The sequence below is a fragment of the Pipistrellus kuhlii genome, unplaced genomic scaffold (assembly GCF_014108245.1).
Source record: "Pipistrellus kuhlii isolate mPipKuh1 unplaced genomic scaffold, mPipKuh1.p scaffold_m20_p_12, whole genome shotgun sequence".
Lineage (NCBI taxonomy): Eukaryota > Metazoa > Chordata > Mammalia > Chiroptera > Vespertilionidae > Pipistrellus > Pipistrellus kuhlii.
This window is the reverse complement of record NW_023425427.1, coordinates 17,217,189-17,325,705: the sequence shown is the minus strand read 5'-3', so window position 1 is coordinate 17,325,705 and position 108,517 is coordinate 17,217,189. Positions and strand designations below refer to the sequence as shown.

Sequence of the window (108,517 nt, the reverse complement as noted above, 5' to 3'; positions counted from 1 at the left end):
AAGGGCATGTACCTTGGTTGCAGGCACATCCCCAGTGGGGGGTGTGCAGGAGGCAGCTGATCGATGCCTCTCATTGATGTTTCTAACTCTCTATCCCTCTCCCTTCCTCTCTGTATAAAATCAATAAAATATATTTTAAAAAAATTCTATTATGCTTGCTTTCACCAAGGCTTTGGCCTTCCCTTTGTAATTAAACAGTCTTCTAGCTATAGCAAAAGATGCTTACGTTTCCTATTTTTCCTATTAGAGAAAAAAAGTTTTCAAATTCACATCTACTTCAGTCCCTTTTCCCCCATATTCTGCATCCAGAAGCTTGACCATTATTGTAAAATTGACTGAAGCCTGATGTTGGGCAGGGCACTGTATAATGAACTTCATAATCTTAGTGTCAGATTCCTAAATGCTTGCCAATAATACAATAGATGTTTTCATGTGTGTGAATAAACGTTCTCATGTACACACACAGAATAAAATGCACAAATAATAGAACCTAATTCAATATAAGTATATGAATATGGCCCTGGCTGGTGTGGCTCAGCTGGTGGGGCGTCATCCTGTGTACCAAGAGGTCACTGGTGTGATTCCCGGTCCGAGCATGATCCCCTGAGGGGGTCCTGCAGGAGGTAGCTGATGAGTATTTCTCTTTCTCTTCTTCTCAAATCAATTTTTTTAAAAAATAGTGGTGTCTGGGCCAATCTCCAGAGACTCTATTAAAAAAAAAAGAAAGAATATGATATGTGTTAGTATATTACATTATAATCAGATCAAATGTATTTTAGGGTGAAAGATGAGGATGGGTAAATTTATAGCTGGGATAGAAGTTTAAGAGACAGCATCGTTTGGCATTCTGTTTTCAGACTGGAGAAGGATGAGAGGAGAGTCATTCCTGTGAGATGAAGAGACTTCATGAAAGAGGCTGTGTTCCAGGAGCTGGGAGAGACTTGTAGGCTGTGATGAATGGTACTGGGTGGGATGGAGGGGCCAGAGTTTCAAGAACATACAGTTGCTAGACCCAAACAGCCCAGTGTTCTCTCTGGCCAAGAATATAAAAGATGCTATGGTTGTAGTTTGGATTTTGACTATAGTTATGTTTCTATTAATAACCATATTGAAGTTTTCCTACCCCACCTCTTACCACTGCAACCATTCTCGCCATATTTTTCTGTTTGTTTTTTTTTCTGCTTGCACTCATAATTAACCGCCCCCTAATTTAACTGAATTCCCTATTTGCTTTTATTTTGCCTGTCTCCTCCACAATCTGCTTATTGCAGTAGTGACTTTTAAAATTCCATTTATGAGACTCTCACTTTTATCTCATTTACAAATTACTCTTTTCTTAAAATTATAGACTCAAATAGGCAGAATGCATCTAGTTCTTATCGCTGGAAGATGACCACGTTGGTTTTGCTTGATTGTCTGCATTACTTCCTCCTGCAGTGGGGGGCTTGCAGTTCTACTGCTATCTAGCTTTAGTTATCTCATATTTTCCCTTAGTTTTGCTTTTTGAAACAATATAGAAGTCTTTTTTTTTGGTGTGGTAGCTCTTTCAAGATTTGAAGGGGGTTTGTTTTTTGTTTTTTTCCCCTCCAGCATGTCCAGTACAATTTTCTGCACTGATGGAAATGTTCCCCGCCTGTCCTGTCTAATCATTAGCCACCAGTCCCTTGGAAATGTGGCTAGCGTGATGTGACTATGAAACTTAATTTTACTTAATTTTAGTTATTTAAATTGAAATAGCCAGATGAAGTGAGTGACTCTTGTGTTAGCCAGCTCTAAAAACTCTGGAACTTAGTACTTTGTCACATGGCTGTCTTTGGGCTGTTCCAAAAAATCTTATGGTCACCTCAAACACTGGGAAAACATGCAAAATTGGGCTCTTGTACTGACTGGAGGCCAGTCTTACATATTGGTTGTCACAGCCTAGAAAAAAAAAAAAACCTAACCTCTAGAGTCCTGAAAGTATCAGGTTTTGTTTTGTTTAAAAAAAAATAAATTAAAAAAAAAATATATATTATATATATTATATATATAAATATATAAATATATATAAATATATATATATTATTAATTTCAGAGAGGGAGAGGAAGAGGGAGAAGGAGAGGGAGAGGGAGAGAGAAAGGGAGAAGGAGAAGGAGAGGGAAAGAGAGAGAGAGAGAGAGAGAGAGAGAGAGAGACATCAGTGATAAGAGAGAAGCATGGATTGGCTGCCTCCTGCACTCTCAGCTAGGGATCGAGCCTGCAACACAGGCATGTGCCCTGATCGGTACTTGAACCGTGACCACCTGGTTCACAGGTTGACATTCAACCCCTGAGCCATGCCGACAGGCAATAGTGTCAGTTTTTATTGACTCTTTCTTAGGAGGGGTAAAAGATGAAGGTTTTATGTCATCTTCCATAACTCAAAGCAAAATTTTAAAAATTCCTTATTCAATCTCTCTCTTTCCCTAAGAGAAAGAGCCCCTAAAGTTCCTCTCTATAATGGCTGCCAAATCCCCCCTTCTCTTTTCTCTTTTTTCTCACAAACAACTTCCCTCTTCTTTGAACCTGATTCCTCCATTCTCTGTGAGCACCCATCCGCCCTCTTCCCTTTCAGGGAGAAGCCCTTACGTGTTTCTCCAGCTCCTCTGCCCTTTTATTACCTCAGAAAATCCAGGGAACTTGTGGACTCGTCTTTCTTGGGGGTGATTGTGGCTAGAAGGTCATGCTTTAAATAACTTCTTTTTCTTTCTCACATAATTCTTGATCTCCTTCTAGAAGTCCCCTCATTTTCTTTTGTTATCATTGCTGAACAGTCTTCAGCATTCTTTTGCAGAAGTTTCTCTAAGATATTTTCATTCCAGATCTATGCTTAACAGATCCTAAAGCTACTTCTTCACAGTTCCTTTATCCACTTGTCTTTTAAAATTATTTTGTTTATATATTATTTTTAATAAGCTTATCACCCCTTGACCAGTCTTCTACACTGCATAGGCCGCCTCCCCCGGGGAGCAGCAATCATTCCCACTGCTGTCATCCAGGGCCCTCCTTCCCTTGATTCCTTTATCTTTTTTATAATGTTAACTATTTTTTAAAAATTATTTTTGAGTTCTCATTTTTTCCAGGGGATCTCTCATATGTCTCTGTACTGCAACATTAAACTGCATGTAGCACTGATCTCTGTGAATTGGGGGTGATGGGATGGAGGGGTATAATGTTGTGGGCTGGATAATTTTTTGTTGGGGAGGGGAGACTATCCTGTGCACTGCGGGATGTTTAGCAGCACCCCAGCCTCTACCCACTGGACATCAGAGGTCCCCTCTCCATGGTGACAACCCAAAGTATCTCCAGACACTGCCAGATGTGCCCTGGAGGGCAACACTTCCCCACCCTCACCTCTGTTGAGAACTACTGTTCTAGAATATTGCCTTTCTGAAGTTGACAAATGGTTACACTTTTTCTTCCCAATTTGTGATTTGTTTGCTTAGCCTAGATTTTTTAAAAGTGTGGTCTTTGTCTTACTTGGTAGGAAGGAGGCTCTTAAAATGGCAGGTTCCTGATCTCATCCAAGGCCTACTGAATCAGAAACTCTGGAAGAGGAATCTGGAAATAAATTTTTTACCAGAGACCGTACCCCCAGGCCCTTCCCAAACAGATAATTCTTATGCCCTGGGCTTGACCCTCCGGTGGTGTAACTGCTACATTACCCACATTTTTTTCCTGCAGGTCTTCCTGGGGCTCCAGCTTTGCTTCCGCTCTTGGCCTTCTGATGCCAACACAAACAGGGAGGCCCAGGTTACCCGGACAACTAGAGCACAGGAAACCGTAAAAGTGCAGCCCTCCCACAAGGAATCAGACTGTGGCCATTCCCGCTTGCTTTCACCGTAGGGACTCGGTCATACTCCCTACTCCCCATTCTCCAACTACACAGTATGGCAGATACCTAGGCCCAAGTCACAAACCCTGATTTTGGAGACCTGGTAGTGGAATACAGAATGAATGGGATGAAGAAAGATGAATGAAAGATAAATATCACATGATCCTACTCATAAGTGGGATATAATGATCAACATAATTTGATAAACAAGAATAGATCCAGAGACAAATGGGAGGGGAGGGAAGGGAGGGGGTTAGAGAACAACCAAAGGACTTGTACGCATGCATATTAGCATAACCAATGGACACAGACACGGGGGCAGTGGGGACTTGCCCAGGGTGGGAATGGCTGGGGGTAGGGGTGGGGGTCAATTGAGGAAAAAGAAGACTTACGTAAAACTTTAGACAATAAAAAAAAAAAAAAAAAGTGAATGAAGCTTTTTCACATTGATAGTCCATGTTACTTTGATGATAACTGAGTTTTGTGCTGGTGAGAATTATATTCCCCTGAAAGTTGATAAGATTGTGAGCTGTAGAGTCACTTATACTTGCTTCATTGGACCTTGAGTCTTGGATCTCTTTGCATTCCTGGCTAGATGTTTTTACAATTTTCTTTGGGTCAAAGATTTAGCAATCTACTTCTATACACTGGGAGCAGTGTATGTTTAGCAAGAAAAGAATAGTCAGCAAATAATGAATTTGGGTTCTATTTACTTTTCATTACGAAACTAGATACTTAAAGGAAAATTCTCTAACACGTCATAAGCGTACGTCATAAGCATCTATAGATGCAAGCAGCAGACCTTTTTAAATTAAATTCAAAATATTGTGGCAGTTAACTGGCTAAATCCACAAGTAAATGAAAATCTACTTGCATTTAGATGCTTAGAAACTGCTGAACTGATCCAAAACCAGAGTAGGCCACCTCTGTGGACCATGAGAATTCCCTGCTTAAGAACCTTCTCCGTATTGCAGGTCAGAGCAAGAGAGAATCGAGGTTGAGAAGGCAGACTTGATAGCTCTTTTCAAACAGTTGAAAGACTGCCCTGTGGAAGGGGTTAGACTTATTTGGTTTGGTCCAAGAAGTGGAATACAGACCTTTATTTCAGATGATAGTGATGGGGGACAGAATTTGGCTTAATAAGGAAGAACATTTTAGAGGACCTCAAATTGGAATGAGCTGATGTTAGACAATGAATTATTGACTGAATTGTTTATATAGAGGTTAGATTATCATTTGCACAAGGTTTGGATGAGATTTTGGACATTAATTTGAGTTTGGCCTTTAAAGGGAAGCGGGCAAATTTATAGGAAGTCAGTTCACCCTTCTTTTATATGATTTTGTGGCAGCTGTTAAAGTCATTACTGTTTTCCTGGGGACCTCTCTTTACTAATTTGACCTCCTTGAGTCATTGAATATTAGAGCTGAGAGTGGAGTCTTTAGAGATTTATCAAATGTAGTCCTCTGGCGATTCCTCAAAAATGCCTCAAGGGCAGCTGAGAGGTGAAATTAAGGATAGCTGGCCCTATTAGCCGTTTAGCCATGCTTCTGTAAGAACAATCTTGCTTTGAAAAGTTTTTACCAGAAAAAAGAAAAAAAAGAGAGCTCTGAAAAATAATCTTAGCGGCCCCGGTATTCCAAGTTCTTCATTTTATTGACAGGCAAACTGAGATATGGAGCAGAGAAGTGCCTTGCGAAAGGTCACATAGCTAATAAATTTCACAGCCGGAATTCAAATCCAGCTTTTCTAATTCCAGTCATTTGTTGTTTTTACTACCCCCTCTACTAGTCTACCTTCTTATAATTCAGTAAAAGTTTCTCTCCATTTCACTGGCCACAACTATAGTCCAGAATTTTATTTCTTCAGCTCTACTATTTCCTACTCATCACTGAGCTAGTCTCCCTGTTATCCAATCTCTCCTTCTTCTGGTCTACATCATATACACTGTTGCCATGTTATTCTTCATGAAACATTGTCTTCATCATGAGATTTCTCTGCTTAAGAACCTTCTTCATATTGCTGGAAAGAACTTTTTCATCCTGGCACATTGTTAACATTCTTTAGGATCTTCATTGTTCAGCTAAGCTGAGCCCAAATCCATTCTATAATGGGTAATTAATGAGCCATCTAATAATGAGATTAATTGAGCCACACCCTACCTCTAGACTCCAACTTCGGCAGAATTTTTATGTGTACAGTTTTAATCAGGGGTGATGAGAAGATACAAAAGAAATAGAAGACTAAGGAAAAAAAATAGATCAGATCTCATAAAAAGAAGTTGCATAACAATGTTTTATATAATCCTATTTGTAGTACACATACATACATTAAAAACAACACAAGAATGAGATGTATAGAAATTTGAAGAAAACACCAAATTGATAACAGATCTTAACTTTGATGAGGTGGATTGAGAAAAGAAAGGGGATGAGGAGGAATAAAAAATATGTTAAAAATATATTTCTTCCCAGTCTATGGCTTGACTTTTTATTTTATTTTTTTTATTATTATTTTTTAATATATTTTATTGATTTTGTACAGAGAGGAAGGGAGAGAGATAGTTAGAAACAACGATGAGAGAGAGTCATCGATCAGCTGCCTCTTGCACACCCCCTACTGGGGATATGCCCACAACCAAGGTACATGCCCTTGACCGGAATCGAACCCGGGACCTTTCAGTCCCCAAGCCGACGCTCTATCCATTGAGCCAAACCGGTTTCGGCTTGACTTTTTATTTTTAATGATTTTTAAAAAGTGAATATTTCAGCTGAAACCAGTTTGGCTCAGTGGTAGAGTGTCGGCCTGCGGACTGAAGGGTCCCAGGTTCGATTCTGGTCAAGGGCATGTACCTTGGTTGCGGGCACATCCCCAGTAGGGGGTGTGCAAGAGGCAACTGATTGATGATTCTCTCTCATCGATGTTTCTAGCTCTCTATCCCTCTCTCTTACTCTCTGTAAAAAAATCAATAAAATATATATTTTTTAAAAAGTGAATGTTTCAGTCTCATCATGGCTTCTTCTATATTGCCTTTTTATTTTCTTTATGGTGATTTTGAAGAGCATAGGTTTTAAATTTTTGTGAAATCTAATTTTTTCCCTTCTTTCTTGTATGGCTATTGCTTTTTGTGCCCTACATAAGAAATATTTGCTTACACCAAAGTGATAAAGGTTTTCTCCTGTGTTTTTTCCTATAGAAGCTTTAGCTTTTATGTGTGAGTCTTTTTATATTTATGATTCATTTTGATCATTTTCTTAACTTCCTCCTCGCAACACAGCAGGTGCAATAGGAAAAGACGAATCTGAAATGAAGATTACCTCTCTCAAAACAGACATGGTAGAATATACTAGTAAACATTAGCCTTTTCTGTGTATTGTCTTCATCTACTATTTATTGAGTATTAACGATTTCTTAGTAAAATATCTATCAGTCACCTACTGGATCAGGCGCTGGCAATACAGTGATGAAAACACTAGACAATGTCCTTGTTCCATGGAGTTTACATTGTAATGGGAGTGGTTGTGTTTTAGTGAACATCCCATTGTTTCTTGGCAAAGTCAAGAAAATGTTATTGTGATTCCTCAATTGAAGGAAGAATTTCAGTTCCTTGGTAAACAAGCTTATCTTCCTGTATGATAGAGCCGGAAGAACCTTTTTCCACAAAGGGTCACTGATTTATTGAGAAAAGGGACTCCGGTTACATATAGTCAGCTACAGTGCAGTGTGGGGAATGGCATCATAGAACAGGGTGGAAATCATAGTAAGTGAGCTCATGCTTCTGTTACTGTTGAGGAATAGTGACCAGACTTAATGCTCTCTTTTTTAAGACAAACAAAAAACTTTCTATTCATTTCAGAGAAGAAGCAAGAGGGAGAGAAAGATAGAAACATCAATGATGAGAGAGAATCATTGATCGGCTGCCTCCTGTACACACCCAACAGGATCAAGCCTACAACCCAGGCATGTGCCCTGACTGGGCGTCGAACCAACACCTCCTAGTTCATAGGTGGACACACACCAGCTGGGCTCTTCTCTTTTTTTAAAATAATCTTTTTTTTTTCCTTCCCCCCCCCCCCCAAATTACTATAAGAGAAAGTTTGTTTGTTTGTTTATGCTAATCCTCATCCAAGGATATTTTCCCACTGATGCTTATTTCCACCAATATCTCATATTTGCTTTTTTTTTTAAAAGGGAGAGTGGAAGAGAGGGAAAGGCAGAGCTATATTGATGTGAGAGAAGAACATCGATTGTTTGCCTCCTACACAAGTTCCGAGGGCTGGGGCGGGGATGGGGCGCCTGCAATCAAAGTATGTGCCCTTGGCTCTCATCAACGTTTCTAGCTCTTTATCTCTCTCCCTTCCTCTCTGTAAAAAATCAATAAAATATATTTTAAAAATAAATAAATAAAAAACAAAGTATGTGCCCTTGGAATCGAACTCAGGAACTTTTGGTCTTCAGGCTGTTGCTCTGTCCACTGAGCCAAACTGGCTAGGGCAACACTCTCTTCTTTAATTAAGCAAAAACGATTTGTTTTTTTTGGTCCAGTCCCATTTTAATTTTAATTTTATTTATTTATTTATTTATTTATTTATTTATTTATTTATTTATTTTTGCCAAAAGAGTTCACTGATAGTATCTTCAGAGAACTGCTAGACCTCTTTTTCTGGTGGCCAGACCACCAGCTTTCTCTATAGCTAACCATTCACATTTTCTTTAAAACAAGTCATGCTCTGTGTTAGTGATACCACCTTTCAACAAGCCACGTCAGGTATCAGTGATAAGTGCTATTTACTATGAATCTTGATAAACGAGTATTAATATTAAGTAACCAGGTAAATCATGTTAATTCAGAGCAGGGTAAGCCCTCTATAGCCTAGGAGACTTTCATAGAAAAAATAAAGCTTAAACTAATTCTGAGAGATGAGAAGGATTTTGGTAGATACAAATAAAGAGGGCAGATTCATTTGGATTGATGGAGTTGAGGAAGAAGAAATGAACGATCATTCCTGGGGTGGCTCCTCTATCATCTATCCAGAGCAGACATTATTAGTCAATCATGTTCTCTTTCATGTTGAGCGTGGGCACAGACTGGTAAGCCTGGAACTAGATATAGGGGGGAAATGTAGACTTTAAATGGAGAGCTATTTTGAAAGAGGAATCTATGAAACTTCTTAAAAATGTCTGACCCTGGAGGTCAAGATGTGGGGCATGCCGAAACCGGTTTGGCTCAGTGGTAGAGCGTCGGACTGCGGACTGAAAGGACCCAGGTTCGATTTCGGTCAAGGGCATGTACCTTGGTTGTGGGCACATCCCCAGTAGGGGGTGTGCAAGAGGCAGCTGGTCAATGTTTCTCTCTCATCGACGTTTCTAGCTCTCTATCTCTCTCCCTCTCTGTAAAATATCAATAAAATATATTTAAAAAAAAAAAAAAAGATGTGGGGCATTTTCACGTGCACCGGGAAAGCCCTTGGTGCAGAGATTACAGGAAGAGTGTCTTTGCATATGTGCTCAGTACACGGACATCGGAGAGGTGTGATAGGCATCACGGCCAGCTCAGAAAAATAATGCTGGGGAAGACAGTGCAGTGTATTCTGCCCCAGGGCACCACTCAGGCTGTTTTTAGTCTGAGAGGGATCCTGAAGTTTTACCGGCTCTGGAGATGGGCCATGATTGCCAGCAGTGTAAGCAGCAAACAGGGCAAAGAGTCATTGCCCTGGGTATAGGAGGCCAGAGGACCACCTGCTCAAGTTCAGCTCTTTCCTGCTTCCCCTCGTTCATCCAGATCCATCTCAGGCAGAGAAGCCGTTGGGAGAGGCAGCAATCTGAGAGACCCAGGGATTTTCATTCAAGAGAGTCTGAGCAGCGCCTTCAAGACTGTTTACATGGTCAGGCCAGACTGGGTCACACTGATCGGAGGACTTCTGAAAGGTGTGGGGTCAGCAACTGTGAAGATGTAGTAGAGCTTTAGGTGAGTGTCGGGTACCAGTTAACTCATACCATCTCTGATGAGGTGAGGCAGGAGCGCTGCAGGCTGTGTACCTGTTTCCGTCTGAGGTAAGCTAGGATAGATGCCAGAGGCACGTGGCCTCACTGAGCAGGCAGCTCAGTGCGTGCAGCCGCAGGGGGACTGCTTACTCACGTGTGCTGCCTCAGCACCAAGTATCCCTCTCCTGCCACACCCATCGCCAAGGAAGAACCTTGTGGTTGAAACCCATCCACCATACCTGACCCTGTCAAACCTGTGAGGACAGATTCTTGTGGTCTGCTACTTCTGCCAGCACCCATCTTAAAAAAAATCTGTATTAATTTTTGAAAAAAGAGAAACATCGATCAGTTGCCCCCCACACGTGCCAGCAATTTGGGTATGTGCCCTGACCAGGAGTGGAATGTGCCACCGTTTGACATTGAATGGGACAATGTTCCAATGAACTGAGCCACAGTGGCTGTTGGCACCCACTTTTTTTAAAAATATATATTTTATTGATTTTGTACAGAGAGGAAGGGAGAGAGATAGAGAGTTAGAAACATCGATGAGAGAGAGTCATGGATCAGCTGCCTCTTGCACACCCCCTACTGGGGATATGCCCACAACCAAGGTACATGCCCCTTGACCGGAATAGAACCCGGGACCTTTCAGTCCCCAAGCCGACGCTCTATCCATTGAGCCAAACCGGTTTCGGCGGCACCCACTTTTATTTCTCCTCATCTGGAGCTTTCTACCATACGCTTTTGTCCTTACCAGGATTAGTCAGAAGTTAGCCAGAAATTGCTGTCTTTCTATTCCAAAAATCTGTAACCTTCATGCTCTGAGTACTGGATGCCAAGGGGTGCGGGTCACCCTTATCTTATTTCAGGACCTCTGACTAACATATCCTGAGTATGAAGAATGAATTTGCAAGCCCAGTGGTGTCTTGCAATTCCTACATAGGAGAAGCGTAAGGGCAGAAATCTGATTGGAAGGGACGGGAGGCAGAAGATTTGTTTTGAAGATGAGTCCACAGAGTAATGTGACTTGCTGACTAGGATTGACCACCAGAAAAGTAAAAAATGTATGGTTAATAAAAATGCGTACTTCGTTGCCTGACTGGTGTGGCTCAGTTGTTGAGTGTCGACCTAGGAACCAAGAGGTCACAGTTGGATTCCCCGTCAGGCACCTGTGCAGATTTCGGGCTCGATCGCCAGTGGGGGTTGTGCAGGAGGCAGTTGATCAATGATGTTTGTCTCATCGATGTTTCTATCTATGTCCCTAAAAATCCCCTCTCTCTCTAAAAATCAAAAACATATTTAGAAGAAAATATGTACTTTATTCATATAAGTGGACTTTGTAAATGTGGAATCTAGGACCTTTTAAAAAATCTTTCTGTTGGCTAATTACTTAATTTATTTAGCTTCTTGCATCCCCAAACAAGGTATTAACCTGACCATTTTAGACACGTGCTTTGCTCCCTATTTTTCTATTTACGTATTTTTATTTGGTTTATTTTATGGGGAGGGGAAGGAGTTCACTGCCATCGATGCCCACAACTCTTCCTCTGATGCTCCAAGCAGTCTTTCCCTTTGTGAGCTGTCCTATAAAACCCTAATCATTGCTGTTGTGCAACATCAACATACCTTATAGATGTAGCAGTGACAGCACCTGCCCACGCCCAGTGAGGTAAGGTCGTGTCCCTGAAATTATCTCCATTGGGGTGGCAGGTGACGTGATGCCTGTGGATGAACTCACCAAGGAAGTGAGTATGGAAAGGAGAATGCAGAAAGCCGAAAACTGCGGCATGGGGGTGGGAGGCTGACAGCTCAGAGGAGAAGAGGGTCTTTGCTGGGGTGAGAGATCACTGGACAGTGGGATGAAGGATGACTGGGATGATGAGCTGTGGCAGGAGCCATGGGAAGAGCGTTAGGAAGAAGGTGAAGGTCAACAGTGGCAGATGCGACTGAGGTAGAATGGAGGGACTTAATCTGATCCGTAAACTGGGAACTTCACTGTGTTCTTCCTGATGGTTTATAAAAATGTTACACTAGGCTATTTAATTCAATTCAAAAAGCATTTATTGAGCTGTATACTAACTGTGGTAGGGCTGTATAAAAGGCTTATACCATGTTTTAAGTAATATATCTTTGCAAACAAATATACTGGTAATTTATATATAAAAGCTACATCAATTTTTATTTGTATATTTGTTAAGACTACAGACCTATTTCAATAACATAAAAATATTCTGGTATCCTTCATCCCCGTGATACCGTTTAAAAGAGAAAATACCTCATATTTTTCTTATTACAAAAGCAATACACAATCATTGAAAATACAGTTAAAGCTGTAAATAGAGCATTGGCCTGTGGACTGAGGGGTCCCGGGTTCGATTCCAGTCAAGGGCATGTGCATTGGCTGCGGGCACATCCCCAGTAGGGGGTGTGCAAGAGGCAGCTGATCGATGTTTCTCTCTTATTAATGTTTCTAACTCTCTATCTCCCTCTCTTCCTCTCTGTAAAAAATCAATAAAATATATTTTAAAAAAGAAAAAAAGAAAAGAAAATACAATTAAATATAAAATTCTAACTCATACTAACCCCAAAGACAGCCATTCTCAACATTTTGATTTATGCCATTCCAGGTTTCTTCTGTGTGTGTTTCTTTAAATATTTTATTAAATAGGTTTATTTTTACTTAATGATGTAAGGCGAGCAATCTTCAATATCATACATCTTTGAAATAATGTTTCATGGGCTGCTTGGATTTTAATGTATAAGGGTAATATAATCTGTAATAATAAAAGCATAATATGCTAATTAGACTAGATGTCCTTCCAGACAGCCTTCTGGATGAAGCCAGTGCTGGCAGTCAAGGGAAGGACGGCCTACTCTTGCACGAATTTCGTGCATCAGGCCTCTAGTTTAATGATACAATGCCCTATAATTAGAAATTTAGATATTTCCTAACTTTTTATTATTAAAAACAAGACTGCTGAGTTTTTCTTTCTCTCTTTCCTTCTTTCTTTCCTTCCTTCTTTTCTTTCTTTCTTTTTTTTAATATATATTTTATTGATTTTTTTTTTTTTTTTTTTACAGAGAGGTACAATGATTAAATATGATAGTTTGTTCTTTTATGGAATACACAATTTAGTGGAGTAGGTAGAAAGTAACTGCCTATTTTAAAACAATGTATTGCTCTAGTTGGTTTGGCTCAGTGGATAGAGCATCAGCTTGTGGACTGAAGGGTCCCAGGTTTAATTCTGGTCAAGGGCACATGTCCAGGTTGCAGGCTCAATCCCCAATAGGGGGCATGCAGGAGGCAGCCGAACTGTGATTCTCTCTCATCATTGGTGTTTCTGTCTCTCCCTCTCCCTCCCTCTATGAAATAAATAAGAATATATATATATATATATATACATATATATATATATATATATATATATATATAAATTTAAAATAATGTATTACAGGTTATAAAAAGTGGGATGGGAGAAGAACAGTCAGAAGTCAAGGGAAGAGAAGACATTTCATGATGAACTAATGTGGCCCACTTAGGGAACTAAGAATAGTTCTTGATGTTTAGAAGGCAGATGTAGCAGCAGAAAAGGCTGGAGAGAAGGCCAGAGCCAGGTCCTAAAGGGCTAACATGCTTGTTCTCTATACAGGAGGCCAGTGGTTCTTAACAACACTGCTCCTGGAGGGGCATTTTAGACATTTGTGGGGCGTTTTTCATTTCTATAGTGATGGGAGGTGGGGTTTACAGGCATTGTGGTCATTGGGGACCACAAATACTGGACTCTGCAATGTGCAATGTGAGAACAGTTCCACATAATTAAAGTAGGTTTTTACTTTTCTACCAACCCCACCAGGTCAAGTATTCCACAAGAGAAGAAATGTTATCTTGTCACTCTTTGTACTTCAACACTGGCAATACATTTGGGATTGTTGAGTTCTGCATAATGTCCCACCAAACTTTTGTGTAGGGTGTTATTGTTATATATAAATAAATTGGTCTGTTATTAGTTATCCTAACACCAGTGTTTAATCTAGCATGTTTTTAATGTAATGGCTTCCGATCTTACTTTTCTTAAATCCTAACTGACTCCCTCCTCATAACTAGGTACATGCATCTGAGTGCTTCCTTAAGTCTTCTGTAATAGTCATGTCCAACCATTTATATATTGAAATACTTATCATTATTACTGTCCTTATTCCTCTTTTATATCACAGCTAGGAAGGACACTTTTGATGTTTTGAAATCATGTGTACAGATAGGTTATTATGTATGAATCTCATTTTTGATTTTAAAAAAAGTGCTGTTACTTAAAATACTTATTAGAAGAAAGGATACTTAGGTCTGACAGGATCAAGTCACTGTGTAGCCATTGATTTTCAAAACATTATTTTGAGCCACAGCCACAGAGCTCAAAACTTTTTTGCTCATGAGCATTTATTATCAAAATAAATTTATGAATTGTTAATGGGAGATAGAAGATATTATTTACTTTATAAGTTGAAATAGCTGAGAATTGACTAATAATAAATATTTCATGTTTGATAAAGTAGAAAAAAATATTGAATAAAGCACATCAAATAAGTTACTTATTTTTTAAAAATATATTTTATTGATTTTGTACAGAGAGGAAGGAGAGAGATAGAGAGTTATAAACATCGATGAGAGAGAGTCATTGATCAGCTGCCTCTTGCACACCCCCTACTGGGGATGTGCCTGCAACCAAGGTACATGCCCTTGACTGGAATCGAACCCGGGACCTTTCAGTCCGCAGGCCAATGCTCTATCCACTGAGCCAAACCGGTTTCGGCAAGTTACTTATTTTTAAAAATGTCTTTTTATTGATTTCAGAGAGGAAGGGAAAGGAAGAGAAACAGAAACATCAATGACGAGAGAGAATCGTTGATTAGCTGTCTCCCCGTGCCCTCTCCTGCCCCCACTGGGGACTGAGCCCACAGCTCCAACCCTGGACAGGTACCCTGACCGGGAGTCAAACTGTGACTTACTGGCTCACAGGTCAGTGCTCAGCCACTGAGACACGCTGGCCAGGCAGTCACTTAGTTTTTTATCCATGGCTTTTATTCAGTGTATTTGAATTTTTTTTTGGTGGCCTGCACAACTTTCCAATTACTTTTTTTTTTCATTTGTTTTAAGTCAGGTCACTGAAGTATAATTTATATACAGTACAATTCAACTATTTTCATGTATCCCAGTTACTGTTATTTATTTTTACTCCAGTTTCTTTGAAAAGAAATTATGTCATTAATTTGGTCTCCTTGGGCTGTGCTGATTGTAGAGAATCTCAGCATGGGCTAAACACCCCATTGCCCATGCCAAGCTTACCCCGAACAGAAGAATGTACGTGGTGGGGAAAGGCAGGAAGCCCTATTGGTTTAAAGTACCTTGACTCATCTTTTAAGTTTCCCTAAACCAAGATCTTCATTTCCATACCCCTTTGCTTGGTGTCCTGCAGTTTTCACACCCTAGATCAGTTCGTCATCACAAGATTAGGTCTAGGCCAGGGATACGTCCTTCTGTTGCAAAGTGAGAGGACTGTGTGAACACAGGCTCCTTCTTGGGCAGATCAGTTTTAGGGGGGAGTCCGCGTGGAAGATGAGGATCTGGAAATACATTCCCTTGAAACCACCTGAACATACATACCCCTTGGAAAATCCTTCTGTGCTCTCCCAGTCTGAGGGGTACCACCCAGAGGTTCTGGCTCTCCACGGCCACTGCATCTACAGCAGTTGGACTTCTTTTCTGTTTTGTGCTTAAACTTTTATTTAAAGGAAGGGTTTTGATCCTAAAAATAACAGTTTGAAAAACACAGCTTCCATGGGGAACCATTTAAGGATTCTAAACAGCAAAGTGACATAATTAAGTTTTTGTTTCAAAAAGTCACTTTGGCATCTGAACACATTGTGGGGGATGAATTAGAGGGGAGTGAGGCTGGAGGCCCAGCGAGTGGTCACAGAGGCTGTTGAGACGGTCTAAAGGAAAACTGTAAGGAACGGCAGTCCTGGTCCGGCTGGTGTGGCTCAGTGGTTGAGCATCGACCTGTGAATCAGAAGGTCATGGCTCAGTTCCCAGTCAGGGCACATGCCCGGGTTGCAGGCTTGAACTCAGGTAGGAGGCATGCAGGAGGCAGCTGATTGATGTTTCTCTCTCATCGATGTTTCTCTCCCTCTCCCTAAATTCAATAAAAACATATTTTTTAAAGAAATGGCAGCTCTGGGCTCCATCCCAGAGTGGTGGCATCCACTTCAGATGGAGCAAGGGCTTCCTGGTTTGCAAATCTTCATCCAGCTGCCTCTTGCGAGCTTGTTTGGAGGTTCTAGCAGGGGAGCGCAGCTGCTCGTATACCCTTGACCGAAGACCGGTCCTCTCCTCTTGGGGGAAAGTCGTCCTCTTCGACCGAGCGCGCAGCTTCGGGAGGGACGCACATGGATCGGTGAGGGAGGAGGGGGACACCCGCCTAGCCAGCCAGATCGCCCTCACATCCTGCCTCTTGCATTTACATTCTGCATGGCCTTTGCCTCTGTGACTCCTGCCTTAGAGCAATCTTTCCTCTTTATCCTGTAGATCCAGACTGCCACTAAGTCTTATTGTTTCTTCCTTCAAAGTATCTCATATTTGTTTCTTTCTCTTTATTGTTAATCCATTATCCCAGACCAGGCCCTTAGCATTTCATGATTAGATTCCTCCAGGAGCCTCTTAACTGTCTGCCAGCCAGCCCTCCATCGCCACAGCTAACTACGCTTTTGGTTGTACTAACCTATTGCAATCACGCAAAGAGTACAGTTGTGTCAAATCTTGCTTCAGATTTCTCTGCCTCCTCTTCTAATTTTTGGTCTTTCTAGAAAATTCTAAGCAAAGCAGAATGAAATAGTGACAAGGTCTCTTCAATTCCCTAATTCCCTACGGGCTGCTGTGATCATGCTTCCTTTGTTTCTTTTTATGGGAGATATTTGTAAACTGAGGGCTTACATGGGGAGGGGACACAGGCCACTTTTCTCAGTGAAAGACTTTGTGAAGGCAGCAGGTAGAATTTTAAGTGGAGTGGAGAAAAAAATAGGACAGAGAATGTTGTATTTGAGACAGTATGCTATCAGATGACCCTCAGGCGCGGTGAACAGTAACGAGTTGGTGACAATGGTGAAGGGTGGTGATAGGAACAGAGGGAAGCAGTACATGTACCTGGGAAGACAGGCCACGCGTGGAAGAGCCATGGATGCCACTGACACCTTCCTGGCCTCTTTCAGAAGCGCCAGTCCCAGTGTGATGGAGCAGACAGGTGAAAAAGGGCTCACTTGGAGTTTGAATCATCTTGAAGATAAATTCTCTTGACAGTTCTTTAAATTCTTTCTTAGGGATCCAGGGCTTTCCATAAAGGTTTTCCATAGAAAAACTACTCTTTTAGACCGTCTTTCACAAAATGTACTTCTGGCCCCTTAGAGTATGTTACCAGTTCAACTTTTATTTTTTTTTTTAACATATTTTTATTGATTTCATAGAGGAAGGGAGAGGGAGAGAGAGAGATACAAACATCAATGATAATCATTGATTGGTTGCCTTGAGCCCACAACCCCTGGCATGTGCCCTGACCGGGAATCAAACCAGTGACCTCCTGGTTTATAAGTCGATGCTCAACCACTGAGCCACTGTAGTCAGGCCCAGTTCAACTTTTAGAATACATATCTAGACAGGTAAGTTAGAAGCTGAGATCTGATTTGAAAACATTTTAAATTTAAAAACATTTTAACTAAAAGAAAGCAATGTATGAGTGTGAAGTAAAATCCCGTGACCTTTTAAACAATACAGCAGCTCTTTAAGGATATGGAAGGTGAACTGGACCTAAGCCCAGCTGGTGTGGCTCAGTGCTTTGGCACTGACCTATGAACCAGGAGGTCACAGTTCGATTCCTGGTCAGGGCATACATATGCCCAGGTTGTGGGCTCCATCCCCAGTGTGGGGCGTGCAGGAGGGAGCTGATCGATGATTCTCTTCATCGATGTTTCTTTTTTCTTTTCTTTTTTATTGATTTTTTACAGAGAGGAAGGGAGAGGGATAGAGAGATGAGAGATCAGCTGCCTCCTGCGCACTCCCTCCTGGGTATGTGCCTGCAACCAAGGTACATGCCCTTGACCGGAATCAAACCCCGGACCTTTCAGTCCAAAGGCCGACACTCTATCCAAACCGGTTAGGGCTCATCATTGATGTTTCTATCTCTGTCTCCTTCTCCCTTCCTCTGAAATCAATAAAAACATAAAAAACAAAAACAAACAAACAAACAAAAAAAACAAAAAAAAAATCACCTAAGGTCTAAAACCAGACTGTGCGCTGCTATTTAGAGAGGGGATTAGAGAGGTGGAGGGTTGTGACCGTATGAGCAATATTGGGGGTTTGACCTGTTTTCAGGATTCTCTCTCTCCTTTGCTGGGGTTAAAAGAAATCATGCAGAATTTTAGTAAAGTCCTTCTCTGTCTTCAACACATTTCACTGTTTCTCTTTTTACATTGCTTCCTCCTCTCCCTTATTGAAATGCTGCATCTGAAATGTATCTTTTCTGCCTCATTTTATCTCATTTCTTCTGGCTGTTCTCCTGCCTCTGTTGGCAGGTTCTTTTGGCCCTGTCTGTAGTGCAGGAGAGAATGGCAAATAATCAAAACCTTGTTCTGCAAGTCAGGTTAGCCGGGCAGAAAACTGGAAGGTGTTTTATTTCTCTGGACTCTCACAGGCCCGGAGGCACAGTCTGGTGTAGAGCAAACCCGAGGGTCCAGCGTTCGCTGCCGAGTCAGGTACGTTATAAAACTGCTGAGTGCCGAACTGGGAGGCAGGTGGCAGCATCACAGCTTGTCATGAGATCAGCATGAGCCTAAGTCCCATGGTGGTTCTAGGGCGCAGCGAGGGTCTTGAGGCTCCTTTGGCCTGAGTGTGACTGAGATCAGGATCTCTTTCCACCGAGGGACAGGGCTGCTTGGAAACCACAGCAGCTTCTAGCAGCGAGCTGACCCGATGCTCCATAGCTTTGTCCTGGACCAGAAATGAGGTGTTTGGGCTGGCCCTGTCCCAGAAGGAATTATAGACAGTGTCTGCGAAGGAGGCATTATCAGCCTTACAGAGAGGAAGTTGGATCCTATCTGGGTGCTGCTCAAGCCAGCAGGATCTTTTTTTTTTTTTTTTTTTTTTTTTTAATATATTTTATTGCCGAAACCGGTTTAACTCAGTGGATAGAGCATCCGCCTGCAGACTGAAAGGTCCCAGGTTCGATTCCGGTCAAGGGCATATATCTTGGTTTCAGCAAGTCCCCAGTAGGGGGTGTGCAGGAGGCAGCTGATCGATGATTCTCTCTCATCGATGTTTCTAACTCTCTATCCCTCTCTCTTCCTTTCTGTGAAAAATCAATAAAATATATTAAAACATATATATTTTATTGATTTTTTTACAGAGAGAAAGGGAGAGGGATAGAGAATTAGAGATGTTGACCAGCTGCCTCCTGCACACCCACTACTGGGGATGTGCCCTTGGCCGGAATCGAACCTGGGACCCTTGAGTCCGCAGGCCGACGCTCTATCCACTGAGCCAAACTGGTTTTGGCAGGCCAGCAGGATCTTTAGATTTCCCAGGCATGGGAATATATAGGTAACCAAAGTTTTCATTTATCTTACATTTTCAACCCTTCGTCCTCCAAATGAAAAACAAACCAAAAACCTTTCACTGCTGCCCTAACCAGTCTAGCCTAGTGGACGGACCGAAGGGTCCCGGTTTTGATTCTGGTCAAGGGCACGCACATTGGTTGCAGGCTCCTCCCCAGCCCGAGTCCTGGTCGGGGCTCGTGCAGGAGGCAACCGATCAATGTGTTTCTCTCACATCGATGTTTCTCTCTGTCTTTCCCCCTCTCTTCTTCTTTCCTTAAAAATCAATGGAAAAGTACCTGCCCTTCCCCACTTTCTAGTATTCGTGGCCAGTGGAAGGAAGAAGGAGGGGGAAAGATGTTTGAAGAGACATATCGCACACTTGAACTTAGAGTCTGGGCCACATTGGTGTTCCAGAGAGACTTGTCTGGGTCTTTGGTGGCCATTGCCCTCGTATAGTGAGTTCCATGAGTCAGCAGAATATCTGTACTGAGCTCCGCTTTAGAGACCAGCAAACCTGATTGTAGTCTCCGCTCTGCCATCAAAAGCCATCAGGTTGGGGGAGGAAGCTATGCGACTTCCCCTCTGGGACTTAGTTTCAAACACCTTTAAAGGAGAGGATTGAACAACATATTTACAGGATTACTTCTGGCCCTGGCATTCTGTGATTCTGCCAGAGATTGTGTCCCTTGGGACTTGCTTCCCTCCTGAAGCTGCATGTAGTTGCTTGAGATGTATCGCTTGGTCTAAAGTTAGAGCCATCTCTTTTTCCTGTCACCCTTTTGACGATTATACTCTTCTTTTCCTTGCTCAGATAAAACGAAATTCCTTTTCACGACCAGTGTTGGAAGCTGGGACTCCAGTTACCATCCCTCCTGGATAAAAAAAAAAAAAAAAAAAAAAAAGGAGCTATCTTCCATCTCTGCTGGGCTTGGAGCAGGAGACATTTGTTGGGGGACTTGCCTTTGGTGTTGGGACCTCATGGATCCAATGATATGCTCCTCAAAGGTAAGAACTGTACCATCCAGCTATCTTCCATTTGCCCCTGTGCAAGGCAGCCAGCGTTCCACGAAGAAATACTGGCCCTAAGAATAAAACAGCACTAAATTTCCCCCCGGAACCACTAGATGTCGCCTTCATCTCAGAGAAACTACCCCCCTTCCTCTCTCCCTGCACTCCCTCTCACCCTCCCTTCTACTACCCAGAAGCTCTCTCAGCTTCTTGGCACCGGGATTTCTGAAGTGGCTTGAAACGGGAGAGAAACTGTGGCTCTTGGCTGGGGGAGGAGAGTGGGTTGATGTGCGTGTTCTTTATGACAACTGAGAACAGCTAGCTCCCCAGGTCCCACAGCCGTCCCTCCCGGCAGTCATGGCATCATCCCACACAGGCTGTTCCTCAGGGTCAGAGCAGCACCCCACATAGGGGGCACCTGGGGCCAGCCTTCTAGGTTGGAAGCTTGGGAGTCGGGTGGAGCCCAAGGGGGAGAGAGTGGCCTTCTGTTGTTGGGGGAGTCTTCTGCTGAGTCAGTGCCTGAGCTCAGATATATATACAGTATAGATATAGATATAGATATAGATATATAATTTTTAATTGATTTTTTACAGAGAGGAAGAGAGAGGGATAGAAAGTCAGAATCGATCAGCTGCCTCCTGCACACCCCCTACCAGGGATGTGCCCGCAATCAAGGTACATGCCCTTGACCGGGAATCGAACCTGGGACCCTTGAGTCCGCAGGCCGACGCTCTATCCACTGAGCCAAACCGGTTTCGGCAGTGCCTGAGCTCTTATGGGTTTGGGCCTGTGCTGTGTGAGCAGACAAAGGAGACAAGAGTCTGTTCTGGGCTCCTGCCCTGCAGCAGCAGATGGTCTAGTGGCAGCCCCTGGGCCATGGTGGGCCTCTGAGGACACGGGAAGGCCCCAGAGGGTGGGGTCGGAAGAGGGAGGCTGGAGTGTTGAGTCCTAAGGCAGAAGGAGCCTCATGGGCGTTGGAAGGGCTCTGGGAAAATCGATCCTGGGCGCCTCTGGGCCCTGGAGGGGCCCGCCTTCTAGCAAGCGGGCCTGTCTTCCTGGCAGGGAGCGGTTCCTGGAATGGGGAGGGTGGTATGGTTTCCTAGGTGGAGGACTAGATCCCAACTATGTGGGGGTTCCTGACTGCTTCCTGGAGGCTGGAGTGTGTGAGGGGCTCAGCTGAGTAAAGAGAGAGGACCCTCTACCCAGAGAAGGAGCCTGAGGGGTGGGGAGAGAGGCCCGGGCTGATGGGAGAGGGTGGGACAGGGGTAGGCCCTTAGCGTGCAGGGACACCCGGGGACCTGTGCGAGCCCCCCGGCTGTCCCGGTGGGTGTGAGACCTGGGAGGACCTAGGCTGGGGGGTGGAGTGGGAGCCGGCAGGCCCGGGAGGGTGGGGCCGGGAGGGCAGGAGGAGGGGCTGCGGGCGGGGGCGGGGGCGGGGGCGGGGGCGGGCGGCCTGCCCGGGGAGTCACACTGGGCCGCCGCCGCCGCCGGGCGCAGGGAGCGGAGACGGGCCGGGCCGCGGCGACCTGACCTGGACACGGCGGCGGGGCCCAGGCGGGGGCGGAGGGAGCCCGGCCGCGCCTGCAGCCCGGCTGGGCCCGGAGCAGCGGAGCGGAGCCAGCGGAGCCGGGACACGGGCGGGGCCGCCGCGGCTCCGGATGGGACCAGCGCCCCGGGCCCGTTAAGTCAGTCCGCGCTGGAGCCGCTTCGGGAGAAGCCTGCCTTCTTCCCTGGGCGAGTCTCCCGCCTCCCTCCGCCCTCCGGCCGGGCCTTGCTTGCCCATGGTCCGCGTCCTTGGCGGGGCGGGCCCCCTCCCACCTCCCCCCGGGGTCCCCCTCCGCGCCGCTCTCTGCCCTCCTCGCCCCTCCAGCGGCGAGGCCCCCCCGGGCCTTCTCTTGGGACCAGCCGGCCCCCTCCCGGCCCCTACCCCGCCGCAGCCTCGGGTCCCCTCCTCCTTCCTAACTTCGGACTCAGAAACCTCCTCCACCTCCCTGCCCCATCCCGGTCGCAGCCCCCTGGGCCCCTCCCTCCTCCAGCCACCCCGCTGCTCCTCGCCCTCTGCCCTCACCCAGCCCCTGGGCCCCCCATCCCTCCGCGCCCCCCGGCCACGGTGCCCCCTGCCCGGCTAGCTGGCCCTCCCCTGGCTCCCGGCCTGGCCTCGGCCCCGGGTTCCAGGCTGGGCGGTGCTCGGGCCTGCAGGGGAGGCCAGGGGGGCCCCGGGGGCCGGGGGTGCTGGGGGCAGCGGGGCTGCTGCTCGCTCCCCATGGCCCTGCCATCACTCCTGCTGGCGGCGGTGGCAGCCCTGGCAGGTGGGGTGCGCCCTCCTCCCCTGGCCCGGAACCTGACGCTGGCGGTGGTGCTGCCCGAGCACAACCTGAGCTACGCCTGGGCCTGGCCGCGCGTGGGCCCCGCCGTGGCCCTGGCCGTGGAGGCGCTGGGCCGGGCGCTGCCCGTGGACCTGCGCTTCGTGAGCTCCGAGCTGGACGGCGCGTGCTCCGAGTACCTGGCGCCGCTGCGCGCCGTGGACCTCAAGCTGTACCACGACCCCGACCTGCTGCTGGGCCCCGGGTGCGTGTACCCGGCCGCCTCGGTGGCGCGCTTCGCCTCGCACTGGCGCCTGCCGCTGCTGACGGCGGGCGCCGTGGCCTCGGGCTTCACGGCCAAGAGCGAGCACTACCGCACGCTGGTGCGCACCGGGCCCTCGGCGCCCAAGCTGGGCGAGTTCGTGGTGGCGCTGCACGGCCACTTCAACTGGACCGCGCGCGCCGCCCTGCTCTACCTGGACGCGCGCATGGACGACCGGCCGCACTACTTCACCGTGGAGGGCGTCTTCGAGGCCCTGCAGGGCAGCAACCTCAGCGTCCAGCACCACGTGTACGCCCGCGAGCCCGGGGGCCCGGAGCAGGCCACCCACTTCATCCGGGCCAACGGGCGCAGTGAGTGTGGCCCCCGCGGCCCGGGCTGCCTGAGGGTCAGGGGAGGAGGAGGAGGGGTCCCCGGTGTTCATGGGCAGGCGCAGATGGAGACAGGCCGCGAGGAGCTAGCTGCTTGGGGGGGTTGGGGTCGAGAGCACCTGTGTGAGGGCTCGGGTTAGGGTTAGGGTTAGGGTCAGCAAGCTACCTTAGGGGAGCTTGCTGACATCACAGGCAGATGTCAACAAGGAAGAAGGCAGCGTGAGGGGTGACGCTTGTGTCAGGGGACCATGCAGGAGTGAGAAGAAACTGAATGTGGGGAGCCGTGCGAGTGCCCTAGAGCAGTGAGTGAGTTGATGGTCACCTCAGAATGCATGGCTCTCTGCGAGCAGAGACGGGGGATACCAGGACCCCTCAGAGGGTGGGTCTATGGTAAGTCACTGAAACATCGGTGACTTGACCAGTGGGCTTTGGGTTCCACAGAGATGGGGTGTGGAAAGACATGTAAAGCTCAGACTGAGAAATGCTGAGCAGCCAGTGCCTCTGAGGCCTGGGACAGGCAGGGCGGTGGGGGAGAGAGGAGGGCTGGCAGGGGTCTGGGAAGAGGAGGGGCTTCAGGCTGATAGCTCCCTTTCCTGGGGGCTGGATCGGGCTCTGACCTCTGCCAGATGGTCCACACAGCCCCGGGGTACTTAGGACACAGACTCCAAGGGGGGAGGGTGGGGAGCATCTGTTGGGTGGTTGATAGCTTAGGGCACTCTCTTCCTTACTAATGATGGCAGTGAAGATGGTTCCAGAGAGGGGGCTGTCTGGACCCGGATGCGTCCTCAGGGTGCCCCCCCGCCCCCGTTGTATCCCCGCTCCCAGTTGTGTACATCTGTGGCCCTCTGGAGATGCTGCATGAGATCCTGCTCCAGGCCCAGAGGGAGAACCTGACCAACGGGGACTATGTCTTCTTCTACCTGGATGTCTTTGGGGAGAGCCTCCGTGCCGGCCGGCCTTGGCAGGACAATCGCACGTGGGAACAGGCCCAGGCCCTCCGAGAGGCCTTCCAGGTATCGCTTAAGCCGAACGTGAAGGAGGTGGGGGCAGTGGAGCTTCTTTGGAGATTCTCTGCCTCTCACAAGACCCCGCAGGAGCCCAGAGCTGCAGGAGTGAAAGGAACAGAGGCTTTTCTAGCCCAGTATCATTCTGTATCACTCCCTCACCTGGGTGACTTCTTTTCAGCGTGTCTGCCAAGGCCGCCTCCCAAGATCCCAGAACACTGACTTTCCTAAGTGCCAGTAGCAGACTGTCGTGCGGGGGAGAAAAGGTCAGGAAGAGATCTGGCCCCAGTTGGCAGGAGGGCTTCCACCCTGTTTGGAGGGGCACGGCGTGATGTGGTACAATTAGGTACACGTGCTAGAAAAGTTGGGATTGTGTGTCCCGGAACAGCACTGAGAATGTTAGTGATTCAGAGGAGGGAGAGTCACTGTGGCTGGGGTTCGGGATGGCTTTTATAAAGGAAGTGAGACTGTTGTGACTTTAAAGAGAGATATCATATTCCTCTTGCTCAGGCAGCCTGAGCAAAGAGAAAAAGATTGGAATGGGCATGTTTAGGGGGTCAAGAAGATTCTGACCTGGGGAGGGGGAGGGCTAGAGATCAACCAAAGGACTTGTATGCACTCATATTACATACTAACCAATGGACACAGACACTGGGGCGGTGGGGGCTTGCCTGGAGTGGGAGTGACTGGGGGGTCAATTGGGGGAAAAGGAGGCAGATGTAAAACTTTAGACAATAAAAAAGAAGGAGAAGAAGCTACTGGCCTGACAGGAAAGAAGGGTTCACCTGACATAGGTACAGGACCTCATGTTTCACTGACTTACGTATGTAAGGAGAGCTCTGAGCTAAGATTAAGGCACTTGGACTTGACTGTGGATCCTGGAGATTTTTGTGTAAAGAGAAATATAATGGATAATTCAGGGTGGATTGGAAGAAGAGGAGGCTAGAGGCAGTGAGGCCACCTGTAAAAGGTTAGGAAGGAGTGAGGTGATATGATTTGAAATAGGGTGATGAAAGGAATGGAAAGAAATGGATTTGAGAAACAGTTTGTAGGGAGAACTGACATGATTCTGTTCATTTCACTCCTCTTATCAAAACTCTCAATGTCTTATTTACTACAGAACTAAATCCTACCTCGTTATTTTGTTTAAGACCTTCTATAGTTTGTCCTCAACCTACTTTTTCAATCTTACCTCCTACTGCCATTCATGCCCAGTACTCCAGCCCATGACCCCCGCACCTCTCTGCCCTCCATCTTTGTGCTCTTTGATTATTTTGTCTGGGATACTCTTCTTTCCCCCAAGATCTCTGCCTCTTAAGATCCTACCCATGAATTATTACTCCCTGATCTGCTCACCAATATTTCACTGACTTATGTATGTAAGTATTTATTATTTATCCTTATCCCTCCTTTTCCCAAAAAGGATTTGGATGGTGTATGGGATAACCTTAAGGTCCTTTTAGCTTGGAGATTCTTTGACTCTAAGAAGACATTTATGAGGGTTGAACTTAAATGGCCATCTTCTCTAATGAGTAAGATTTCAAGAGTAAGATTTATATATGTGATTGTGACTGACTAACATGCATCTGACTGTGAATGACATTATCTGCTTGGATGCCCTAGTATGAGTTTGTGACTGTCACACCTAAACATAGGCGGTGGCAGGACAGGTTTTATGTCATAACTTTTGCCTAAAACAGCCTTCTCACCTTTGTTCATCTGGATAATGCTTGCAGATTCTTCAAGGCTCAGATCGATTATTTTCCCTTTTCGGAAACAATCCCTGAATCTCCCGGTTAGAATGAGTCTCTTACTCTTGTGTTTAACGCTGTGTACTGTGGAATTTATATACTATTCAGTCAGTGTTTGATTCATTTGAAGGCTGACTTATTCTCTTAGTGTTTATCGAGTCCTGGCTATTTCCCGGTCACTGTGCAGGTATTGGTGTACAGTGGAGACCAGGACAGATGAAGTAAGTCCCTGCCTTTTTGGAGCTTACACTTAGTAGGATAGACAGACATTAAGCAAACAAATACAAATGTAAGTTGCGATGTGTTAGTAAATTTTTTAAAAAGACAATAGACCTGTATGAAGAAGAAAAGTCACAAGGGGGTTGTGTTTTAGCTAGTTTGGTCAAGAGGGGTCCCCAGGACTCTCCTGGAGGGAGGAGGCCGTAGCCTTTGGGGTGGAAGGAGCACCTCTGTTTCTTGCATGAGAATGTCTATCAGCCAAGGGGCCCCAGCACTTAGGGTAGGGGGAGGAGGGATATAGTTAGCGAACTGTTCTTTAAACGAATTCCCGTTTTCCTATTCATTGTAGGCATTATTCAGACAGAAAGACAGAGAGAGAGAGTTTTCTTACAATACAGCAACAGAAGGGGAAACAGGCAGTCGGGAATATGCTGATGGGAAAACCAAGGCTTGGGATGGGGTGGGGGTGAGGGGATGAAAGGGGGTCCTCTGGCAAAGCTACTCTCATCCTTTTCCAAAACCGAGGCAGGGCAAGGGTGAGGGAAGGTGGGTGGTCAGGTCCAGCCAAGGGTGAAAGAGCAGAGCGCCCTGCTCCAGAGATTCCTGGCCCACTCGGGCCCCAAACCAAGCCAATCTGAAGCAGGTGGCGGGAGAGGCGCAGCGGCCGTGGTGCAGGTGCTCAGAGACCCTCAGGTGCTGAGGGTCTCATGCTCATGGGGAGCCGCTTGCGGGCGGGGGTCATGTTCATCATTGTATTCCATGTGCTGAGTACATATTGGTTGAACTGAATTAAGGTGCGTGTTGGGGTCAGCAGGGAGAGGGCTAGGAATTCGTCTAGACAGGAATAGAGCTGGCAGGTGCTGCAAACCGGGATGGTCAGCCAGGGAAGATAAGCAGATGCAGTGGAACGAAATAAGCAACTGACCGGGCTCTGAGGACCCAGAGACCCTGCCTGAGCATTTGAGGACTAAGAGAGGGTCAGAAGGAGCATTTGAGGGTCAGAAGCCCAGGCAGAGGCCACAGCCTAGGAGGGGTCACAAGCAGCTAGAATGAAATGAGCACTAAACCAGGGGCTGTGTGGAAGGTGAACCTCCTGGGGACCATTCTTTGTCTTTTTAAGTCACAGTGAACAGGGTATCCTGTGGCCGCTGGGGAGCAGGTCGCAGTGTGGGGGGCCCTCAGGCAGAGGCAGCCGTCTGCTGCCCCTGCACTCTCCCTGGGAGCACTCCACCAACTGCTAAATCCTTTTTTTTTTTTTTTTTTGGTAGTCTTTGCTTGTCGTGTGTGTGTGTGTGTGTGTGTGTGTGTGTGTGTGAGAGAGAGAGAGAGAGAGAGAGAGAGAGAGAGAGCCTTCCTTCTTTCCTTCCTTCCTTCCTTCCTTCCTTCCTTCTTTCCTTCCTTCCTTCTTTCCTTCCTTCCATTTTTTACTAGCTACTAACCACAGCAAAAACAGTCTAGCATAGCAGTTTTTAAAGTATGGTCTTGGGATCCTGGGGGCCCCTGAAATCCTTTTAGGGAACGGTGAGGTCAAAACTATTTTAAAAATTATGCTAAGATGTTATTTGCCTCTGTCATCCTCTTCCTTCCATGATTGTCCAGTGGAGTTTTCCAGAGGCTACGTGACGTGTGATGATGTCATCCTCTGGCAGCTCAGGGAAGTGTGCCTTGTGTTTAAAAAGTTTGGCAGTTTTAATTTCTCATATTGTAAATACGATAGCTAGAGTCCAAACAAACAAAAGTTCGATAATTTTTAGCAGTGTAAAGGGGTCATGAGACCAAGAAGTCTGAGAACTTCTGGTCTGGCAAACAAACAAACCTCTCTGGGCTTACTGTTTAAAAACACGAAAACCCTATCGTTAGCCTTTATATGGGAACATAAATTGTGTCAAACCTGATCTTTTCCAGCCCTTCTACTGACTTTATCATTGTCTGTCCACAATACCCTCCCTCCTGTTTCTTTTATTCTTGGAACAGATGTTACTCAACAAACCCTTCCAACCCCATCCTCAGCCCCTCCCTCCTTTTTCATTTCGCCCGAGAGCAGGAGAGCATTAGTAGTGTGTGATCAAGCATCCAAACGCTCCCGTAAGGATAATTACCTCACAGAGCAAACTCCAGTCCGCAATGAATGAACATGAGATCCGGACTTCATTCTTTCCGACGTGGGATAAAGCGATATAAAATAGATCGTATGTGACATGTCTGGTATCTCCATACGTGCTTTCTGTGGCAAGAACAAACAAAACTGATAGAAATGACTAGATTTAAACCTGTCGTTTCACAGTGTCACATTTCACAATCTATACAGATATGAGGTCTTTCCCTGACGTTGCAGAGCCAGTTTCCCGTCCAAGGCAGAGGTCGGTCTCAATGATTGTGCAGGACTGGGCTGGAGGTGGAAGCCAGGGTGCTCCTCAGCTAAGAGAGAGGAAGTGCAGGAGGCCAGCGGGAGTGAGGCAGACACCCCAGGGGGAGGCAGACACACGCTGACTTGTGGCCGGTGAGATGTGCGCATGGCTGAGACCAAACGTGTCGTTCACTTATCTAGGAAATATGTGTGGGCGTGTGACTGTGTGTTTTCCCTGTGACACATGTCTATTGCTTAGTGACGTGTAGGATCATGCCAGGATGCAGGACCATGCTGCCTGTGGCAGGTGTTCCACACACGTTAAATGAATAGGCTCATGGCTTTTCACAGATGGAATCACTGTCTCAAGGTATTTCCCCCAGTTGTCATAGGACCTGAAATCTCTTTGATTTCACAGGGTGGAGGCACTGTGTTCAAATGTCCCAAACGGAAATGTAAACATTTTGCTGGTCACAGGAACAGTAATAAACACCCCAGAGAGGAACTGTTGCTCGGGGTGCCCTTGAGCATGAGCAGGCACCCAGAAAGAAGGGGACAGAGACGCTGTGAGTGCTGAGCAGCTCTGTAAGGAGGCCTAGGCTGTGACAGGGGCTTCAGGAAGATGAGGGGCTGGGTTCTAGGGATGGAAGACCAGGCTCCACTGTCCCAGAACCGTCCTGTCTACCTTTCATGGAGGTGTGCCAACCCTCTCCGCAGATACATTAAACACAAGCTACGCATACCTCCCCGCACATACACACATGCACACAACATGGAGTTTAGTGTCCTCTCAGCCTTCAGACTCACCCATGTATATTATATATCATGTGCATTTCACCAGGTTTCCTCTCCCGCTTCCCCTCTTCCCCTGAAACCCATCTTGGACATCCTGTTCACTTTCCCCATGTGCTGTTGGTACAGACGGTGTTGGTCATCACATACCGAGAACCCCCAAATCCCGAGTATCAGGAGTTCCAGAACCGTCTGCTGATACGAGCCCGGGAAGACTTTGGTGTGGAGCTGGCCCCCTCCCTGGTGAGTCCCTCTCTTTCCTGAGGATCAGGCCGGGCTTTGAGGGAAGCGCTCCTCCCTGACTCAACGTTAAGCAGTGGGGGCTGTCCACTTCCAGCCAGGGCTTTCCTTCTGCTCTGGCATCCAGTGAGGTAGGGGTGAACCTGAGGAAGGAGAGCAGGGAAGAAAGCAAACCGGAAGAGGGAAGAGGTAGAAGGAGACCCCAGTGATGGGAAGGGGGTGGGGGGCTGGGGCCTGGCGGGATGTCGGAGAGCACCGCTGGGGTTTCCACCCCCAGATGAACCTCATCGCCGGCTGCTTCTACGACGGGATCCTGCTGTACGCCGAAGTCCTGAGGGAGACGATACAGGAAGGAGGCACCCGGGAAGATGGACTTCGAATTGTGGAAAAAATCCGGGGGCGAAGATACCAGGGTAATGAAGAGGGTCCGATGGAGGCCGGAGGGCTGCTCTCAGGCTCAGGGTAGAAGAAAATGCAGATATCAGGCAGGGAGGAGAGTTAATAGGGTTCGGAGAACATGGCAGACGTGGGCACTTATTAAAAGTGGGGTTAGGGGCCCTGGCCGGGTGGCTCCGGTAGTTGGAGTGACATACCATGCACCAAAAGGTTTTTGGGTTCAATCCCTGGCCAGGGAAGGCAAATAATCAATGTTTCTCTCTCACATCAATGTTTCTTTTTCTCCTTCCTCTCACAACAACAACAACGACAACAATAATAATAATAGTTACTAAAAACATGTCCTTTGGTGAGGACTTAAAAAAACAAAAAAAAGGCCAACACTTGTTTGGCTCAGTGGATAGAGCATTGGCCTGCGGAATGAGGGGCCCCGGGTTCGATTCCGGTCAAGAGCATGTGCATTGGTTGCGGGCACATCCTCGATTGGGGTGTGTGTGTGTGTGCAGGAGGCAGCTGGTCAGTGTTTCTCTCTCATCAATGTTTCTAGCTCCCTATCCCTCTCCCTTCCTCTCTGTAAAAAAACCAATAAAATATATTTAAAAAAAAAAAGCAGGGTCAGGGACAGACTGAGGTAACTGGAGGAACTGCGGAGATGGGGAGGGGTCAAAGGTAGCTCTCAAAGTCAGGGCTGGGCTTCCTATCTTAGGTGTCACCGGACTGGTGGTCATGGACAAGAACAACGACCGGGAGACTGACTTTGTGCTGTGGGCCATGGGAGACCTGGATTCCGGGGACTTCCAGGTGATGGAGGAGGAGGCGAGGAGGAGGGTGTGGGCTCTGCGAGTCCGGCCTTCAAGGGTTCCGCGGGGCAGAACCAGAGGGACGAGAGGCAGGGACCGTGTTCTCTGCCGGAACTGCCTCTGGTGGGCAGGAGGTTGGGGGAGAGCAGCCAAAGAACGGGGGCTGCGGGGACACGGCGGGCGGGAACGGCAGGCGGGAGCAGGCCCCTGGGCCCAGCTCTCTCCCTCCTCACAGCCTGCAGCCCACTACTCAGGAGCCGAGAAGCAGATCTGGTGGACAGGACGGCCGATCCCCTGGGTGAAAGGGGTGCCGCCCTTGGACAACCCCCCCTGTGCCTTTGACTTGGACGACCCGTCCTGTGATAAAAGTGGGTGTGTGCAGGCACCGGGAGTGCTCCTTCCTCCCTTCTCTTCCCGTCCCCCTGCCCTCACTGCTCCCCACCGCAGCTCTCCTTTTACCTCTGCTTCTGCACCCCTCGTTTTTCTTCCCCTCAAGAATCTGTCTACGCCCTGCGCCCTGAGCATCACCCTCCACACACACACACACACACACACACACACACACACACACACCCCGCGCAGTCTTCCTCAGGGCCCCCCTCTCCCCTTTAGCTCCACTTTCAACTCTGGCAATCGTGGCGCTGGGCACGGGCATCACCTTCATCGTGTTTGGTGTTTCCAGCTTTCTCATCTTCCGGTGAGTTCTGGGCTTTTCCTCTGACCTCCTGCCCCCCGCCCCCCCATGGCCACACGGCACTGTGGCTGAGGCCAGGCAGCCCCTGTAACGTGGGCCGGAGGCAGGCCTCTTAGTTCGGAGGCTGTCTCTTGGTCCTCCGCTCTAGCCTTTTCCTTGAGTTGTCTTTTAACCTCGGTGTTGTTTTCCCATTTTGGGGGAATACTACCTAGTGATTTTGAGCTGGGGGTCTTACAAGGGCCAAGGTGAATTTTCTGTGGATGCTGCCATGTTCAGGAAAAAAAGTCCTTTACCTTTGGCCTCTGTGTTTCTAAATGAGCACGCGGCGCGTGTGTCCGACGTCAGTCCCGTGTCTCGGGGGTAACAATAGCAGCCTGAGGAGCTGCAGGGGACCCCTGCAGCCCCGCTGTTGGTTCATGGGGTGGTAGGCTCGGGCTTGCCAGTCAACTGAGGTGTGCAGTCCTTACAGAAAGCTGATGCTGGAGAAGGAGCTTGCTAGCATGTTGTGGCGCATTCGCTGGGAGGAGCTGCAGTTTGGCAATTCAGAGCGATACCACAAAGGGGCAGGCAGCCGCCTCACGCTGTCACTGGTGAGCCCTTGTCTCTCTCAGCTGTACCTCCGCTTTCCTCCGAGCTCCTGTCCTTTCTGTCCCTGGCCCTCTCCCAGCTCATTGGCCTGTAATGATAGCCCCTGCCCTACCACCGCCATCTAATGTTCCTTTCATCCTTCCGCCTCCATGTTGCCCTTGGCCCCAGCGGGGATCCAGTTACGGCTCGCTTATGACAGCCCATGGGAAATACCAGATCTTTGCCAACACCGGTCACTTCAAGGTGAACAGTTATCCGCTTGTTCTGGTCCCCAACATTTCACCCTGTCTCATTCCCATCTGTCACCTCTTCCCATGAACCTCTGCCCCCTCATAATGTCCAGCTGAGCTCCTCGATGCCCCCCCGAGTCTCCAGTATTCCTCGCACCCGGGAATGCCTTCTGATATTAACTTCCCCTCTCCCCCCTTCACTCCCACCATCAGGGAAATGTTGTTGCCATCAAACACGTGAATAAGAAGCGCATCGAGCTGACCCGGCAGGTTCTGTTTGAACTCAAACACGTAAGTAACGGTGTATGGCTTGAGGGCACAGGGCAAACAGGGACAGGGAAGAGAAGGGGGAGGACTGTGAATAGTGATCCTGGTTAGGAGGGCAGTGGGTTCATTTAGAAATGACTTTAAATTATAAGTACAATTGAGATTAAGGTCCTCCCATATAGCGGTAGATTTCCGTATTTAATTTTTAGCTCTCTCAATTCTCTTTTCCCACTTTTTTTCTAGATGAGAGATGTTCAGTTCAACCATCTCACTCGCTTCATTGGTGCTTGCATAGACCCTCCCAACATCTGCATCGTCACTGAGTACTGCACCCGTGGGAGCTTACAGGTGAGGGAGGGGTGGAGGTGACAGAGGTAGGGGAGACAGGCTCAGTGTTACATGGACTCTGTGCAGCTGATAGCTAGTGGGATGAGGGTAGTCACATAATCCATTTCATGTCACTTGCCAGGATATTCTGGAAAATGACAGCATCAACTTGGACTGGATGTTTCGTTATTCACTCATTAATGACCTTGTTAAGGTGAGTCTTCCCTGCGCCTCTTGAAGAGTTCATCCATTTTAAAATGCCTCCATTTTTCTATTTTTGTCTTCGATTTCTCCTTCTAGCCCTCTCTCCATTTCCCCTATTTCTGTTGTTGAGTAATCATGGGTTATCAAAGGGCCTGGGATTTTTAATTGGGGGAATGAGTTTCATCTGCCCCAGACAGTTCTGTACTTTGTAGAGAATTTTTGTCTTTATTCCCTAGATATCTCAGATCTCTCTCCATCTTTTTTTTTTTTTTTTTTTTTTTACCCTCCAAGAGCTCATATTAAAATCTCTCAGCAGGGAAAAGATGAATAGGGTCTCTAGAAATATTTATTGCATGTTTTTGTTTTCATAATTTATTCTCTGACCAATATTTGGCATATTTGTTCTTTTGTTCAGAAAAACTGAAATATAAAAAAGAACATTTACTAGTAAAATTAAGAGAAACCAAAGAAAATTGTAGTAAACCTTTGGAATCTTCTAATATACTACGTTTCAGCTATTTTTAGATGGTCCAGAAGTCCATGGACTTACAATGGTATAAATTTGAATCTTGCATGGGTTGGACAAGTGTTTAGAAACAAGTGTCATAGTCAATAAGCAAGCCTAGTACCGTGGTTGGTAAACTGCGGCTCTTTGGCCCCTTGAATGTGGCTCTTCCACAAAATACCACAGCCTGGGCAAGTCTATTTTGAAGAAATGGCATTAGAAGAAGTTTAAGTTGAAAAAATTTGGCTCTCAAAAGAAATTTCAATTGTTATACTGTTGATATTCGGCTCTGTTGACTAATGAGTTTGCTGACCACTGGGCTAGTGAATTATTCATAACACACTTGAAGCCAGCTTTGATAAATACATCATATATATATATATATATATATATATATATATATATATGTAAATGTAAATTTAATTTCAGAGAGGAAGAGGGAGAAAGAGACAGAAACATCAATAATGAGAGAGAATCATTGATTGGCTGCCTCCTTCATGCCCCCTACTGGGGATGAAGCCCACAACTGGGGCATGTGGAATTGAGCAATGACCTCCTGGTTCATGAGTTAATGCTCAGCCACTGAACCACACTGGCCAGGCCAGCTTTGATTTTTCTGCTTAATTCTCATAAGGTTATTTTATCAGCCCATGAGGCCAGAAGTTTCAGGCTTCTTCACTGGCTTGGCAGCTGTATCTTACTTTTGTCCATTTTCCAGGTTTTTCCTTTTTTCCAAGTTTTTCTAATTTACTGTTTTCTACACTTTTCTCTGGCCCAGAATTCCCTCTGGTAGATCAATTTCCTCCTCCATCCTTACTTGCCTACCTACACATGGGTATGCATTAAGGTTTATAACTCATTAATTTTCCTTGATGCATCTAAATACTCTTGAATCTTGCTTGGGTCTCAGCCATGTCTTCCTAAGTAGTGGCCATGCATTTGAGGCCACCATGGGTGTCATATCATTCTTGAAGTTCACTCTCATAGTCCTGTTCCCTTCACTACTCAGAAGCCTGATTGCCCTTTCCAGGGTCATAACTGATAGCTCCCCTTGTCCTTCCTCATAAGCATTTCTCTTATTCCTAGTACCTGAGTATCAACAGACTGCATATGGTACAAAGAAGGGATGGTTTTCCTATTCTGTCTGTTTCCTTGGGTTGAAACTGTGTACAGGAAGCCTTCCACAATTAGCTTACTGTTTTTATGGTCCCAAGATCGTTAGACAGCTAACTAACGCCTGTCTCATGGAGAGGGGGTATCCTAAACCAGAAACAATCCAATCCCATGACTTGATCTGTATCCTGCAGGGCATGGCCTTTCTGCATAACAGCATTATTGCATTCCATGGGAGTCTCAAGTCCTCCAACTGTGTGGTGGATAGTCGTTTCGTGCTCAAAATCACAGACTATGGCCTGGCCAGCTTCCGATCAACTGCTGAACCTGATGACAGCCATGCCCTCTATGCCAGTGAGACCCTCAAGCCCACTTTTATATTGCTCCTCTACCCTGGTCATTTCCACCTAGGGAAGGTGGGAGAGGGAGAATGACAGTAATTGGGGAACATTATGGGAATGAACCCAAGTGGTCTTGGGAATACCTGTTTTGAGGACTTGGCCAGCCTATTCCCTCTTTTCAGAGAAGCTGTGGACTGCCCCAGAGCTACTCAGTGGGAACCCCTTGCCAACCACAGGCATGCAGAAGGCTGATGTCTATAGCTTTGGGATCATATTACAGGAGATAGCACTTCGCAGTGGTCCATTCTACTTGGAGAGCCTGGACCTCAGCCCCAAAGGTGAGAGTCAGTCTATTACCCCAATTCCCTCCCCCTCTCCTTTGTGTGTGTGTGTGTGTGTGTGTGTGTGTGTGTGTGTGGGGGTGGGGGGGGGGGGGGGAGCGCTGTTCTTCATCCAACCCCTTTATCTCCTTCAGAAATTGTTCAGAAGGTCAGAAATGGTCAGCGGCCATATTTTCGGCCTAGCATTGACCGGACCCAACTGAATGAGGAACTAGTTTTGCTGATGGAGCGATGTTGGGCCCAGGATCCAGCTGAGAGGCCAGACTTTGGACAGATTAAGTGCTTCATTCGCCGCTTTAACAAGTGAGAGGGCGCTGACGGGCAGGAGCTCCCCAGGGATAGAAGCCTCATCAGGCTTAGTGGATGAGGTGGGGCTGGTCGGGTCCAAAAGGGTGGGTTGGGTAGAAAAGTATTGGGAGTCTTGAGAACCATGGAGCAGGTACCATATTCTGGCCTCCTCCCCCAGGGAGGGTGGCACCAGCATACTGGACAACCTCCTGCTGCGCATGGAGCAGTACGCCAATAACTTGGAGAAGCTGGTGGAGGAACGCACCCAGGCCTATCTGGAGGAGAAACGCAAGGCTGAGGCTCTGCTCTACCAAATTCTACCCCAGTGAGACTTCTGTCCCCCTTCCTGACTCTTCCTCTGATATTCTGCTCTGTTGGACGCTGCCTCACCAGTCTCCTGAGAACTCACCTCCCAACTGCTTTGTTACATCTGGCCACAGTCTTTCTGGCTGGAGACTGTTTCCATCCTGTCTCCAAATGAGCTGTGCTGCCTTCTTCTTAGGACATTGGTCTGCCAGGCCTTTGCTCCAGCAAGTGTATGTAGAACAACCCCAACTTGAGACATGTAGCCACCATCCCCAGAGAGCCCATTCCTCGCCCCCATCACCTCGACAGCTTACCTTGCTCGTGCCAGACTGTGCTGGCTTCCCAGCCACCTTCCTTCTTCTCCACCAGACTCCGCTTTCATGTTAGAGCTCATTTCCGATCCATCCATACACTCCTTTCCTTTCTCTCTGTCTCATCCTCTTTCTGAGCCTGGCTCAAATGGCACCCTTGCTTTCTAGTTCAGTGGCAGAGCAGTTAAAACGGGGAGAGACTGTACAGGCCGAGGCCTTTGACAGTGTCACCATCTACTTCAGCGACATCGTTGGCTTCACAGCTTTGTCAGCAGAGAGCACCCCCATGCAGGTAAGAGCCATGGGTGAGATTAGGGGGTGGGATAGCGACATGGGGGAGCTTCACTGGGGCATAAGGGGCCCTTGATAGTAGGAAAGATTGGTTTGTTCCAGAGTTCCCATATGGCTCTTGGGTTAAGAATTCTTAGAAAGTTAGGCACAAGTCTCCGGGCTTCAACTTTCCCATCCATTCATTAGGTGGTGACACTTCTTAACGACCTGTATACCTGCTTTGACGCCATAATCGACAACTTCGATGTCTACAAGGTGAGAGCTTGAGGCTACCCTTTTACTTAGACCCTTTAAAACCCAGTCTCCCTGAACCCTATATACTTTACTTGTTCCGTGGTCGTTTTCCCTCCTGAGCCTCCAGTACTCTAGTGCCAAAATGCCCTTGGTAGACAAATGAGGCTCTGGCACTCTCACGGTACCTTCCAGTCTAATTTCTTGTGAATCGTTAGGCTTCTCTAATCAGAACCATCACAAGATTCAGCCCCTATCTGCTACATTTTCCTGAGGGTATGAATACAGCTTATCCATCTTTTCTCTTCTCTCCATCCCCTCCAGACATGGAAGAGTCATACAGGATGTGGGTGCAGAATGATTAATGGGGGTGAGGGACAAGCTATGTTGTACAAGCCTTTTGTTGAAGTCATTGAGTTGGCACAATGTGCTTTATTGAGCTTGGGAGTAAAAATCATTTGGATTTGCACATTGGCTTTGTGGCTAATTATGTGGCCTTGGGCAAGTAACAGAAGCTCCCCGGGCCTCAGATGTCTTACTTGTAATATGGGAATAGATTTCTTGTGGAAAGTGCTTAACATTGCGTATTGCTAATAAATATCCTGTCCCTTTGGATTTACTCTACCATCTCTGTTATAATTGTAATAAAGACTTCCCATAATCCTTTATAAGATTCACCAATTTTTAAAATATATATTTTATTGATTTCAGAGAGGAAAGGAGAGGGAGAGATAGAAACATCAATGATGAGAGAATCATTGATTGGCTGCCTCCTACAGGCCCCCTACTGGAGATCAAGCTTGCAAACCTGACATGTGCCCTTGACCGGAATTGAACCCCAGGCCCTTCAGTCCGCAGGCCAACACCTACTGATATCTACTGAGTCAAACCAGCAAGGGCTGATTCACCAATTTCTTATATTTTCCCCCATTTTTTTAATCTTAAAAACCTATATAATTATTTTTGAAGCATTTAAGAGCAAGTTTCAGATATAGTTCTCCTTTATCCTAAACAGTTCAGTGTGTAGTTCCTAACGACAGGGACATTCTCTTAAACAGCTTCAGTACAATGGACAAAACCAAGCACCTGCATTCTTACTTTTGACAGTTTACCAGTGGTTCTCAACCTTTCTAGTGCCGCGACCCTTTATTTTTTTTTAATTTATTTTTTAAAATATATTTTATTGATTTTCCACAGAGAGGAAAGAAGAGGGATAGAGAGCTAGAAACGTCTATGAGAGAGAAACATCGACCAGCTGCCTCTGGCACACCCCCTGCCCGGGATGTGCCCGCAACCAATGAACATGCCCTTGACCTGAATCGAACCTGGGACCCTTCAGTCCGCAGACCAACGCTCCATCTGCTGAGCCAAACCGGTTTCGGCATGCCGCAACCCTTTAATACAGTTCCTCATGTTGTGGTGACCCCGAACCATAAAATTATTTTCGTTGCTACTTCATAACTGTAATTTTGCTACTGTTAATGAATCATAATGTAAATATCTGTGTTTTCCGATGGTCTTAGGTGACCCTGCTAGCGGTTCTCAACCTGTGGGTGGCGGCATCAGAAAGGTTGAGAATCGCTGGTTTAGACTGTCTGAGGCCCATTTCATTGGGCCTGCTTGACCTCCTCCAGCCTCTGTCCTATTTTCTTGCTTCCTGTTTCCTGACAGCAGAGCCTATTTGCCCATGTCCTGTTGCAAACAGGGTATCCATTAATTTAGCAAACATTTACTGAGTATTTCACAGGTACTGGGGTGGAGAAGGAAGATTTAAAGATTCCCTTGACTCCCCCCTTGGGGTGAGGGACCAGCTACGTTGTAAAAGCCTTTTGTTGAAATCATTGAGTTGGCACAATGTTGTAAAACCCTCTCCCCCCTCCCCCCACCCCCACCCTCTTGCCCCTGTATTCTCGGGACCATACACTTGTTTTTCTAGTCAATGTTCTGACCTCCCAAATGCTGTCAGGAGACAAGTGGTGTTCAGCTTGTCTCCTTTCACTCTTCCCTGGGAACTGAGACAGAGACAAGTGACATTTTAATCCTCCTCTCAATCAGGTAGAGACGATTGGAGATGCCTACATGGTGGTGTCTGGTCTCCCCGGCCGAAATGGTCAACGCCACGCCCCGGAGATTGCTCGTATGGCCCTGGCGCTACTGGAAGCAGTTTCTTCCTTCCGCATTCGCCACCGACCCCATGACCAGCTGAGGCTACGCATAGGGGTCCACACAGGTGAGGTGAACTCTCACTCCGGCCCCAGTGTCCACCCTTCCCAGCCCCTTCCAACCTGTTTCTTCTCTCAGGGCCCGTCTGTGCTGGGGTCGTTGGCCTGAAGATGCCCCGCTATTGTCTTTTTGGAGACACGGTGAACACTGCTTCCCGAATGGAGTCTAACGGTCAAGGTGAGACATTAGCTTTCAATCTCAGCTTCGGTCTCAATCTGTGCCTCCCCCCCTCTCCCACCCCCCATTTTCTTCTTTTCAGAGTTCCTCCAAATCTCTCAGTCCGAGACCACAGTTCCCAACTGCCCCATCCTTGGACATATTTAGGTTCTGGTGCATGGGCACTGGGAAGACCGAGAGCCTGCTGAGGGGTGGTGGTTGGGCAAAGCTTCCTCGGACACCACCAATTCTTCTGTTGCCCCCTTTTCTTTTCTTCTTTTTTCCACCATCCCCCATCCCGCCCAGCCCTGAAGATCCATGTCTCCTCCACCACCAAGGACGCCCTGGATGAGCTAGGATGCTTCCAGCTAGAGCTCCGGGGGGATGTGGAGATGAAGGTGACGGCAGGCCACGGGGAGGGGGCTGGAAAGGGAGGATGAAAGTCACTGTGGGGGTCATGGGGCAAGAGAGGGAGATAAAGGAATAATATAGAAGAATCTGAACTATATCCACTCCCCTACTCCCAGGGAAAAGGAAAGATGCGAACTTACTGGCTCCTAGGAGAGCGGAAAGGACCCGCTGGACTCCTGTAAACCCCGGTCCTTTTCAAGTCAGTCTCCTGCTACTGGCGCCCGGGTAGGCAGTGGCTATCATCTCTCCATACACCAGACCTGGACACTGTCATATGGGATGGAAACCAGCGCGCGCAAAAATCCTCTCTTACATGGAAGTTCTTGATCTTTGAAGCTCAGCCTTGTACATATACCTGCCCCTCTCTGGCCTGGTCCCCTTCTTCCCTGCCTTCTGTAAATATCTGTATCTAAACCAGAATATTTTGGTCAAATATAAAACAAACAAAAAAAATAATGATGTAATAGTCTAAGTTAAGGGCAGCTCCAAGGAAATGTCATATGGGGTATGAAGATGGAAACTCAGGGAATCACTGACTCAGGATGAGAAAGAACCCTTTATGTAAAGCCCCTTCACCAAGTATAAACACCTTTCCAGTACAGACAGAAATAGATTCCATATTCCACATCTCACTTCCCTCCTCAACCCTTAGACACATCTACGCCCCTCACCACCCTGCCCTCTTCCCTGACAGCCAAGAGAAGAGATTTGTCCTAATTGGTAAGAATAATTCTCAGGTCCATTGGGAAAAGGCTCTTCCAGGGACAAAGGCACTGGTGTTGAGAAGCTGCAGTTCTTCCGGAATGGCGTGTCCAGGGTCCTGATGTTACTGACACCCTACAGGAATGCCAGAATGAGGGCAGATCCTACTCTCTGCCAAGGCAGAACAGAACGGCCTCTTCCCTTCCTTCTTCCCCACCCCCACATCTAGTCACCCTCACACACCGGTAGCTGTGGTGCCTTCTGTATCCAGAAAGTTTCAGGTTGTTCCGTACAGTAGTCGTGAGGCTGTGAGGGGAACATACGGAATAACTCTTGGCCTGAAGCTCCCTTTCCAAACCTCTGGGTCTGCTGCTCCCCCTCCAGCCCCCCAGGGCTCAGCTGTACACGTGGAGTGGAATGGGCTCTTACCTTAGCTGGAGCAGGATCCCCTGCCTGCACCAGCTCCGCTTTGTAGTCATGGTGTGTCACAGACTCGGCCTCAGATGGCTCCCTTGTCAGTTCTTGCTCTGCCTGCACCTCTTTACTATACAGTTATGGGGGCATCAAAGCCGTTCTTCCCTGGTTTTTGTCCTCCCCCTCCCCTTCCCCCTTCATCCAGCCTCTCACCAGATCTGGTGGCACAGGAGTATCTCCAGCATGGCTTCACGTTTTCCTGTGGGGGTGGAGGGTGGGGGCAGGGAGTGGACAGAGCTGACAAGTCTGGTTAAGAAAGCAGGCCCAGAATAAACAAAGTTGAGAAAAGGAAGGAAAATTGTGGGGGTTACCCGAATACCCATTGGACAATCTATAGTCCCACCAGAAATTCCTTTCTCTCTCTTGTTCTCTGACTAGTGGACTCATTCTGACCCATTCCCTCATGCTTCACACCTCGAATTGGCTGACAGCGGATTCTTGGGGGCTGAAATGAGTCTTTCTGGGTGGTGCTGAGGGGTACGGGTGACTGGAGCTGCAGGGTTATCAGTCCCTGGTGTCCATGTCGGAAATAGAAACTCTCGGAGCCATCCTGCATGCTTGGTACTTGATCCAGATGATTGGTAGCTCTCTGTGGGCCCCAAGTTGAGTGATTATGGTATCCTTTCTGTTACCCACTCTCATCATACACTACTATCTTCCCTCAGAAAACGGGGGGGGGGGGGGAGCCTTTAAGAAAAGGGAGTAGGTCAAAACCTTAATACCTCTTCCTCCCAGTTGTAGAGAAGGCACTGGCCCCGTGGCAGTGTTTTACTGAGAGGCTCACACTTCACTTCAGCCTCAGGGGCCTTCCATAGCTGCCTTTGGGCAACAGGTTCTGAAACTGGCAAAAATTTCCAGGGTTGTTTCCGAGGCTCCCAGCATTGGTAGTGATTCCAGGAGGCATGATTAGGGACCAGGTTTGCCCCAGGATCTCTGAAGCTTGTAAGAGTGCTGGGGCTGAGCTCAGGATCATTGTCTGGAGCAGGCCCAGAGGCATAGACATAACCAGAGCGAGAATCCAGGCCAGTGGCTTTACTAGAACCATAGCCATGGCCAGGGTCAGGGCCATGGCCAGATTGGGAGCCAGAAACGGGGCCCGATCTGGAGCCAGGAACGGGGTTCGATCTGGAGCCAGGAACGGGGCTCGGTCTGGAGCCAGGAACAGGGCTCGATCTGGAGCCAGGGAAGTGGCCAGATCTGGAGCCAGGGAAGTGGCCAGATCTGGAGCCAGGGAAGTGGCCAGATATGGAGCCAGGAACGGGTTCAGGGCTAGAGCCAGGAACGGGGCTCAATCTGGAGCCAGGAAAGTGGCCAGATCTAGAGCCAGGAACGGGGTCAGGGCTAGAGCCAGGAACTGTGCTAGTGTTAGGGTAATTTGTAGGACAGGGATGCCGAACAATATAGGAAACAGGCTTAAAGCCAAGTCTCCTATGGCCTATCTTGTGGGTAAAACTGTGTCCTGGGCAGGGGTTCACAAGACTATCAGAGGAGGGACCCGAGGGAAAGCTTCGCTCAGAATAGGGCGCTTGGGTCTTTGCAGACAATGCAGCTGCTTTGGCAGTGGAGACGGCTGCAGTAGCTGCAGCAGCGGCTGACGCTGCTGCCCTTGCGGCTGCCAGGGCCGACCTAGAAGTGACTTCCGAAGAGGACGCTTCGGAGCTGGGTTGTACGGGTAAAGATCTGAAAGAAACCAATGCGCCAAAATTGTCAAAAGCTCGGCAGAGGGAGGAAGTGCGCAGCCTCTCCTCGTCCCCTAAAACCGGCAGCCAGAGCTGCGGCTCTCACCGTGACAACGATCCCGATCCCGATCCCGATCCCGACCCCTCGGTAGAATCAAAGGTCTTCATTTTCCGACATCAGCTACCCTGGTTGCCATGGAGATGGCAAATAATTCCAGGAGACTGCGCAGAACTATAGCTGGGCGGAAGTGGAGGGTGGCGGGTGGAGGCAAGTTTCCTGCGGGGCGGAAGTCCTCTATCTGATGCGGGGCGGAAGCTCTCTTTCGGTCTGGACTCCGTTCCGTCTCATCCCCGGCTTTTAAGGTTCCGCTGACCTAAGGCCTCTCCCTCCTGACCGAAGCACGATTCTTTTTTGAAGCTTTCTGTGGTGGTTGTGTTAGAGACTGGCACAGGGCTGCTATGTAGGGGATAACAGCAGCTTTTCCGTAGCTCATTCTCAAAAGTGGGGGCAGCCTTTTCAAACATTTAAGGATGAAAATACACCAGACAACAGCTTAAAGGCAGGATGGTGAGACTCAGGGATTAGTCAAAGGGTTACAGCTTTTTTGGGGGTGTGATTACTTCACCCCCAATCAAAGGCCCTCGCACTGACCACCCTCCTCCCAGATCCTCTTATAACTTGGATTGGCAGCTGGATATAGACCAGGAGAGAGCCAGTCTCTTTTTTTAAAAAAAGAAAATTGATTTCAGGGAGAGGGAGCATGAAATGATGACAGAGAATCACTGATCAGCTGCCTTCTGCACGCCCCTACAGGGGATCAAGCCTGCAACCAGGCATGTGCCCTGGAGGGGAACTGAACCATGACCCTCTGGTTCATAGATTTTCGCTCAATCACTGAGCTATGCCAGCTAGGCTTAGTCTCTTCTTATTCGTTCAGGCTTATTGCTACTGCTACTTGTCTGGAAGCTTGACTCAGGTGGACCACTAGTCATGACTCACAGACCTATAGGCAAATGCTTATTTACAGAAGGGCTTCCTTAGTGTCTCTTACTCAGACCATAGTCAAGGAGGATCATAACCATTTCCTTCCTCTTTGTGGCAAAATGGATATATTTAAGACAGAGATGCAAAATTGAGGGAGAGCAAGTTTATTGGATCACAGGGTCTCTTTCCTCCTGCCCCATCCAATCATCCAGGCTCAGGGTCCTTGGTCAGTTGGTAGGTTCAACCTGGAGGCCACTGGAGCTGTCGGCCCCCGAGTACGTGAATGTGCAGGTGATATACAGTTTGTGCTCCCAGCTTCCCATCATTGATCACTGAAAGGGAGCTTGGGGTTAGTGAGTCAGGATCATGGGAAAGGTCAAAGAATGAAGATCGTATTGAGTAGGTATGAGAATTCACCAGTGAAGGGGCTCAAGGGCCAAGCCACTCACCAAGTCGGTATCCATCTCCCAGCCCCTCAGCCTTTGCTGTCTTCTTGGCCACAAGGAGAAGGTGTCCTAGAAGCTACAGGGGAAGGGGAGGGAGACAGGCGGCTTTATTTACAAGGAGCAAAACCTCTAGCTGAATCCAGGGCTTCCCCCAGCCAAACCCTTGTCCTGTTCTCCCCACCTGCTGGTCTTCTTCTTCAGCCTGGCTAATCCGAGGAATGGGCTTCTTGGGAATGACCAGGAAGTGCACAGGAGCCTGAGGAGCCACGTCACGGAACACGAGACACTGGGAGCAGCGACAGGCCAGAGGGCACCGTGTTACTTCCACAGGCTGGATGGTATCTATGAGATCCCTATGGGATGGGTCCTAGGGGCACCCCACCTGCTGGTCCTCATACAGAATGTCAGCTGGAACGCTTCGATCCAGGATCCTAGAGAAGATGGTTGGGGCTTTCCCCCTAGGAGCTGCCTGCTGGGCCTTGGCCACCTCATTTCCATCATTCACACCTGCTGCTCCTCGGACCTGAAGGTGGGTCAAAACCGAGGCAGAGAGTTGGGGGCCACAGAAGCTGGGCTCTGACAGTCATTAACTTCACCTTTCTGAGAACCTATTAGTGGCTCCCACAGCTCTTCAGTTGCAGACCCTCAGCAGCAGAGAGTAGGGCCAGAGAGTGCCGGGTGTGGTAGGATAACAGGAAGTACCAGAATGCAGGACTCAGCAGCAGTCCCAGTGATTTCTGCGTCTAAAATGCCCCTAGGAAATTTAGCACTGTTCAGGGGGAAAGATCCAGAATGAAAACCAGGAGACTTGGTTCCCAGTTCCTATTTACCAGTGATTTACCTTAGACAAATCCCTTCTCTCGGCTTCACATGTAAAACAAAGGGAGCTGTTTATACCATCTTTTAACCCTACTTGGGATTCTTTCCCATATACTCTCACCTTGTTAATGTTGCCACGTATTTCCATTACTTATTTTCTGATCTTTAAGCCATGTTGCCTGTTTTATTCAGATTTTAATACATTTTTTGCCTTTTGACACAAGGGCATCTAAGGTGTCAATCACATTTGACCTTTGACAGTGAATTTGAACTCCAGGCCCTGAATCAGCGGAAGAGTTCAGATAAGTGAACCCGGCCCCAGGGGATAGAGCGGAGGCAAGTCCCCGTTTCCCAGGAACTCAGGAAGGCTTCTGAAGTCGGTGCTGTCACACTGGGGGAGAAAAGGACTGGGTGAATCTGACCCCATCCAGTCGCGCTCTCTGGCAAAGCGGGGCAGAGAAGAGGTTAACACTGGTCCTCAGTAGAAGGCCAGGAGGCTGAGGCGCAGCAGACAGACTGCAGGAGACGCCAAAGCTCCCCTCCTGCAGGGGGCACGAGGGGGCTGCCCAGGGCAGGGGTGGGGGAAAGCTGGGCTTCAGGCGGGTTTAGGAGAAAGGCAGCAGCCACTGCACGGACCCTGCCCCAGCCTCGGGACTGTGCAGGGGGGCTATGCGGGTGTGGGTCACTGGCTTCTCCTGCATTGAGATTCCGGGGGGGATGCTGCGACTACCGGCCCGATCTCACCGCACAGCCATGGGACTTGCACGTCGCGCTAACGTCCCCGCGAGGCCGCTGGGCTGTGCATGTCTGGGGAGCCGGGAGGAACGCGGTGCCCGGCCCCGGGAGCCGTCAGGCGCGCAGGGCCCCCTGCTGGTCCCCGCAGCCACTTCTCACCTGCGGCCCCCGCGGCGGTCCCGCGACCGCGACCACCCTGCGCGCCGCGCGCAGCCCCGCGGCCAGCAGCACTGCCGCCGCCATCTTGCCCTCGCCCTCGGGAACCTGTCACTCGGGGCTGCCCTCCGGCCGGCCGGCCGCCGGGGGCGGGGCGCCTGGGAGCGAGCGGGGGCGGCGATTGGTTCCGCCGGCTCCCAGGAGCGAGTCCTGCCCTCCCATTGGGTGGCGCTCTCGGCCCTGCACGTCGCTCCTTAACTTAGCGCAGAGGCGTGGCGAGATCTTCTTCCCGTCGGCGCCTTTGCAACTCACTGTTTTTTCTACTCCATTGGCTCCGTCTTCTCTCGGCGTGCACGTCCCTTTTCCATTGGCTCTCCTAACTAGTTTCTCCCTCCATTGGGAAGAAAAAGAAGCCAAGAGGCGGGGCCTTCCCCGCCACAGTGCGGCGGTGCGCGGGGGGGCACGCCCCAGTGGGCGGGGCTCCGCCTCGCGGGCCCGGGCTCCGCTGCAGAGCTGGGAGGAGAGGGAGGGCCGCGCCTGCTTCCCGCCCTCCAAGCCTGCAAGGTGGTATGCCAGCGATTTTCAACCCTTTCCATCTCATGGCACACTTAAACCAGTTGCCAAAATTCTGCGGCACACCAAAAATACAGTTTTTAGTGACCTGACCAAAAAGAGCAGGTATAATTTTGACGCATTCACACGGGACAGCTATTGTTAGGCTGGCAGTTGTCATTTTTTTAATTTTTTTTAAACTTGACAACGGGAAGAGAGGTCAGTGCCCCTGGCTAAATGGTCAGGTATTACATGGTTTAAAAACTTATTGTGGCACGCCGGTTGAAAATCGCTGATCTAAGGGCAGTTCTTCCTGAATGTTCTCGTTAGCATATTTACTCCCAAGATGAAAGATTTGAAGTTTTAAGGATGGTTTCTGCACTTTTCTATTTAACGGGAGGAGCTGTGTGTGTGTGTGTGTGTGTGTGTGTGTGTCCTATTTTCCTATTTTGAACCCAGGACTAACAAGCAAATGTTCTTTCCTAATTAGAAAAGGTGGGTGATAGGGTTAGCTCTGTGCCTGGTATTTTTAGAGAATTAGAAGGACAAGGGAAATGTGTCATGGCTAGGTCTGAAGTACATTTCCTTCTGCTGGAATATATACTTTTGACATAAGAAACGTGGGGATCATAAAATGCAAATATACTAATACCAGCTAAGTTTTAGTCTGATGTTTAACACATAGGATAAAAGTCACCACTGTATTTTTAGTTTGTGTGAAGGTATGTTTTAGCACATAGCCTGACACATAATTTGTAGAATGAATAACATTTGATGTTTCCTCTAATTTCCTTTTATTGTAAAATACACATGTATTGCCTATTTTATTCTCCCACTTATAATTTTTCATATTATTACCTAGTTTATGTAAATATATTTTGTTAGGGCTGCATAATACTTGGGTTGAATGTGTTTACCATAGTAACCATTCCTTTATTTTTGACTATTAATTGAATTAGTTTTAGTGAATGGTCATCATTAAGCATTAATGAGGAACTCTTTACTTCTGGAGATAGTAACAATTTGCATAGCCATGTCATTATCGTTAGAAAGTCCTTTCTCTTCCAAAGTGCAGACATTTGATCCTGTGATTTCCCCCGAGTCCTAGCAGTCCAAGGGGTAGCCTTTTCTCAGTGCCTTAGAGGCTACAGTTGACCCTAAGAAGGAATTTATCTGCCAGAAGGACTCCTTACGGTTAATTGGGCTCAAATTCATAATCAGAGTCCAGGAACCATTGCTCAGAGGTACCTCATACCCACTCTACATTTCAAGGAAAACCCACAGATGGAACTGCCAGCCTCCTGCACTGTGTACCTGCCAGCTGAGCCCACCCTTATAAAGGAGTTCCTATCATCACCTTTCAACCAATACACAGAGACCTACCTTATCCAATTGGAACTGCACAGCTCTATCCTTATTTGCATATTTACCGACCAATTTGAGCGACTCTATAATGACCTATCAGAATGAGTGCTTCTGACCAATCAGGACCATGCTATTTGGACCAGTGAGACCAGGCAAATTTGGATTTCTCATTTGCATGGAAATAGACCAAACAGAGACGGGGCAGGAAGGACCTTTATAAAATCCAGCCTCCTCTGTTTTGGCACTGTTGTACCCTGTTTCTGTCACAGACTGCAGCTCCCTCGTTTACAAACTGTTTACCTGAATAAAGTTTCTCCTTTTTTTGCACCCCAGATTCAGGACCCCTTATGGTAGGGGTGTCGAACTCAATCAGAGAAGGGGCCAAAATCTAAAATCCAGCCTAAATCGCGGGCCGAATGGTTTACTGAACAGTCATAAACTGTCATTGTGATGGAAACGCAGCGGAGTGCAGTGATGACAGCGCGGTGCGGGCCACATTGCAAGGCCTGGTGGGACGGATTTGGCCCGCGGGCCTTGTGTTTGACACATGTGCCTTATGGCGTTGAATTGGTGGCAGCAAGCTATTTATTGTTGACATGCCTCTGGGATAGCAGCAGCCCCTAACGCTGCTCTGGAGAAGGGCAAGAGAGAGGAACTGGGATCTGAGAAGAGGAAGGAAATCAGCCAGGAGGGGTAGGCGAGTGCAAGGTACTTGGAAACTGGTTATTTCTTTGGACTCTCATAGCAGGTAGCACAGAGATTATTCCTGTTTTACAGATCCAGAAACTGAGGCCCAGATGGGGAAAGTGACTTGTCTAGGACCACAGAGTCCATGATTATCAGAATCTCCTGCTCCCCATAAGAATCATCTGTGCCAAAATTCTATGGGCGTTCTAGTCACACTCCTTGACATGCACTGGTTTGGGCCCCTGGCCCACGGTTTTCTCTAACCCAAGCCTTGTGATCACTTGCAGCTGCTCTAATCTGAAAGCGGCACCACTCTGCAGGCTCTGACCACTGTTTCCTGCACTCTGATCCCCACCACTGCATCTGCTGCTGCATCTGCTAATTAGTTTTAGTGAACGGTCATCATGTCTTTTACGCCTTTGATTATTCCTTTTTTTTAAATCTGTCAAAGGCTTTCTGGTTTCCCTTTCCCTATTTGTATGGTCAGCTCCCTCCACATTTTTAATCCTCTTTTTGTCTTATGTTCCTAATTATTATTAGTATCCTCCCGACATCCTCATCACAACTCATTCATCTAAATATTTTGCATCTCTGCTTTTCTAACCAGGTTCCTGCTTCCAATTGTACCTTAACCCTTAACCAGCCACTGATCAGGTTTTTCTCCAGCTCCTCACATTATTAGTCTTCCCAAACCTTTACCTCTCTCTTCCTGTCTCCTATCTTCTACTCTTATCCCTTCCTCCCCCCCCACCCCCCTGAAACTGACTTTGTCTCCTATTCCACAGGAGAACATTCACAAATCCTGCTACCTGCAGCTCAGGGAAGGCCTTATCCATCCTCCCTCCCTCCCTCCCTCCCTCCCTCCCTCCCTCCCTCCCTCCCTCCCTCCCTCCCTCCCTTCCTTCCTTCCTTCCTTCCTTCCTTCCTTCCTTCCTTCCTTCCTTCCTTCCTTCCTTCCTCTTGGTCTTAGGAATTGGTGTTTCTCCTGTCCAAAGTGAATCCCTTCACTTCTGCCCTGACCTCACCCCTTCCCTCCATCTCTGGGCTCCTGTCTCACCAGGCATCTCTCTCTTCTGCATCCTTCAAGGTCTTTTTTTTTTTTTTTTTTTTATCTACTAGCCTCTTTTCTTTCTCCTTCTTAAAAAATGCCTCCTAAACTCCACATCTCTCCCTCTGGATATTGTTTGACTTGTCTCTTGCTCTTTTCATTCAAGTTTCTTCAACTCCTTCTGCCTCCACTGTACCACTGACATTATGCTCTCTGACGTCCCCAAAGACCTTCTCATTGCAAAAGCCAATGGACATTTTTTAGTTTTTATCTTACTGGAGATCAGAGCTGCATCTAACACCACTGCTTACTCCATCCTTCTTCAAACCCCCTCCCTCCTTCGCTTCTTTGAAGCCTCTCTCTCCTTCTGATGCCAGGACTAGCAGGCTAAATGTGGGTGTGGTGAAGGCAGATGGCTGCATCTAGCCTCTCTTTTGCCCCCAATAGGTAACTGACTCTGAATATCTATCTCTGGGCGGGGCTCTCGCTGCCTCAGACAGAGCCAGGTCAGAGTCCAGTGGCTTCTCCTTTATTGCTGATTTGGGCCGGGCTCACCCAGGCCTGTGCCCGCTGTTGGCAGTGTCTGTCCCTGGAGGAGGGAAGAGCAGAGGTGAAAGGGTCAGGTACGGGGGTGAGCTGTAGGGCCAGGTCGGAGGCTGGGTGAGACAGGGAGCCCAGGGGGACTCGGGTGGGAGCTGGGTTGGCCAGAAGGACCCTGCCTCTGTAGGATCTCGAAGTCAGAGTTGCCGGTGATGGTTTCTCGGAGGGTAGTAATCTCTGCAAAAGGCACATAGTCTGCTCCTGGGGGTGGAAACCAATGCAGGTATGGGAGCAGGGGTAAACAGGGGGAGGTAGTCTTGGGTGGGATGGTTGAGGATGGGAGTCCCTTTCTGCCTGGCTTTCTGACTACAGACTCTGGAATGGACCCCTGTTCCGGGTAACCCCCTCACCACGAGGTCTCCCTCCTCGTCGCCGGGTCTCCTCAGTCTCAAAGAAAGTCCCGTGTTCCTCCCAACGCCGGTCACAGGCTGCGCAGAGGAAATTAGACTCAAAGCAGTTGCAGCAGCAGCCTAGGGCAAAGGGACAGCCAAGAAAAGCACAGGGAGATGGAGCTTCCCCGTGGGCTGACTACATTTCCATCTCTTTCTCACCAACCATTAGCCTGTCTCTCCTACCAATTCCCATATACTATTCCCAAACTATACGCATCCTATCCCCACCCATGCCCACCTCTGCACTCCCTTTGTTTTAGAAGGTACCTTTGACCCTGCAGGGATGGCACCCGGTAGCCGAATGGTTTTCATGGCTGTGTTTGCAGCGGCATTGGGCTCTCCAGGTCTTGGGATCAAAGGTGGCCCGCCTCTGGAGCCAGAACTCACCCACCTCCTCTGGGCGTGATGGTATAAAGCAGAACATGAGGCATCGGCACTGACTCACCTTGCAAGGCACGGATATGTCTACGGGAATGGGGATGGGTGGTAGGGTTAGACCAGCACCTGATTGGCCTGGCCTTTCCACGCCAACGCCCTCTCCCATACCAACACACACACTTTCTCTCATCTATTCCAACACATGGCAGTACAGTTATCCCTCCTCACCTGCAAGGGCTGGGAGGGGTAACTCAGTTCTCCCTACCTGATACGATCCGGTGCTCTCTCAGCAAGTGGCCACAAAAGCACTTGGATTCATCCCCAATTCGGAAGCAGTCCCATAGATAGTGGGGGCAACGCCAACCGATGTAGAGACCTGGGAATGGTGGGATTGAGTAATAGGATGAATAAGAAGGAAAAATGGCCTACAGTCCCCCAGGTGTTCTCACCTATCCCCTAAGGGTGTGCCCCACCTCTCCCCCCAGGTGTATTTATCCCTCCCTATGAGTCCTCATACCCATTTAGATTTTTTCCCCTCAAGGTTTTCTTATCACCCATAAATGTTTCAGTGCCCTTCCCATCCCAGGATCCACTCCATCTCTGTCAGCCTGTCAGAGATGACTGAACTGTCTTTAGTTTCTGAGTAGGAAGAATATAAATGAATTTTTTTTTAAGGTGAATCTGACTCTCAATGAGTTCTCTGAAACTGTTAGGATTCTCATCTCCTCCCCTCCCTATAGTAGAGCCCAACTTTGGCTTCCTTGACGTATGTAAGGTGAGGGAGAGAGAAGATGATTGAGCAGGTGTAGAGCAGATGGGGGGTGGAGAGAGATTGGTTACTAAGGAGGGGCTATGTTGTTGAAGGGACGTGAAGAGGAGGAGGAGGCGGTTGAGCAGGCCTGGGGTCAGAAGGATGGCTTCAGAAGAAAGAGGGAGGCCAGAAATGAAGACCGAAAAATAGGAGCTTTTGAGGCTGAATGAAGGAGGCATGGAGAGGAAAGAGAGGCTAAGAAGTATCCCGGAGCTCAGACACCAGGAAGATGCCCCAACCCTTTGGTTTTAGTAGTGGGATCTGGAAATGTCCGGGTTCACTCTCAATCTCACTGCAAGACAAGGGTGGTGGTAAATGTGGGAGGAGAAGCAGAGAGCACCTCCCACTCAGATTTTCTCATCCTCACGAGACCTGAGAGCACCCCAGCTTCTAGCCAGGAATCCTGTATGAGTCCCCATGGAGTCCTTCAGCTGTAGGACTCTTATTCCGAGGTAAAGGCTGGTAATGAAGTGTCACCTCCACCAAAAAGTGTCCCTGACTTCCCCTTTTCTTTTTTTTTTTTTTTAATATATTTTATTGATTTTACACAGAGAGGAATTGAGAGGGACAGAGAGTTAGAAACATCGATGAGAGAGAATCATCGATCAGCTGCCTCTTGTACACCCCCTACTGGGGATGTGCCCGCAACCAAGGTACATGCCCTTGACCGGAATCGAACCCGGGACCTTTCAGTCCGCAGGCTGACGCTCTATCCACTGAGCCAAACCGGTCCTGGCTGACTTCCTCTTTTCTAGGAGCCCTTCTCTTGCCTTCCATGGCTCCCTGTGCTACTCTTACCACAGTACAATGCATCTTATTGAACTGTTCACTGTTAGACTGTGCGTTCCTCCAAGGAAGGGTCTGTCTTTTCATCTATATCTAGTCCTAGCGCAGGGCATGACACATAATAGGTGCTTGGAGAACAGACTGTTTGACTAAATAAATGAGTGAACAAATTCCTTCAGGAGGGGAGATAATTTCTTCAGTATGCCAGGAAGAACCATGAAGTTCTATAAAGAGGACGAGAAAGAATTAGTGTCCTCTGGTCTTTGACTCTGGCCAAGGCCATAATCCACAGTTCTGTGCCTAATGGTCAGACTAGGTTTTCTTTGTATTACCCGTGATCTCCCAAGGTCAAAAGCCTGTCCAGATGTGACTTTTGGCTCCGCTGCTTCTGCCTTGATGTTGATGGCCTGGAGTGCCAGTTCCCCAATGCACCAGGGAGTCTTGGTTGAAAGGGCAGAGTATAGATAGAGTCACAATGGGGGTGGGTAGGGGCCAGGATTCTACTAGAGGAATTCTGAGTGTCATCCCGAGTAGCAGGACACACTGAATGAGCAGGTGAGATGTGGAAATGAACAGGGGGTCAGTGCCCAGAGATCAAGGCCTGGCCTGAGAGCCTGGGAGAGTCAAGTCCAAGCACTGATGTAGGAGTCGGTGTCCAGCTTTCAGATGAAGATTGAAATTTGAACAGGGAGACTGGCAAACCACACCTCAGACTCTATTTACAAGTGTCAGTGCCCTTTAAGTGAGACCATTGACATCTAGCTGAGTATTCCAGAATGGTGCCCTCTACTCTCTGTCCTGATTCCAAATCCTCTTTCTGTTATGAGTGGACGGGGACTGGCAGGGGGAGGAAACATGATCTGGGATGCCATTTTGATTCTGTACAACACAGTCAATTCCATGATCACATAATCACATTTGCCTGATAACATCTCTTGGTGCTTAGAACATCTTCATACAAGATAGAGCTGTTTTTATTTTTATTTTTAAAAAATATATTTTATTGATATTTTACAGAAGGGAGAGAGATAGAGAGCTAGAAACATCGATGAGAGAGAGAGAGAGTCATCGATCAGCTGCCTCTTGCATACCCCTTACCGGGATATGCCCGCAACCAAGATACATGCCCTTGACTGGAATCGAACCTAGGACCCTTCAGTCCGCAGGCTGACGCTCTATCCACTGAGCCAAACCGGTTTTGACAATACAGCTGTTTTTAAATGAAAGGTGTCTTCAGCCCAGATCTCTCTCCCGAGCATCAGATCCATATAGCCAGCTATCTACTAGAGCCTTCCCCAGTATGTTCCACAGGCACTCCAAATGTGTTATAATTATTCCTTCTAGACATGCCCTCGCCCTTTGTCTCCTGTTCATCCATTACATACTTAGCAAGCATCTCCTCTTGTCCTAGGCATTCAGTTAATGACACCATTACCCAACCAGTTATTTAAGCCACTTACCTAGATGCCATTCCGGGCATGTTCCTTTCTCTTATCCTACACATCCAATGATCCAAAGGCTCGTTTTATCTTCTTAGCATTTATTGAGTTTGTCTACTTTTTACTTCTACCCATTCATTTCTTATTTGGATTATTAGCAGTGCCCCACAATCCCATCTCTAGCTCTTACCGTTCTCTAGTCTATCCTTCTGCCAGAGTGATCTTACAAAAACACAAATCTGTTCGTTATTGTTCCATTTACAATCTTTTTTTTTTTTTTTTTTACTTATTTTTATTATATATATATATATATATATATATATAATTGATATTTTACAGAGAGGAGGAAGGGAGAGAGACAGAAAGCTAGAAACGTCGATGAGAGAGAAACATTGACCAGCTGCCTCTTGCACACCCCCTACTGGGGATGTGCCCACAACCAATGTACATGCCCTTGACCAGAATCAAACCCAGGACCTTTCAGTCCGCAGACCGACGCTCTACCATTGAACCAAACCAGTTTCGGCTATTTTTAAAATATATTTTATTAATTTTTTTACAGAGAGGAAGAGAGAGGGATAAAGAGTTAGAAACATTGATGAGAGAGAATCATCAGTCAACTGCCTCTTGCACACCCCCTACTGGGGATGTGCCTGCAACCAAGGTACATGCCCTTGACTGGAATCAAACCCAGGACCTTTCAGTCCGCAGGCCAACGCTCTATCCACTGAGCCAAACCGATTTCGGCTCCATTTACAATCTTTTAGTGACTTTAGTTGCCCTCAGGATGTAATCCCAGCTCTTGAATTTGGTACAGAAATACCTGCACAATCCTGCCCTTCCAGAGCTGACCAGGCTACTGTGCCCAATACTATATGCAGCAGGCATACTGCATTGCTTACAGTTTCTTGCTGGTGCCTGGTGCTGCCATGTCCCAGCATATTTCACTTTTTACCTGGCTGCCTCTTGTTACTCATCTTACAGATTTCAGCTGAGAAGTCATCCCTTCCAAGGCTTACTCCCCAAGCTTCCTGTAATTGGTGCCAGCCCCTTTTCTCTGTTCATGCAGCACTCTGGGCTGAACTAAATTATTGCTTTTGTCCTTTTACTTATTAGTGTCTCTCATTAAAGTGTAAGTTACTTGAGGGATCTTTTCTTGGAAACTCCATCAGTGCCACCACCTCTCCAGCTAGCAATGAGCCTCGTACATTGCCGGTGCTCAAATGTTGAATGAATAAGGGAAAAGCTTACACTTGATATTTCACTACAGAGCACATATATTGACTCTCGAGGGACAGAAGATCCCCAGTGTCAGAAGAGAACCCCAAATAGCTTTGTTCAGGATTGCATGACACTTAAATTTTAGTATAAAAATTCCTGTTTAAACAAGAAAAGGAAGTCCAATCTCAAGAAGCCTTGAAGAGTGGGGAGTAGACAGGAGGTTTTAAGGAGAATGAGGGTACTGAACAGACCCTACATTTGCAAAAAAAGAATAAAAGTGACATAGGATGCTAAAATAAGCAAACAAAGCTGTTCAATGACTGAAGTAAGACTGAGAAACTATTGAGATCACTATGACTTCCTTTTCCAGAAGTGGAGGTGGGAGGTCCCGGCATAGGGACTGAGGAAAGTAAGTTGCATGGGAAAAGGATAGGGCATAGAATTACCCAGTTGTCTTTATATCTTAGGCTCATCTAGTTTTGACATAACTCTACTCCCATTAAAAAGAAGAAGTATGGCCCTAACTGATTTGGCTCAGTGGATAGAGCATTGGGCTTCGGACTCAAGGGTCCCAGGTTCGATTTCGATGAAGGGCATGTATTATACCTTGGTTGCGGGCACATCCCCAGTAGAGGGTGTGCAGGAGGCAGCTGATTGATGTTTCTCTCTCATTGATGTTTCTAACTCTCCCTCCCCCTTCCTCTCTATAAAAAGTCAATAAAATATATTTTAAAAAGAGTAAGTATGAAAAAACAAAATAAATGCAGTGACACATTGAATTCAGTCCAGAAACCCCAAAATCCTCATAGCAGGTCAGGGTAACCCTCTTACTAAAGGTAACCCTTATAGATATAAAGCTCAGTAGCATCGGTACACGTGCTCACACACAGGATGGCATGTGTTTGCACCCTTTATACTAGTATGTAGACATAGATAAGCATAGCATGCTACTAACAGGACTGTCAAAAGTACTAATTCCGGCCAAAACCGGTTTGGCTCAGTGGATAGAGCGTCGGCCTGCGGACTGAAGGGTCCCAGGTTCGATTCCGGTCAAGGGCATGTACCTTGGTTGCCGGCACATCCCCATAGGGGGTGTGCAAGAGGCGACTGATTGATGACTCTCTCTCATCGATGTTTCTGACTCTCTATCACTCTCTTCCTCTCTGTAAAAAATCAATAAAATATATATATTAAAAAAAAAAAGTACTAATTCTGGGCTGAGACTTGGACCCAAAGGGTTAGATGTGACTCCTGCTCTTTGGTGGAGACTCACAGCTTTTGGGTACTCAAGTGATCATGGGTCTCATAGTCAGGAGTGACTACCTTTTAATGGAGTTCCAACAAGGGGACCAAGGCCTTTTGCCAAGTAAAAGCAACAGGTCACATGGAGACTGTCCAGGCCCTCTTCCTTAGGGTCTGTTTGCTGCAGGTGATCTGAGCCCTAAATGTGGGGCTGGTCTGTGACCCTTCTGTTTTTAACAACTTTAGTTCAGTGCCCTGACCCCACCTGGGCTTTATATGATTATTCACTCTTCATCTGCAACTACACTATCCACCTTGGCCCACCTGCCTGCTTCCCTCCCTGATTTCAGGCAGGTGGCATTGCCATTTACACAAGGTGCAGCTCTCCACCAAATGGGCCAAGTTCCCAGAAACGGGTGGGTTGGAGGAGGATCCTGGGCCTGTCACAAGCCTCTGAGAGGCCGCCTGGGCTCACCTGTCTGGGTGGCCTTCAGAGCTGCATCCTTCTCCCATTGGAAAAGATTGTACGCCTGAGCATCGGACTTCTCTTTGTGCATTGTCTTAGGCACTCCTACTTGATCTGCCTGCTTAACAGTGATCACTGGATTGGCCGTGTCACCTGGGAAGAAAGGGGGTGAGTAATCAAGGAGAAGTGAGGGGCCCCCAAACCCAATCTCCTTCTCCTGGGGCGGGGGTGAAAGACAGCGATGAGAATGGGGAAAAGGGCGGAGCAATTACGGCTGACTCCTTTCTTCTCCTTCTTCTTGCCCAGATGACGTCCAGGCTGAGGTGTGTGAGTGGTGCTGACAGTGGCATCCTCCCCCTCCTTGTCCTCTCCTTCCTCTTCCCTTTCCTTTTCAACTGTGTCCAGGTGGACCTTGGCTGAAGGGCCTACAAGGGAGTGCTCTGGAAGCATCTCAGATTCACGGATTTGTGCGGATCTTCCTGGCTCAGAGGACAGGCCTTTCTTCAGAGCATCAGAGACCTGATCTGGTGAGGGGGTTTGCAAAGCAGAGGGTTCCTCTGGGACCTTAGAGCTAGCGTGTTCTACAGAGGCCTTGGAGGTGGAAGGCTCCATAGGGTTTTCAGAGGTGTGGGTCACTAAAGGGGTCTGGGAAGTGGAGGGCACTACCTGAGGCTCAGAGGTGGAAGATTCCAGAGAGTTTTCAGAGGTGGGGGTCTCTAGCTCGGCCTGGGAAGTGGGTGACATCACCTGAGACTCGGAGGAGTGGGGCTGTAACGGAGGAGGCTTGGAGATGGAGAACCCCATGGGGGTGTCAGAGGTGTGGGTCTCTAGCTCAGTCTGGGAGGTGGAGGACAGTATCTGAGACTCAGAGGTGTGGGGTTCTAAAGGAGGCTCAGCGATGGCAAGCTCCAAGGGGATGTCAGGGATAGGGGGCTCCTCTGAGTCCTCAGCAGGCCGGTCTTTTGAAGAAGGGTGCTCCTCTGCATCCATGGTGGGGTGAGGCTCTTCTGCTTCCATCTAGTGGTAGAATATGGTACAGGCTTTAGACTGGGATGGTAGGGTCTACCAACCAGGGTTCACAGGCAGGTATGGAATTAGGATCTATCTTAGTGCCCTTGAGATATAATGGGGGAAGCAAGATGAGCTTTTGTGTCAAGGTAGGTTCACACAGGTGCCTAGACCCCATGGATGGGTTTGTAGGGAGCTAGTGCTTAAAAGAATGAAAGGCGGAGGCAGTCAGAATCCTATCCATAGATGGTAGCAGAGGACCATGCCTTAGGAGGGAGCCTGAACATAGTCACTTGGCCAGTCCAAGAGCAGGGTCCTAGGCGTACCTTAGGACCATGGAGATCAGGCTGTGGGATTCCAGAGACTGGGAATACCAAGCCAAAGTGGGGGTGTGTGCTCGCAAGAGTGCGGTAGGATGTCATGAAGGCAGGACTCTGACCACAGTCTAGTTTTGTCTACTGACTACCTTCCCTGGGTGATGTTATTCATGTTCAAGGCTTCCACACTGCCAGCTGTCTGCTTATAATCCCCAAATCCATAATTCCAGTGTAGACCTCTTTAAAACCCTTGTTCTTCACACTTATACCCAACTGCCTGATGGACATTGCTAAATGGATGTTCCATAGGGCATCAAAATGGACTCTATTGCAGGTTTGATCCCCACTTGGGGTCTGGGAAGTGGATGGAACTTGGGGTGCATACAGGAGGCAGCAGATAGATGTTTCTATCTCTCTCCATTCATCTCTCTCTAAAATCAATACAAACATATCCTTAATAATAAAAACATATCCTTGGGTTAGGATTAAAAAAATAACACTTGGCTCTGGGAATTATCTTAGCTTTTTTCCTTTTCCCTCAGCCCTTATTTTCACATAGGCATCAGGGACTGTATTTCCTATCTTCTAAACATACCTCAAATCCATTCTCTCCTCTCTTTTTCCCTCCAGTTTTGTTCAAGTTCTCATCATTTTCTACCTGGATTATGTTAGGTATTCCTCTGGGCCTTAGAGATGACTTTGTCCCTCTGTCGCCTTTCCCAGCATATTAATCCACTGGTCCATTCTACCATTGATTTAGATAACTAATACTTTTCTCAGAGGCCCGGTGTATGGGTTTATGCATGGGGGTGGGAGGCCCCTCAGCCTGGCCTGCGCCATTTCACACTCCGGGACCCAAGAGGGGGGGGGGGGGTGTAGCAGTGCACCAAGCGCTGTACCACTAGTGCTTATGCAGGTAGCACCTGCTGCTGCAGCCTGATCTCTCTTAGAAGTATATCCAAAAGAAGTGAGCACTCCTTAATGACCCAATCGTGATCTCTCTAAAATACAAGCCTCACCTAGGCATTTCCTTGCTTAAAAATACTCATTGCCTGGCCCACGTGATTCAGTGGTTGAGCATCAACCTATGAACCAGGAAGTTAAGATTTAATTCCTGGTCAGGGCACATGCCTGGGTTTCGGGTTTGATCCCCAGTGGAGGGCATGCAGGAGGCAGCCAATCAGTGATTCTCTGTCATCATTGAGAGAAAATATCCCTCTCTCTCTACCTTCCTCTCCAAAATCAATAAAAATATATTTAAAAAAATACTTATTGACTTAGTCTAAGGATTAAGTCCAACTTTCTTGGCCCTGATAGCCAAGGCCTGTCATTTGCAACAGTACCTAAGGATTCCAGCCTTAACTTTTCCTGCATTTGTTCCTCCCCCCCAGGCCCCTCCCCCCCATGCTCCTGAGATACTAAATATATCCCTTAAACTCATCAAAGGCCTTTCCAAAGGGCAAGTTTGGGACAGGAAGCAGGGGAAAGGTAGGATGGTGGGGAGTAAGACGACTAGACTTGGGCAAGAAGAAAAGGGGCTGGGGGCTGGGTGGAGAACCAGGGGATGGGAAGAGAGAGAGGAAGGGGGAGAAGAAGGTAAGGATGACAAGCAGAGAATGGGAGTGGGTTGCACTGAGGTGGGAAGGGACAGAGGTGCTAGGAAGGAAACGGGCTGAAGGTTTAGAGGTGGACATTGGAGACTACATACTTTTGGGCTTTGGCTTGGCTTTTACAAGTCCTTGGGTCAGGCTCTTGCCTGGAGCTGGGCGTGGGACGTGTGAGCCCCGAGAGAGGGAAGGCTCTTGGTTGTGGATGGATCCCGGCTGCAGGGCGCCTGTGCTGCCCGGAGAGGTGAGCGCCTGCAGCGATCGCCAAAGGAGCGCGGCCAGATGTGGGGAAGGGTGGGAGGGGGAGGGACGAGGGGAACCAGGGCGGGCCGGGAGCCTTGATTGAAGCCTCTGGAACCCAGGCCGGAGGAGAAGGGGTCCGTCGCCGGGGCAATGGAACCCTCACAGTGGGCGTCAGCAGCAGCCTGGTCTCCGGGGGGCGAGGTCTCTCTCCCCGGAGGGCTGGCAGCACCGCGCCCGGCGGGGCCGGCGGGCTCCCCGGAGAGGCTCCGGGTAGGCTTGGCGGACCTCCGTGGGGACATCGTGCGCGTCCGGGGTTGGGAGGGTCTCTGCGGGGTTCCGATGAGCTGTCTGTGGGGCGGCCCGTGGGGTCTGCGAGGATCCTGAGGGCCGGGGTCCGGGGTCCGGGCGGCGGGGACCGGAGGCTGGGCTGGGCGGAGTCTGTCCTCGGAGCCCAGCCGGGACCAATCGCGCCGACAGAGGGGCGGGGCGCCATCACGTCAGCCCGCGGCCGCCGCGGGGCCTGCTGATCGCCGGCTCCGCGCCGCCCGGAGTCGCCCAGGCCTCCCCTCCTGCCCGGTCCCCGGCTGCCCGCCCCGGGCCCGCGAGGACGCCGAGGCCGCCCCCGGGGGTGGGGAGCGGAGCGGCGGGTCAGCTCTGCGAACGCCGCGCCCGCCGGCCGGCCCCGCCCCCGCCCCCGCCCCCGCCCCGGGCCCCGGCCCAGCCCCGGTCCAGCCCCGGTCCCGGCCCCAGGTCTCAGCATCCCGCCCCGGGCCCAGGCCCCCTGCCCCGGCCCCTTCCCCGGCCCGCTTCCCAAATAGGTGCCAGTCCCCGCCCGGACACCAGCGAATGCCCAGATCCAAGTCCCATCCTAGGCCCCCCCTCCAGCCTCGGACCCAGGCCCTGGCCGGGCCCCCATCCCCTCCTCTGCCCTGGTTCCAGCTCCTGTCACCAATGCCAGCCCCACCCCGGTCCCAATCCCAGCCCCAGTGTTTGCTTAAGCCCAGGGCCCAAACCCTGCCCTTATTACTCCAGTCCCCATCACAGTGTCTCCTTCTATCCCACCCGCTGCCCCCTTTCAAGCTCCCGTGCCCAGCCCGGCCCAGCCCATTCTCTCAGCCTTTGCCCGCTTCTCTGTGTGTACCCACCTCTCTCCCACCACCTACCCCTCTCCCTCACCCCCGGCCCCGCTCCCAGCCCCAGCTCAGGTCCGGGCTCCAGCTGCCACCAGCCCTGTTGCTGCTGTTGCTGTTTTCTGTCCTTGGCCCAGGGGCTGGTGAGTGCAGAAGCAGCGAGGACCGAGGCAGGGATGGGGTTCTGGCAGGGAGGGGCGGCCTGGGGGGGGGGGGCGGTTCGGGAGAATTGGGGCCTTGTTGACTAGATCATTGGGGAAGAAGTGGGGAGAATTAGGGAGGAGAGAATTCTTTACACATCTGAGGGGAGTGGGGAGGGTCAGAAGAGAGGTGGTAGCTACGGTGGACTTGAGGCTCAGCAGGTCCTAGGACAGACACCAAGGTTCCATTCCCAGGGTGACACTTGGCTTTTCCAAGGAAGTCTTGCTCCTGCTCATCAAGTTTGGTGGGAGAGACCTATTCCCACACCAGACAGCCTCTAGTCCAGTGTCGGGAAGAGTTAGCCTAAACCTTTGAGATAGTAGGCATGAAAACAGGGTTAAAAGAGCACTTTTGAAAAGTATTATAACACGTAGCAAACAGGTGGACACGGGTTCGTTGTCATTATAACGAGTTTTCTTCTTGTAATGAGTTCTGTTCCAAATAAGCTTGATTTGCCTAGGAATAATTCCTGATACTTTTTTGTTTTTATTAATCCTCACCTGAGGATATTTTTCCATTGATCTTTTAGAGAGTGTGGAAGAGAGAGGGAAAGACAGAGAGAAACTACAGTGTGCGAGAAACACATCAATTGGTTGCCTCCTGCACACCCCTCCCCTTCCCCCCACCAAGGCCTGGGCCGGGGAGGAGCCTGCAACCAAGGTACGTGCCCCCTTGTCTGGAATTGAACCCAGGACCCTTTGGCCCACAGGCCGATGCTCTATCCACTAAGCCAAACCGGTTGGGCAATTTCTTACACTTTTAGAGCAGGGTTGAAACTCAAGGCCATTTTACAGATGGGGAAACTGAGGCTCAGCGGGGGAGCAATTTGCTCCAGGTCATACGGCTCGTAAATGGCAGTATTAGGGCTAGAAAAAAGTTTCCTAATTACTACCACACACTAGTTTTTTTTTTTTTTTCCCCACTGCAATCTGTGCCTAATAGGAAAACAAACCCAAGTGGGGAAAGGCTCAAAGCACAGTCTGTCCTTCATCACAAACTCTTCCTCATTGGCCAGTTGTCAGCCTAGGGCTCCCATCCAGCCAGAAGGTGATTTGGATAAGACAGATCCAACTTCTTAACAGGTGGGGTGTGGGAGGAGGAGAGGGGTCCTGGTCAGAGGGGTTGTGCCATAAAGATGGTCCCATCCTAAGGAGATGACTATGGTCTTCATGCCCCAAACCTCAGCTACCTTGGGGGTGGAGGGAGCCCTCTAGATAGGATGGAGATGTGCCCGAGAGAGTCTTTGGCACGGATCACTAACAAAGTAGCTGGGGCTGGGGGCTGGGTTTCAGTGAGCTCTGGGGACCTGGTTCAACGTACAGACTTGAGGAGATGGATGCATGCCAAAGGTCACTGCCCCAAGCTCACTGGTGTCTGGACGCTTACACGTCTGAGTGTGTACCTGAGGGATCTGTGGGAATGCTGTGTGTGCACATGATTGTGTGCATGTATATGATTGTGCGATGGTGAGGGAAGGCACATGTATGTTGCATGGGGTGCAGGCGAGCCTGTGTGTCTTATGTTCCTGTGCGAGGGGAGGGTATGTGTTGTGGCCCACGCATGTCCTCTTCAGCTCGACCTGCTCCTGCAGACAGAGCTCTGAAGTGTTAGCTTCCAGGCTGGTTGTTCCCTGTTCGGATGCCTCTTATAACACACACACAGGGAATCCACCTGCCCCAGCCCGACTCCTTGAAGGAAGGTAGTAGCCGGGCCAGTTTTCCAGTTTGGTGAGGGGGAGTGTGCCCCCCCCCCCCCCCCCCCCCCCCCCGGCGGAGCCCAATTCATAGCTTTCATTTTTGTCATCATGGCTTCTTTGTTCAGGAGCTCAGTGGGCAAGCAGGCGCTGCCTCGGGGAGGAGGCTGGCTGACAGCCACAGAGCCGTAGGAAGTGGGGAGACGAGGGATTTCAGCGCGATTGTCCGGAAGCAGGCTTAGGCGGTTTGGGGAGAATGGTAATGAAGTTGGGAAAGAGTGCTGCACGGCCCGGCTGCGGGCAGGGGTGCCCTTCGTGCTGCTGACAGTCACCGCCTTGGCCACCGTGGCCGGCCCTGCGGGAGCCCTCTGTGACCGGGTCCCAGCGGGCGTGATGCACTTTGCTTGAGGAGGGGCTGCCGGTGTCACAGGACCATAGCAGCACAGTCGGTCTCCATATAAATGCTCATTGTTGGCTTCAATCTCATTTCAGGAATGGACGGTACCACCTGAGGCTCCTGGGCCTTGGGCGCAGCTGACTGCATTTGCATAACCCAGACAGGCCTCGCCATTCCAGAAAGTGACCCTTTTTCCCTACCTAGTGCTGTCATTAGCAGGCCAGCCTTAGCCTCTGTGTGTGTGTGTGTGTGTGTGTGTGTGTGTGTGTGTGTGGTGTGTTTCAGGTGGTGGAGGAGAATCCTCGGAGCTCCATTGGGAAGTACTGGGCCATCCGGATTCACCTGAGCTGGCCTGGGACCTTACTCATGCTTCCTGTGGGACCCAGCTCTGTGGGCCTGGATGAAAGCAACCCCAGAGCAAAGCTCGGAGTGAACGGGGACGTGCCATGTTCGTTGGAATCACTGGGGCTCTGTGTGCTCGTTTGTCTCTTGTTTCCCCAGGATCATTAGCTGTTTTTCATGAGCAGCTCTCAGAGGGTCTGCTCTGGGGCCTGGCCAAGATTTCTTCCTAAGAATAGCAGTGGCTCGTTTCACGGTACCAGGTTTGGGGAGGAGAAGCCTCCCTGCCCCCAGCAGAGGGCGCTCCAGAGCTCTGCTTTCTTGTGACAGGAGATTAGGCTATTCAGTTCTTGGCTTTTTGCCTTCCCGCTGTCAAAGCCAGGACACTAGGAAACATATCTTCCCCATAGCTCATTTCCCTTCATCCCTCTTAGATTCAGTGCCACTGCTCTCTCAGTGCGGCTCGGTGAGCCTCTGGTTCCTGGGCAGCGCTCAGCTTGCAAGGTGGCACGTCTTCCTCGCTGGCAGTAGAGACTGATCAAGTGGTCTGAACTGGGCAGACTAGTCCTTGAGTGTAACCATGGCCTCCACTCCTCTGCAGGGTGACTCTGGAAGTTGCTGCACTCAGTGGGGCTAATCTTAACCAGGGTGCCTCCTTCAGCCACCTCCTTTCCCCAGATGCCTCTTTCTCTGTTACTGCAAACACCTCATTTTTGGAGTTAAATCTCCCATTTCCAGAGAGGGAGACTGTCAGACTAGGTAAGCCCTGTGGGTATTTCCTATTTGGCTGAAAACTGCTTCAGGCGCCCCACCCCCACCCTGTCCCTGAAGCTGTGATTTCCTAACCTTCTCACCTGTCTTAGAGGCATCGTCTGGCCTTCTCTGGGACTGGACTTGTCTCCAGGCTGTCAGATTCCCCAGAACTTTGCCTGCCATTTGGGACTGTGCTATCCAGCTGAGCTACTGGGTTATTTTCACTATTAGAGCAGTCCTGGCTGCTGACACCAGACTTTCCTATTCACCTTGGCTTTGCTCCTAACAGCCACGATCAGGTATCTTAGCATTTCATTTAGAGATGACCCTCCCCCCTCCTCCTGCCCTGCATGTGAGTATTCCCAAGAGGTTTGAGATTCCACTAGGTCACCAGTTACTGCCTCCCTGGGGCTCCCTCTGGGAAGCCCCTCTGGCTGCTTATTCTGAGCCCTAGAGGGCTTGGCGACTCCCTTTCCTCCTCTCCCAGGGGCTTTGGTGGTGGCCTGCCAGCTCCTGTCCTTGCCTCCGCCACCCAAGCAGGCCCCTCGCAGACTCACCACACTTCCCCCTTCCCCCGTCCTGCCCTGAGCGGGTACACAGACAGCTCTTGTGAAGCTTCTGAGGGTTTTTACTGCTCCTGACCACAGGGGAACTGAACGGGGAAGAAAATAAACAAGGAAGTTACACAGTTTCATGCTGACTCCCAAGCCCCACAGGTGGAGTTCCAGCCAGCTCAGTGGCCTAAGAGCCGTGCCAACACACACACTCGCATGCTCGCTGTCCACACCTCTGTTTTGTTAGGCTGGGTAACAGCAGAACAATGACTCCTAAGTGAGGGGAGCTGTGGGGTCATATAAAGGGCCCTGGTTTTGGACGTATACAGATGTAGGTTTAAGCCTCAGTTCCCTTATCTATAAAAACAGGTCATTTTTTCAAGGTCATTGTAAAGAGTAAAGCAGATGATGGTTAGGGCAGCATGAGACCCAGCTCCTGTCTCAGAGCAGAACATTGGTTGAGTTGGTGCTGTTGGTGAGGAAGACTGGTGTGCCTGCTGCTTAATGGAAATGCCCTCTGTCCTACCTGCCCCTTTCTTTCTTGCCTGCTCCCCAGGAGGCCTCTTCCTGACCGATTACTCCACCTGCTCACCTCGCAAGCTGAGTCCTTTCCGCTCCTTTGCCAGCACCGAACTCTTCCACTTCCATGTTCCTGAGGACACATTCCTGGCTGTTTGGAACCTCATCATCTTCAAGGAGCAGGGGGGGTCCTTCGGGGACCATTGCCCAGACCAAAGTGTGACTGTGTGAGTGTCTGAGCCAACCTCCTGACCCTCACTTCTAACCCCTGACCGCTTTCCAAACTAAAGTGTTACTTTATGAGTATCTAAACTGATCTCTTGACCCTGACCCCTGACCCCTGACCCTTGTTGAGTTTGCAGTATGACTAAGGGCCAAGACCTCTGTTTCATGTTTTCTTCGAGACCAAAGTGTGACTGTGTCAGTGCCTGAGCTGACCTTTTACCCCCTCTGTGCCGACCCCTGACCTGGATCTACTTTGTTGTATGTATCAGTATAGGCAATCTACTTATTTGCTGGTGATAAGTGACTGTTCTCCTTTCTTTTCCCCATTTCTCATCTCCCACCTCATTGTCTGCTTTCCTCCTCTCCTCATTCCGGTCCCCAGGTATTTCCGGTCCGGGGCACCCCCCGTCATCAATCCCCTGCACACACACTTCCCAGGGGACACGGCTGTGCCTGGGGTTTTCTCACTGACCCTCAGCTGGACACTGCCCAACCGCACATCAGGCATCTTTAACGTCAGCAGCCCCTTACCTGGGGACTGGTTCCTGGCTGCCCACCTTCCCCAGGCCCACGGCCACATCTCTGTCAAGGTGGGTTGATGTTGTCTAGGGCGGGAGGGGGCGGAACTGCTTCTCCATCTCTGCTGAATCCCCCTCACGGTTCCCTGGGACACCAACCTTGTTCCAGGGTGGGAAACTGCATGAGGGTAGCTGGGATGGGCCCTAGTTGGAGGCCAGCAGGTCAGGGAGTGGGCAAAGATTTGTATGAGGCAGTTTGGGAACCTTAGGAGGACATGTGGGTCCACGTAAGCGGAAAGGAAAGCTCAGAGTCTGCAGTCAGCGAGAGGCCCCGGCACTGCAGAGTAGTGTCCTTCCTATGGGAAGGTGCAAGGTTAATCGAGGTGATCAGAAGCCAGCTGGGGACAAGTCAAATGCTGCACCACAAATGCAAGATAGCCCTTCCGACTCTTGTAGACTACAGCCCAGTCAGTCCATCTGGGAGAATACATTCCTCTCCTATCCTGATTTCAGCTCCCACACCCTCTGGAAGACCATGCAAGAACACGTTGGGGCAGGGAGGGCCTTCCTGTGAAAAGGAGGTTTTGGCAGCTGGTGTCCATCCAGACGGCTGCCTCCTTCCTTTCCTCCTAATACCTGTACTGATTTCATAGAGCAGAGGTGGTTAACATCTGAAGTGTATGTTCAAAGGTCAGAATGCTTTTCCCAGCCAGTTTGGAGTGGAAAGAAATGCCAGTTTTCCTGCCGCTCCTGGGTGTGGGGCAGGCTTCCCTCTTGTAGTGAAAGGATCTGTAGTTTTCTTACTCCAGTTGGAAGGTGTGATAAGCTGGTCATTGTCAAGAGTGGGATGGCCATGTGTGTGTGGGCCAGTGGTAAGGACTGAGCATGAGCAGGGAGAGGATTTAAAGAACAGGATGCTAAAGAACATGAAAGCTATCAGGGTTTGGCCATTGAGAGGGACATAAATTTCCAATCAGGTGAAGATTTGATCTGGAGATACCTCTCCAGGCTGAGATCCTTGACGGAAGGAGCTCTGTGGCTGTGGTAGACTCACTTTTCTTCCTCCTACTGTAGCTGAGTGAGCTGAGAATCCCACAGGGACATGTGTACTGGCACTGCTGTTTTCAGAATGGGAACTAGGGCTGACGGAATGTCTGTCTTCCTAAGAGAGATGTACAAGAGAACTCCCCGTCAAGGTCTGGGAGCCCTCTGGATGAGAGCATGTTGGGCGCTCGGCTGGAAATGGCTCTGGGTTCTAGGTAGGTCTTGACTCTTATCAGAACGAAGGGTTATTCTATTTGGAGGACTGTCTTAGGTCTTTGGTCAAATTCCAAAGAGCCAGTTCTTGATCCTAACTCTGTTCCTGGACTCTCTTTGCGAGGACTGGCAGGGAAAGTCTTTCTGAAGCTCTGCTCTAGTTATCCAAAAACTTTTCTGGGTGGTCAGGAGGAAATAGGGACCTAGGCTTGGGTTGATATTATGGGAGCTGAAGCCTAGTTAGGAGAGGTCACAACCAGGTTTGGTTGACATACCCATTTGCAACTAGATAAAGCAATGGGGTGTGGGGGACTTGCTACTGCAAGCTGGAGCCCTAGCCAGCAGAACTCTCTGGAGTGTGGTGAGATTAGAAAGAGGAGGGCACAGTTACACCTTGCCTATGAATGGCAGCAGACCTGGGCACCATGAGAGATGTAGCTCTTCAGTTAGGCCTGTTCTAGAAGCTTAAGGGTTGGGGATGGGAAGAAAGGATCATCTTTGTAGTCCCTCTGAGAATTTGACTCCTTTAGGAATCTTACATGGGCTTCTAAGGATTCTTTAAGTTTTTTGGTTAATTCTCTAGATTCTAGCCTGTGGGTGGATTATCCAGAATATTTCTTCAGGGCTTCATCTTCCCAAGTTGCTTTTTCCTTATTCCAGGTCTTGACTTCCTATGAGGCTTGGCCAACACAGGAAGTAATATGGGTTCAGGTATATCCTTGGGTGGGACTGAAAAGTCCTAGCAATAAGAAGGCAGGGCTGTTTAGAGGACCCTTTTTATTGTAGCTTTGGGGGTAAGCTCAGACCTCCCTTTAGACCTTAGTCCTTGAGTGCTTGCTTTGTCCCAGGCTAGGGACACAGATAAAGAGGTAGTGAGATATAAGAAGTGTTTTGAGAGGACAAAGGAGAGATGGCTAATTCAGAGGTGGTCTTAGAAACTGTTAGAAGGTGAGGCCTGAAGTTGAGAAGGCAAGGAAAGGCATTGCAGGGTGGATGTAGCATGGGCTGAAGGTTGAGAACTGTAGTGGTTCAGTGTTGGGTGGTTGTTGGGACAGGTAAGGGAGAGGGAAGGATGAGCAGAGGCCAGATCATGAAGTTTGAACTTTATCCTGAGAGTGATAGAAAACCTTAGGAAGTTGTTAAAGGGAAATGACTTATCTGGCCCAGGCCACTGTCCTGAGCTCTGGTCCCACACTTCTGCTAGCCAATGTATCTGTGTTATTCACCACTCTATTCCCAGCACCCAGCACAGAGGCTGGCACATAGTGGGGGTATGGCAAATTTTTGTTGCCCTTCTGCCATCTTCTCAAACTCATATTGTCCAAAACTGATCTCATTTCTTCTCCTTTCCTCTCCTTTTTCTATCAAGCTCTTCCATCTTGACCCATGCCCTCCATCTCCTTGCCTTTCCTATCTCAGAACATGTGTTCATCCTGTGATGCCCAGCTGCCAGTCTGCCCTAAGGGGCTGGCTTTTGAACTGTGGGTAACATCTGGCACCCAAATGGCTCATTAGAGGAAAGTTCTCCAAAATATCTGGGGTACAGTTCTCCTTGAATGCTTTCTCTCCCCAGTCTAAGATTTGAAAGTAAATGACAGCAGATAAAATAATGAAAACCATGATAAGGAAGCCAGAGAAGCAGATTGTACAGATGAAAGGATTTGGTTGAATCCATCAACTAGGATGAAACATGGCTCAGTATCTCAACTGAAGAGGTAAAAATCTGCTAACAGCGCTCATTCTGCTCTTCCTCCTCCTCAACTGTTTTGTTTGTGTTTTGAATAGGTAATAAGTGCACCTGGTACAACATTCGAAAGGTACAAAAGGCAGTGAAAAGTAAGTCTTCCTCTTCCCTTGTCTCCCTTCAGTTCCCTCTTCCCCTCTCCAGAGTTAACTAGTAACCAGCTGTTAATCAGTTCCTTATATCACTCTTCCCTTCTTGAAGGACTCTTCTCTTGGCCCTCACAGAATTCTCCTGGTTTTCATCCTGCCCACTGCCCACTCCTTCTCTGCCTCTTCCTGGTGTCTTCTCTGCTTGATCAAGCATATTGTGGGCTTCAATGCTTGGTCCTGGGACAACTCCTTTCTTATTATCTATTGTCCTGTTAGGTATCCCCAGCACAATAGTTTCAAGTACCACCTATAATTTAATGCCTTCCAAGTATACTCAGTGAGTCCTAATTTCTTTGAATCTCAGTCTTTATACCCACCTGCTTACTTGACGTCTTCGATTAGAAATCTCAGAAATGTCTCAAACTTAGCCTGTACAAATTAAAATAAAGCCAAAAGCAAAAGTCTCTTTAGTTCCCATTTCACTTCTCCTAGTCCAAGTCTTTCCTTTATTTAGTCTTCTTCTCAGTAAATGGCACTGCCATTCACTGACTACTCAAGCTCCAAATTTAGATGTCAGACTTGATTCTTCTCCCCGCCCCCCTCCCACCACTTCTCTACACTCACTTCCAAAAGAAAAGTCTCATTGACTCTACTTCTAAAAGCATGTCCTTTATGCATCTACTTCTGTTTCCACTCTTAGCACACCTGCCCTCAGCTTTCTCCTGGGCCACCCCAGTAACCTTTTAAGTGGTTTCCCTGCATCCACTCTTGCCCCTTGTAGTCTGTCCAGCACTCATTTACGTACATGTTGACTACTGCTGACCGACAGTGGGTCAGGGACTGACATGTACTGGGTACTGGGATATTTTCACGCAGAAGGCCAAGTGGTTTTGGGGCCCCTTCAGTCTGCAAGCCCCATCCAGAGCCTGGGACTGGCCACCCTGCTTAGGCCTTTCCAAAGAAACCCGGCCCAGCCATACCTGGACAGTCTAGGACTGTGGTCGGCAAACTGCGGCTCGTGAGCCACTTGCGGCTCTTTGGCCCCTGGAGTGTGGCTCTTCCACAAAATACCACGTATTGGGCGAGTCTATTTTGAAGAAGTGGCATTAGAAGAAGTTTAAGTTTAAAAAATTTGGCTCTCAAAAGAAATTTCAGTCGTGATACTGTTGATATTTGGTTGATATTTGGCTCTGTTGACTAGTGAGTTTGCCGACTACTGCTCTAGGAATCAATCTAGGGTGTTCTGTTCCAGCTTCTTCCCCACACTACTTCTCACTTTTGGCCCTCTTGGTTTCCCAAGTTTCCAGGCTTTGTCCCAGTTCCTTCCATGACCGCTGATGTTGACTCAGTTTGGACTCTCACTTGGCTTTTGCCTTGGCTGTTCTTGAGGACTTTCATTCTGGTGCCCTTTCACTAGCCCCATCATAGGGAGAAGGTCGCTGAATCTCTGCACCTCCCCTGGTCGCCACTGAATGCTCCTCTTACAATAAGGAGGGGTATTGGACTTACACAGTGTAAGGCAGGAGCACACCTTAACCATTGCGGTATGTCCACTGATCCTTCAGTTAAGCCACTAACAAGCAATAAATGGAGCAGTTTTTCTTCCCCTAAACTGTCCCACAAGGAAACGGGCCACCTTCGATCATGGGCGCCTGCCTGTGGGGATCATTCACCACAAGATTGCTGTGGGTGATTCCTGTCATGGGACATGGTGTTGATAAAATCACTTGTGCTAGTAGTTCTGGTCCTTAAGGTTTGATACCAAAGATGAGGGACATTTGCTTTGGATAGCAGAGATTGCAGTCCCTGAGAAATGAGGGATTTAGGAACTCCCTGAAGGCATACTCCTTTTTTTTTTTTTTTTTTTTTTTTTTTAGGTATGCTATTTTTTATCTTCATTCTTTAACTCAGCAGATATTTTTTTTTAGCATCTAGTGTGTGCCAGGTGGTGTGGGAGGCATTGGGGTTGCAGTGATGTTTTTTGCATCATTCCAGGTGGAGGGTAATGGGGTTTCTGGCCTTGCATCCTTCAGGGCCTCCTTCCAGCTTTGCTGGAACTCTGTGCCTTGGCTGGCTTGTCCCATGGTGTGGAACTCAGGGGCATGTCAGAGCCCGGGGCTTCTGTCCCAGAACAAGATTTAGAGCTATGTCTCGGTCAGAATAAACATGTACGTGAACAGCGGCCTCTACTTTATTGGGGCGCACAAGGTCCTCTACTCTCAGAAGGCCAGAGAGCCCTATTCAGGAGGCACCTCCTCCCCTGAACCGCTCCAGTGGCAGGGCTTAGATAGCTGCAAACGCGGCGGAGAAGGGACTGGAGTAAACGGGACTGTGTTCGGCCGAAGAGTGCTGAAGCTGGGTGGGTCAGGGGTGGTGTCAGCTGAGGAGAGAAGGGCTGGGGGTCTGATCCAGAAGAGCAGGGAGATGTGGCTGTTCTCTAGCCTGAGCGGAAGAAGCAGATGCACCTTGAGACGAAGCAGTGGGAGGGGAGACAGAAGGCTTCATGAACGTCAGAGCTGCCCTCAGCTGTGTTGATTCATTTCTCCCACTGATTCTAGCAAACTCATCCTCGAGGTGTACACTTCCTATTAGGCTCTGTGTCTGGGGAAACAAAAATAAGATCAGGTTTCTATTCTCAAGTTGCCTGGAGCTAAAGAGTGGCCCTTCCCTGGGGGTATTAAAGCAGAGCATGGACAAGTACTTGGAAAGGGCAGGCGGGGGGGGGGGGGGGGGGGGGGGGGGGATAAAGGAAATTAAAGATGCACATTGTGGGGGAGAGGAAGGAGGAAGAGGTTGGATTGGAGGCCTTTATAGAGCTTTACAGTGCCCAAAGAGAGCCAGTGTTGTAAGTTCCTGAGGGCTTGGCAGGGGGTTGGGGTGGTTTGAAATTGCCTTGAGGGCTGTTCAGGAATGCTCAGGAGGACGGGTTAGATTGCAGGAGGAGCAGGCTGGGCCTGATTGTCAGAAGGGCCTGGATTTGAATGCCAAACTTCAGCCAAGGCTGAGGGGATCACAGCAGATCTGCAGATCTAGGAAGGACCCAGCTAATCCAGCGGGAAGGACCCAGAACTTAAAGACCTCAGTCACTGCCCTGAGAGCAGGAGCCAGAGGTGTTCCCCCCATCGGCCATTTCTGTTCACCTTGCTTTAGCAGCACCCTTGCTGTCTCTCCCCTACCACCCCTGCTTTTGTCTTAGGGTCTCCAGGATGAGTGTCAGTACCTCCTTCAGCCGCAGCTGATTGTCCGGCGTTTACTGGACGTTGCTGTGCTGGTGCCTGGCCGTCCCTCAGAGCAAACCCTCTCCCCCCACAATCGCTCGGCCCTGTTCAAGTAAGTTGAATCCCCCTCCTCCCCCAAAACCTGTCCCTTTCCTTCTTCCTTCCCTGACCTCAAACAGGGAATAGGCTTCTCTTGGCCTCTAAGTCTATCTGCCTGTTCCTGCTGTCCCCCGGGCCACCCTGGACTGCTGGGCCTCCAGAGCCCCCAGGGTGGGTTGGACTCCTGCCTCCCTCTCTCCCAGCACGGAGAGGAGGATCTGAAAGGGCCTCCCATTCTGTGTCCCTAGCTCCTCCTTGCCCCCTTCTTCCCAGTGTTTCCCTCATTCTGGTGTCCCTCTCACCTGTCCATACCCTGTGTTTTCTTACCCCCAAACTCTCCTCTGCCCAGGGTCTTTGTGCCCAGCTTCACTTACAGGGTTTCAGCACAGTTGGTGTGTGTGGGGGGCCGAGGGGCATCCGCCTGCCCCCTGACACTTCGCCTACGCCCCAAGGCCCCACCCCTGCACAACTCGAGCTCTGTGGCATGTGGAGGTGCCTCGGTATGCCAGCTGGAGCTAGCACTGCCCCCTTGGGGCCGCTGGGTCTACGTGCGTGTGGAGACACCATCCCGGGGCTCTGGCAGGACCATCCGCTTCCAGCTGTGTGTGCGGTTGCAAGGTCAGAAGCCCACATCTGCCCCAGCCACCCAGCTTGTGTTGACATCTGTGATTGGGAGGAGGCAGGCATGGTGCTGTGTCCATTACCCCTCTGCCATCTCCCTACAATCTCCCTGACCCCACCCAGGCTCCTTCACACTCCCTGAAGCCCTTCCACTTGGAGCTTAAAGTCATTGGAAAGCCTTCAGATAATTTTCCCACCACTTGGGGCTCACTAAGGGACCTGATTGTTCTCCTTAATTTAATCTGTCTTTCCATTCCCTGGGTAGGCAAGGACAGCTAGGACCTCTGGGAATTGGCCTTGCAAAAGCCCATGCAAGTCAGTGAGAGGGCAGTCATCTGTTCCAGCAGTGTCCTTCGGGAGGGAGAGCTGACCTTGATCCCCTCCAACATGACATTCTATTAGCTGTGACCACTAGGAAGTCCCTGGGCTCTTTACTGTGACCCCAGATGTCGCATACTCCCAAGGGACATGTAATTCTAGTTCTCACCCCTCCCACCCTTGTCAAATCCTGTCTGGCTCAGATCTGGTTTGTGGTGGGGCTAAAGGGCTGTGAGGGTGGCAGGCCTCAGCTCTGATTTCCTTTGCCCCACAGAGTGCCCAAAGCCCAGCCTGACCCGTGCCCTGGCCCCTGGAGCTGCCATGAACATGCCCCAGTCACTGGGCAACCAACCACTGCCCCTAGAGCCACCATCGCTTGGTGCCCCCGTGGAAGAGCCCGGGGCCACGTCTCCACCTGAGCACTGCTGGCCAGTGCGCCCGACGCTGCGCAATGAGCTGGACACCTTCTCCGTCCACTTCTACATCTTCTTCGGCCCCAGCGTGGCCCTGCCCCCTGAGCGCCCGGCTGTGTTTGGCCTGAGGCTGCTGCCGGTGCTGGACAGTGGAGGTGTCCTTAGCCTGGAGCTCCATCTCAATGCGGTACTTTGTGGAGAGGGGGAGGCTGCCCCTGTGGGGGAACTTGAAAAAGAAGGTGGCAGGTGTGGAAGACTATGCAGGTTGCTTTTACCCAGCTTTAAGATTAGAGACGATATCAGCCTAATTCTGATCAACAAACATGCCTTGGGTATTGACTCTACTGCGAATGGGATGGGTCAGCGGAGCAATTCAGAATGGTCCAGATTTTTGTAGTTTTGTAACTGAATCGCCCACTTACTAAGGGCCTCTCTCTATAAGTGTTCACTTTCTTGCATATCTCCTGTGACGGGGAGTTCACCTACAGAGGCCATGTTTAGACAGCTCCAGTTGCTAATGGCAGTCTTGACATTCCATGCAAACCTACCTCTGTGGATTTTTATGATCTGATCTTTGTTTTGCCCCAGAAACTATATTTTAGTGAATCTATCCCAGTCCTTAAAAAAAAAAAAATTCATAGACTTGATTTTTTCAGGGAGTGTTATAGAAAAATTGAGTGGAAAGTACAGAGAGTTTCCATGTCCCCACACAATCTCCCTAATTATTCACATCTTGTATTAGTGTGGTGCATTTGTTATAGCCCTGTCCTATTTTAGCAACCCTTCAGATGCCCCTCAACCTTCTCAAAGCTGAAAATATCATCATCTTAGACCTCCCTCCATCCTCTGCTGTCTTCTTTGGTCAAACCTCTGGTCAACATGTCTCTGAAATAAATGGTCTGAGGTGGTCTGACCAGGGTGTGTGTGCAGACTGTGATTATATTACCTCTTCTGCTCCAGCACCACACCGATCACCTGGGGTTTGGGGTGAATAAAGATCTCTGGGTCTTTTTCCTTTCCTTCCTTCTTATTTTCTTCAAAAACAATTTTATTAATTTACTTTTTAATTACAGAAATAATAGAATCACATGTAAAAGCTTTGGAAAATAGAGGAAGACATTCTCATAAAATAACTGCTTAGTCTTTTGGTGTGTATCTTCCCAGTCCTTTCCCATATTAACTTCTTATTTATCTAATTGTAACCAAGGGGCATACATATTTTGTGCCCTGAGCATGGGTCATGTGACCCACTGGCAATTCCCAGCTCATATTTTTGCAGTGAACTTTTTAACCCCAATGGAAGAAGTTACGTTCATCTTTGAGGCATTGCCTAATGATACTGGTTTGGATCTTGGGCTTTCTCCACTATGGAACTCACACACTTGAAAAGCCAGCCTTCGGTGCCTCTTAGTCATTATTTTCAGCATTGGGTAAGACTGGGCTGAGGGCGGAGTCCTGTGTCAGGCCATTAGCAGCTCTCTTAGGTTAGCATTGATCCAATAAGGATCCCTCAGCCAGGGGTCCTTTTAATTAATTCTACTATCCCCCAGCTCTGGGGCGGGGACCATTTTCCTATGAACCGACCTGAGATTTGGTCTGTGGTTTGATGTGGTCTGTTATGGTACTTAGGTCAGAACTTTCAGGTGTTCCTGCTGGTCAGGACAGAGCTAATTCTTCAACTTGAAGATGCTCCTTATTTTTATACTCAAATTCTGTTTGACTCTGTTCTGACTAAACACTGTATGTTTATTTGTTATTGCCATGCCTTTGGGCAATGACAGTGAAGCCTTGATTTGACCTAGACCGGTTGTACCCATACTGTTCTTCCTCAGTATCCTGGGAATAGAGGCCCAGTCCCGGGCACCCCCTTAGCCTGTCCCTCTCTGCATTCTTGTCCATTTACTCTAATGGGCCTCTGACTAACCTTTACCTGATGGACTTACACATCTGATCACTCACCATGTTTCCTTCTTTGCTTTGGTTGCTTGGAAGTCAGCATCAAATATATGGTCCACATTTAGGAGCAAATTTTATTGTTCTATCTTGAGTTTTCCATTTCCCTCATGCATTGATTTTATCCTGTCATTATGTATTTAATAAGCTGCCTCAAATCCTTCTGGAGGTGAGCTTATGGCAACCTGCTGCCTTTATTCCTTTAGACAACCCTTTGCATTTACTCTTATGGATATCTGGTTTCTTTTAATCCCACCCAGGCTGCTACATTTAACCCCTCAGGCATTCTATTACACCCGGGAGTACCTGATCATTTCACCTGAGGAAGAGTGCATTTCTTTACATGCCTCCTGCCTTCAGGCCCCAGTGAAGAGGTGAAGATGATTGAAATCTTACAGTTGCCTTTGTTCACAACTACTTTCTATGTCCAGCGACAGCTCCTCTTCCCCCCTGTACCCTCCCCCCCCAAAAAAAAAGCTAGATACGATTGAAAACAGGGGGTATTCTCTTTAGCCGGAACAGCCTAACAATTCCGCCCAAAGGATTCAGAATGGGGCCTTGTCTGTTCATCAGTCTTTGAAGCATCTCTGATGTGGGACATTTGGCGTTTCCCAAGGTTTTGTGTTCTCAAAAGGGAGGCGAGATTGGCTTTGGCGCTGAGAGCACCTGCAGGAATGTGAGGTCCAGCGAGGGCCTGGCGGAGTTTAGGTGATGGGGTGGTGGTGGTGGAGGGGGAGGGGGGGCGGGAGGTTAACAGGTGCAGGAGTCCGGGCTGATGGGTGTGGTCGGTCCTGGTGGGAGGGATAGCTTCATCTCCTCACCCTTCCCCAGAGCTCCCTGCGCCAGGAAAACGTGACCGTGTTTGGATGCCTGACTCACGAGGTGCCCTTGAGTCTGGGGGATGCAGCAGTGACCTGCTCCAAAGGTGAGGGTGAGGAGTGGGGGAAGGAGAGAGGGCTGGTAGTCCCGAGGGACATGGGATGGGGGATGGCACGGAGGAAGGATGGTCTCGGGGAAGTAGGCGGATGCAGGTGAGTGAGGATTCTTTACAGTGGTGACCCCACGTTGACCTTTCTCTCCTGACCCCTGACCCCTCTCCCCCCTCCCAGAGTCCCTTGCTGGCTTTCTCCTCTCCGTCAGCGCCACGTCCCGAGTGGCCCGGCTGCGAATCCCGTTCCCACAGACCGGGACGTGGTTCCTGAGCCTCCGCTCCCTGTGCGGGGCGGGGCCCCGGTGAGCGGCGCGGAGGGCCGGCCGGGCGGGGCGGGGCCGGGCGGGGCGGGAGGTGGCCCGACCCCCGTGACCCCCGTGACCCCCGTGACCACGCAGGTTCGTGCGGTGCCGGAACGCCACGGCCGAGGTGCGGCTGCGCGCCTTCCTGTCGCCCTGCGTGGACGACTGCGGGCCGAACGGCCAGTGCAAGCTGCTGCGCACGCACAACTACCTGTACGCCGCCTGCGAGTGCAAGGCCGGTGAGCGCGGGGCGGCGGCCTGGGCCCGGCTGGGTTTGGAGGGGCCGGAGGGGGTGCTGGGGAAGACCACCCTCCCCTGGGCTGGCGCAGGGCTTCGCTAGAGGCCCCCGCAGAAGGGCCTGCCGCCTCCCGGACCCACGCTGTGCCTTCCCGCCCGCAGGGTGGCGGGGCTGGGGCTGCACCGACAGCGAGGATGCGCTCACCTACGGGTTCCAGCTGCTGTCCACGCTGCTGCTCTGCCTGAGCAACCTCATGTTTCTGCCGCCCGTGGTCCTGGCCATTCGGAGCCGATACGTTCTGGAAGCCGCTGTCTACACCTTCACCATGTTCTTTTCCACGGTAGGTGGCGGCGTCAGTGTTTACCCCAGTGGTGGGGGAGGGTCTGCATAGTCCCCGTGTTCTCCCCTGGTTTGGGATGTCTGTGCCTTTATCATCGAGGATGTCTCCAGTTCACTGTCTTCGGTAGCAGTGTTTCCCTACCTTTTCATATCATGGTACGCGTAGAATACGCTCATTTTTATAAGGCACATTGGGATCCATGAACAAGCCTGTTTGTAACTGAAAGTAACCAACGGCGGGCCGCTGCAGACTTTGTGGGTCTCTAGTTGTCTCGCACTCTGCGGGCGCAGGGGCCTCTACCCCAGTACGCTGGCCACGTAACGGTTCTGCAGTATGAGATGGGGCCTTCCCCGGGGTAGGGCTGCCTGGGGCAGGAGGCCTGCACTGTCACCTGGGTTTATACATGGAAAGTCATCAGTTTCGTCACGTCCTTTCATGATGTGAGGGCTAGCTATATAGTGTCCGTGTTGTCCATCGCACTGGGGACTTCCACCACGTGAGCACGTTCTTTTTTATGTTATGAAAAGGTATCTCCCCATTTAGTAGCCATGGCTTCCTTGAATTATCATGGGAACTTTAGGAAGGCAGGGGGATCTATAATTGGGTAACTGATAGAAACGTCTGGCTATTAGAATCCTAAGAAACTTTACCGATTCAACTGTGTTCTGAGGCCTGATGGGAAGTGGCAATGTCATATAAAATCCCAGCCCAAAGGAGCATATTTTGATGAAGATTAATTTAGCTTTAAACCCCTCTCCTCCCATTTTAGAATACCCACAGTATCTTCTCTGTGCCTTTCCATTCTTTCATAATCATAAAAATTCATATTACAAGCGTGCATCACAGATATTCTAAGGGAAGGTAGAGGAGTGAGTCTCCTAAAGTGACTTAACTTCCATGTAGACTCCCTCCCCTCCCCAAGATCTGCATCTAGGGATCTTTCCATCTCATCTCTGGGCTCGTGGTGTCTTGTGACATATGTCTGTCTGCCTATGAGCACTACAGAAAAATCTTAGATGGATTCAGACTCTCCTCATGTCTTGGCAACAAAGATAGCACAGTAACCAATAGGTGCATCTCTTTTGTCCAACATTATAGATCAGACATATGTCCAAATTAAAAAAATATACTGCCTGGCCGGCATGACTCAGGGGATGAGCATTGATTTATGAACCAGGAGGTCACGGTTTGATTCCTCGTCAGGGCATATATCCAGGTTGCAAACTAAATTTCAAGTGGGGGGCATGCAGGAGGCAGCCGATCAATGATTCTCTCTCATCATTGATGTTTCTATGTCTTTTGCTCTCCCTTCCTCTCTGAAATCAATGAAAAAATATTTTTTAAAAGTCCTACTTATCACTTAGGAGAAAGGGGTGGGGGGAGATGTCCTGACACTGAGGGTCATGTCATACCTAGGGCCGTCCTAGGACGTTCATCCACAGATAAGGAAGAGAGGCCTGATCCACGCCATGTAGAGAGCACATTCCGGTTTTGCTTTCCTGCCCCCCTTTTTAGACCTGCTCTGACAGTGCCTCGTTCTATTTTTATATTAGACACTGTTTCTCTGCTTTTATTGCCAGATGCCCTTATACTGTTGCTCACCAAATCCTCCAGCAGCAGCTGTTCCGCCAGCCCACTCTTGGCTGCGTGCTGATCTAATGTGATTCACAGTTAGGAAGAGAGCCGAAGTGTAGCAGGAGCTGGAGCATGTGGGGGAGAGCCATGTGCTCTGCATTTTGCACAGGCACCCCGGGTATCCTCTCCAGAGTGCTCAGTTCCGGATGACTCCTCATTTCCTGGATAGAATGGCAAGTGAAACACGGGGAGCCTGAAGTGCCTGGCACCACATACAGAGCTTCTACTTTCTGAAATAAGGCAATAGCAAAAGGTTAAGAAAAAAATATCCTGGCTCTGAGGTATGGTCTGAAGTCCTTTCCTATACGGGCCAAATGCAGAGCTACTGGTCTCCCAGTTCTCCCAGCCAGGTTCCCTGTTGTTTCTCTTCTCCCATTCTTTACTTGGTTTAGATTATTCTGTTCCTAAGCAGCCTTCGTCTAAGGACCCATTGGGCATGTTGTAGGTCAAAGTGCCAGGATAGTAGATGACAGTCTTCTCTGTCTTCAAATCCAGGACAGTCTACACTTGGTAGTAGTGCAATAAATGCTTATCCAGAACGTAGGAGCAGACATTAGGTTTGTTCTTCAGGAGTTAACAATGTAAATATGTAAAATACTTAAAATGTAAAATATATGAGAGTTTGGAATAGAGTGCTTTCCCCTTCTAAATCATTCTTCCTGACCTTATCTCCACCTTCTTGATCTCAGCTGTAACTCATTCAAACAGCAGACTAGGTTCTCCCATTTCCATTCTTCCCAGAAGTTCAAGAAACCCTGTTACTGCCAGTGAAGGAACAACATGTGATGTTGCTCAGCTCTCTCTTTTCTCAGCTGTGGACTGGATATCTGTGCCCTCTTCCCTCGCCCAAGGCCATACCTCTGGAGGGCCTGGAGACCTGTCTCACCAAGGTCTGTGCTGTCTGAGCCACTGCTCTCTGAGATTCACAGCCCTGTGACTTAGGATTGCCTTTCAATAGAATGATGAAGAAACTGGCCTGGGCTGAAAGCGGTACCTCAAGGGTCCCTTTTGTCAACGAGCAAGACACTTCAAAAGCCACCTTTAGATGCCATAGCACTTAACACTCGTGCCCCAGCTTCAGTTCATCCTGATGTGTTTCAGTCCAACCCTGGGAACGACACCAACTTGTTTCTCCTTTCAAGAGATGCCTTCAATAGCCATGGCTTCCAGAGGGCTGATTCACAGAGATCTTAAACTTTTTTGATCCCTTAAAATCTCCTGACATGCCTTAAACTCAGCTCCAATGGTTGCTTTTGATCAAGTTTACATAGGTCAAAACCTTTCTCTTCAATTATAGCGTCTTAACCCTGCTTCCATCACTATCACAACCCATTCTTCCGGATGGAGCAAGGATTTTGTCAGGAGGTGGGAGGAGTGAGCATGCTGCTGCGGTGTTTGTTCTCGGTCTGGAGCTGTTTTCCTCAGAGCTCTGTCCAGTGTCTTTTCTTTGGGTGGGCTCATGGGCAAATGACAGAAATCCTCAGAGGGATATGTGTTCCCATCACCTTTGTACCAAAGATATTCTTACAACCATACATGTTCTTCGTGTTTGGCTTTAATAAATACTCGAATAATATAATTTTAAAAATATGTATATTTTATTGATTTTTCACAGAGAGGAAGAGAGAGGGATAGAGAGTTAGAAACATTGATCAGCTGCTTCCTGCACACCCCTACTGGGGATGTGCCCGCAACCAAGGTACATGCCCTTGACCGGAATCGAACCCTTCAGTCCGCAGGCCAATGCTCCATCCACTGAGCCAAACCGGTTTTGGCTCAAATTTTGTAAGAAGTTTAGAGAAAAGTGACAGCAAAAGTTCTAAGACAAAGAGAACTCAGGTAACTCCTGGGTAACCTTTCACATTAAGGTGGCATAGGATGTCAGAGGCTGTGATAGCACTGTCCAGAGAAGCACAGGGATGGGGACCACAGACCAAGAGGGCTGATGGTAGACCGTGACCTTTCATTGAGGTGCCCCGGATAGCTTGATACAATACCACTTGTACCCTGCATCCCTCACTGAATCTCCTCAGTCCCCCATCTGCTGTGTTCCCCACAGCGAAGGAGAGCTGGACACTGTCTCATGCCCACATTGTTCCCCATGGCTGTAGGGCTGCCTTTTTTCTCACTGTGTCCTCCATGGCATTGGGTAGGAGGTAATGAAGAGGCCAGTTAGGGAGTCAGACTCAGCCTGAGCTATCAGGAGAGGCTCGGACATGCTAACATGCTAGGGAGGCTCGAGGTCTCGGTTGGCCAGAGTCTAGCCCCAGAGCTTGGGTCGAGGGTAAGGACTGTAGATGAGGCCCACAGCAAGCACGAGGAAATGGGAAAGGACCTGGACCTCCCTGGCCTGATGCTCTCCACAGCACATTCCAGAAGCGGGAAGACCAGGAAGGTGAGGTTGAAGGTCAGGGATGCCAGCTACATGCAGCTTATGAGGCAGAACGGGCCTCCCTGCCCTGTTTTCTCAGGAGTGGGGAGTGGGGCATTTCCCACATCTGACCTCTGACCTCTGCTTCTCCAGCAGCAGCACATCACCGCCCTGTGGCCTCTTTCTTCTGTTCTGTAGACCCGGACCTCTCCCCCAGTTCTCTCAACGCCTGTCATTTCTTTCTCCAGTTCTATCATGCCTGCGACCAGCCAGGCATTGTGGTTTTCTGCATCATGGACTACGATGTGCTACAGTTTTGTGATTTCCTGGGCTCCTTAATGTCCGTGTGGGTCACTGTCATTGCCATGGCTCGTTTACAGCCTGTGGTCAAGCAGGTCAGTCCAGCATGGGCCCTGGGGGACACTCATAGCTAAAGTCTACTTGAAATTCATTCCCAACCCCTCCCTGAGGACGTTGCCAAGTGCTTCCCTCCATCCTGGCCCGGCCCCTAGAGTCCTCTTTCTCTAGGTGCTGTATTTGCTGGGGGCTATGCTGCTGTCCATGGCTCTGCAGCTTGACCGGCATGGACTCTGGAACCTACTTGGACCCAGTCTCTTCGCCCTGGGGATCTTGGCGACGGCCTGGGTAAGGGTGGGGAGAGCTTTGGGTGGGGCATCCTAGCAGGACTCGGGTTCAGGGCCCTGGGTATCTGGTCCCCAATTTGAGGAGGGCTAAGACCCTGTCACCATCACTATTGAGGCTCACGGTGCCCATCCTAGTCTTAGGCACCTTCCTGTCACAACCATGGCTCAGGGGAAGCCTGAGAGTGACTGGCTCTGACTTGGGTTCCAGGGCCTCCCATTCCTGAACCCCACTTCTCTGCCTCCCCTAGACAGTACGCAGCGTCCGCCGTCGGCACTGCTACCCACCCACGTGGCGCCGCTGGCTTTTCTACCTGTGCCCTGGCAGCCTTATTGCAGGCAGTGCCATCCTACTCTATGCTTTTGTGGAGACACGAGACAACTACTTCTACATTCACAGCATCTGGCATATGCTCATCGCTGGCAGTGTGGGCTTCTTGCTGCCCCCTCGTGCCAAGACTGACCACCAGGTTCCACCTGGAGCTCGGGCCCGGGGCTGCGGTTACCAGCTGTGCATCAATGAGCAGGAGGAGCTGGGCCTTGTGGGCCCAGGAGGGGCCCCTGTCAGCAGTATCTGTACCAGCTGAGAGGGACTTGGAGTCTGGTGCTTGGAACACGAACCCTTCCCAGAATGCAAAGCACCCTCCTGGGTTTTTCCAGGCGGTGCGGAGCTTTCCCAGGGACGAGAGACAAGTTGTGTTTCTCGAGGACTTGTTGTCTTCCTTGACGTGGAACTCTTCCAGGGACCTGGCACACTTCCTGAAGATTGGAGCCATCCTGTGTCCATTGAGAGTTTCAGGGCTGTGGCCTGTTCAGGGCCTCAGGGCCCCTCAGGACCAGCAGTCCCTCCTAAGGTGTGGAGCCCCTCCCAGGGATATGGAGCCCTCCTGAGGACACGGATTCTTTCCTGCGGAGATAGAGCCCTCCAAGGACATGGCATCACTCCTGAGGAAGTGGAGTCCATTTTGGGGAAACTGAGTCTCCAGATCTTCCAGCAGCTCAGCAACTCTGGCCTCAGGACTCCTTCCCAGAAGCAGCATCTGTGCTGAGCTGTGCTGGGAGGGGACAAGCAGGGACTGGGACTAAAGCTGGTATCTTGAGTTGATGCAGGTGGAGCCTGGTGTGTCTCCAATGAAGTATTTGCTGGTTCTGTGGTGCCTTTTTTTCTGGGGCCAAATGTGTGGGGAGGGGAGGGAAAGAGGGACCCTGAGGAGGTCAGCTTGGGTGATGGGAGCCTAGCCGAATGAACTGCTGGAGCTGCTGTCTGAGGCTTTAGTCCCATTGTGTCGGGCTGCACAGCCAGGAATAGGGAGTTGTGAGTGAGTCTGTGTGTGTGTGTGTGTGTGTGTGTGTGTGTGTGTGTGTTTTGAGATGATTTAAGCCAGTGAGACAGATCTCCCTTGTGGTACCCACACTCAACAAGGAAGGAAGCTGAGTTTCCAGAAAATTGGACTAGCAGGTACAAAGCTCAGATGGGAAGGAATTATCACCAGAATGTAACTTCTGTTTTGAGCCCCATTTGCCTGAGTGCCAGAAGGATCATATTTTGTCAATTTGGAATTTCTTCTCTTTCCACAAAAGTCACAGCTGAGTCCCGAGGGTTTGTGTAGTGCAAAGATGTTGGGAGCATGTTCTTTCTGGTCATCACAGTCTATATGGCACCTTCCCCCGAGATGTACATCATTCCAGCTGGCCCTCTGTCAGCGGAGCAGGTAGGCCTGGCCGGAGCAGATTTCTGGTCCTATCTGTATAACCCCTTTTAGTCCTAAGGCTCTCTACCACTTCTGTGCCACCTGCAATGACAGACCTTGGCTACTCAGACACACCTTGAAGCCACTTAAAATGTGCGTGGAAGTAGCATGCTACTTCTGAGTGGAAGCTTGAAGAGTCAGTGCAGGCCTTGTCATTTTCTCTTTTCCTGTTGTCATGGTGACCAGCAATGTTCCAGTAGTTGCTCTATTACTTTGAGCCCCAGAGGGGTGAAGATAATGATAGAATAGACCCCTCCGCCAGCCAACCTCCAAAGGGCCTGTAGCACGAATGAGAAATAAATCTTTGGGTTCCTAAGCCACTGACGTTTTGAAGTTCTCACCATATCATAACCTAGACTCTCCTGCCGGATAGAGGTTGAGAACAGGAAAAGCGGGGCATTTCCCTGCAGAGCAGCTTCCCCCCCAGCAGAGCTATGGCAGCAGCTTTTACCTCTGCATTTCTCAGGCTGTAAATGATGGGGTTCAGGGAGGGGGTCACGACCCCATAGAACAATGCAATAATCTTATCCAGGTCAGGGTCCTTGGCCTTGGGCTTGAAGTACATGAAGGAGATAGTCCCATAGAAAACCACTACCACTGTGAGGTGGGCGGAGCAGGTGGAGAAGGCTTTGCGCCGGCCTGCAGCAGAGGGCACCCTAAGGATGGCATTAAGGATGAAAATGTAGGACATGCAGATGAGCAGGAGCGGGGCCAGTGACAGGACAGCTGTGGCCACCATTAGAAGCAGTGCATTGAGAGAGATGTCCCCGCAGGCCAGTTTCAGCACGGCCAAGATCTCACAGAAGAAGTGGTTAATGACACGGTGGCCACAGAACGGGAGGCTCCAGGTGACAATAGACTGCAGCAGTGAGTTGGCAAAGCCCGTTCCCCAGCTCAGCACTGCCATCCGCACGCACGTCTGCCCATTCATGAGTTCTGGGTACCTAAGCGGCCGGCAGATGGCCACATAACGGTCACATGCCATCACGGCCAGGAGCACGCACTCTGTGGAGCCCAGTGCCAGGGTCAGGTACAGCTGCAGGACACAACCAGGGAAGGAGATGGTCCTTTGGGCTTCCAGGAAGTTGACCAGCATGAAAGGCACGAAGGAGGATGTGCCACAGATGTCCAAGAGAGAGAGGTTGCTGAGAAAGAAGTACATGGGGCTGTGCAGGCGGGGGTCCAGCACGTTAAGCCCGATGAGGAGGGCATTCCCCAGCACGTTCACGGAGTAGATGCCCAGGCAGAGCACAAACAGGACCATCTCTAAGTCGTGGTGGCCGCATAGGCCCAGCAGGACATACTCTGTCACGGCTGTCTCGTTGGCCCCACCCATGTCATTTTCCCTCCTTTCACATCTGGGCCACACAGGTGCTGGAAAAAGTTCTAGCTGGCCCTGGAGCCAGGCAACCTGAACACGTGCCCTGGGGAAGGTCAGCCCCACCTCTGGAATGTAGTTTCACCGACTGTATACTGAGAGACTTAGACTTAAGGTCTGCAAGCTGGCCTTCTCGGCTCTGCAGTTCTGACTTAACTCAGAGGAGATGAGATACATTCTCGTCCCTTCAGCTCTTTCGTGGTTCCCCCCGGGTGGGCCCGGGAGACAATATTTGATAAGCTCCTCTAGAATTTAGAGTTCTTGTCTGTTAACAGGAAACTCTAGGTTATGGCTTCCTATGGCTGAATCATGCACATAGTTTCAGATTCATTCATTGGTGAATATTTTTGAATGCTCTCTGCTAGGTATTGTTTAGGTTCTGGGGCTATAGCAGTAAGAAAAATAAGTGGACAGGAAGTTGCCGCACCTATCACTTCCCTCTTCCCTGGATTAGGTGAGGTGAGCTCTGCAAGGCAGGTGGTGATGGATGGTGCTCACCGAGTGTTCCTTTTGGGCCTTAAGGGTTGAACATTCCCACTTACAGGGTGCGTAAGCCTGATTTCTGATCATCACTCCTTAAGGAATCACAGACCCTCTGTTGATTTAAAAAAAACACAGTGTATCCCAGTAGAGCCACTGGCCACAGGATTTAAACCTGGTCATGAAAGCCAAGTAGCACCTCTTTGACCTCCATATTGCTTTTTAGGATAGACGGGACTGGCACGGATGTCACACAGGAGGGAAGACCCTGACCTCATCTCGCCGATTTGTCAGTCACTGATGAGTTTGTAAAGGGAGCGCTGGGCAGAGGCTGCAGTCTTCGCCCAGTGCTCTCATTGCTGTCCGGAGCGGGACTCACCGCCTCCTTGGGAATTGCCAGTGTCAGGGATTCCCAGGAGGAAGCTGAAACGTCCCCAAGGCAGTCTTGTTAAACTGGAAAGCTGCCTTGTGGCCCAGGTGACCTCGGGTCTAAAGGAGAAATAGAAACTGAGTGTGACTCTTTCATTCAGAAGATATAAGCACCTCCAGCCCCTTCCCTGTGGGATTGACTGCAAGGCCAGTGTCCTGTGACAGCACTGGAGCCCTGTCTGCCCTTCAGGGATGGATTCCTCCTCATCCTCCCTCCTTAGCTGCAACCTGTTTGTAGGTACACAAGGGCTCACCCTCTGCTTACAGACATTCTTTTTCCCAGTGCTACCTCTTTGCCTAAGAATTTTCCTTTTGTAGGCATGCCCTCCCTCCCTTCTCCAGTGGGGCCATTCCTGCTCATTCCTCAGAGCCCAGCTTAATCTCCTTTTTTCTCCCTCCTGCTCCCTGCAGTCACCTGCTCTCTTCTGACGCTTTTAGTCCTTCGCCTTCCCTCTGTGTTCAGGTAGGTGCTCTGTACCTGTGTCCTCTACTACACCCGTGAGCAGGACGCTGTCTCCTTCCTCTCAGCACTTCCTACAGCGAGTACTGCCAAGAGCAGTCACTGAACAGATAACCAAGGCACGATTCAAAAACTTCCTTTTGCATCCAGCGTCAGCACTAACTGGCTGTGTGATATTGATCAAGTCACTGGACCTCTCTGAGACTCGGTTTCCTTTTGAAAAGTGGGGATGCTGTGTAGCTCAGGGGAAAATGCATGTAAAGGTGCAGGGAGCTGCCCAGCACTAGCAAGTTGTCACTGAGGCTCCAGATCAGAGAATTTGTCTTCAGCCATAAAGCACCTGTTGGGGTGTGCTCGACACCTCCGGAGGTGATGACCAGATGTCTGGCTTACACCCCCTGTAGAGTGGAAATGTTTGACCTTTAAGGCAGCGTCTGTCATGACCCCCTCTCTCCCCAGAGCCTGCAATGGTTTTCCTTCTTTCATCCTGAATCAGGGAAATAGTAAGGGAATTTCTCATGCTACGCCTCCACTGTAGGTTTTCAGGGGGCTCTGTTCCACACCGCCGTCCTCAGAGACCTGGCTGCTGGAGGCTCCACTATCGGGAGCATCACCAGTGGGTATGGCTGGGGAAGAATACACTAGAGCATTTCACACCAGCAGTTAACTGCTCTGACGCAGTAGAGATGTGTTTCACATCCGCCCACAACCCACTGGCCCTGTGTAATCCTACCACATGCTCAGAAAGAGAAGAACGGGAAACATAGCTGAGTGTTTGGATAAAATGACTTTCACACAGAAAAACACTGCATCTATCCGCCAATGTCTCACTCTGTCCTGCCCTGGGAAATCAGGTTCACAGAGAGAGAGGAGTGTCTCTGTCTAATTCCACTCCCCAGATTCACCCCCTGAGAGACTGGGTGATGCCATGAACTGGGCCTGGGAGTGAGGGAACTGGGTTTGATTCTTTCTTCTGATTCTATGACCTTGGTTAAATACTCCTTTTGTGATATGGAAGCATTCGCTTAGGCAGTCTCTGGTACTCTGTAACCGGCAAACATTTCCTCACATCCTTCCATCACCTTCCAATCGTGAAGTCTAACAGGCTCAGGGTTATTTTTCAAGGTAAATACCATATCAATTTCATTAGCTGATCAATCTAGTATGAACCATTTCATACTTATTTTATAAGGAAGGTGAATGACCCAGCAAGATGAAAGCTTGGTTTCCAGTTTCCCTCACAGGCCGGGATCTCAGATTCCTGCATCACTACCTGCTTGCTGTATAGCAGAGCAGGTGAGTGTTGGGTTGGAGTCACCTGACCAGGACCCCAATTCCAGGTCCCACTTGCTAACAGTTTCCTCAGCCCTACCTTCCTTACCTGTAATGCGGAGGTAAGAACAGTATTTCCTTGTGTGGTTATTGTGAGGATCCAGTGACATGGTGCATGCGAAGCTCTCAGCACAAAGCCTGATGCATGGTAAGGAATCAGTAAGTGGTAGCTGATATTCTTAGTATTATGTCCTCTTTCCCAAGCAGATACTCTGATTTTTACATGTCTAAAAAAGACTGACTGAGAGGAGTCAGCATGTTATGGATTCTCCTTACCTCCTACCTGTTGGCCCAGTGGCATTAGTGCATGCAGGTAGCTGGGGTGGGCTGCCACGTGAGCTGGCCCGAGAGCAGAGCTGGGAATTGCCAAGTTCATTACCAGGAGACACACTAGGCTGGGATGGGCCAGGGTTGCGCCCACGAGGACCAGCCTCCTGAGGCCTGCCACATAGACGGCTTGCCTGCTCCCTGCCTTCAGGGACTTTGCAGTCTCTGGCCAATTTAAAGTTCAAACTCTGCAACTACACAAGATACAGGTTTGGCAGCAGTGGGGCTTCAGAGACCCAGGTTCCGTGTGCTGTCCCGGGAAGGGGGTTGGGGCGGGCACAAGAGAGAGACTGGACAGAATCTGAAGTCTGAGTCTCATTGCAGTCCTGCCCTTTTGGGGCTGAGGCTTGGGGACCAGGGCTCCCCTGCTCTGGACCTGGGCGTACTGGTCTGTGAAATGGGCTGTCTGCTTCCACGGTTGTTGTAAGGACCTGGATTCATGGAATGTGAAGAAAAGAAAATTGCTGGATGGGGTATGAGACCCCAACAAGCACTTGCGAGGGACCATTAAGTCCGAGATTTAGTCAGGTACATGAGGTCTACGGGTTTCTTTCTTGTTCTTTTTTTTTTTTTTTTTTTAAATATATTTTTATTGATTTTGTACAGAGAGGAAGGGAGAGAGATAGAGAGTTAGAAACATCGATGAGAGAGAATCATCGATCAGCTGCCTCTTGCACACCCCTCACTGGGAATGTGCCCGCAACCAAGGTACATGCCCTTGACCGGAATCGAACCTGGGACCTTTCAGTCCGCAGGCCAATGCTCTATCCACTGAGCCAAACCGGTTTCGGCTACGGGTTTCTTTACCTCCTCCCTTCTCAATCCCTTATCTTTCATTTTCTGTTTTCTTCCCACAACAAAAAATAAGTTGACACAGTTTAGGGACTAAAATACTGTTTTAAGTAAAGTAGCAGCTGACACAAAATTTTCCATTATGCTATGATTTGGCTTTTGGAATTTTTATCAAGAATACAGGTGAAGATTGTGACCACTTAGTTTTTTTCTTTTAAATTTTTAAAAAAATTTTATTGAATTTATTTGGGTGACATTGATTAGTAAAATCATGTAGGTTTGGACTTCACCAGGATTTATTTAAACATTCTTCTATGGTTGGACATTGAGATTCTTACAATTTTTTATTACTATAAACAATCCCATGATTAATATTCTTGTATACAATTCTTTGTGCCTATATCTTCTTACACTTATTCCTAGAAGTAGAAAGGAAAAGGGTCTGGAAGTTTTTAAGCCTCTTGATTCATGCTCCAACTTACTCTGCAGGAAATTCATATCAGTCCATTTCCATTCCCACCAGAAGTATATGACATTACCTACTTCGATGCACCTTAATTAACAATAGACATTTTTAAATTTCTTTGCCAGTTTCAGGGGCGGAGAATTGCGTATAACCAGTGGCCTTTCTAACTGTAAATGTGATGTAAAACCCCCAATGCCCACAGGACGAAGTCCGAACTCCTCCAGTGGCATTGAAGGCCCAGCAGAACGTCTTGGCTGGCAGCCTTCACTCTGGCTTGATTGAGAGGGTTGAGGTGCAGGGAGCGGGGTGCTTCTCTCCTCGGTGCCTCTGTTCTGACCAACAGAAGCAGAAAGGGGGACGGAGGGGAACGGAGGACTCAAGCAAGGGCTGTGCTTACCTGCTTGGAGGCCAAGACCAGCTCTTCCGTCATAGAGATGGTGCCTCTGAGGCCAGAGCGGGCAGGGAGTGGAGATGCTGCGAGAATCTAGGCCCATTTCTGTGGTCACTGAGCTCTCAGCAAGGAAAGCTGGGAAGAGGCTGCGCACCAGGACGAGTTGGCTATGGCAGGATGCCGGGGGATGGGATGAAGAGCAGTAGAGCAAGCCTCCCCAAAGCCAGGTGAGGCCTGGATGCTGCACAGGGAGGTACCAGCAGCTGCTGCTGCTAAGGGAAGACGGGGGAGTCCAGGCCCTGGGCCGCTCCAGGTGACTGTGTCCTGGCAGCTGGGCAGGCCTCGAAATCTTGGACTTGATGCCTCATCGCTGCCTCTACTGTCATCTCCCAGTGGCTCTAGGCCTTGCCTGTCATCTGTGCACTCCATCTCAGCTCTGCTCAGATTTGGGGAGAACCCCAGGCTCTGCCATTAGTTTCCCTACATTGACACTATCATTTGTTTATTGAGGAAACCTATGAGAGGCCTGGGTTAGGGCAGGGTGGAGCTTTGGAAAAGAGTGGAATTCGACACACTCTGCCCTGACAGTAATACTTAAAAGAGAGCAGCAGGAGCAAAGTGGGGTGGCTTCCAGGAGGAGGTGGCACCTGTGCTGGACCTTGAGGGTTAGGCACTCCTTTTACACATGGAGTTGTGTGCTGGGCCGGGGCCGCTTTGTGGGGAGAACCAAGAAGAGCACCGAGCAGGGCAGTGCTGGGTATCACCGAGGCCCCACTTGGCTGGTGGGTGTGGCTGTTGGGAGTGAGAATGTGGGTGATGGGCTACGGGATTGGTCAGGACCTCAAATGCTCACTGAAGAGGTTGCATTTCGTCCTGAGAGCAGTGGGAAGCCATTTAGGGGTTTCAGTCCGGAGAGTGACATGATCACATGTGCTTTTTAAAAAGATCTTCTGGCTGCCCTTAGGAGGAGAGATTGGAAAGAGGAGGAAGACTGGAATGTGGCCCGGCTGGTGTGGCTCAGTGGTTGAGCGTCAGCCTATGAGCCAGGAGGTCATGGTTCGATTCCCAGTGAGGGCACATGCCCGGGTAGATCCACACATGTAGGAAGCAGCCGATCGGTGATTCTCTCTCATCATTGATGTTTCTATCTCTCCATCTTCTCTGGAATCAATAAAAATATATTTTAAAAAATAAAGACTGGCATTGAGGCCAGCCAGGAGGCTGGCAAACATGTGGGGAGTGATACCGAGGGCTGGCCAAGGGCAATACTGGGGAAGGAGCAGAGAGGGGGATGTGAGCTATTCTCTGCACATCGGTGGGACTTGGTGCTGCCTTTACGGGATGAAGATTCCAGAAACACAGCCCCATGCTCCACACCATCCTCACTTTAGGCACCCGAGGCCTCGCCTCCTGACCTGCAGGCCCTCCCTTACGTGCAGCACCACCTCCTGCCCCACACCTTCCTGGCGGCCTCCTTCACCTCCCTGTTCCTCAGGCTGTAGATGACGGGGTTCAGCATGGGCGTGACCACGGCGTAGAGGACCGTGAAGACCTCGTCAGAGACGCCGGCCTCCTTGCGCTTGGGCTTCATGTACATGAAGATGACGGTGCCGTAGAAAAGCAGCACCACAGCCAGGTGCGCCGAGCAGGTGGAGAAGGCCTTGTGGCGCCCGGCAGCCGAGGGCACCCTCAGGATGGTGGCCAGGATCAGCGTGTAGGACAGGCAGATGAATGCCAGGGGCACGGGCAGCAGCAGAACGGCGCCCACCAGCAGGAGGGCCTCGCTGACGGACGTGTCCCCGCATGCCAGCTTCAGCACCGCCAGGATCTCACAGGTGAAGTGACTGACCACGCGGTGGCCACAGAAGGGCAGCCTCATGGCGATGACCGTCTCAGTCACTGACTTGAAGAGACAGAGGACCCAGGCGGCTCCTGCCAGCAACAAGCAGAGCCGCCGGCTCATGAGCACGGGGTACCTGAGTGGCCGGCAGATGGCCAGGTAGCGGTCGTAGGCCATAATGGCGAGCAGCAGGCACTCCGTGGAGCCGGTGGATAGGCTCAGACACATCTGGACTGCGCAGCCAACAAAGGAGATGGTCTTCCAGGCCGACAGGAGGTGGACTAGCATCAGGGGCACGAAGGTGGACGTGTAGCAGATGTCCAGGATGGAGAGGTTGCCCAGGAAAAAGTACATGGGCGTGTGCAGGTGGACATCCAGCACGCTCACCGCTACGATGGCCGCGTTCCCCAGCAGAGTCACCAGGTACATGGCCAAGCACAGAGGGAAGAGCAGGCGCTCCAGGGAGGGGTAGCCAGAGAATCCTTTCAGAACGAACTCGGAGACCTCTGTCCCATTGGCCAGCTCCATAGCTGCAGTGGAGGGGGAGAGGGTGTAGGATGGTGGGGAGCTCACACACACAGCCTCTTTTGGGATGAGGCATATTGCTCCCACACACACTCTCTCTGTGACTTGGGGCAATCCCTGTACCTCTGGGCTGCAGTTTATCAACGGGAAAAATGATTTAGATCAGCATTTCACTGAGTGTGAATGGAAATGTTAGTAGGCAAACTGAAAAATCAAATCGAGACAACATTGGATTAATCAAAAGTAAATAAAGCTCTACTACAGGACTTCTCAGAGCCTTTACTATGGCAGTGTGATCTGTGACTTTCCAGAAGCAGTGTAGAATATGTAATGCTTAAGTTTATTTGACCATGGATCTTCCTTTTACAGAGCATCCATCAACCTCCTATAGAAAAATATTCAATGGGCCGGACCAGAGATCCTCACTTGCCCCAGAATCACCTGGCAAGTTCGTTAAAACACATTGCTGGGCTCCTTCCCCAGCGTTTCTGACTCAGTAGATCTGGGTGATGCTGCCGCTGTTGGACAAGGTACTACACTCTGAGAACCAGTTGGCTAGCTTGTGTCTGAGGGTCCTCCTGATTTGAGGAAGCCTCTGAGCTCTGCTTTACACTGTTCCCACTACCGGCATGCCCTCCTCTATCCCTCAGCCTGCAGAAATCTGACTTGTCTCTTTAGGTCAGCTCTCGTCTCCATGCATGAAGCGTACGCTGTGCCTTGCCCTGGAGGGGCTGCTGGCCTCTGAGCTCAGTGGGCTGGTCCACCTGCTCTCCTCCTCCCTCTCCCCCACCTCGTGTCCACAGGACCTGCTTCATCAACTACTGTGTGTAAATTGACCTCCAGAATCTGCTTTTATCATGGCCTTTGAGCTAAAATTTGATGGACCTCTTAGCTCAGCCCCAAACCTGTTTTTGTCTCGGCCTGAGCCCGAGGTGCTTTGAGCTTATGAATTCTAGGGCATCCGCCTGGGAAGCACCCTGAGAGGTCATCTCCACAAAGCTCCCATTGAACAGGTGGGGAAACTGAGGTCACAAAGTGGGTCCCTGCCAGCACTGCGACAACTACAGCATGCTCAGGGCACTTGTTTGCTTCTGTCAAGTCCCAAATGATGGCGGTTCTTTTGTTGCTCTAGATGGGTGCCCTTCTCTGATGTCCCCCTACAATATTCTCCCTAGCTGAGGAGCACGATTCAGTCTTTCCTTCGTGTGTCAGGTACTTGGCACGGTGTCAGTAAACCCACGGCCATACTGCCCAAGCCTGGGTCTGGATCAAGCACCAGTTCCTGTCAGTGATTCCCTTGATGAGATGATTTGTTTCTTTTAGTCCTCCTGTGTTTGTTCTTTCTAGAATCAAGAAGTGATTGAGTTCCTGCTATGTACAGACATCATGCTAGGCATTAGGAGAACAACTGAGGACACAGGTCACTGAATCCAAACCATTCCCAGGTAGAAAGCTTCTCCCATTTCCATGCCTCGCCTCGTCCTGCTTCTGTTTGCCTGCCTCCAGTGACAGGAAGCCCATTGCTCCCACAGACATATTTTCATGCAGAGCTCTGGACCCTACTTCAGGGGATAAAGGGCCATTTATGCAGAAAGGAGAGCTCTGACCTAGCTCTGGACTTCAGACAGAAGGTCTTGCCTCAGCCTGATAATGTACAGAGACATTGCGGGGTCAGGGGAGGATGAGCTTTGAGCTTCCTCCAGGACTCAGCTGGGAAACTCTGAGGCTGGGTTCCTGGAGAGGCACCGCATGTAGCAGAGTGTCAATGGCGGCAGGCACTGTGCCAGGGCTGGTACAGAGGTGGTGGTGTGCTTTCCTGCAGCCCCTGGAACTAGGACAGGCCACAGCCTCCTCTTTGTATGGCTCCACATACGATAGTTTATGCCCTAAATCCTAGCAAACGTCTGCAGCCATTAGCTACCTGCTGGAAAACACTCACATAGGGTCATCACATATGCACCTACCTATATGTGTGTGCACAAACACCTGTTTGACACCCAGGTACACACATATGTGCCTAAGTGTTTACATGCACATATAGGCTCATGTGTGTACATGAACAGTCATTCCAATGAGAGTATGCACATATGTAGAGGCATTCACTCTTGCTCTCTCTTACACACACACACACACACACACACACACACACACGCACACGCACACACGGAACCAATCATGCAGACCCCTGGACCTGTGGCCAGGGTGTCAGAGGACTGGCAGGCCTGCTTCTCTCTGGGAGGAGGTTTGTGGAGACGGGCCCGGCCGTGGAAATGTCACTAGAGAAGGAACAGCCCTGAGGATGGGGAGCAACCTCTGCCTGGGGTGAACCCAGAGGGCAAAGGAACCTCGGAACAGGGACAGAGGCACCAAACCAGCTGAGTGTCTTGTCTGCCTTCCAGGGAGTGCTGAGGACCTGCGCATCCCTGCCCTCCCTGCCCTCGCTGGGGGATGGGGCCTTTGGGAAGAGGGTCAGAAAGGATGTGGCTGAGGAGCTCTGGTTCCCACAGCAGGATCGGGGGCTTGTCTGCAGAGCCCACAGTGGCCATTCTGCCTTCACGTCTCTCCTGGCTGCAAGAACCGGTTCAAATGCCTCCTCCCTGGGGAGCCTTTATCCTCTCCCGGCCACCCTGAGCCTCTCTCCTGTGCCCCACAGCCCTGCGTCTGCACCTCTAAGACAGTGCTCATCTTTCTCCCTAACTTCCTGCCTGTTCCCTGTCCCTGCCAGCCCAAGGGGATGCCACTCAGGTTCTGAAGGCCAACTTGAAGCTCCCAGGCTGGCCACAGCCAACTTCTTCCTGTCTGTGACTTCCTGGGGCTAAGACAAATTGGGAATGAGCAGGCTGCCAAACACCTCGGAACTGGGAGGGCTCTTACAGACCAGCAAGGCCAGCCCCTTGTTTTCTGTGGGGAAATGGAGGCCCAGAGAGGGGAAGGGGCTTGCCCAGCATCACACAGTGAGTTTGAGGGGGAAGCCAAGAGCTCCAGTAATTCCCTGGGATCCTGACTCCCAGCCTAGACCCCTTCCACTGCCCCACATCCCCATTTTTTCACTTACCTTCAGGCTCTTCCAGATGCATCTTGCTGCCTCCTTGAGAGAGTGTGTGAGACCGGGGACCTTCTGTGGCTGGAGCTGGAGAAACGTAGGTCAAATCACAGGCCCAAACCCTGGTGGGAGGACATGGGGTTTCATGCTGACCCAGCTTTCCAAACCGTGCCTACACTTCCGTAGAATTCAGTGAAGAGTTTGCAACTTGATAACATTAAGTGGAACTTTTAGAATTTGGTGGAATTAGACAAAGTGCTTAGACTTCAGTGGGGTTCTCTGAAGTGTGTCAGGTTTGGAGGATTAGGAAATTCTGTTAGGCTTGAGACTGAATGGGGTCCCCAGTAGTTTATTGTGGGCAGCCAAGGACTCCCTGACCTGGACAGCTACTCGCTCCATCCTGGGTGACAGCCTTCTGGGGAGCAGGCAAAATGAAAGCTGCGCCTTTCAAAGCTCCCTGTGCGCCAAGGGACTGCACCATCCCCCAGGCAATTTAGAGGGAGAGGGGGAAAGTGCCCAACTTAGAAACTTTGGGGTGCTTCAGGGATGATGTCCCAAAGACCTAATTACGCAGAGTCTATTTAGAACTTTAATTGGTGTGAAAAAGTTGGAGGAAGTGGCTCACGGCCAGGGATCCACCCTCACAGGTCAGTCCCTAGACAGGGCTGGCCCAGGAACACTTATGGAATGAATAAATGAATGATAGATGAATAATTCAATGATTGCATAAGTGTTCTAACCAGGTTGGCTCAGTGGTTGGAGTGTTGGCCTGTGGACTGAAGGGTCCCGGTTTTTATTCCGGTCACGTACCTTGGTTGCGGGCACATCCCCAGTAGGGGGTGTGCAGGAGGCAATTGACCAATGTTTCTCTCTCATCGATGTTTCTAACTATCCCTCTCCATCTCTGTAAAAAAATCAATAAAATATTAAAAAACAACAACAGTCATCTATACAGTTCCTCCTGAGGTTCCTTCTAGTTCTCAGGGTCCATGCTTCTGCAGGCTACTAGCCTTTTAACCAAATAGGGTCATTTTATTTTGGGTTTTGTTACTGTTGTTGGATTTTTATTTCATTATTTGTTCAGCTTGCCTCTCCCAATGCTTTACAAGCAGGGTGAGTGAGAGCAGGACCCAAATGCTCTCTGGATGTTGCACCTGGGGCAGAGCCTGTGAGAGGGGCTGGGAGGAGGAAGGAAGCCCCCAATCTCTCAGCCATGCTGACCATAAATTTAGCCTCTGCAGGTCAGAGTTGGAGAGGGTGAGAAATACTGGTGGACTGTCCTGCTGCATGGTAAATAGTCTCCGTGCATTTGAAAAAGTTGTATATCATGCCCAACTGGCATGGCTCAGTGGTTGAGTGTTGACCTATGAACCAGGAAGTCATGGTTTGATTCCTGGTCAGGGCACATTCCTCTCTGAAATCAGTAAAAATATATTTGCATCATGTGCCCACCACCCAAATGCTTTATGTATTTTTTTAAAAGATATTTTATTGATTTTTTACAGAGAGGAAGGGAGAGAGATAGAGAGTTAGAAACATCGATGAGAGAGAAACATTGATCAGCTGCCTCCTGCACACCCCCTACTGGGGATGTGCCTGCAACCAAGGTACATGTCCTTGACCGGAATCAAACCTGGGACCCTTGAGTCCGCAGGCTGACACCCTATCCACTGAACCAAACTGGTTAGGGCTTCATGTATTTTTAAAAAATTGATATCAGAGAGGAAGGGAGAAGGAGAGAGAGAGAGAGAAACATCAATGATAAGAGTTGAACCGTTACCTCCTGGATCATAGGTCAGTGCTCAACCACTGAGCCACACCAGCCAGGCTGCTTTGTGTATTTTAATGCTCTGTTATTAGATGCATAAACTTTTAGGATTGCTGAGTTCTCTTGATGAATTGATCCTTTTGTCTTTTTCAAATGGCGCTCTTTATCTCTGTTAGTATTTTTTCCTCTAACATCTATTTGATATACTATTTTTTTTATTTCCAATACTTTTTAATTGGAAATATATATATATATATATATATATATATATATATATATATATTTATTTTATTGATTTTTCACAGAGAGGATAGAGGGATAGAGAGTTAGAAACATGGATGAGAGAGAATCATCGATCAGCTGCCTCTTGCACACCCCCTACTGGGGATGTGCCCGCAATCAAAGTACATGCCCTTAACTGGAATCGAACCCGGGACCCTTCAGTCCGCAGGCCGACGCTCTGTCCACTGAGCCAAACCGGTCCCGGCTATTTGATATACTATTAATATAGAGTTGGGTCTTTAAAAACTAAATCTGACAATATGTCTTTAATAGGATGTTTAGATAGTTTACATTTAAGATGATTATGGATATGGTAGGGGTTAAATCTTCTGTCTTACTGTTGCTTCCTATTATTAGTTGATATTATTCCACTTCACCTATAGTGTATAAACCTTGTGACAGTGCACCTCCATTTCCCCACTTCTGAGCTATTGTCATGCATTTTAAAAAATTTAATAAATCTTTATTGCTCAGATTATTATAATTATTTCTCTCCCCCCCGCATAGCTCTATTCCAACCGGTTCCCACCCCACCTTCTGCCCTTACCTCCCCCCCATTGTCTTCATCTATAGGTGTACGATTTTAGTCCAGTCTCTTCCTGCACCCCCACACCTCTTTCCCCCTGGTAATTATCAATCCACTCCCTTTCTTTGCCCCTGATTCTATTACATTCACCAGTTTATTCTGTTCCTCAGATTTTTAATTTACTTTTTAGATTCACTTGTTGACATATATGTATTTGTTGATCATAATTTTTATCTTTACTTTCTTCTTCTTCCTCTTCTTAAAAAATACCTTTCAGCATTTCATATAATACTGGTTTGGTGGTGATGAACTCCTTTAACTTTTTCTTATCTGTGAAGCTCTTTATCTGCCCTTCAATTCTGAATGATAACTTTGCTGGGTAGAGTAATCTTGGTTGTAGGTTCTTGCTATTCATCACTTTGAATATTTCTTGCCACTCCCAACTGGCCTGCATAGTTTCTGTTGAGAAATCAGCTGACAGTCATATGGGTATTCCCTTGTAGGTAACTAACTTTTTCTCTTGCTGCTGGTAAGATTCTCTCTTTGTCTTTTGCTCTTGGCATTTTAATTACGATGTGTCTTAGTGTGGTCCTCTTTGGATTCCTCTTGTTTGGGGTTCTCTGTGCTTCCTGGACTTGTAAGTCTATTTCTTTCACCAGGTAGGGAAAGTTTTCTGTCATTATTTCTTCTAATAGGTTTTCAATATTTTGCTCTCTTTCTTCTGGCACCCCAATAATTTGGATGTTGGTATGCTTGAAGTTGTCCCAGAGCTCCTTACACTACCTTCATATTTTTGGATTCTTTTTTATTTTTGTTTTTCTGATTGGGTGTTTTTTGTTTCCTCATATTTCAGATCTTTGGCTTGATTCTTGGGGACCTTTGATCTATAGTTGAATTTCTGTATATTCTTTATTTCAGACAGTGTATGCTTAATTTATGACTGGTCCTTTTCCATTTTTTGGCATTCTCATTAAGGTGCTTGAAGGTCTCACTAAGCTCCTCAGAAGTCTCATCAAGTTTCTTGGCAGTTTTTAGAAGATTCTTGAGTAACTTTATATATGTGGTTTTGAACTCTATATCCAGTAGCTTGCTTTCCTCCATTTCTTTCATTCATGACATGTTTCTTTGTCTCCACATTTTGCTGCTTCCCTGTGTTGATGGAGTGGAAGAAATGTTTTGCTGGAGACACACTTATGGGGCAGGACTTGCTTCAGTGGGGCTTTGGTTCTTACTGAGTCTGCCTCTTGAACGTGTCATTATGGATGTGAGTAGTTGCAATCTGGTGTCGCCTCACACTGACCACTAGATACACTAGCTTCTGGATCTCCAGCGGTGTGCAGGTCAGCTACTGTCTGAGGCCACCTAGCAGGAGCTACAGAGAGAATTACATTTTTCTCCTCTTTGCTTGGACTTTAGAGGTTTTGGAGCTGTCTGACCAGAACTGCAGTTTGTTAGGTTAAGCTGCAATAGGGCAGGTCATTAATATGCAAAAACCATTGCGTGGGTCTTGGGTGGGTTTGTAGATTGTGTAGGGCGGGGTCTCAGGGAGTCACTAGGCTAGGGCTCTTTTTAAGACTGAATAAAATTCTGTTGTAAACAGCAATGGCTGCCAGTCAGCTGTCCCTGCGACTCCGCATTTCCAAGTCCCCACGTCCCGCATCCCAGCACAGTAAGCAATGATTGTCGCAAGCACCTCTGTAAGAAAGCCACCCTCACTTTCCAACCCAATGGCAGATAGTCCAGTTTCTCCCCGTTGGAGTTTGGTTCTCCAACATCTCCCCAGAAACTGGAGTTTAGAGTAATTGGGAGCTTGTCTCCTTTCCAATTGAAAAAAAATCACACCTAGTCACCCACCACCAGCCCGATTTGCACGCCTCAGTACCTCAGCTTTTCAGTGCTTGTGCATGTCTCAATGCTCTTTTCTCTTTCCTTCTAGTTGTAGAACTTCCACTCAGCCAGCTTTCCTGTGGTTCTAGGTGATAGACGTTTTGTCTTTTAGTTGTAGTTTTGAAATTGTTGTGCAAGGCAGCAGTTTATGTGTTTACCTATGCTGCCATCTTGGTAATTCCCTTTTCACAATTCTTATGGAAAAAAGAGTTTTCAAAAGAATTGTGTTGGAGCTATAGATCATTTGGGGGATAACTGATACTAAGTCTTCCAGTTCTATGAATGTAATACTATATTATTCCATTTATTTTATTTTTATTATAAATATGTATTTTTATTGTGGTGATCTACACATAACAAAATTTATCATTTTGAACCCTAACCCTAACCAAAAAAATTTATCATCTTAACTGTAAATTTTTAATGCATTGTTCAGAAGTATTAAATACCTTCATATTATTGTGCAACCATCTCCATCATCCATCCTCTTAACCCTTTTCATCTTGTAAAACTGAAAATTTATACTTTCCCCTAACTCTTGGCAGCCACCATTACAATTTCAATCTTTATGATTCTGACTACACTAGGTACCTCATATAAGTGGAACCATACAGTATTTGTCTTCCTGTAACTAGCTTATTTCACTTAGCATAATGTTTCATCCATGATGTAGTATATTTTCCTTCCTTTTAAGACTGAATAAAATTCTGTTGTAGGAATATTCCACCTTTTTCTTACTTATCAACTGATGAACACTTGCATTGTTTCTACATTTTAGCTATTTCATGCTGCTATGAACATGGGTGAACAAACGAAATATCTCTTTGAGACTGGTTCAATTTTGGGGGGATATATATCCACAAGTGGAATTGCTATATCATATGGTAATTGTATTTTTTTTTTTGAGGCAGCTCTGTACTGTCTTCCACAGCAACTGTACCATTTTACATTCCTACCAACATTACACAAAGATCCCATTTTCTCCACATTCTTGTTAACACTTGATATTTTCTGTTTTGTCTTTATAGTAAGCCATCCTAATGGGTATGAGATGGCATTTATTTGATATGAAATCAAAATCCCCAATGGTTAGTGATATTTAGCATATTTTTATGTATTTATTGGCTATTCATATGCTTTTTTTGAGAAATGTTTATTCAAGTCCATTGCCTCCTCCTTAGTCTTCTCTCCTTTACCTGTCCCTCAACCAAGGCCTTCTGGAATCTGCAGAGTTTTGGTACCTTCATGTCCTTCACCCGGAGTTATGTGTGACATCCACCCACCCTCCCCACCTCCCATAGCTTCAGCCCCTGAGAGCAGACTAGAGGGATGACTTGTCTTTACTGGGTGCCACCCCAAGTTTTCTGTTCCTGTGGCATTTTAGGACCTCCTGCTAGAGGCTGGCACCCTGAGCTCTAGAGACAGGCTCTGAGTAGGCCAGTTAGGCTGGGCTAATTGAATACTGCCATAGACAATCTTCATAATCAGACAGGTTTCCTGCTCAGGCCAAGCCCTTGGGTGTCCCGTACTGTCCTAGGGTGTTTTTCCCACCCTTAAGGAGATACGGAATTAGATTATGTGACTCAACACCCCAGGAACCTCCTCGCTTTTGCCTCCAGAGACATGATGGTGCTGCCCCTATGTGGGCTGGAGAACAGGCCTCCCAGTACTTATCCAGAGGGTGTGTCATTCTCCTACATCTGGGTTTTTCAACAGGTACACTTCTGGCATTTTGGATGTTTCCTCATGGGATCATCTTGCTCATTACGGGATGTTTATCATCCCCGGTATCTGAATGCGCAATGCTGATCCCACCTTCCTAGTCATCCTGACAACCTCAAACACCCTCATATACTTTCACATGTAATCTAGGAAGATCTAACTCAAAAATCTAATGCAAAAGACACCAGGTGAACACTCACAAGCAAGGAAGTCATGAGATTCCCAAGATGCTGGAATCGCCCAATCCTTTCAGCTCTGACTTGGCTTGTCCCCAGGACCTTGACCTTCAGCTCTCTGGCTGTGTGTGATTCATCTCTGCCTCCCCCAGCACAGGACTTGGTGTAGGACAAGTGTGAGTGAGCAAAGGAACAGGACCAGTGGCTGCTGGATGCTCTAGAGGGCGCTGACCCGTAGAAATACAAAGCAAGTCAAGTGTCTATTTTAAAATCTTCTGGTAGCCACATTAAAAAAAGTTAAAAGAAAACAAGTGAAATTTATTTCAAGAACATATTTTATTTAACCCAATATATATAAAAATTATAATTTTCAGCATAGAAATAAGATAGAAATGATTAATGAGGTATTTTACATTCTTTTGTGTACGAAGGATTTTGAGATCTGAAGTCTATATCACACATACAGAATCTCTCAAGTCAGGTTAGCCACATTCCTTGTGCTCAGTAGCCACGTGGTAGTGACTATCACATGGCTCAGCACTAGAAAATTCTTTTCCCCTATTCCCCACCCCAACTATTGCCTACTTTTCACCCCAACTGTTTTTTGTGTGTGTATGTGAGAATTTCAAACACATAGAAAGATTGAAAAAATGGTAGCATGAATAGCCATATTCTGCAATTCATCTATTTGCTTACTTTACAGAGGGGCCTAGATTTATGTGTGTTTGGGATTGGAACTTGAAATGGCCCTAGAAAAGGTTACATAGGTAATTTTCTCGCAGGTTGGCACCAGGCAATGGAGAAAGGAAAACACAACAAAACACTAACCCGGTTGTTTAGGTTTAGTGTTCTAGATTGGGAGATCCAGTTGGCCATGATTAGGGACAGGAGAGGCCTGAGAAGAGGAGGGAAGTTTGTTGCTGTGCTGGGCAGTTTGCTTTTTAGTATTTGCTGAGGCAGCCCAAGGTTAGCTGGGGGAGCGTCTCCCTTCTCTGACTGACATGAAAGCCCAGATTAGGAACCTGCTGGCCAGTGTCCCTGCTTTTCTGTGAAAAACAAAAGATGGTTTGAGCTTTGGCCTCCTGCTCAGTGAGAAGACACTTGTGCAGTCCCCAAGCCACTCAATCTGTTTCCTGCCTGTGCTCATCTCACCCTTATTCCTAGTCCTGGCCATCCATCATAGGGCTTAGGCAGGCTGTTCCTCCATCATCTCCCAGGGCTGACCTTCCTTAATCCGCACTAGATATTGTGTACATTCTAGTTATGGACCAGAATTGGGAACAGAGAGAAGTTAATTGCATGGGTTCAAGTTATGATCTACTAGTATAAACAAAAATCAGGGTACTCTACTTTTGACAGGTCAGAATATAAAACTGGTTTATTTATGGTGTGACCACTAGGTGGTGCCACCAATTAGTGAAAACAATTGTTTCTGGCAGTGGACAACTCAGAACCATTTGCAGCTAGTACAGCACAAGTTTTTGAGATTGTTTGAACTTGTATGCACTTGTGACGTGTGCTTGAGTGTGTATGCACATATTTCGTGATGCATGAGTTTTCCCAGGAGCCATGTTGGTTTATAAGTGCACACACACATATGCAAGAACATGTATAATCTGTGTACCTGGAAAGTTATGGGTGTAAGGGCAAATGATGTGAACTCCAAAAGCCTGACCCATCAGCCATGTTGTCTAGAACCCGGGTCCTAACAGCTAGGAAGGATGCTTGTGAAGTATGCAGGAGACCCAATCCTACAGAGAAACAGCGACAGCGCCACAGGGCAGCTTTCCTGAGGAAGGGGATCCCTAGACACAGCCACGAGTTCCTTTAAAACCCTCAGTCCTACAAGCTCTGTGTCCAGTCAGGCCTCCAAGGTCTCAGTCACTCCTGAAGTCTCAACACCTTTCCGGGAGTGCCCAGAGCATCTACTAAAATGTTCCCTGGGGGTCCTATCTTCTGTCCAGGCGGGGAGTGACCCTGCACCTAAAGAATAAATGCCCTATGTACATGTGTGCGAGGGGGCGGGGGGCTCCCCCTAATCCCTGCTCCCTCAGGTCATCCACATGCACACATCCTCCTCCCTCTTATCTCTCGGAAGGTCCCAGGCTGGTCTCAGACCCTCTCTCTGGATACCCTCTCCCTCCAGGAGTCGTGCTGTCTTGATTGTCTGCTAGAGAGTGTGGCCCACGAAGCTGGAGACCTTAGGTACATCCCTTCCCTTCTCTGGCTCAGTTTCCCCACCTCTCAGTGAAGGGGGTGATTCTGAGAGGCCCTTTGTGCCGACCGAAGTCCTGCAAGTCTGCCGGCTGCAGGCTCTGCCCTCCGGGGGCTGCGTAGCGGTGGCGTGGGAGTCTTCTCAGAAGCTCAGAAGGAGGAGTTCTTCCCCTCCTTCCTGCAGACTTGCCTCTTAACAGGCCCCCAGGGAAAGCCGCCGCTGGCTCCCAGGACCCCAAGAGCGGCAGGAGAAAGTCACATCATTAAAAGTTCAAGTGGCATCCGCTGGGGAGGTGGAAGTCCCGGGACTCATTAGACCTGCTGTCCCCCGAGTCCAATTTGGTTGAAGGAATGTTTGGCATTTCCATCCAGAGGAGGTTTTTCACTGAGGGTTTGAGGCCTCCCTGCTGAGAGCTCATCCCCCACAGAGGTCAGAGAGGAAAGGTCCCTCGGGGTCGCCTCTTGACTTAGCACTTCATCCAGAGGAGGAAGCAGGCTGGGTCAGGGAAGGGGCTTGCCCAAGGAGTCAGCCTTGCCAGCTGCTGGCACATTCCTCCGGTGGCAGGGAGTTGAGCACACATCCGGGAAGGAGCAGAGAGGAAAGGCAGGGAGTGCAGCAGGGAGGACCCCCGGGGGCCAGGAATCTGGGGGGTGCAGGCACAGAACTGCAAAATTGGGGAGGCCCCGTGTGAGGAGGAGCTTTGAGAACATCCTGGCAAGCTCGCCGCAGAAAGGGCTGCCCAGGGAGATAGTGGGCACCCAGGCCTGAGGTGTGAGAGTCAAATAGACAAGTGCTTATCTAGGGTGAATGAGGGAATGCGGGCGAGGAGGGGAGAGGAGCCTGGCCCTGCTCAGGTCCTGCCTGCCCTATCAGTTCTCCACCAGCAGGAATGGCATGCCCAGGCTGCCAGCAGGGAGGTGAGACAGGGAACAGGGATTTAAGGAAAAGTCGAGACTGTTGAACTGGAAACCAGGAAGCTGGGACTGAGGCCTGGCCTCTCTGAGCTCAGCAGCCCCCTTCCTGCCTCCTGCAGTCAAGGGCTAACACCCAGATCTCTTGGCTCCCAGACCCGACAGGACGGATGACTTAGAGGCAGTTGTTTAGCCTCCCTGAAAGATGAAAATCCGCCCGCTCTCTTCACAGAGCTCCTGAGTGTGGGACAGTTTGACATCACCTCACCCAGAGGACTCTGGCCTGCAGGACACGGGGCCACAGACTCTCACATGACAAGGAATCCCAACTCATCTAGTTCAAACACCACTGCAGGTGATAGGGGGGAAGGGCACACAATAAGAAGAGGGCCACAGTTGTGGAATGATTACTCAGCTTACTAGCTATAGATAAGAAGTTTTCTTACTGGCCCTGGAAAACTGGAGGATGTGCTGCAAGAAGAAAACAGAGCTGTGTTCCTTATCTATATATATAAAAGCCTAAGCAACCAAACGCCAGGTTGATCGGTTGCTATGACATGTGCTGACCACCAGGGGGCAGATGCTCAACTCAGGGGCTGCCTCCTGGTGGTCAGTGCAATCCCATGGCATGAGCACAACTCAGATGACCAACGGGGGCCAGACCCAGGGACTGACTGGGCTTGAGCCTGCAGCAGGCATAGCAGTGCCTAGATGAGCAGGAGGGGCAGGCAGGAGCGGCAGGTGGCATTGGACTGCTGGTTTAGGCCCAATCCCTGAAGGCTTGTGGGGATTGGGCTGAAACCCGCAGTCCGACATCCCCCAAGGGGTCCAAGATTGCGAGAGGGTGCAGGCCAGGCTTGAGGGACCCCACTGGTGCACGAATCCATGTACTGGCCCTATATAGTAAGCCAGCTAGTAGGAGGTATTAGAGCAGATTTACATGGATGACTTGCTGCTGTTCTGTACTGCCAGCATTATTGGAATAAACATTCATATATGATTCAACCCTGTTTCTGCTTAATTGGCTCAAATAGCGATAGGCAACCTGGACCCATTTGCTGTCTGGTTTTATTTTCTGGTGACTCTGGTGGGATCACAATCAGGGAACTCCTCTGGGGTGAGTACCGGGGATCCCTCTTCTGCCTTGCTGGAGATTCTCAGGACTGAAATCTGGACTTTTTTAAACTTTTATTTGCAGCACTGCCAGGAATTTTCCTATGGAGTCCCACTCTCAGCCCTTTCACTTAAGCTGAATGAAGTGTTTTTGTATGATACACATTTGCTGTCTCTCCCCTGGGCTTCTTTGTAAGGCTCTGGAAGCATATACTGTGTATGGCACTGGAGGCATTTACCGCCTGTCACATGGGCAAGCCTGATCAGCTCTGGGTAGCAAGAGACCTCCAGGGGTCCTTGCCTAGTCTTCGAGCCTGAGACGAGAGACATTGCTCTGTTTCAGTGTTTGTTTGCTTTTTAAATTTGAGGTATTCTGAGGTTTCTATGACTCGACAGATGAGCAGCATGGTGCATAGCTCTTGTCTGTGGGCTGTGCGTGACTGTAAATATTGTACACATGTCTTTTGATTATTGTTTGGTTTAATTTGTTTTAAAGATGGGGGCATATCCCATTTGTCGGGGCCCCAGCTGCATGTGGAAGGCTGAACCCTCAGCAGGGATTGCAGGAACTTCCCAGCAGGTGCTGAGAGTTCTTACTCTAGGGGACCCTGCCTTCTCTCCCCCTTAAGGCATAAGCTGCTGCCTGGAACACTTAGCTAGTGAGCGTTCTTGTCTGCCTGTCTATAATGTATGGTTGCTGATGTTCTTTGCTTGCTTTCTTATCTTTTGGGGAGTTAGTTTGCTCTTCACCGTTTTATGAACACAGGGAATTTTCTGCCTCTGCTGTTTTGGGCTTTGTGCCACTCAGTCCAAATGTCATTTGCTATCCTGGGTTAGTGTGAGATAAAATTCTAAGGCTAATGTCCCAGTACCCCCTTTTGAGAGTACTAATTTATTTACTTTTAGGGGTTGTTTTTGTTTCTGTTTTGAAATAGGATGAGATCTCTTCTTATATGCAAGATTTCATGTTGTTACATCATGATTCCATTCAGAAAGAAAAATATGGGAAATAAAACTTCTCTCCGCTGTCCTTTCTCCAACCCCCAACAGTGGTCAAGGTCGTGGTATTCTTGTTACAAGATCTGCCAAGAAAATTGCTTCTGTAATAATTGGCTTTAAAAATCTCATAAAATTGTTCAGACATAATAAATAAATACAAATGTCCTTGGTAACTTGAAACTTTGGAATTTGCTGAGTTTAATGGTAAAAATTATTAAATATCAAGGTATTTTGAAATAACAGGATAGTGAAATATTAATTAATCTGAGTTTGCCTACTTTTGGCTCTTACTACAGAGAATCTAGAGGATGGGTTTGAATCTGTTAATGAATATGTCTTGTATTTTATTTAAAATACTAGAGGTTTGGCTGAAACTGGTTTGGCTCAGTGGATAGAGCGTCAGCCTGCAGACAAAGGTCCCTGGTTCGATTCCGGTCAAGGGCACGTACTTTGGTTGCGGGCTCATCCCCAGTCGGGGGTGTGCAAGAGGCAGCTGGTTGATTTTTCTCTCTCTTCAAGGTTTCTAATTCTCTATCCCTCTCAATTCCTCTCTGTGTAAAATCAATAAAATATATTTAAAAAATAATTCAAAAAAATAAAATACTAGAGGTTTGGTGCACGAAATTTGTGCAAGGGGTGTTGTCCCTCAGTTTGGCCTGTGCCCTCTCGCCATCTGGGACTCCAAGGCCTAAACTGCAGTCAGACATCCCCCAAGGGATGTAGCTGTGCTCCAAGTGTCAGGCAGCCAGGGAGGAGCCAGAACTGGGGCTGGGCACCGTGCCGCTCACATTCATCCCGGCCCGCTGCGCCTGCTGCCGCCGCTCAGTAGTGCTGCTGCGGAGTAGGGAGAGGCTCTCGCTGCCGCAGCTGCTCTTGCCAGCCGTGAGTCCGGCTTCTGGCTGAGCAGTGCTCCCCCTGTGGGAATGCACTGACCACCAGGGAGCAGCTCCTATGTTGAGCAGCTGCCCCCTGGTGTTCAGTGCATATCATAGCGACTGGTTGACCAGTTGTTCCGGTCACTCTGGTCATTCCATCGTAACGGTTGCTTAGGCTTTTATATATACAGATATCTCTTAAAAATGTGGATGTATTGCTAATCAGAGGAATGTTAATTACTTACCTGTCACCAAAGGGTCAAGGTTTCTAAGAATTAAGAATTCTAAGTAAATTGGAAAGAAATGATATGATTTTGGTGATATAAAATTGAAAACAAGTGGTTCTAAAGTTGGTTATTTC

The 108,517-nt window shown here is 49.0% G+C and overlaps 8 protein-coding genes across 15 annotated transcripts; 3 read left to right on the top strand and 5 right to left on the bottom strand.

Moving 5' to 3' along the window:
• Positions 1-18,499: 18,499 nt before the first annotated feature.
• On the top strand, positions 18,500-40,107 carry NPR2 (natriuretic peptide receptor 2). Of its 5 annotated transcripts, XM_045580016.1 has the most exons (24): positions 18,500-18,633; positions 20,285-20,478; positions 22,773-23,417; positions 24,261-24,448; positions 29,678-29,791; positions 30,066-30,201; positions 30,891-30,985; positions 31,220-31,352; positions 31,597-31,681; positions 32,139-32,268; positions 32,435-32,509; positions 32,710-32,787; positions 33,007-33,111; positions 33,233-33,304; positions 35,107-35,266; positions 35,436-35,591; positions 35,729-35,897; positions 36,061-36,207; positions 36,668-36,791; positions 36,977-37,045; positions 39,077-39,251; positions 39,323-39,421; positions 39,707-39,798; positions 39,928-40,107. In XM_045580016.1, the coding sequence occupies exons 2-24, from the start codon at positions 20,466-20,468 to the stop codon at positions 39,991-39,993; spliced, it is 3,126 nt and encodes a 1,041-aa protein (XP_045435972.1). In that variant the 5' UTR covers positions 18,500-18,633; positions 20,285-20,465; the 3' UTR covers positions 39,994-40,107. The 5 variants fall into 5 exon arrangements, with proteins under 5 accessions (XP_045435972.1, XP_036289249.1, XP_036289248.1 ...); XM_036433356.2 differs by lacking the exons at positions 18,500-18,633; positions 20,285-20,478 and having other exon boundaries at positions 21,911-23,417; positions 32,148-32,268; XM_036433355.2 differs by lacking the exons at positions 18,500-18,633; positions 20,285-20,478 and having other exon boundaries at positions 21,911-23,417.
• A 247-nt stretch (positions 40,108-40,354) lies between these two features.
• On the bottom strand, positions 40,355-42,917 carry SPAG8 (sperm associated antigen 8). Of its 3 annotated transcripts, XM_036433421.2 has the most exons (7): positions 42,773-42,917; positions 41,710-42,667; positions 41,402-41,576; positions 41,141-41,186; positions 40,943-41,057; positions 40,757-40,819; positions 40,355-40,648 (listed from the first exon to the last, which is right to left on the bottom strand). In XM_036433421.2, the coding sequence occupies exons 1-7, from the start codon at positions 42,832-42,834 to the stop codon at positions 40,460-40,462; spliced, it is 1,608 nt and encodes a 535-aa protein (XP_036289314.1). In that variant the 5' UTR covers positions 42,835-42,917; the 3' UTR covers positions 40,355-40,459. The 3 variants fall into 3 exon arrangements, with proteins under 3 accessions (XP_036289314.1, XP_045435975.1, XP_045435976.1); XM_045580020.1 differs by lacking the exons at positions 40,355-40,648; positions 40,757-40,819 and having other exon boundaries at positions 40,955-41,057; positions 41,141-41,233; XM_045580019.1 differs by lacking the exons at positions 40,355-40,648; positions 40,757-40,819 and having other exon boundaries at positions 40,943-41,233.
• An 882-nt stretch (positions 42,918-43,799) lies between these two features.
• On the bottom strand, positions 43,800-45,968 carry HINT2 (histidine triad nucleotide binding protein 2). Its single transcript, XM_036433412.2, has 5 exons — positions 45,811-45,968; positions 44,480-44,620; positions 44,279-44,383; positions 44,101-44,173; positions 43,800-43,983 (listed from the first exon to the last, which is right to left on the bottom strand). The coding sequence occupies exons 1-5, from the start codon at positions 45,892-45,894 to the stop codon at positions 43,892-43,894; spliced, it is 495 nt and encodes a 164-aa protein (XP_036289305.1). The 5' UTR covers positions 45,895-45,968; the 3' UTR covers positions 43,800-43,891.
• Positions 45,969-49,972: 4,004 nt separating this feature from the next.
• Positions 49,973-59,964, bottom strand: FAM221B (family with sequence similarity 221 member B). The gene is made up of 7 exons (XM_045580010.1): positions 59,828-59,964; positions 57,097-57,811; positions 56,804-56,947; positions 51,095-51,205; positions 50,719-50,916; positions 50,410-50,529; positions 49,973-50,048 (listed from the first exon to the last, which is right to left on the bottom strand). Exons 2-7 carry the CDS (start codon positions 57,809-57,811, stop codon positions 50,011-50,013), a joined length of 1,326 nt encoding a protein of 441 aa, XP_045435966.1. The 5' UTR covers positions 59,828-59,964; the 3' UTR covers positions 49,973-50,010.
• Positions 58,138-72,124, top strand: LOC123652168 (vegetative cell wall protein gp1-like). Its single transcript, XM_045580292.1, has 4 exons — positions 58,138-58,207; positions 60,355-61,242; positions 69,341-69,391; positions 70,817-72,124. Exons 1-4 carry the CDS (start codon positions 58,138-58,140, stop codon positions 70,858-70,860), a joined length of 1,053 nt encoding a protein of 350 aa, XP_045436248.1. The 3' UTR covers positions 70,861-72,124.
• On the top strand, positions 60,070-83,515 carry TMEM8B (transmembrane protein 8B). 2 transcript variants are annotated; one of them, XM_045580009.1, is made up of 13 exons: positions 60,070-60,239; positions 65,593-65,782; positions 66,163-66,370; positions 72,585-72,718; positions 73,055-73,323; positions 73,919-74,244; positions 76,842-76,935; positions 77,120-77,243; positions 77,340-77,482; positions 77,643-77,821; positions 82,076-82,222; positions 82,356-82,472; positions 82,724-83,515. In XM_045580009.1, exons 6-13 carry the CDS (start codon positions 73,966-73,968, stop codon positions 83,357-83,359), a joined length of 1,719 nt encoding a protein of 572 aa, XP_045435965.1. In that variant the 5' UTR covers positions 60,070-60,239; positions 65,593-65,782; positions 66,163-66,370; positions 72,585-72,718; positions 73,055-73,323; positions 73,919-73,965; the 3' UTR covers positions 83,360-83,515. The 2 variants fall into 2 exon arrangements, with proteins under 2 accessions (XP_045435965.1, XP_036289254.1); XM_036433361.2 differs by lacking the exons at positions 60,070-60,239; positions 65,593-65,782; positions 66,163-66,370; positions 73,055-73,323 and having other exon boundaries at positions 72,586-72,718.
• Positions 83,516-84,571: 1,056 nt separating this feature from the next.
• Positions 84,572-86,010, bottom strand: LOC118716331 (olfactory receptor 13C7-like). Its single transcript, XM_036433395.2, has one exon. The coding sequence runs from the start codon at positions 85,553-85,555 to the stop codon at positions 84,572-84,574; it is 984 nt and encodes a 327-aa protein (XP_036289288.1). The 5' UTR covers positions 85,556-86,010.
• A 5,524-nt stretch (positions 86,011-91,534) lies between these two features.
• On the bottom strand, positions 91,535-92,657 carry LOC118716332 (olfactory receptor 13J1). Its single transcript, XM_036433396.2, has one exon. The coding sequence runs from the start codon at positions 92,640-92,642 to the stop codon at positions 91,704-91,706; it is 939 nt and encodes a 312-aa protein (XP_036289289.2). The 5' UTR covers positions 92,643-92,657; the 3' UTR covers positions 91,535-91,703.
• Positions 92,658-108,517: the final 15,860 nt, after the last annotated feature.

Excerpts from the sequence above, each read along its gene's own strand:
- NPR2 (XM_036433355.2), top strand. The coding sequence starts at position 22,745 with ATGGCCCTGCCATCACTCCTGCTGGCGGCGGTGGCAGCCCTGGCAGGT. Across the intron at positions 32,269-32,434 it reads GCCGCCTCACGCTGTCACTG|CGGGGATCCAGTTACGGCTC; the intron begins GTGAGCCCTTGT and ends CCTTGGCCCCAG. Across the intron at positions 37,046-39,076 it reads ACAACTTCGATGTCTACAAG|GTAGAGACGATTGGAGATGC; the intron begins GTGAGAGCTTGA and ends CCTCTCAATCAG.
- SPAG8 (XM_036433421.2), bottom strand. The coding sequence starts at position 42,834 with ATGAAGACCTTTGATTCTACCGAGGGGTCGGGATCGGGATCGGGATCG. Across the intron at positions 41,577-41,709 it reads TCTACAACTGGGAGGAAGAG|AGAGCTACCAATCATCTGGA; the intron begins GTATTAAGGTTT and ends TGGGGCCCACAG. Across the intron at positions 41,187-41,401 it reads CCGCTGTCAGCCAATTCGAG|GAAAACGTGAAGCCATGCTG; the intron begins GTGTGAAGCATG and ends CCACCCCCACAG.
- HINT2 (XM_036433412.2), bottom strand. The coding sequence starts at position 45,894 with ATGGCGGCGGCAGTGCTGCTGGCCGCGGGGCTGCGCGCGGCGCGCAGG. Across the intron at positions 44,621-45,810 it reads GACCGCCGCGGGGGCCGCAG|GTCCGAGGAGCAGCAGGTGT; the intron begins GTGAGAAGTGGC and ends ACCCACCTTCAG. Across the intron at positions 43,984-44,100 it reads GGGAGATGGATACCGACTTG|TGATCAATGATGGGAAGCTG; the intron begins GTGAGTGGCTTG and ends GCTCCCTTTCAG.
- FAM221B (XM_045580010.1), bottom strand. The coding sequence starts at position 57,811 with ATGGAAGCAGAAGAGCCTCACCCCACCATGGATGCAGAGGAGCACCCT. Across the intron at positions 56,948-57,096 it reads TCAGCCTGGACGTCATCTGG|GTGACACGGCCAATCCAGTG; the intron begins GCAAGAAGAAGG and ends CTTTCTTCCCAG. Across the intron at positions 51,206-56,803 it reads TCTGAAGGCCACCCAGACAG|GTCTCTACATCGGTTGGCGT; the intron begins GTGAGCCCAGGC and ends CACCATTCCCAG.
- LOC123652168 (XM_045580292.1), top strand. The coding sequence starts at position 58,138 with ATGGAGATCAGGCTGTGGGATTCCAGAGACTGGGAATACCAAGCCAAA. Across the intron at positions 58,208-60,354 it reads GGGGGTGTGTGCTCGCAAGA|GGCCGGGGTCCGGGGTCCGG; the intron begins GTGCGGTAGGAT and ends GAGGATCCTGAG. Across the intron at positions 69,392-70,816 it reads GGTACAAAAGGCAGTGAAAA|GGAGAAGGTCGCTGAATCTC; the intron begins GTAAGTCTTCCT and ends GCCCCATCATAG.
- TMEM8B (XM_045580009.1), top strand. The coding sequence starts at position 73,966 with ATGAACATGCCCCAGTCACTGGGCAACCAACCACTGCCCCTAGAGCCA. Across the intron at positions 76,936-77,119 it reads AGCAGTGACCTGCTCCAAAG|AGTCCCTTGCTGGCTTTCTC; the intron begins GTGAGGGTGAGG and ends CCCCCCTCCCAG. Across the intron at positions 77,244-77,339 it reads CTGTGCGGGGCGGGGCCCCG|GTTCGTGCGGTGCCGGAACG; the intron begins GTGAGCGGCGCG and ends GTGACCACGCAG.
- LOC118716331 (XM_036433395.2), bottom strand. The coding sequence starts at position 85,555 with ATGGGTGGGGCCAACGAGACAGCCGTGACAGAGTATGTCCTGCTGGGC.
- LOC118716332 (XM_036433396.2), bottom strand. The coding sequence starts at position 92,642 with ATGGAGCTGGCCAATGGGACAGAGGTCTCCGAGTTCGTTCTGAAAGGA.